Here is a 144,179-nt window from a genome sequence, read left to right as displayed (position 1 = left end):
TCGAACATAGCAGCCGTGATGCCTGATATTATATAGTTATGGATGTGTTTTACTCCGATATGAAAACCATGGTGAAACATAAAAACACTATCGCGAATTGAAAACACTTATAGCGCTATGAAAGGTCGATCAACTATAATAATAAGAAGAATAAAAGACAAAACTATGAAAAGGAAGAACCGTTTGCACATGCGTTGTCTCGGGGAGCGATAGAGTTCAATAAAGAAAGCTTGATTGGTATAGCTGAGGATGAATCACAGTGCTGCGCGGTGAATGTTCGCATTCAAGTGTTTCTTCCTCTGCGTTGGTGGGACGCCCGCAAGAAGAATGTGTAGTGAAGCAGATATAATATTAAACAGAAGTTATCATCTATCTCTAAATTATAATTTGAAAAACGTATAGCAACACACTTGGTAAATGTGATCTGTTCTAGGGATCTGGCAACCCTGATTGGTACCACGCCATGAGAATGCGTTGAGTGTTGCGCTTGGGAGACTCAAGTGTTTCTTCCTCTGCGTTGGTGGGACGCCCGCAAGAAGAATGGTGTTATTGTGGATCGGAATGATCACAATTTTGCGTGGTGGGACGCCCGCATTCAAGTGTTTCTTCCTCTGCGTTAGTGGGACGCCCGCAAGAAGAACGGTGTTATTGTGGATCGGAGTGATCACAATTCTGCGTGGTGGGACGCCCGCATTCAAGTGTTTCTTCCTCTGCGTTGGTGGGACGCCCGCAAGAAGAGTGGTGTTATTGGGAATCGGAGTGATCACAATTCTGCGTGGTGGGACGCCCGCATTCAAGTATTTCTTCCTCTGCGTTGGTGGGACATCCGCAAGAAGAATGGTGTTATTGTGGATAGGAGTGATCATAATTCTGCGTGGTGGGACGCCCGCATTCAAGTGTTTTTTCCTCTGCGTTGGTGGGACGCCCGCAAGAAGAACGGTGTTATTATTGATCAGAGTGATCACAGTTGAGCCAAGCAAGAGTATCTTGCTCAGCGATGGTCGAAGACCTACAAGTAGTTTGGTGTTGTGGATCCGAAATGTCACAGGTACACAAGAGGATTGATTTAACTGATATAAGATATTCGGCCATGATTTGGAGCTGTTCATCGACCTTTTTTTTAGTTACGGTATCTGGTTTTTGTTGCTAGTTGTTTCACAAATGTGAATGCACAGTGCATTGGACGTGTGCTCGAAAAAGTAGAAGTAGTGGTAGTGATTTGAAGTACACGTGAAATGTTACTTCACGAGTTGTGAGTAGAATTGAGAGTCGAGACGCCCACTGCATGGTAGTTCCTTCAGAGTGGTTTCCCATATTTATGTGAGCCACCATTTAAGTGTGTTCTTCGATTATGAAATGAAATGCACGCAATACAATGGAGTGCCGGGAATGATTGTTTGCTACAAGATGCTTTTGTATCATGATGAGAGAGTAACCGGATGATACATAATATGTCGTAGGTGTTATTTTTTTCATGCAGAAGAAAAGGGTCAATGCATTTTTTTTGGAGAAGAGGGGAGATGTGTGGCATTGGACAGGCCTATTATCATGAACAGGCCTATCATGCATGTGTCAAATGACAGATCCTGTCAGTCATCGTGAGTATACACATTCACGGCCGGTCGATCCCATCTTCCTCGCGAGTGCAGCAGTACAAACATGATGGGTGACAAATATGCGCGATGTTGAATTGCACAAGGCCCTACAAGCCAGCCTTTAAAAAACCATAAGCAACGAACAATCAACAAGAGAATATGGACCGGAACCATCGGCGAAGACCACTGCGACGAAAAGGGACTAGCGATTGGGAACTCGGTTCGTGGAACTGCAAATCTCTCAACTTCATCGGGAGCACACGCATACTCGCCGATGTGCTCAAGGACCGTGGATTCGGCATCGTAGCGCTGCAGGAGGTTTGTTGGAAGGGATCAATGGTGCGAACGTTTGGAGGTAATCATACCATCTACCAGAGCTGCGGCAACACACACGAGCTGGGAACAGCTTTCATAGTGATGGGCGATATGCAAAGGCACGTGTTCGGGTGGTGGCCAATCAATGAAAGAATGTGCAGGTTGAGAATCAAAGGTCGGTTCTTCAACTTCAGCATAATCAACGTCCATAGCCCACACTCCGGAAGCACTGATGATGATGATAAGGACGCATTCTACGCGCAGCTGGAACGTGAGTACGACAGCTGCCCAAGCCACGACGTCAAAATCATCATAGGAGATTTGAACGCTCAGGTTGGCCAAGAGGAGGAGTTTAGACCGACTATTGGGAAGTCCAGCGCCCACCGGCTGACGAACGAAAACGGCCTACGACTAATTGATTTCGCCGCCTCCAAGAATATGGCCATTCACAGCACCTACTTCCAACAAAGCCTCCCGTATCGGTACACCTGGAGATCACCACTGCAGACAGAATCACAAATCGACCACGTTCTGATTGATGGACGGCACTTCTCCGACACTATCGACGTCAGGACATATTGTGGCGCTAACATCGACTCTGACCACTATCTGGTGATGGTTAAACTGCGCCCAAAACTATCCGTCATCAACAATGTTCGGTACCGACGACCGCCGCGGTACGACCTAGAGCGACTGAAGCAACCTGATGTCGCCACAGCATACGCGCAGTATCTCGAGGCAGCGTTGCCGGAAGAGGGTGAGCTCGATGGGGCCCCTCTTGAGGACTGCTGGAATACAGTCAAAGCAGCCATTAACGACGCAGCGGAGAACAACGTCGGGTATATGGGACAAAGTCGACGGAACAACAGATTCTGGAGGAGAAGGCCGCACGCGGGCGGTCGCGCTGTAGCAAGGTACCCGGCATAACGTTGAACGTTATATAGACGGAAGCGGAGGCAGCAGGCCCGCCTTTTTCAGGAGAAGAAACACCGTCTGGAAGAAGCGGAGTGTGAGGAGATGGAACAGCTGTGCCGTTCTCAAGAAACACGCAAGTTCTATCAGAAGCTCAACGCATCCTGAAGAGGCTTTGTGCCGCGAGCCGAAATGTGCCGGGATAAGGATGAGAGCATCCTGACGGACGAACGTGTGGTGATCGAAAGGTGGAAGCAGCACTACGAGGAACATTTGAATGGCGCTGAGAGTACAGGCAGTGAATGCCAAGGCAGCGGAGGAGATGACTATACGTCAGTTCAGCGGACGATGGAAGCCAACCAGCCCCCACCTTGAGGGAAGTTAAGCATGCCATCCAACAGCTAAAGACCAATTAAGCAGCTGGTAAGGATGGTATCAGAGCTGAGCTCATCAAGATGGGCCCGGAAAAGCTAGTCACTTACCTGCACAAATTGATAGTCAGAATCAGGAAACTGAACAGTTACCGGAGGGGTGGAAGGAAGGGGTTATATCCCCCATCTACAAGAAAGGCGACAAGCTGGAGTGTGACAAATTTCGAGCGATCACCATCCTTAATGCCACCTACAAAGAGATATCCCAGATCATCTTCCGTCGTCTGTCACCATTGGTGAATGAGTTAATCGGCTGTTCGGCCACATTGAGAGTTGATGTAAAGTCAATAGTGCTGTCCAATGAGCAGCTCGAAGTACGAGGAGGACGGGAACAACTTCGAGCTACTTCGAGCTGCTCATTGGACAGCATTAATGTCAACTTCTCTCCACGAACCGCCTAGATAGCCATGTGGTTATCTGGCTAATAATAACATTACGGATTGTCTGTTCCAATGGTAAAAGTCCACGATACAGGTGACCCTCAATTCTCGGTGTGATGCGGCTTTATGCTTACCGTGCCTACGAATGAATGGTTAGGGGGTGTAATAAGAACCTAACCGCAAACAAAGCCTGTGAAGTACCGGGGCCCCCTTCACAGTATTGAGCCCTCGCTGCGCTAACCGCTACTCTTATTCAATGTCAACTTGAGGTTAAATAAGGGTGGGATTATGAATATGTTTTTACTTAGTGTTTCAACAAATTGTCACCTATATGGATCGCACGATGCGTTTTTTTTACAATGTACTCTCTGTTTGTCACCTATATGGATTCGCATTATGCATTTTTCGCAGTGTACTCTGTGTTTCGTCTTTGACGTTCGGCTTCGGCTACTCTTGTTCAATCTCAACATGAGGGTTTGGAATATGCTTTTGACTAAGTTTTTCAACAAATTGTCACTTAGGGGAACTGTTCCGATCTCAATCTCAGTGTACATATATCAATCTCATCGCTAAACAAAGAAATACGGCACCAAATTCGTCGCTTCTTTTTGTCAACATGCGTGCTCACTGCTGAAAAAAATCACAAAAATAATAAACAAACCCAATTTCTTTTCCATTTCTTTGTTTTTGATGGGATGGAAATAGGAGCTATGAAATGAAGTGGCGAACCGTTCCCCTAAATGGATTCACATTACGCGTTTTACTCTGTGTTTCGTCTTTGACGTTCGGGTTCGGCTACTCTTGTTTAATCTCAATGAGGTTTAATAAAGGTGGGGTTAATGAATATTTTTTTGACTAAGTTTTCAACAAATTGTCAACTATATGGATTCGCATTATGCGTTTTTCACAGTGTACTCTGTGTTTCGTCTTTCACGTCTTTACGTCCTCAGTGTTTTTGTGACACCTCTATTTAGTCCCTAATTTAATGCGTGTGAGCCTACATAATTGGCTTTCCTATAAATGGTATATCATATACATTCGCATTGTTTGATTTATCCAGTATATTTTATGCTTCACGTTTCATTGCGTTTTACAAAATGTATCGTATGTATGTATTATTGAATGTATCCTCCTTCTCCAGAAACCTGTTCCATTCTCCTTTCCAACTTCACTTCCTCTTCCTTTCCCTTTTTCACTTCCTTTTCCCTTTCAGGTAAATGATGGGAAAGGCCAGTGAAGGCGGTGGCACAAATCTCCCAAACTGAGGGGAACGTGCCTCCAGAGCCGACGTTCTGATACCTGATATGCCCCATCTACAAGAAAGGCGAAAAGCTGGAGTGTGAGAACTTTCGAGCGATCACCATCCTTAATGCCGCCTACAAAGTGATATCCCAGATCATCTTCCGTTGTCTGTCACCATTAGTGAACGAGTTCGTGGGAAGTTATCAAGCCGGCTTCGTTGACGGCCGCTCGACAACGGACCAGATCTTTACTGTACGGCAAATCCTTCAAAAATGTGCCGTGAATACCAGGTCCCAACGCACCATCTATTCGTTGATTTCAAGGCGGCATACGACAGCCCTGGAAAATTATAGACGAGAACAGCTTCCCTGGGAAGCTTACCAAACTGATCAAAGCGACGGTGGATGGTGTGCAAAACTGTGTGAAGATTTCTGGCGAACACTCCAGTTCGTTCGAATCGCGCCGGGGACTAAGACAAGGTGATGAACTTTCGTGCCTGTTGTTCAACATTGCGCTAGAAGGAAATGGGCAACTTGATATGAAATTTGCGAAAAAGAATCCACGTGTCTTGGAGGGACTCGAACCCTCAACCTCCTACTCTCTAGATAGGCGTGAATACCCCTACACAACAAGACCACTTAAAGGTCACGTTTGCGGAAAAGCCATCAGAATCCGAGTACCAACATCCCATGGTGTTAGCTCTCTTTTTTGCAAATTGAATATCTTTCGGATGCTTGATTTGTCCAATCTCCACATGTGCTTTACTGTTGTATATCCACAGTCAAGCGAGTGCACTTTGTTTATTGAACGAGAGGATCGCACTCCATGTCCCCAACAACAGGCTGGGCGGACTGATATAGAATGCGTATCAATCGCACTCTGCTGTGCCAAAGGAGGTTGAGGGTTCGAGTCCCTCCAAGACACGTGGATTCTTTTTCGCAAATTTCATATCAATTTGTCCATTTCGAAACATGTGCTGAGCATATGCACAGTCAAGATATTTAACAAAAGGCAAAAAAAAACAACTTAATTCACCGAGTGGTGACACTGCCTTTCTCGCATTTAGCCAAGACACCAACCTTATATGGCGCTTACATAGTTCGATTCCATTTTCTTAATAACTTTTAAACGCAATGGTCGATCGTTATCAAATTCAATAGTGATCAACTAGGGTTTGTCCCCCGTCGAATGCAACTTGTTGCGAGAAAATCGGTTAAGAATTACTATCCAGCTTTTTACGCTAGCCATAAACTGTTTGATCACCCCTCAATAATGACAGATACTGTGTACAGATTTTATAACAGCATCATAGTAGCCGTGAAATCCTATTTGTTTGGAAACCTGTCACACATTTTCGCATGCAGAGGTAAATTAGTTCGATTATTGTTTGGATTAATACCAATTTTTATATTTTAGACATTTTTAATTAAAATGAAAGTAATTGCAGAAAGAAATGCATTAAGGAAAACGCAAACCCGAATTATACTTTTTTCTCAGCGTCAAGACTACACTGTTACTCATTACTTTGAGCTCACAAACTGTGTTACTTATGGAGGGACATCTGAAGATTTTGACTATGGGGCAACAATGGCTCACCCACAAATTCTCAAGTTATTTGCAATTTTTATTTTTTTCAATTTGAGTTTGTATATAGCCTTCTCCAACATAAGCCCTTAATCCCCACGATGTATTATTTGCTCTTACATTTAAAAAATGACCCCCACACTTCAAACCTCAAGCAGTCAGCTATTTGGCCGAAAGGCCTGAAGGCCATTCACCTAACCCCTATATACTTGATAAATTTTGTCTATTCAGGTCGATTCAGCTATCTGAAGCTTATTCATTTTGGCCTTGAGTATATATGTACAAGAATATAGAATTGTGGCGTTTTGTAAATTCAGAAAATTGTTTAATAAAAAGCATATCCACGCGAAAGCGGGCCGTTTGCGTTGTTGTGCCTATGCGTGATGCGTAGTGTATGAAGAAACTAGAAATAAATGGTTAAACCGCTTTAGACAATGTTTGCCAATGCCTTTGAATCTATAATAGTTCTTGATCAAATTATCTTTATTCCAGAAGAGCGAGTGATAACTTGAACGACTGGAATCAGCGTCGAAGCTGATGGTGATTCGTGGCCGTTGCATGTTAATTGTCATTAACGTTTTCGGACAAAACTTTGATTCCGAAGAAAGTTTTCGCTCTAGCGCAAGCGCAGCAACTGACTGTGCGGTTTTAGTAACATTCCAATATTGTTGAATTAGTTTGTTTTCCTGAAATATATTAAAAAACGAACAAGTTTAAATGTAGAAAATATATAAAATACCTGTTATTGGAAAAGATAATGACATTCATATGCGTATGAATGTAAACAATTTTTTTCAACAAGTCAAAGCATACTTCGACTCCTAAATTTGAAAATTATAGTGGACGCCGTATATGTCAAAAGGGGTGAATCAAAAATTATAGCATGATCTGGATAAAAAGCTGGATATGAAAAAGAAGCTAATGTTTTTTGGTTTTCGTGTGCACACACACACACACATACACACGGACAGGCAGACATTTGTTCAGCTCGACGAGCTGAGCTGAGTCGATTGGTATATAACATCATGGGTCTCCGAGACTTCTAAAAAAAGTTCGTTTTGGAGTGAAATGATAGCCTTTCGGTACAACTTTGTTGTACGAGAAAGTCAAAAAATGGTTTTCGTACGGCCGATTTGCCGAATAATATGCAATTAATTGAGATCCAGTCAATTTAATTGTTTCGAGGATGACATGGACATTGTTGACCGAACATTTGCAAAGGTGGCAGAACTGTACTCGCGCCTAAAACGTGAAGCAACAAAAGTTGGACTGGTGGTGAATGCGTCAAAGACAAAGTACATGCTTGTGGGCGGAACCGAGCGCGACAGGGCCCGCCTGGGAAGCAGTGTTACGATAGACGGGGATACCTTCGAAGTGGTCGAGGAATTCGTCTACCTCGGATCCTTGCTAACGGCTGATAAAAATGTTAGTCGTGAAATACGAAGGCGCATCATCAGTGGAAGTCGGGCCTACTACGGACTCCAGAAGAAACTGCGGTCAAAAACGATTCGCCATCGCACCAAATGTGTCATGTACAAGACATTAATAAGACCGGTTGTCCTCTACGGACATGAAACATGGACAATGCTCGAGGAGGACTTGCAAGCACTCGGAGTATTCGAGAGACGGGTGCTTAAGACCATCTTTGGCGGTGTGCAGGTACGAGACATCGAGGAGCGCAGCGAGCGAGATGGGCTGACCAGGTGCAAAACGACTTGACGAGCGTGGGGCATATTCGAGGATGGACAGATGCGGCCTCGAACTGTGTTGTGGTGGCAACCCTGCCATCGTGAATAGAGGGAGAGAGAGAGAAATGACGCAGTTGAGCATTATTCCATACCGCGAAATAAAGTTAGTTTTTATTGTTCATCGTCCGTTAACCGACGCGTTTATTATTTTGTCTCGCCATCCGTCGTGATCCGTAACGTCCGAAATCCCCACATTGGTGACCTCCGACAGTGTTATTTACGTCGTCGTCTATGCGCGTCTAAACGAACTGTTGAGTAAAAACAACATCATGTCGACAAGCCCGCAGCGTCAGCCTGCTGCAGCTGCTGCTGTTGCTGTCAAATTGCCGGAATTTTGGAAATCGATCTCGGCGATTTGCGGCCAACTCACCTGCTGGCGAAAATGCAGGAACTCTCGGCGGGTTTGAATGTCGATGATTCTTTGCTAAAGATGCTGTTCCTGCAACGTTTGCCGTCCAACGTTCGAACTGTGCTGAGTATCCACGATGGAACATTGGAAAAAATCGCGGAAATGGGGGATAAAATGATCGCAGTCCGTGCAGCTACCAGTCGTCAAAAAACTAAGTAGCCGCCCATCTACTGTCACTGGGGTGGGCGGAAAACAGTCAAGCCATCGTCTTCACATTTTCGACCGAACTTCGCATATTAGATTCCTCGTTGACACAGGATCCGATGTATCGATTATTCCGGCATCTAGCAAAGAAAAACGCCACGGTCCTTCTGCCTTTCAGCTACATGCAGCAAATGGATCCACGATAGGGACATACGGAAACCGCTTCGTCACTACGGATCTAGGATTACGTCGTCGATTTGCGTGGAACTTCTTAATCGCTGATGTCACCACTGCCATCATTGGTGCCGATTTTCTGGCATATTTTGGAATTTTGGTAGACCTCGGCAGTCACAAGATGGGACCACGAAGCTACATTCTATTGGAGAATAAACATAAACCGCGCTGCACGGTGTGACGACAATCGATATCAGCCATCCGCTCCGTGACTTACTGGTGGAATACCATGAGATAAACACTTCACCTTCTATGCGATCAGAAATCCTGCATAAGGTGATGCACCATATTCAGACTAAAGGACCTCCTGTTGCATGTAAACCACATAGAATGGCCCCGGATAAACTGAAAGCGGCGAAAAAAGAGTTCGAGATGATGATGGAGTTGGGAATATGCCGGCCATCGAAAAGCTGCTGGGCCAGTCCCCTGCACTGTGTCCCTAAGAAGAATGGAGAATGGCGTTTCGTTGGAGACTACCGAAGCCTGAATCGCGTAACCATTCCTGATAGGTACCCGGTTCCTCATATTCACGACCTCCTGAACAATTTCCAAGGAAAGAAGTTTTTCACCACTCTGGATATGGTTCGAGCGTATTACAATGTGCCCGTGGAAGAATGTGACATACCCAAAACAGCCGTCATAACCCCTTGGGTTGTTTGAATTTACAAGAATGCAGTTCGGGCTATGCAATGCTAGCCAATCGTTCCAACGCTTTATGCATAGCATTTTCGGAGACTTGGAATTTGTTATCGTTTTTGTTGACGACATTTGCATAGCATCTGCCACCGAAGAAGAGCATCAACGGCACGTCCGCATCGTGTTTGATGGACTTCGAAGAAACGGTCTCGTATTGAACCTCACCAAATGCAAGTTCGGGCAAACGGAAGTAGACTTCTTGGGATACCGTGTCAGCGCAGAAGGCATCAAACCACAACAAGAAAGAGTGAGCGCCGTCGTCGAATATTCGCGGCCCACCACAGTCAAGGAATTGAGGCGATTCCTTGCTCTTGTCAACGGCTACAAACGCTTCCTCCCCGGCGCCGCGGAAATGCAGAAGGTTTTACAGGATTTGATACATGGAAACCGAAAAAACGACACTCGCAAGCTGGAATGGAACCCTACAACCGAATCAGCGTGTGTGCAATGTAAGCAAAGCTTGGCGAAGGCAACTCTATTACATTATCCAGATACTTCAAAACCACTCGCGCTAATGGTTGACGCTTCGGATCTCGCAGCAGGAGCAGTGTTGCAACAGTACTCAGGCTGCGCTTGGCAACCTCTGGGGTTCTTCTCCCAAAAATTTTCATCATCTCAAAAAAAGTACTCTGTATTTGGTCGAGAGTTAACGGCGATTAAGCTTGCCGTTAAGTATTTTCGGCATCTGGTTGAAGGTAAAACATTTACCATATTCACCGACCATCGTCCCCTGACTTACGCTCTCGATTCCAACTCAACACACTTGCCACGAAGACCGATATTGTGTATCCGGAATAAATTTATACCGCTTTTTATACCGAAGTTGGATTTTTCTCCAGATACAGGCAACTTTCCCAACTTCGGAAGTAGTGCGCTGGATTCCCCTAAAGATGCGCTAAACAACGCATCCATTAGTTTGACAGATAAAACTTCGGAATAAAGTTCGGTTCGGAAGTCCGGACTTCCGAATTCTAAGTTGGTGCTACGCCGACAATATTTGCAGTACATTTCTGGTTTCACACGCTCGATAAGACACATCAGCGGGAAGGACAATTTTGTTGCTGACGCCCTGTCTAGAGTGAACACAATGAATCGCCTGCTTTGAGCGTAATTACAGCGGCACACTAGGAGTTAACTTTCTGAAATCAGTATGGCGAAAGGCATCTAAGGTTCGATTTCTCAAAATTAAGCACCTTCATCGAAAAAATATTTGGTAGGCGTAGTAGCGGACACCTTCCTACATAACCGGTACCAAATAGTTTTTCATGAAAAGTTCCTAATTTTGAGAAAACCCGCGTTAGATGTCTTTCGCCATACAAATTTCTGGCGGTTAACTCATGCTGGCTATTTGCACATATACGATAGCGCCTGAATGTGGAAGCGGTAGAAAATCAGCCACTGCCAATAATTCATTGCAGCACCATCTGCTATAGATTTCGAAAAAATTGCTATAGACCAAGTGCAAGACCCTGAGTTGCAAAAACTTCTGAATAGCAAAACTTCTCTTCGATTGGAGCTCAAAGAAATTGGCCACTCTAATAACAAAATATATTGTGATATTTCAGGTAACGGACAACCACGTCCGTTCATTCCAAAGCAACATCGCCTGTCAATCATGCAAACACTCCACGGTTTGTCCCATCCTGGGATTCGGGCAAGTCGAAAAATCATATCTTCAAAATTCGTATGGCCATCGATGAACCAAGATGTTTCTAAGTTCGTTCGTTCGTGCGATAGATGTCAGCGTTCCAAAATCAACCGTCATACTCGAGCAGCCCTGGGAGAATTTGGTACTCCTCAAGGACGGTTCAGCCACGTCCACATAGATTTGGTTGGTCCTCTACCACCATCCCAAGGACATCGATATCTACTCACAATGGTTGACAGATTCAGCCGTTGGCCGGAGGCCGTGCCATTACCGGACATGCTGGCGGAAACGGTGGCAAACGCTTTTTGCACTACTTGGGTATCTCGCTTCGGTGTTCCCGAAACAATAAGCACTGATCAAGGTCGTCAATTCGAATCCCAGCTCTTCCTAGAACTGATCAAATGGCTCGGAACGGTTCGAACTCGAACCACTGCTTATCACCCTCAAGCAAATGGATTAGTAGAACGGTTTCACCGCAGCCTGAAGTCTGCAGTTATGTGCGTGGATCCAATGCACTGGAGTGAGAAACTTCCATTGATTTTGCTTGGCCTGCGCACTGCTATTCGCGATGATACGAACTGCTCTGTAGCTGAAATGGTGTATGGGCAACCTCTTCGGGTTCCAGGCGATTTTTTCGAAAACACCACTGCTGATACAAATTCATCGGATTTCATAAAATCGCTCCGTAGTGTCGTGGAGAACATCAAACCAATTGCGGGTGTGCATCATGCTAAGCAGCGCGTGTTCCTACCCAGCGACCTTAGATCGTGCAGAGGAGTTTTCGTTAGAGTCGATCACGTGAAAAAACCACTACAACACCCTTATGAAGGTCCATTCGAAGTGATTGAACGAGGCGATAAATACATGGTGATCTTCATGAAAGGAAAAGAACAAAGGATATCTATCGATAGATTAAAACCTGCGTATTCCTGTAATCAGCAGATTGAGACCTTCCCTGATACGAATACCAAAGTTACGCCTTCAGGTCATCGAGTAAGATTTCTGGCATAACTGGTGGGGGGTAGTGTGGTGGCAATAGTTCATCGTGAATAGAGGGAGAGAGAGAGAAATGACAGTTGAGCATTATTCCATACCGCGAAATAAAGTTAGTTTTTATTTTTCATCGTCCGTTAACCGACGCGTTTATTATTTTGTCTCGCCATCCGTCGTGATCCGTAACGTCCGAAATCCCCACAGTGTATTGTGGCGTCAAATTGTTGATTCAGTGACATCTGTTTAGATGTATACTAAATAAATAAATGAATGAATGAAGGTTCTCTTAAAACTTTCGAAGCGAAAATGTTGAATTGGATTCGGAATAATGTAAAACAGTGGTAAAGGGAAAATTCAGTAAAAATAACAATTTATCAACTTCAAATCACTACTGCTCGATCGGGATGTTTCTTAACTATGTGAACTTCCAGTGAGGCGTCCTTTGTGAATAGTTCTTCACAGTAAGCGCATTTGATCGTATAGCTGGTTGCCTCGCCAGATTTTTTGTGTCTTTTAAAGTGAATATAGTAACCAGTATTACTATTTGAGAGGAAATCGCACACCGAACATTTGTATGGACGTTCGCTAGTATGCAAGCTGCGGAAATGATTAAGCAATCGAGTCCTGTAAAGAAGAAATTATTCAACGACATTGCTGGTAACATGTTTTGGAGACCTACTTGATTGATGTACTGAAATCACACTTGGAACACTTCAAATTACGGATTCCAAGATGTACAAACTTATGGTGCTGCAAAAGGTAGCTTCTATTTCTGTACTCAACGCCACACACGTCGCATTTGTTCGATTGATTCTCGTGATGATTTTTCTGAAACATTAAGAAAACGATATCCTAAAAGGTAATTGGCTATTTTGGAGCTGAGCAATCATACCTCGTGGCATGCCCGTGAAGACCAAACGAAGAACATTTTATCACAATAACGACAGGGAAACTTGTACTTCTTGGTATGACGATTCATGTGGACTCGTAGCTGCCGTCGATTGGGACAAACTCTATCGCAAACTTGGCATTGGAATCCTTTTCCAGAATGACTTTCAATGTGACTCGGTAAATCCAATACCCGAATACCACACAAGTGACACTGTGGTTTGTTTCGCCATAGTTTTCGCGATCGACTTTCCACGTATTTACGATAATTTAACTTCTTACGAGTTTCTACCTCCACAGTGGGCTTCGTTTGATCATTGGCTATATCGATTTTAGCCTGAGCGGGTTCTTCAACACACACTTCATCGGCCACATCCATAGTGTCTTCATTAGTAACCGAATTATCGTCGAATCCATTGCAATCGTTCTCAGGCAGATTAGAAACTTCATCATTCAAGAATTCGATAGTGGTGTCCGGAATCTCAAATTCCAGTTTGGCGATTTTAGTCATCGTATTGCTTTCTTCAATTTCCTGATTGATGCAGCTATTTCGGCACTGTTGAACAAATGATGCGAGGCTTTCTATGTAAGTGGAACAGCTGTCACAAATCAAATTTGTTTGTTTGCCATCATTTATCATCTGAAAACAGTATTTATTAGATGAAACTGCTTTTATTGACAAGTTCCAAAGTGATGAAGGATTTTTTAATAGGAATAATGTATATATAACTTTTTATATCAAGATATGCCTTGCCAAGTAACAAAGCTCGTAGCCTAAACAACTTATAGCTTGTTCAGATTACGAGGTTTCAGACGCTAAATAACTGCGTTGTCTTACCTCCACTTTAATTGTATCATATATGATAGCTGCATACGTCTTCCCATTATACTCATCGAAGAACAAGTCTTTGGTTTGATCGGGCTGCTCTGCTTGGCAAATGCGACATAGGTCCATCTCTAACTTTAACTCACACTCTGGGAAATCAATTTGTTCGATTGGTTCCGTAGCCGTTAACTCATCGTCGTTCCCATCGAACTCCCAAAGCAGCGCTGCCTCGGGAGGTAAATGTTTTCGTGAACCTTCTTGAAAATGTTTTTTCATTCTCAGATAATCCTGAAGTAACTGGTCCGCCGTCTTCCGGCAACACAGTTTGTTCGAATGCATATCCCGTAGAATGCGATTGAAAATTATCTTCCTCTCGACCGGTGGAACATATTCTACTCTACGGTCAATCGCTTGCTTGATTAGTTCTCGGATTTCTGCTCCAGATAAGAAAGATGTGCCCTTTTTAGTGTCCAGTACGTGCTGAATTAAAAGATCCCATTGCTCATCGTTTGCTTTCTCTGAAACAAAATAAAAATAGAGATTCAAAAAAGCACCAAATTTTTTTTCCAACGGAAAATTAACGAGAACGAGATGTAATATCATAGCTTGTCTTTTTCCGATTCTATTCTATACTATTATGAACTGAGAGCGAAATCAGTAAACCCTGATCTGAATCAAACAGCTTTACTCACCTTCTTCGCTGTTACTTCGAGTACCCCATAGAATTCTTGCTTCCGGTGGATACGGCCTCAGTCGATTATTTTTGTACTCACGCTCCGTTCTATCGTACATCTTTTTAATCATATATAGCTTCCTTTCCTTGAAAACGCCATAAGCGGCCATTTGCTGCTGCACATCGTAGATCATAGGTTCTATACGTTCTCCGCGAGACCGAGCCTCTGCTATGCCAACATCAATACTTGCCTTCAGCAGAGATTGTATCTCGTCTTGCCTCACATTTACTCTTTGGGGTTCTTGATTGGAAATGTGCTCTTCACTTTGAGATGGCTTATAAACTTCTAGTTTTGGAGTGGACAGTTCCTTATTTTCACAAAATTCTGGACATTGCCTCAAAATTAACCAACATTCCTTGAATTTGAATGAGTCGCCGTGATTATCTTTGTACAACTTTAGCGCCCGTTGAATGACGCCATGGTCTGGTTCGCCTTTATCTTCCGGTGCGAACATTTTATAGCATTCGGAAAACCTTCGTACGGATCGCTTAATATTTCCCAATCTTTGTCGTAGGCCATCCAACGTTCTGACTTTGAAATTTCGATCCAAAGAAATGGCGTGAGCGTAAACATTCTTCCACATATTTGATGAGTTTGCGCCAGATGTTGATTCAGTTTCTCTCGCTTTGATCCATGACTGACAAAGAAGCTTATCGTGATAAGTGGTGAAGTTTTTTCCTCGTCCACTCTGACTCAACGGGGGTCGCTGTTCGCTGTCGGATGTCTCCTGGATCATGGCAGGAATTTCATCTATCGAATGGAAAAGCATAAAAAGATCATCAATCGAATATTGTTGTGCGACGTAACACTATAATATATGGGTGTTGAGGGGATGAGGATAATTTGGAAACAATTTTGTTTGGTTCACTGATCCGTGATTTTTCTATGGTTCGAGGCGGTGACATTTTCTTCTCCTTCAATGGCTATACATTTTAACTAGAACTTGGCCGGGTTTTCAGCATAGTATTTTAGCATTTTCCTCAGTTATTAATTAAAAGCTTTTATATGCTCGTGTTTTTTTAGCAAGGGTAAACGGGAATCTGCAAACAGACATCTCAGGAGGGTTACTCAGGTAGAGTGAGGATGGGATCACCCGACCCACTAAAACCAAAACCCTTTCGCCAGTCCGTATCCTCTGGCCCGCAATTTAGCAATACATCAGGGGAGGACTATTGGACGCTCACGCCTATGCTAACGCACTCGACGTTATAACGAAACATCGACCTCAAGGGCGACCACCCCCTCCCTCTCTAGCTACACTACTGTACAGAGCACGGAAAGTATTTACCAATCGGATAAAAATTCGCGAGATTGCGTGATAATCATGCATTTATTTTCGCACGGCACCGAATACGCCTGCATCGCCGCCGCAATGGTCGGTGGTACGTTGCTCTCATTTTAAACACCCCTGGGGACACGCTCGACACCCTCGACTTTGAATGCTTATAACTTGGCCAATTTCAAAGGGATTTACATCCGGTCTTCACCAGCCGATTCCTTATATAAAAAAACCCAGATTAATCCACCTAGCGGTGATGGTGCCTTTCTCGTTTCTTTCGAGTGAGTAATTTCTACGCACTTTTGGTGAAAAAAAGTATTTTGACCATAACTTCTGAGCCTATAGTCCGATCTAGAGGCCTGAATAAGAGAAACGCTGATAGAAAATATGACTCTGCCAACACTGTATTCAATCTTCTTCATCAAAGGACAACACATGAAAAGGAAGAAATGATTTATGTAGATAAAATCTTACAATCCCCTATTTTATGTGTCCACATCACATAACAATAGAATACAATAAACAATGGAATTTCATTTCATAATCTATTTATAACTTGCATATATTATTGAAAACTAATGTAAAATACATTCAATTTTGTTTATTGAAAAATGGCACTCCATAGTCCGATTCCGCCAATTTTAAATACGAAACAATGGGACAAGATTCCGCGTCGAATGCAACTTGTTGCGAGAAAATCCGTTAAAGATAAGTGCCTGATAAATGAGTGAGAATTTTGTACGTGTGTCTTACGTAAAAAACATAATTTTAGCCATAACTTCGAAGCCCATAGTCCGATTGGGCCAATTTTCAATTCGAAACAATTGGGCAAGATTCTACGTCGAATGAAACTTGTTGCGAGTAAATCAGCTAAGAGTAAGTGCCTAAAACGTGAGTGAGAATTTTTCTCATACATAAATATATTTTGGCCATAATTCCGAATCCCATAGTCCCGGCCAATTTTCAATACGAAACAATGGGACAAGATTTCGCGTCGAATGCAACTTGTTGCGAGCAAATCGGTTAAGCATAAGTGCCTAAAAAATGAGTGAGAATTTTGTACGTGTTTCTCATGTGAAAAAGTGGATTTTAGCCATAACTTCGAAACCCATAGTCCGATCTGTCCAATTTTCAATACGAAACAATGGGACATGATTCTGCGTTGAATGAAACTTGTTGCAAGTAAATCAGCTAAGAGTAAGTGTCTTAAAAGTGAGTGAGAATTTTCGTTGTAAAAAAATATATTTTGGCCATAACTCCGAAGCCCATAGTCCGATTTGGCCAATTTTCAATACGAAACAATGGGACAAGATTCCGCGTCGAATGCAACTTGTTGCGAGCAAATCGGTTAATGATAAGTGCCTGAAAAATGAGTGAGATTATTTTGCGCACACACATACACACACACATACATACACACAGACATCACTTCAATTCGTCGAGCTGAGTCGATCGGTATATAACACTATGGGTCTCCGGGACTCCTATAAAAAGTTCGTTTTTGGAGCGAACATATAGCCTTTACGTATACTTTGTATACGAGAAAGGCAAAAATAGTAAAATTTTCGATCCCATAGTCAGATATGGCCAATTTTCAATAGGAAACAACGGGACAGGATTCTACGTCGAATGCAACTTGTTGTGAGCAAATCGGTTAAGGATAAAGGCCCGAAAAATGAGTGACATTTTTTACGCGATTTTTTCGTATGAATTTGTATTTTGGCCATAACTTCTGATCCCATAGTTCGATCTGGCCAATTTCAAATAGAAAACAATGGGACAGGATTCCACGTCGAATGCAACTTGTTGGAAGTAAATCCACAGACAAACAGACATAACACATTGAACACTTACTCGTCAAAATCATCGTCGTGAAAACACTAACGACATCTGTTGATTTCAGTTAGTTGGGCAAATCACGAACCAGATGGCGGTAGTGAGCAAACGTCAAACTCGAGCAAATCCGATGCGCGCGCCACGAGTGATCGATTGGCCAACTAATGATTATTTAAATTAACCAGTAAATCAGTGAACGATGGAAGTTTTACAAGTGTTATGTCTGTTTGTCTGTGGTAAATCGGTTGAGGGTAAGTGCCCGAAAAATGAGTGACATTTTTTACGCGATTTTTTCGTATGAATTTGTATTTTGGCCATAACTTTTGATCCCATAGTCCGATCTGGCCAATTTCAAATAGGAAACAATGGGACAGGATTCCACGTCGAATGCAACTTGTTGGAAGTAAATCGGTTGAGGGTAAGTGCCCGAAAAATGAGTGACATTTTTTACGCGATTTTTACGTATGAATTTGTATTTTGACCATAACTTTCGATCCCATAGTTCGATCTGGCCAATTTCAAATAGAAAATAATGGGACAGGATTCTGCGTCGAATGCAACTTGTTGCGAGCAAATCGGTTAAGGATAAGTGTCCAAAAAATGAGTGACATTTTTTACGCGATTTTTTCGTATGAATTTGTATTTTGGCCATAACTTTCGATCCCATAGTCCGATCTGGCCAATTTCAAATAGGAAACAATGGGACAGGATTCCACGTCGAATGCAACTTGATGCGAGCAAATCGGTTGAGGATAAGTGCCCGAAAAATGAGTGACATTTTTTGAGTAGTTTTGCGCACACACACACATACACACACACACACACACACACACACACAGACATCACCTCAATTCGTCGAACTGAGTCGATTGGTATATAACACTATGGGTCTCCGGGCCTTCTATAAAAAGTTTGTTTTTGGAGCGATCATATAGCCTTTACCGTATACTTAGTATACGAGAAAGGCAAAAAGGTTCTACATTTTGTCCACAACAGGAATCCGTCGACTACAGCGCCACCTAGAAGCAAAAAACAGAAACGGTTGCGTTTCCCCATATATTTGGATCACTTTTTCCATACAAACTTTGAGCCATTTGCGCACTGGACTGAATGAGCTATGATAGTAACCTTTCGATCTATTTCAGAAACTAGCGTAGGAGACGAGCACCCCACAACAAACGCCACGCGTGAACTGCAATGACCTCTATATCTCACTGCATCACAGATGTCTCTACTGCAGCTGCTGGTTTTGTTCAAGACGCCACCATCACTGTAGTTTCGACATGTGTTCACCGCATTCCATATAACCTCTTCCCGATACATCCTCTCAACGAGGTTGTCCGGGGTTGGATCCATGCCGCTGACAAGTAGTATGGCATTGCGTTCAACATCGAGTCGCGGGCATGCAAACATTATATGCTCTGCCGATTCTACTTCACCTACACATTCCGGGCACTCCGCAGAATCTGCGAACCCGAACCTATGCAGGAACTGCCATAGCTGCCCAGCTAGCGTTATTAAATGCATTCTTTACATCTAGTGTAATCAATGCATAGTACCTAATACCTCTCCTATTCAAACCACGCGCTATCTGAGCCGTTTCCATTACCAACCGAATTGCTTCCATGGTAGAACGGCCGCTACGGAACCCATACTGGTTACTTGATAAGCCACCAGCACACTCCGTATAGTCCGTCAATCTATTCAGGATCACCCTCTCTAACAACTTACCAGTTGTGTCGAGTAATTGGCTCTCCCGGGGATTTTCCAGGCTTAGGCAATAGCACCAACTTCTGCTGATTCCAACGATCTGGGAAGTTTCCTTCGTCCAGTCAACGTTAGAGGCAGCTCCTGAACATATGTTTATGCTCTACATATCTGGTGCGGCAAGAATCGCGTGCTTTAGTACCAGATTAGGAATACAATCCGGCCCAGGTGCCTTAATTAGCTCAAGTTTTCTTGCAACGGCGATAAGCTCTTCGTTAGTCACTAGCGGTACCACGTTCACTGACGCGTAGGGTGTGGCGGGCCAGTCCGATGAGTCATGCTTCGGAAACAAACCTTCAACGATTCTGGCTAACATTTCCTGGAATTTCTCAGGAGGTTTGCTGTTGGTCCTAGGGATCACTATTCGGTATGGATTCCCCCATGGAGTTTTATTTGCCATCCTACACAGCTCTTCAAAGCAGGCTCTCTTACTACATTTGATTTCGTAGTTCAGAGCTCTGCTCGCTGTTTGAAACACCCGGCGTCTTTCTAGCCTGTCCGCTTCGGTTCTAGCACGTCGAAACCTACTTTTAGTTCTAAGACAGGTTCTGCGAAGATCAGCTATCGTGCTCGTCCACCAGTGCACTAGTTTGCGGTTGTCGGTAGGTATAGTACTCCAGGGCATTGTTACGTCACATGCTCGTGTTAGGACATCGGTAATTTCGGCTTCGGTAATTTCGTCCAGGCCTCGGCATTGGATTACCTCTACTGGGCATAGGGCTCTCACCTGAACCGCATCACCCAGCTACTCTTCTGCCAACTTTTTATACGTGGAATTCTTCCGCGCAACATTCCGCTTCAGGACGAGGATCATCTCGCCCTTCTACGTTCTGCGGATGCAGTTGACATCATCCTAGGCCAGTGAGCTTTTTATCGCTCCTCAAAGCCTTCAGAATGCCAGCATAGCTCTTTTTTTTGTTCGGGATGAACCACTGTGTCCATTTCATTGAACTTTTGTAGTATACCCGTGTCATTTGTTTAGTGCATGTCTTTCTACTCCATTTCTATTGAGAAGAAATAGAGTAGTCGTTTTTTACTCATATATTTTTCAAGCCTAATGTCAGGCCTCTTTAGATTAAGATATCCGAATTCGTTTTTGTACAGAGATCTGATTTCATTGCGTTTGAGCATTTCTGAATCTCACCTTTACACAGAGCTCTAATCAGTCAGAGGGTTCAGCAGATCCACCAAATTTGTATCCGCTTCTTTCCTAATTAATCAGCGCTCTGGAGCTTGAAGATTCATGTCGTCGGCTTCGAAACCAGTCTAAGATTGAGTTACGTTTTATAATTTACTCCATTGACTCCATCCAGAGAGGAAAAGATGGGTCATCTAAAAGCAAATTATAGTCGTTCCATACTCTTCCGACCATCACTCAAGAAACAAGAGAAGTAAGAACTAGAGCACAGTGTGGTAAATCTTACTCCGTAATGCACCACGAAAAAGTGTCTACCCAGCATTACAGGCTTAACTGCCTGGCTAATTGTTTCGCCCCCAGGCCATTCATCCCCTCGGCACGGGTCGCCTAACACCTTGGGATTCGGGGTTAGGGACGTCACATTGTCAGCTTCAATGTTGTACCGAGCCTGGCGATATGACCGGATTTACACCGTTACGCACTACTTCAGAGTATCCATATCCCAGCGTAACGGGACAGCAGTACAGCATAGCTCTTACCATCAGCCTTGACGATAATTGGTTCGCCTCTTTCCTTCCTGCCATGATCATTGGAAGTTGTGCCCTTTCCTCTACGGGCATTCCCCTTCTTGGCCAATGGCGCCTTTCCCTCCTCTACCGTTTTTCGCTCCTTCTTCGCCTTTTTGGGATGCACAACTTCCCTCCAGGGCGGGCTTTCCTCCCGGCGAACTTCGGTAGTCCTCGTAGAAGGAGGAACTGGTTTCCATCGTTCCTTAGGGTCGGCAACCTGCTCAACCTTCTCCCGACGGATCTGAGTCAGCCTTTTTCTCGTGCAATACCGGCTTGGGGCTAGCTCCCTTCAGGTCGGTTGCCATACTGTCCTTATTAAGCTTTGGAGTTGCTCCAGTAACAGCCATGCGTCTGCGGAGTTCTGCAGTCTGGCTTTCTGCCAGTTGCTTTTCTTCCGTAAGGACTCGAATCTTCGACTCAGCTTCCTTCCTGGCTTCCACCACTTGGCTCACTGCCAACTCTTTTTTCTCGGTAAGTTGGCGGATCTTTCGTTCCGCCTCCTTACTTGCCTGCAGCGAGGATTTCCACTTGTAGCATGTTTCCTAGCAAATCCTTACCACCTTTAGCGAAACTAGACAGTCATAAAACAACCCCTAATAAAGATTCATCCTTGCGATGTTAGCACATTTTAAACCTTTCTATCCAAACACATAGGGGTAATGACGGCTTTGGCAGGTTTTGTTCTATTAAGGGAATAAAGTGAGTCTGAAAAATGCATTTGCATTTGTTGGTCACATTGATGGATAATGTGGAACGTATTTCTTATTTCATGATAAAAATAATGGAATAAACTAAAATATTTAAAAATGACATTAATAGAAAAAATGATAACGAATTTGAAATTCAATCGTAGTTGGCATTTGAAATGCCAGCATACCAAGAAGCTAATGAGAAGAAATTTGAAATTCAATCTCAGTAGGCTGACAGGAGTTCTACATGATTCGAACGGTGAAAATAAACGATCATTCAGTGTTACGTATTTGAGGCGTGAACATGCGAAATATCCTTCGGTGTTCCGCGCTTGTTTTCGTTGGTAAAAGGCAAATCGGAAGATGGATTTACTTGGCTACGACAATGACGTAGTCGTTGCTCCCTACAAGGTAAGAAAGGTCAGCAGTAGAAGAAAAGCTGAATGAGGCAAAAAAAAATATGATAAGCCTCCGACGTGAAAAATATAGCAAAAAAAAAAAATGATAAGCTATGATTGGTGAAGGGTAAAAAAAAAGGTAAACCCCAAACGAGATATGGCAAAAAATAGTGGTAAGCCTCAGTCTAAAAAAACGGCAAAAAATAATGGTAAGCCATTCTACTGCCGTTCTACGCATAAATGTCCCATGTACATAGGAAATCCCAGCAAACATGGGACATATATGCGTATGACGGCAGTCTATATAAAAGGCAAAAAAAATAATGGTAAGCCTAAGTTGGAAAAGAGAACGGCAAAAAAAAAGATAAGCCATGATATGCTAGAGGCATATAGAAAGAGAGAGAGAACGCGAAAAAATAACATGGCAAAAAAAAAAAATTAAGAAAAGTCATGAAAAAAAATTACATCGGATTTGGATTGGATATATATTGAGTTAGATTTAATTTCGATTGGATTTGGATTGTATTTAGATTGGATTTGGATTGGATTTGGATTGTATTTGGATTGAATTTGGATTGGATTTGGATTGGATTTGGATTGGATTTTGATTGGATTTGGATTGGATTGGATTTAGATTGGATTTGGATTGAATGTGTATTGGATTGGATTTGGATTTTGATTGGATTTGTTTTGGATTTGGATTGGATTGGATTTAAATTAGATTTGGATTGGATTTGGATTTCATTGGATTTGGATTGGATTTGGATTTCATTGGATTTGGATTTCATTGGTTTTGGATTGGATTGGATTTGGATTGGATTTGGATTGGATTTGGATTGGATTTGGATTGGATTTGGATTGGATTTGGATTGGATTTGGATTGGATTTGGATTGGATTTGGATTGGATTTGGATTGGATTTGGATTGGATTTGGATTTGATTTGGATTAGATTTGGATTGGATTTGGATTGGATTTGGATTGGATTTGGATTGGATTTGGATTGGATTTGGATTGGATACCCTAACAGCTCTAAACAAAATTCCTAATCGAAAAAAAAGAAAGAGTAGAGACGGTGAATATTGTGGGGAATAAAGTGAGTCTGAAAAATGCATTTGCATTTGTTGGTCACATTGATGGATAATGTGGAACGTATTTCTTATTTCATGATAAAAATAATGGAATAAACTAAAATATTTAAAAATGACATTAATAGAAAAAATGATAACGAATTTGAAATTCAATCGTAGTTGGCATTTGAAATGCCAGCATACTAAGAAGCTAATGAGAAGAAATTTGAAATTCAATCTCAGTAGGCTGACAGGAATTCTAGATGATTCGAACGGTGAAAATAAACGATCATTCAGTGTTATGTATTTGAGGCGTGAACATGCGAATTATCCTTCGGTGTTCCGCGCTTGTTTTCGTTGGTAAAAGGCAAATCGGAAGATGGATTTGCTTGGCTACGACACTGATGCCTGCGCATAAGCAACAACACAACTGCGCGACAAATGTTGATGCACATTTTTGCTTACTCTTGTCTGCCTTGTTCTGGGTCACTGAAGGTAAACAGCAAACCATTTGTAATCAGTTAAATAGGATAAGTTCTGAAAATAAACAAGTCTTGTCGCATTCTCATCCTAACGTTGAGTCCAGCTGCATCGCTATATCCGAAGTCCGGGACGACCACCATTCACTCCTGCTTTGCCTGCTACATCTACAACAAGGTCCTTGCTGTACTTCTCGCCATTGTTCAGAAAGGACATGATTACGTCCGTTACGTCTGTATTCACCTCAATTTTCTGGCCTTTACTCTCCTTGTGACTGGTCAGGGTAGCTCCGCCTATCTTGATCTCGATAGGCGGCTCCTCCGACCTGCCACGCTCTTCTGTATCGCCTGCCCCTGGCGGTCGGTAGGGCGACCTGTTAAGGCCACTTTGTCTAGCAAAGGGAACCACCCTTTTGTCAGACGCTTCTCCCTCTCCACTCAAATTTGGTAGTGTGACGGTGGGTGTTATATAGAAGCTCACCAACCCATTTTTATGTGAACTTATTGCGTTATATTATAGATTAGGGTTTATTAGGGGTAATCATCAACGAAACATTAACTCACCTTCTTCGCTGTGTACTTCCTCCGGCTCTGCCTGTGAAGCCTCTGATAAATACGACTCGAGCTTAGGACTAGCTTCAAACATATTCCAAGATTCTTGCTCGTCACCACTTAGCTTTGTATCTTCTGCTTCTGTCGGAAAAACATTCACTGTATTCGAATATACTTGTGACGTACTATGGGTGTCTAAGTAGTCGAACAGAATTTCGAAACACTCCAAGTGCTTGAAGTCTTCCTTGCGATTTTGTTGGTACTGTTGCATAGCATATGTGATAGCTTTATCGTGATCATTTTCTTGCTGAATGGCGCTATTGTAATATGTCGAAAATGCTCGAACTTTGCAACGAATCTGCCCACATCGCAAACGCAGACCATTCACCGTCCGAACTTCTAAATCAGGATTTTTAGAAACGGCATCCTTGTGCAGTGCGTCCCAAAAACTAAAATGAGCCAGTCGGTATGCATTGATGCTGGATTCCGCCTCATGTTTCGCATGGACCCAGGAAAGACAAATTTGTTTATCGTGCTCAGATGTGAAGTTTTTGCCTCTATTGCGCTGTCTCTGGTTACTTTTATAAGCACCTAAAATGAAAATGAGAAATAATTTGTCAATGCTAAATAAATTAAATTTTAATTACGTATCATTATGTAATTACACAATTACAGTTAGCTGTTAATTTTTTGATTTGCTATCGAAGTCTGATTACAGCACTTTATCACTGTTTGTTCTAATAGTTTGTAGATAATTAAAAATAATTATGTGAATCTTTCACATTTAATGCTTAGGCAAAGCTGTTCTGTTTGAACATGTTTAGTTAGTGTGCGAACTTTACCTTCAACGTCTGTGTCATCAAACAGATCTGGCATTGTTTCATTCGAAGCATCCCCTACGCTTGACTCGATTTCCACCAGGTTGCTGAATTTGGAGTGCTTCCTCAAAATCACGTAGCAGCGCAGAAACTTGAAGTCCTCGTTGCAGGCTTCCCGATAGTGCTTCATTGCACAAGCTATAACTTTCGAGGCTTCAACTTTATCCGTCTTAGCCGCTGAAACGCTTTCAGAAAATTTAAGAACCGCCCGTTGTATCACTAAAAATCTGGTTCGCAGGCCGTAAACAGTTCGCTCTTCGAATCCTGCATCGTTGTAAACGGCATGCTCGTAAACCGTGTCCCACACATTAAATGGCGATGACCGAATTTCATCGGTCGCATGATCTCCAAGCATTTCCTGATGCTTCGCGTGAAGCCAGGACAGGCATATTTGAACATCTTGGAAGATCGTAAACTTTTTACCTCTGCCCATCTTGCAGAATTCGCCTCATCCAATGGAAAGGGATATTGTTCCTGTCTGTAAGAAATTTTATTAATATACTTAACAAATATACTAAGACAAACTAAAAGATATCAATTTTTATTGTTCATTACCTTTGTGATTAGAAATTGACCGATAATTTTTGAAACTTTTGAGATGAATCAAACGAAAATATGGACAAAAAAAACTCGAAACATTTTTGAGACAAAAGCAACTTCAACAAAAAACAAACATCAAACATCAGACCCCCGCAGCACACGCTGCACACGGAAAATTAAAAGTTAAGCCTTTTCACGGTAAAACAGCTGATTTTGCAGATAAACTGTGGCCATTGTCACATGAAAGGCCTATTGTTTTTTTGTTTAAAATTCAATGTTTATTTACCTTTAAATCAATATGACAGTCACAGCCAAGTTTGCATATTAAAATTTTTGTCTTGATCTTGAAGCAGCCAAGATAGGAAACTGGCAATTTTTCACTCCGCGGCTGTTTAGTTCTATCCTAGCTGAAACTCAGTTTACTTAGCATATTTTGTAGTTTGTTTGTTATAATAACACGAAATTGTAATTGTGTGTTTTATATCCTTTAGTTCAAGTAAAAATGGGAAAGAAAAAAGATATTTACACGGACCGAGAAGGTATGTTTGACGAGATTTAGATTATTTTGAAAAATGTATGTATATTTGTATTTGAACTTCCAGATGAGTTCCATGGATTTTCCCACAAAAAGCACAAAAAACATAAGAAACACAAGAAGAGTAAATATCAAATGGAAACGTCTGAGCCTCCTGCGTACGATTCGTTTGTTCCGGAAGAAGTCGAACAAACCGTGGAGGTAATGGAAGAGATCGAATACATGGAAGCAGATCTGGAACCGGAAATAATCACAGAAGTCGAAGCCGAAACTGAACCTGAAGCTTCAACGTCAATGACCATGTCAGCAGCAGCAGCCTCAAACACGTCCATTATGCCTTCTCCCGGACCAGCACCGAAAACCACTCCACAGGGTAAAGGATCCTCGGCGTCCAAATCGTCCAAGAAAAAGAAAGGTAAAGGCAGAGATAGTGGCACTTCAAGCGAGGAAGAGCGATGGCTTGATGCAATTGAATCCGGCAAACTGGAAGAAGTGGACGACGAGCTAAAAAAGATAAAACCCAAAGACCCCAAACTGATGACGGCCCGGCAGAGGGCAATGTACGAACGAAATACCGACAAAGATACTAGTAATTTGGCTAGCGAGATGTTGATGGCGCTTCCCACTGGGTATAAAGAGAAAGTAATGACCGCTGAAGCGATCCAAAAAGCACAGCTGAAATCTCAGAAGCGAAAACAAATGGCAGACGAAAAGCGAGAGAAGGACAAAAAGAAAACCATGGAGAGGTTGCTTAAGAAGCAGGATTCTAAATCAGTGAAGGCTATCAAGAATCGACCCGTCAAAGCTCAACTGCCCATGATAACCTACGTCAATACAGTTGAAGGTGCGACGATATCGCTACCACTTAATGTCGAGTTTCCGCTTCAACCGCAAAAGCATGTTGATCCACCGAAACCAATCATTTGTGGCATGCCCAACTGTAACAACATAAAACGGTATAACTGTTCAAAAACAAATATACCGCTTTGTAGCTATCGTTGCTACAAAATGAATGTGGATTCAATAAAACAAATTATATGCTAAAATAGCTGAATGATTTTGATAATTCTTCTCAATAAAAGATCTTTTGTAGTACCTAGTTATTACTGCATTGGAGTAGATCAGTAGAATTTCTGCTTACATGTTATAGGTGTCAGGTGCCAGGGAATCATTTTTTCTTGAATGCGCATGCGAAACAAGCGACAAAAGAGAACCACCGACAAAGCTTTGTTTTTGTCGGAGATAATAAAGACAAAGATCCGAAAATTTTTGTCAGCAACAAAAAAGAATACAATTTTGTTGCTAACTTTTTATCCCATAATTTTTCATTATCTCTACAGCAACTGTCGGTTTTATGCTATCATAGTTTCTGCTTTTATGAAAAATGTTCGTGAATCTAACTCTGACTACAAAAATAACATCGTATTCTCGGAAATATCAGAGCATGCAAGGCAAATGATTTTTGTCATTTTGTGTTTGGGTTCTGATAAAGGCTTGTTGCGAGATGCGTTTGTCTGTAACAAACTCTATTGATGAGAAAGGGCATATTGTTAGGCGTTGCTCGAATATTGATTCCCCGGGTGGCACTAAGCAAAAGGTGCAATTAATCTTGCTTTCATGCTAATGGCCAGAGAAAGATGATTTCAGCAAGCCTTATTATTTAGCAAATATGTAAACGGACTTGGGGGCCGTACACATATTACGTAAGCATTTATGGGGGGAGAGGGGGTCGGTCAATATCTTACGCGCCATATAAATAAAAAATCTTTTGCATGGAAAAAATCTTACATGGGGGGAGTGGGGGTTGAAAACCCCAAAAAAAAAATGCTTACGTAATAAGTGTACGGCCCCTTGCGGGTGTCTATGCTTGAGATTTTGTTAAATAGCATCAAGCGCCAATGAAAACAAAAAAAACCCAGATTAATCCACCTAGCGTTGGTGCTGCCTTTCTCGCATTTAGTTGAGACACCAACCGATGTACCATTTTCTTCATAACTTTCAAACGCAATGACCGAACGTTATAAAATTCACAATAGTGATCAACAAGGCTTTGTCCCCTGTCGAATGTAACTTGTTGCGAGAAAATCGGTTAAGGGTGAAATCAGGAGTGATTCAGTTTCATTCTAAATTTTCGACCACTATTCTAGTTTGAATCTGGAGCAAAATAGAACAAACTCGCTGGTTTCCCCAGCAGTGTTCTATTCATGTTTTTCAAATTTTCAATTAATTTAAATCATTATGTTACTGCCAAGAAAGGCGCCGAAATTGCAAAGTGGATTAATCCGTAGATAAAATGACGTATCCATACACCAAAACAATTGAAAAATATTTGAATCTCGTGATTCAATCGTGGTTCAAATCTGCAGAAAATAGAAAGGAGCGTTATACCAGTTTTATTTTTTTGACAGTTGACTGGTATAAAAACTGAATCTAGAATAGCTGCTGGGAAAATTAATGTTTCAGATTCATATTCAAACTGACAGCCCCGAACGATTTGAATCACTGCTGATTTTACTCTAAGGATTACTATACGAAAAGTTGTCTGTTTTTTTTTTATCTTTTGTGCACACACATACGCACACACATACACACGGACAGACAGACATGTGCTCAGCTCGTCGAGCTGAGTCGATTGGTATAGAATACTATGGGTCTCAGAGGCTTCTATCAAAAGTTCGTTTTCGGAGTGAAATGATAGCCTTTCGGTACAACTTAGTTGTACGAGAAAGGCAAAAAAACAGATTAATCCGCCCACCTACCAGTGATTGTGTCTTTCTCGTGCAATATTCTTCTTCTTCTTCTTCTTCTTATTGGCATTACATCCCCACACTGGGACAGAGCCGCCTCGCAGCTTAGTGTTCATTAAGCACTTCCACAGTTATTAACTGCGAGGTTTCTAAGCCAGGTTACCATTTTTGCATTCGTATATCATGAGGCTAGCACGATGATACTTTTATGCCCAGGGAAGTCGAGACAATTTCCAATCCGAAAATTGCCTGGACCGGCACCGGGAATCGAACCCAGCCACCCTCAGCATGGTCTTGCTTTGTAGCCGCGCGTCTTACCGCACGGCTAAGGAGGGCCCCCTCGTGCAATATTAAACAATCCAATTAATTATTTAAATGCATCATCGGAAAATAATGAAGTAATAAAATATGCGGATGTGTCTTCACATACACTGTGAAAAAATCTTAGCGTGCGCGTTTTATTTGTGCTTTTTAATTGAACAATCAAGCTTTTGAAGCGTTATATCATATAAGCTACAACACGCCGCTAACCGTTTGCTGTAACGTAGACGTCAAGGCAAACGGTTAGTGGCGTGCTTTTTGTGGTAAATCGGCGAAAAGCTTCCTGGCGTCATCTGTTGGCGATTTTTTTTGTTTAAACGAAAGAGGTGTCATCAAATCTCGCGTGATTTTTGATTTGGTTATTACGAAGCCATATTAACATTTACGTCGGATTTTTTCACAAAGATCTGAAGAAAGTAACTTTGAGGAAAGTAGCGTGTTGAGGTGGAAATATTGCAATAAATGCGAAACTATAATTTCGATTTAGCTATAGCTTCGATCTTAGTGAAAGAGAGCGTAATGAAAAAGAGCCTCTCATTTGGACATACGACGTTTTCAAAAATCGTGCGAGATGATAGTCGAGACAACAATTTATTATTGTCGGCGTAGCACCAAATTAGAATTTGGAAGTCGGGACTTCCGAACCGAATTTTCTTCCAAAGTTGTATATGTCAAACTAATAGAGGAGGAGAAACCACCACCTGTCATCGAGAGAAAAAGTAGAATCATTGAAATTTCACACGGTGTGGTATAGGAAATGAAGTTTATTTTTGTTATAAAACAAAAATTAAGGACGTATCTCAAAAAAATCTCGGTTTACGGGGTTAGAATTTAAAAACCACACAAAATAGACATGATATCTCGAATTTTATATTTTTTTTCGAATAAGCAGTTAATGCTTAAGGTTGTTGAATTTCTAACCCCACAAACTAAGAATTGTTTGACAAAAAAATGTCTATAACGTTCTAGAGACATTTTAATTCTCATTTTCTATATCATGCCATGTCAAGTTTCCAAGGTTCTACTTTTTCTCTAAACTTTTCCAGGTGGCAGTACTGATGAAGGAACCTCCCCCATTGATGCGGGAGGGTGAAACTAAAGACACTATATAAATATACAAAGACGGGAAGTCTGATCCCTGAACAAATAAATCACCAGGCAACTCTGCGTGCGCATAGAGATGTCGCAAATTAATCGATTACTTCGATTAATCGATTCATCGTTGTGATAATCGATTAATTTTGAATCGATTATTACCCAACGATTAATCGATTCAATAATCGAGATGAATCGTGAGTAATCGATTAGTTACTAATGGATTAATCAGAATTTTACGACATCTTAAGGATGTTGAAAATTAATTGATTATTTCGATTAATCGATTTATCGTTGTGATAATCGATTAATTTTGAATCGATTACTATACAATGATTAATCGATTCAATAATCGACAAGAATCAAGAGTAATCGATTAGTAACTAATCGATTAATCGGGATTTTACGACATCTCTACGTGCGCAACACTGCTGATGCTGGATATACTTTCCACATTGGTCTAATACGAATTTCATAATTCAAAAATATTTCATTTGTATCGTGTTCAACCATCCAATAAAAAGCCACAATTCACAATAAATGTTCTTAATTGATTTTCAACCACATACGAACACTTTTTTATTTAAATCCATCAAAAAATATTCAAATATTAATATGTATAGCTTTGGTAAGAAAGCGTCAATGGGGCCAATACAGTCGCAACGACAGTGACAGTTCAGGGCAACCTTGAAGCTTTTCATTTCCATGAAATCTATAGGTGGTATCCATAAAATACGTTACGTAAAAATTTAGTAATCCACCACCAATCGTCACTTTTTATAGTAACATGCATAATTATGTATGATGTGTAACATATCTTTAAAACATTACTCCTGCAAATGTCACGTAATTTATGGATGTTCCGAAGCATTAACATACAAATACAATGTTTCGTAAAAACAATAGCCTCCCATTTATAAATACGATAGTTTCAGCCCTGTCGTCGTAAAATATGAGCTACGGGAAAAAATATACACGTCCATGCGAACTGTTCTGCATTTGAATATGCACTACTTTGGAAACAAATCAATATCAATAGCTGAGCTCGTCGCATTCAAAGACCACCACTTTCATTTGACGTGCACAATGTTTTGAATATAAAACAACAAAATTTTAAAATAAAATTACCTCAGCTCAGATTTGAATAGCATACCTTTGCTTGAAAGTCCTTCGTCTTACCATGACTCCATCTCACACTTTGAAATACCTCTTGAAATAAGCAGAACAGATGAAAGAACTGTCATCTATTTTTAGAACAACATCAATATCGCTCCACTCTTAAATCAATAGCCTTGAACCTGTGAATTCAATAGCATAGCACTTTCAATTCTAGTGGGGACATTATTGGTGCTGATCGAAGTGCTAATCATTTCAACATCCAGTGAGTAGCACTTTGATCAACAGTGTTGATGTTATGGAATTGTCTGAATTCAACACACTTGTGAAAGGTGTGACACCACTTCAAAATCAAAGGAATATCATTTTCAATAATAGTGATTTTAAAGTTGATCATTCAATAGATGGAACAGTTAAATTGAGCGTGTTGATTTTTTACCGTGTAGTTGGTTCGGCGAAGAGTGCATACAGATTCGGAAGAAGAAGGGCGCAGTGTGGACAGTCGCGCTGCAGCAAAGAACCCGGAGGAAGGTAGAACGCAATAGACGGAAACGGAGACAGCAGACCCACCCCTTCCATGAGAAGCAAAGCTGCCTGGGAGAAGTAGAGTGCGAGGAGATGGAACAGTACCGTTAAAAACGCCAGTGTCCACTGTGCAGGGATAAGGATGAGAGCCTCCTTGCATATGAACATATGGCGATCGAAAGGTGGAAAATTTAATGGCGCTGAGAACATAAGCAGTGAGAGGCAAGTCAAGGCAGTGAGGCTGTAGGCAGCAGAAGAGATGACTACGTCAGTTCAGCGGACGATGGAAACTAACCAACCCGCACCTTGAGTGAAGTTAAATATACCGTCCACCACCGTCGTCCAATGTGCGCGGTGTGAACAATGAATGGTTCTCCCAACAGCTGGTACAATTTGTGGTTCATACCCTTTTACATGTACAGACAACAGTCAACGATGTATACACTTTGTAGCCTCCCGCGGGATGGTATAAGCACTTTCTTCCCCGCAAGAATATCCACAAGGCCACATGGAGATCACCTAATCAAGAAACGGAAAACCAAATAGACAGCAAATTCTTCTCTGATATCACGAGCGTCCGCACTTACTGCAGTGCGAATATTGAATCCAACGACTGGGCGGCTACAATACGGTAGACTGGCCCAAGATTACGCGCAGCAGCTGGAAGTGGCACTCCCAACGGAAGAGCAGCTAAGCGCAGCGTCTCTTGAAGATGGCTGGAAAGATATTCGATCCACCATTGGAAGCACCGCAACCGCTGCACTAGGCACGGTGTCCCCGGACCAGAGAACGACTGTTATGTTATGTTTCAGCGAATGTGAGCAGTTAGTTGAGTAGAAGAATGCAGCATGAGTGAGATTGCTGCAACACCTCGATTTTTCGGGAGAAAAAGCGCCAGCAGGAAGATAGAGACCGTCAAGAGACGGAGCAACGGTACCGCGCTAATAACGCACGAAAGTTCTATGAAAAGTAAAACCGTTCACGTAAGGGCCTCGTGCCACAGCCTGATATGTGTAAGAACATGAACGTGAACCTTCTTACGAACGAGCGTGAGGTGATCCAAAGGTGGCGGCAGCACTACGAAGAGCACCTGAATGGCGATGTGGCAGGCAACGGTGGCGGTATGGTAATGAACCTGGGCACGCGCGCAGGACATACGACTTTTGGCTCCAAATCTTCAGGAAATCCAGGAGGAGATCGGCCGGCTGAAAACAACAAAGCCCCTGTAGTTGACCAGCTGCCAGGAGAGCTGCTTAAACACGGTGGTGAGGCACTGGCTACAGCGCTGCAGTGGGTAATTTCCAAGGTTTGGGAGGATGAGGCTCTGCCGCAGGAGTGGATGGAAGGTGTCGTGTCTCCCATCTACAAAAGGGCGATAAGCTGGATTGTAGCAACTACCGCGCAATCACATTGCTGAACGTCTCCTACAAGGTACTCTCCCAAATTTTATGCCGCCGACTAAAACCAGTTGCAAGAGAGTTCGTGGGGCAGTACCAGGCGGGATTTATGGGTGAACGCTCTACCACAGATCAGGTATTCGCCGTACGTCAGGTATTGCAGAAATGCCAAGAATACAACCTGCCCACTAGATCTGTTTCAAAAAGTTTCCTAAAATCGACCGGTCTACTGGTATTCACAATTCTTATGCTAAGATAGACTTCTGGGGAAAATTTCAGTTCAATTGGTTGAAATTTAGATGCGCTTCAATCGATTTAGTGTTTTTGGCATAATTATGCCCCTAAAAAAATATAACTCTGAGTGCAAGAGTAAAATCAAAATTTTTGGCCGGCCCGCCGAATAAAATCATAAAGCTATTTTCAATTCGTTATACTCGTTATACACATTTTTCTGTTAATGCTTACTATATAATGTCGACAAATGCGTACTTATTTTTCTTTTATAATAGGGGGAATGACGGGGGTTTTTTATGACTGATTATGCTCAAATTTGGCTTAAACATTCTTTGTGGCCAAATTTCATAAAATTTGGTCGACAAAAACCCCCTGACAATAATAGAACAAAACCTGCCAAAGCCGTTTTTTTCCTACGTCTTCAGTGGCTTGTTAGAAATATCTAACAGAAAACGGAAAGTATCTTTAACTATTCTGTCCTATTTTTTTTACAAAAGTTATCCGACTCAATGTTTAAATAGAGTGTAAATGTAATCAGATATGTATCAGATCAGTATAACTTTGTCAAAAAGGCAAACCGTGGCGATTCGTAGGGCCCCTGTGAAGTCTTTTTTGAACGTCTTTCGTCCCTTCGAAACGCGCAGAGGGTTACGGCAAGGTGATGGTCTTTCGTGTCTGCTATTCAACATCGCTTTGGAGGGAGTAATACGAATGGCAGGGATTGACACGAGTGGTACGATTTTCACTAAGTCCGTCCAGTTATTTGGTTTCGCCGACGACATAGATATCATGGCACGTAACTCTGAGAGGATGGAGGAAGCCTACATCAGACTGAAAAGCGAAGCTAAACGAATTGGACTAGTCATCAACACGTGGAAGACGAAGTACATGATAGGAAGAGGCTCCAGAGAGGTCAATGTAAACCACCCATCACGAGTTTCTATCGGTCTATCGGTGATGAAATCGAGGTGGTTGAAGATTTCGTGTACTTAGGCTCACTAGTGGCCCCGTTAACGATACAAGCAGAGAAATTCGGAGACGCATCATGGCAGGAAATCGTACGTACTTTGGACTCCGCAAAACGCTAAGATCGAATAAAGTTCGCCGCCGTATAAAACTGACTATCTACAAAACGCTTATTAGACCGGTAGTTCTCTACGAACACAAGACCAGGACAATGCTCGAAGTGGAGCAACGCGCACTGGGAGTTTTCGAAAGGAAAGAGCTGCGTACCATCTATGGCGGGGTTCAGATGGTGGACGGTACGTGGAGGAGGCGAATGAATCACGAATTGCACCAGCTGTTGATAGAACCATCCATCATTCATACCGTGAAAATCGGAAGACTGTGGTGATCCGACGGGAACAAGAAGGCGAGGTGCACAGCGGGCAAGGTGGATAGATCAGATGGGAAAGATTTGCCGACCCCCCGCAGACTGCGTGGTTGCGCGACGTACAGCCATGGACCGAGCTGAATGGAGAAGACTTTTGTGTACTACACAGGCCACTCCGGCAGGGGAAGAAGGCGGAACAGTAAAACCCTAACCCGATATGTGTGACATCTGGATTTGGTTCAAAATGTAAACAACAGTGTTAATTAACTACTACCAAAAGATATTTTAGTTACAAGATAAAGATTGTCGCTTCAATTCCATTTGTTCTGCTGTCCCAAACATGTGTGGTACCTATCTGTCAAATCGTATGTATTTTTCCTTCATTGACATTTAGCACCCTATCTTCGCCAGCAAAAGATGTTCCGAACAGCGACGACAGCGACAATCTTTATCTTGTAACTAAAATATCTTTTCTACCACCTTTTTAAGGCATAATTTTTTTTCGATATCTTATTAAAACCAAACACTCAATCATGCAACTATATAACGATGTGGTATGCTTGAGATACCTGCTTGATTATAGCGACTAGGGAAAGAATTTATTTTCAGTATATTCATTTATTTGGTCTACATCTAAACAGATAACACTGTATCAACAATTTGACGGCACAATACACGGTTCGAGGCCGCAACTCTCCATCCTCGAATACGCCCCACGCTCGCCAAGTCGTTTTGCACCTGGTCTACCCATCTCGTGCGCTGCGCTCCACGCCGTCTCTTACATGCCGGATCGGAAGCGAACACCATCTTTGCAGGGTTGCTGTCCGCCATTCTTGCAACATGTCCTGCCCATCGTACCCTTCCAGCTTTAGCTACCTTCTGAATACTGGGTTCGCCGTAGAGCTGGACGAGCTCGTGGTTCATTCTTCGCCGCCACACACCGTCTTCTTGCACACCGCCAAAGATGGTCCTAAGCACCTGTCTCTCGAATATTCCGAGTGCTTGCAAGTCCTCCTAGAGCATTGTTCATGTTTTATGTCCGTAGAGGACAACAGGTCTTATTAACGTCTTGTACATGACACATTTGGTGCGGTGGCGAATCTTTTTTGATCGCAGTTTCTTCTGAGCCCCGCAGTAGGCGCGACTTCCACAAATGATGCGCTTTCGTATTTCACGACTAACATTGTTATCAGCCGTTATCAAGGATCCGAGGTAGACGAATTCCTCGACCACCTCGAAGGTATCCCCGTCTATCGTATCACTGCTTCCCAGGCGGGCCCTGTCGCACTCGGTTCCGCCCACAAGCATGTACTTTGTCTGCATGTGTACAGTTCTGCCACCTTTGCAAATGTTCGGCCGACAATGTCCATGTCATCCGCGAAACAAATAAATTAACTGCATCTGGTGAAAACCCGGCTCTCCGCATGACACCAAAGTTGAACAACAGGCAGTAAAGTCCATCACCTTGTCTTAGTCCCCGGCGTGATTTGAACGAACTGGAGTGTTCGCCCGAAATCTTCACACAGTTTTGCACACCATCCACCGTTGCTTTGGTCTGGTAAGCTTCCCTGGGAAGCTGTTCTCGTCCATAATTTTCCATAGCTTTACGCGGTCTATACTGTCATATGCCGCCTTTAAATCAATGAACAGATGGTTCGTTGGGACCTGGTATTCACGACATTTTTATAGGATTTGCCGTACAGTAAAGATCTGGTCCGTTGTCGAGCAGCCGTCAACTAAGCCGGCTTGATAACTTCCCACGAACTCATTCACTAATGGTGACAGATGACGGAAAAAGATCTGGGATAACACTTTGTAGGCGGCATTAAGGATGGTGATCGGTCGAAAGTTCTCACACTCCAGCTTGCCGCCTTTCTTGTAGATGGGGCATATAACCCCTTCCTTCCACTCCTCCGGTAGCTGTTCAGTTTCCCAGATTCTGACTATCAATTTGTGCAGGCGAGTGGCTAGCTTTTCCGGGCCGATCTTGATGAGCTCAGCTCCGATACTATCCTTACCAGCTGCTTTATTGGTCTTTAGCTGTTGGGTGGCATCCTTAACTTCCCTCAAGGGGGCTGGTTGGCTTCCATCGTCCGCTGAACTGACGTAGTCATCTCCTCCGCTGCCTTGACTTTCACTTCACTCAAATGTTTCTCGTAGTGCTGCTTCAACCTTTCGATCACCACACGTTCGTCCGTCAAGATGCTCCCATCCTTATCCCTTCACATTTCGGCTCGCGGCACGAAGCCTTTGCGGGATGCGTTGAGTTCTATCAGAACTTGCGTGTTTCTTGAGAACGGCACAGCTATTCCATCTCCTCGCACTCCGCCTCTAACAGGCGGCGTTTCTTCTCCTGAAAAAGACGGGTCTGCTGTCTCCGATTCCGTCTATAACGTTCCACTTTCTGCCGGGTACCTTGCTGCAGCGCGACTAGCTAAATCCTAGTTGTTCTATAAATAAAAAAATAAAAAAAATAAATAAACAAGCCGTTCCCGTTACCCACTTTACCCCACCTGTTCACTTTACCATCGTTACCCCTTCTCTCTGTGCAATATGTACAATGTTGCAGGAAGTTTTTAATGCTACCCAATGCTATTTTAATTTCAACAGCACTTCTCAGAGCTTTTTGTACCTATTGATCCCGTTACATGTGCCTCCGTTTTACGTTGGAGCCATTTGCAAAAGAAAAATTCCGCCAAGCGGTGGTGATCCTGCAAGCAGAGTGTGCCGCATTTGACAGGTCTCCTGCTCGTTTGGAACACAATTTTATATGGGAATGACAGATGAATTTTGTTCCAATTCTGACAGTATCGTCGCCACTCTTAATTACATACACTCTGCCTGCAAGGACACCGTTCTGGAAAAAAAACCTTCAGAAGGTCTCGTTTCCACGTTGCTATACCTTGAGCATTAACAAAAAAGGATGGTAGAATCTTTGAATTCTCCATTTCCTCTCAATAATTCTCCTCATATTGAATTGAGCAATCAGTTCGATTACTCATAATAAAATAAAGCAAAAGGGGTCTAGCTCTAGCCTAAGAGATTTGATTCATGCGACGAAGCAAATAATCCTGCCAATTGTGGTATCTGCACTGTTGAGTTTTTAGCTTCTTTTTGTGTAACCTTCGGGGCCCAAGGTTTCATTTCAGATTGCCAGGAAGGGTAACTGCTGTATTTTGCTGGTATCTTTTACTCGCGAAAATCAATGTTTCTCCTATTAGTCGCAAGTTTTATTACTGCGCATCTGGTTGCAAACAATATGTACTACATGCGCAATGATGCGCTATAAGTTGAACGCGAATAAAATCAGTTTTCGCGAGATCGAAATGGATCAATCAAGGTATCTCATTTAGCACTCTCCGCATCAAAACAACGGCGGCACTGTATACGCATATGTATTTCTATTCATGTTCATTTCATAGCGGCGGTTTTTGCGGTCCATTCTAATTTCAACTGAAACAATAATAACAATGAATCAACAATTTGACACCACAATAGTAGCAATAGTGAAATGCAGGTGCTAGGAGATCCATTGTTGGTTAATTTACCATTCACATAATAATTTTATCTCATGAAATGCCCGTTATGTGTATACAAAACTATGTTGATTAACTTAAGCGTGCAAACGAACCACCCGCTCAGAGTCTTCGTGCGGTTCGTGTTGCCTTCCACGGCGGGTAAATCGAATGGAACAGTTCAAGTCTTGTCAACACGGTCGTAGGTCGGGCGTGCGGTTCGCGTTGTTTGTAACTATTTCGTGATAGTTTTAAAGAAAAACCCAGATTAATCCACCTAGCGGCGATGGTGCCTTTCTCGTGCATCGTAAAATGTACTGAAAAAATCACATAGGAAATGTCAAAAAAGCATTTTAGGGGGATAGATCGCATATTTTCTATCATTTTGCATGTTTTTGCATTAATTACTATGCATTTCCACCATTCTTGAAAAAAAAAATTTTTTTCGATTTTGAATTTTTTTTTCCAAGGGGGGACCCTTGGGATAAAACAATGATTTTTCAATAATTCCGAAATGCAATGTCCGATCAGGCCAATTTTCAATAGCAAACAATGGGACCGCATTCCCTGTCGAATGCAACTTGTTGCGAGTAAATCGGGTAATGCTAAGTTCCAAAAAGTGTGTCTACAAAATTTGTACACATACACACATACACACACACACATACATACATACACACAAACAGACATCACCTCAATTCGTCGAGCTGAGTCGATTGGTATATAACACTATGGGTCTCCGAGCCTTCTATCAAAAGTTTGGTTTTGGAGTGAAATTATAGCCTTTACGTATACTTAGTATACGAGAAAGGCAAAAACAGAAATAACAGTTACATCAGCTGAATATAGACTGTTTTTTCTTCTTTAGTAGTGTTCAATTGAATTTATCGCGCAAGTGACGGTAGTTGCGGTCGTGTGGTGGGCTTTTTTTTCAGTGAATTGGGGTTTATTGAATTTATATGTGCACTTCGTTTTGCTGCGGAAAGAAGAAATGAGAAGAAAGTGTTATTTAAATCCTGAATCAGGATTTCATAAAGTGAAAGTGAAAGAAGATTAGTAAGGCTAATTGTGGTGTGGTGTAGCAGTATGGTGTGATTGTACCGTATGGTACCACATGGATTACTGCATGATGAAGACCTGTGCGCCGCTGCGTCATGCCGCCGCCGCAGCCGGTGATTTTCTCACGTCGCCGCCGCCGTCGAAAATTAATCGGCGAGCCGCCGCATGAATATTTTTCACCACGCCGATGGCTATTGAACGAGTATTAAACCAGTAAGTTAACGAGTTTCGTACTGAACATTTTTATCGGTTCATCCTATAGGAAATACATATTTTCAGTCAATTTCATATTCTTCTTTTTCATTGGTGTTGTCTTATGACAAGTAATTTAATTTGGAAACTCGAAAAGATTCTTTTTTTTTAAGGAACTCCATTTCAAAATACTTCTTTTAGTAATTCCGTCGAGAATATAGAAGCCTATCGAGAAATCCGCCCGAAGTTATTTCAAGAATTTATTTTAAAAAAATCTAATTCAAAAACAGGAAATTCTTTTCGAATTTCTTTTAGAAATACTTCAATTCTTTCAGATTTTTTTCGGTAACTTTTCCATGATGTCCAATGGGAAATTAATCAGAAATTTCGTCAAAAATTCCCAGCTGGATATAAGGTATTTTATGAGACGTTTCGCGGCGGCCGGATTACATGTAATTTAATGTTTTGTTTTGGTTTAATTCTGCGTGAACATCTAGTTATGTCCAAACACAAAATAATTTTTCTAACTTTTAATTTGTTTTAATAATGTTTTCTTCAGCATTTTATGCTAAGAATGCAATAGTATGAATAATCTAGCAACACGTATTGGAAATGGTATGAAAAGCTTTGTTCTTAAGCTCTAGAAACCAAAAAACTAGGTAGAAGTGATGATCCGACCTATTGGAATGTTCAGCGTGAATTAACCAAACAAACGCGCTCCCACTATTTGCCAAAGTAGATAAGCACGACAGAAACAGCTGTTTCAATCTGTCTCATAAAATGCCTTATAATTTACAGAGGAGTTTTCATGTGGATTCCAGAAGATTTTTTAAGGAGTGTTAAGGGAAATTTCCGAAGGTATTACTGACAAATTTGAAAACGATTTTCCAGGTGGATTCTTGGACGAATGTTTCGGAAACTACGTGGAGGTATTTTCTGGAGAAATTCGCAATTGAATTTCCGTAAGCATTCTCAGAAAAAAATCTGGAGAAATTGCCGGGCGTGGAAATTCTATGTGATATTCAAAAGGAGTTTTGTGGAAATTCTCGAAGTAATTCATGAAAAGTACTTGGAGGAATTCCAGTGAGAATTTCAGAAAAAAGTCCTTGAGAAAAATTCTTCAGTTTTTTATTATTGATTAACCTTTATCAATAATAAATGGCATTATTGAAAGCAAGTTTTTAAAAACATTTCATTTTTATTTCACTCGTAATCTAAAAACATGTATTTGAGTTTACATGTTGTACTTTTTTAAATTTTAATTAAAAAAACAGCCTGAGAATCGAACTTAGGTCTGCAAATTGTAAGACCTTTCCGTCAACACTCAACTGTTTCCACTTTTTGAAACAAGTGTCGATCAAAGTAACATGTTATGAGTTCTGACAATACAAACATATGGTATCGAACTCATTATGGTGTGAATACACTATTTCTTAGTTTTCAAACCATGTGAAAAATTCGGCCTAAAAATATAATTGAACTCTCCACCAAGCCCTTGCGCTATTCGACTGACGCGCTTGCCATCTGGACTGTATACCAGATGAGAAATGAGTAGTGATAAAAGACTACCATTATCTTCGTTTTATGTTATATGAATCTGATAATTATCATATGAAGGAGTAAGGAGAATCGTTTAGATGTATTAATCGAAACCAAATAAACCGCACTTATGCAATGAGCTGGCATAACAAATATAACATTCTCTGAGTGGTTTGCATGCGAGATTTCATACAAAACGCTTAATACAAAGAATGTCACAACTTTTTGTTTTGGGTTCGCAACAATTAGGGGAAATGTTCCGATCTCCATCTCACTGTACATATATCCATCTCATCGCTAAACAAAGTAATACGGCACCAAATTCGTCGCTTCTTTTTGTCAACATGCGTGCTCACTGCTGAAAAAATCACAAAAATAGTAAACACTACTACTACTACATACTAGCATTCCTCTCTTTTCCCAACTGACTATAAGGACTTGACCGGCGCCGTTATAACAATACAAGTTGCCAGAATCAGTGGTGGGGTTTTTTGGTTTCTGAATTGCATTTGATGTAACGATTTCAATGTTTCATCTGTGTTACTGGTAATAAACTCTATTCAGTTTTTATTCTGACAGACTTTGCGTCCTGCATCCCCAAATACAATGATTCATTGCGTTTTCTGGCAAGTAAAACATTGAGCGCAATGAATCATTTACCAATATATACACTAGACCTCTTCATGTTTTCAAAAAGTATCAAACATTCAACCGGTCAGCCCATAATCACAATTCTTATGCTAAAATAAGTCTCCTGTCAAATTTTCAGCTAATTCGGATAAAAATTCGAGGAGGCTCAAGTCGATTTAGTGTTTTGGACTATTTTTAATTTTGGAAAAAAATCTAACATGAGATATAAACGTCAAAAACTATCGCAACAACCTCTATACGGAAGCTATTGGTGTACTCTACAAGTCTTGTGAACATTGCGATTCGTTCCGTTTACGTTTTGTCCATGTTAAAGTGATAAATACTGCATAAAAATACTGTTTCCCCCAAAAGTCGTTGTTCTACAATATTCTTGAGTTTATAACAAATGATTGTTATTATGTTATTATATTATTATTCCTCTTTTTTCCCTGGAAATTTGAGTGATATAATTACCCATGTGCGATTTACCGTTAAATTCTTAAAAATCAGAAGCTGAACATTTGTCATGAATTTGCACGTTAGGATTTCTTCAAGCAAGTTGTTCGAACAAAACATAAATCAAATCATATGATATTTGATGCTTACAACAAACGACTTCCAAATTTTGTTAATTTCACCATATGTCTGCATGCTTTTAACATTGAGTGCATCGTAGTAACAAGTGAAATCGAAGCTTCTTTGTTTGAACAACTTGTTTGAAGAAATCTCAGCGTGCAAATTTATGACAAATGTTCAGCTTCTGATTTTTAAGAATTTAACGGTAAATCGCAAATGGGCAACTCTATGACTCAAATTTCCAGGGAAAAAAGAGGAATAATAATATAATAAATTAACAATCATTTGTTATAAACTCAAGAATTTTGTAGAGCAACGACTTTTGGGGGAAACAGTATTTTTATGCACCTAAAAGCATAAAAATCGCTTTAACATGGACAAAACGTAAACGTAACGAATCGCAATGTTCACAAGACTTGTAGAGGACACCAATAGATTCCGTATAGAGGTTGTTGCGATAGTTTTTGACGTTTATATCTCATGTTAGATTTTTTTCAAAATTAAAAATAGCCCAAAAACACTAAATCGACTTGAGCCACCTCGAATTTTTATCCGAATTAGCTGAAAATTTGACAGGAGACTTATTTTATCATAAGAATTGTGATTCTGGGCTGACCAGTTGAATTTTTGATACTTTTTGAAAACATGAGGAGGTCTAATATACACGAATGTCTAGACACAACCGATATAGTGCAAGATTATCGCCGTTTTATTGGAATGCTTTACTTAAATGGATCATTTCCTTGATCATTTAATATTTCAAATGTAGTGATCCCATTTTATACTAAAATCCACAAATAGCGTGTACCTCTTTTGAAACTTCGATTCTAGTCGATAGAACTTTGGTTACGCGTGTAGACCCGAGATCTTTCTCCACAGATTTCTTGTAAAGCTGAGACCTTACTGCAGAGATTTCTTGTTCAACTCTGAGGATACTAATATATAAAAGTATAATATTGCAATTAAATTGGAGCGAGCTTAAAATCTGTTGAATTGACTCAAGTAACACATTTCTATCAAATCTGGTGATTGTGACCAAATTCAGACATATAGCAAAAATATTTAAGTACAAGATAGTCCACTCTTCAGTATCCCATACAATCTTTTGGCGAACAGACTGTTTGGACAGAAGCGCCAACTTGTGATGTAAAGTCAAACTAATTTTCAAAAAAACGATCAAGTAAGCATTGCGTTTTCATTGTTTTTTACAACAATATGCAAACATCGATCCAAACGTCAATGTTAGTAGATGAGTTTGCTTCCAGCAGAAAACGAGTTTCGTAAGTGTTTAGCGTGAGCTGTGTTGTAAAGTTATAATTTTCTTGTTCCAGTAGGAGTATTGATCATTAATCTCTTAAATTACAGATGGTCAGTAGGATGACAGTGCCAAATGTTATAACTTATGCTAGCAAAATTATGGAAAGTTCTAGCCAATTTTGAATGGAGAAAGCTAGATGACACCCTTCTCTCCAGAATTATGTTGATCCTTTGATGTAGGGAAGAGTCGGAAGGAAGCTTATATCTCGATACAATTAACGTTTCAGTTCGTTTAAGTTTCAAATTATCGGCTTATAGTACAAATAAATGTTGTGACATCATTCACATCATTCAATTCATTTGTTAACCCCGAAAATTAAAAAAAAAACGTTAGGGATTTATTCATTTTTGACTTACGACTTACATCCACTATGGTCTATCCAAAGTCTTTGATCTGTCGCCCCTCACTGAGTGGTCAAATGGAGCCACGGATTAATCAAAGTCAATGGCGATGCCTTAACTAAAATATATCTGTTCAACGAATTTATGTAAATGATGGGCAAAAATGCAAGGAATTGCTATATTTCGTTTAACCTACACGACTGTGATTATTTTATTGTTTCGTTGAACAGATGAGTTTTCAGGTTATGAAGCACTATTCTCATCCATCCATCTGTATGATATCTAGAAATTTTTTGATTAAGGCAGTAAAGACAAAATTGCATCAGCTGGGATTCCCAACTTGATTCTGCTGTTCGTTTGTAGTTTGTAGTTGACGTTTTGGTTTGTTTTGGTTTGCTATCTCAGAATCGCATCGTCGCGTTTCAGTATACGTCGCGCCGCAGTGAGTGATATTCGTTCATTGAAGCGCCTCAACGCGTTTACTGCGATTGAATAGTTCGACCGCCATCCGTTGGAGCGCTACAATGCATGTTCGCCTGTTTTTCACAAGAGTGGGCTATATTGTTAATATATAATATTTGCATATAGGGACATACTGGTCGTAAGACGATCATACGATTCTCTTTTGAAATTTCGCCACAAGAAAATGATTTTCATACGATTCACTAATGGAATGCATTTTATACGACAATCTTATGAAAAATTTTATGTTCGTTTAAAAAAAAGTGTAACCTGGTTTCGAACCGTGGACCGTCGTGATTAGGAGGCGTGAGATCACACCAACACCCACCGACGTTCAGGGAAACGTCTTGTTGGATATACAATAAAAAGATTAATTTGACCGAAATATGATCTTAATATTTTCATAGTTCAATTCTTATGAAACATTCTCATAAGTTTGGTCGTATGAAATACTTACGACCAGTATGCTCAGTGTATAAGTTTCGACACCTGACTTGGAACATATGTGCTACTCGAGGGATTGTGTTTTACTTCCGAAACATACAATCTATCGCAACACTACCACCATATTAGCTGCAGATAAAATGGAACACAAGATTGTCTGTATTCTCTGCATATGAAAACAAAGAGTTATCGCTATTCTCTTTTGTTGCTTGTTTATTTTTTTGCATTTTTCAGCGACAATTAAACTACTTGACACATCCACACATATCACGAACACAAAAGCGAAAGGCTACAAAAAACACACTCTCATATTCCTTTCGTGTGGTTTCAGTCAGGAGAGGCTTAATTCAATAACAAAAACATTTCATACAGTAACCATAGAGGAGTGTATAGCGTCACCGCATCTCTCTGACGGTTTTGTTCATGCTCTAGGTTCGAATCCTGGTGACAGCCATGGGAGGGGGAAGGGGGTGGGGCATTTTAAAGAGACTAAAGGTGTTCGGCCGTACGGCACACTATTTTTTGTACACACATACACGCTCACATGCACACATATAGCCTAAAGAGACTAATAGAAATTTTTGGATTTGGGCAAAGCTTCTTAGTTGTCGACCAAGTGTGACTAAGAAGGACGGCAGGGCTGTATGACCCAAGTATCCCAAAATAAACTATTTTTTCATGCGGTTTGAAAATTGGATTTTAGGGGAACAAATCAATACTTCCAATACGAAACTGGGACCAGTCTGGGTGCTGGTATAGCGAATCCGCACCAGCGGGAGCGCAAAATGTTGGCTTTGGGGAGTTGATAGTAACCAACAGTGCATCATTGAGACCCATGTGGGCGGTAGCAGTGCGAAACCGCACCTGCGAGAGCGCAAAATGTTGGCTTTGGGGGGTTGATAGTAGCCAACAGTGCATCATTGAGACCCATGTGGGCGGTAGCAGTGCGAATCCGCACCTGCGGGAGCGCAAAATGTTGGCTTTGGGGGGTTGATAGTAACCAACAGTGCATCATTGAGACCCATGTGGGCGGTAGCAGTGCGAATCCGCACCTGCGGGAGCGCAAAATGTTGGCTTTGGGGGGGTTGATAGTAACCAACAGTGCATCATTGAGACCCATGTGGGCGGTAGCAGTGCGAAACCGCACCTGCGAGAGCGCAAAATGTTGGCTTTGGGGGGTTGATAGTAACCAACAGTGCATCATAGAGACCCATGTGGGCGGTAGCAGTGCGAATCCGCACCTGCGGGAGCGCAAAATGTTGGCTTTGGGGGGTTGATAGTAACCAACAGTGCATCATTGAGACCCATGTGGGCGGTAGCAGTGCGAATCCGCACCTGCGGGAGCGCAAAATGTTGGCTTTGGGGGGTTGATAGTAACCAACAGTGCATCATTGAGACCCATGTGGGCGGTAGCAGTGCGAAACCGCACCTGCGAGAGCGCAAAATGTTGGCTTTGGGGGGTTGATAGTAACCAACAGTGCATCATAGAGACCCATGTGGGCGGTAGCAGTGCGAATCCGCACCTGCGGGAGCGCAAAATGTTGGCTTTGGGGGGTTGATAGTAACCAACAGTGCATCATTGAGACCCATGTGGGCGGTAGCAGTGCGAAACCGCACCTGCGAGAGCGCAAAATGTTGGCTTTGGGGGGTTGATAGTAACCAACAGTGCATCATAGAGACCCATGTGGGCGGTAGCAGTGCGAATCCGCACCTGCGGGAGCGCAAAATGTTGGCTTTGGGGGGTTGATAGTAACCAACAGTGCATCATTGAGACCCATGTGGGCGGTAGCAGTGCGAATCCGCAGCTGCGGGAGCGCAAAATGTTGGCTTTGGGGGGGTTGATAGTAACCAACAGTGCATCATTGAGACCCATGTGGGCGGTAGCAGTGCGAATCCGCACCTGCGGGAGCGCAAAATGTTGGCTTTGGGGGTTGTTAGTAACCAACAGTGCATCATTGAGACCCATGTGGGCGGTAGCAGTGCGAATCCGCACCTGTAGGAGCATTTTAAAGAGACTGTAAAGGTGTTCGGCCGTACGGCACACTATTTTTTGTACACACATACACGCTCACATGCACACATATAGCCTAAAGAGACTAATAGAAATTTTTGGATTTGGGCAAAGCTTCTTAGTTGTCGACCAAGTGTGACTAAGAAGGACGGCAGGGCTGGATAGTTTTAATCAATGCTACATATAGGCATCATTTCAAGAAAAATCTGGGTCATGTAGGTCCGTTATATGCTATATCAAATATAAATATGCTTAGAATACAGAGCCTTCTATCGAAATTTTGGCTTCCGAGCGGTTTTATAAGCATTCCACCACTCCTAAATAAATAGGAAAAGCAAAAACAAAATTTTTTGTTCGGTTTTTTTTTTGCTTCGATAGTACGTACGCTTCGATAGTACGTAACGTACACTAAAATTACGCAGGTGTACGTACTATCGAGGTACATATGCCTGTAAATGCCAGAAATCTATCTAAACGCATTTTGGGAGCGGTTTCGCAGGTTTCCGATCATATGAAAGAAGAACTGCCTGGGGAAAAGGGGAATAGCAAGGCGCATGCTTTTTCCAGAGTTGAGTTGCTGTTAGTAACGCATTCTGTTAGGTCAATAGTTTTTTGCATTGGTAAATTTGTGATATGGCAGACCTAGATTATCCTGGTACGTTGTAGAGCTAATAGATACAACTAAAAATAAGCATACAAAACAATAATTAGACCTGCATTTCAGAAATCAATCCGGCTAACGAGCTGGAGAAACGCGTTGCTGATGCTTTTCTCATATTTGACCACCACAGCAATAAAACGGTTGATGTGCGCGAAGTTGGAACTATTTTACGATTTTTGGGTTAGTTTTAATGCATAGAACTATTCATGTGTAATTTTGAAATCGTTTTTTTTCAGGCTGTGTTCCAACGGAAGCAGACGTAAACGAAGTAATTTCTGCCACTGAGTTTGAAGACTCGAATGGTACGGTCCATATCTCGAGATTCCTACCGTATGTTAGTCAACTGATTGCAGAGCATAAGTAAGTCATGTGATCTCGTTATGAATTTAATCTCGACATACCTTATCCCATTTCAATGCACTAGACTTGAGCCCGCCCCACCGGAGAAACTTCTGAAAGCATTTCGCGTTTTGGACCAAGAGGGAAGAGGGTTCGTTGATCGGGAGTATATGACAAAGTTGATTACGGAAGAAGGGGAACCATTCACTGCAGAAGAGCTCGAAGAAATGATGGCCGTTGCCGTTGATATGGCTACCGATAAAATTCCTTACGAAAATTATCTGAACCAACTTTTGGTAAGAAATATTTCATTATTCATTCTATTTTAAATTATTAAAAAATTATTTAATTCAAAAGTATGAACCTCAAGATTCAATCTATACATTGGCCGATCAGTTCAAGAATCAAATCAAACGCAGAACCATTTTTAAATTTTATAGGCGATAATTTCATTGTGTCTTTTCAGGTTGACTTCTAAGCTCAATAAATGGAGGAAATTATATTTTGCCGAACAGATTTTACTGTAACTATTTTTCCGAACTGTACCTTAATTTCCATAGACTCTTGGCTCCGTTCTGATTCCTCAAAATTTAGATAACGTGGGGGGGTTTTATATCCAAAATCACCCCCGTGGTTACGCCACTGAAGAGGTTCTCCATCTCTCAGACCTTCTATTGTATCAAGATCTGCTAGTTACTGACGCCTACTACCTACTTTGGATAGTTGGAGTTTCTGCTTGTTTTTTTAAAATAATTATTATGAAATGATAAGCCTTCTTACCGTTTCTACCAAATATAAAAAAAAGTTTTATGATTTCGCTTCTATCACGCCTAAGGGGCCATCCACAAAGTACGTCACGCGTTTAGGGAAGAGGGGGTTTCAAGAAGCGTGACGATCCTTACAATTTTTTTTAGAGAATTAATACAAAAAGCTTGACGAAGGGGAAGGGGGGTTCAAAAATTACCGTTTCTCGTGTGACGTACTTTATGGATCTTTCCTAAGTTTTATATTAGCATAAGCATTGAGCAATTCGCACAAATTCGTAGGTGGTACTCAAGCCTACACGGTGTCTCTATGGGATAATATTATTTTATAAAAATCAGTATCTCTGAAACACCCACCACGCGAAAGTGTATAGTCTCCTCTTTCATGTCGTGGGTAAACTAAAATGTTCTATCGGGGGATCTAGAACAATTTTTCGGTATTTTTAGTGCAAACTCCATATAAATCTTATTCACCACCAAACTCACCTCCACCAAAAATGTATGGAAAAATGACCCCCGATAGAACATTTTATAATTACACTCAATTAAGTTTCTTTGGACAAAGACACCGTGCCAGGACTATTGTATGAGAGTAGAATCACTTTCATCCGTTACTACAGATATTGATTTGGGACTAATCATTATCTCTTAGATGGAGCAATTCACTCTCCAATAATCGAGATCTGTCCTGGGCACGTCCTTGCGAATGCTGAGGAAGGGAAAGGATGGTTAGTTGGACACCTACTTAAGAAATATGCAGAGAACTCTACGACCTCTGCCACGGGAGGTTTTGGAATTGCTAGTGTGGGAGGTTATAACAATAGGATTTTTCGGTAGAACGTGAAACACAGAAAGAACTAAGACAGAAATACAAAGTAGGAAAGGGACGAGCCTGGAATTGAACCCAAGACCTCCTGATTATAAGGCAGAAGCGGTAGCCACTAGACCACCGAGCTCGTCTCTTCCCTAAGTTTTATATTTAGCAAAAAAATATGCAGACAGATACACCTACTGTACTTCAATGCTGTATCTTTTGGACCCACTGCAGTGCCGCGATTTGCATAAGAGTCCCATGTCGATTGTTGACGATTTAGATTTTCTTTAAGAAATGAGCTTAAATGCACTTACATTTGAGATAAACTGATAAAATAATAGGCTTTGTTCTAGAAATTTGAAAATCAAAACCCGCTTGTGTTGTCCCATCTTGCTATTTATTTGCATAACAGTCACATTCTATATTTTGATACACTTTCGCACAAAACATCAATGTAATTATGGTCCATTTAATAGTTCCATAGCAATGTATACAGATGAAGAATATTATGCCAAATTTTTAGAAAGATTGCTGGTTTTATCGATTTATTAGAATTTTTAGAATTTCTCCATGTAAAACGATTTGAAAAATTCAACAGCATATTTCCCAAGTTGAAGAAAACTGACATGGGACGCTTATGCGAATAGGGGCAGTGCACTTCAATGCTATATCACATCGTCGAAGACGATTGGTTGACCTTATGTACAATTATATCTGGCCGCCACTTCTTCTTCTTCTTCTTCATTGGCATTACATCCCCCACTGGGACATTGCCGCCTCGCAGCCTAGTGTTCATTAAGCACTTCCACAGTTATTAACTGCGAGGTTTCTAAGCCAAGTTACCATTTCTGCATTCGTATATCATGAGACTAACACGATGATACTTTTATGCCCAGGGAAGTAGAGACAATTTCCAATCCGAAAATTGTCTAGACCGGCACCGGGAATCGAACCCAGCCACCCTCAGCATGGTCTTGCTTTGTAGCCGCGCATCTTACCGCACGGCTAAGGAGGGCCCGTGATATCCTACGGGAAGGTGCTGCTGGCCGCCACTATCGCATTCTATTGAATATTCGTTGGTGTCGAATAAAGTGTCGTGCTAAAAATCCAGTTTTTGTGAAATTTGCTTTCACCTGCAAATGTTATTCAATTCATTCCCAGCCAACATCAAGTCGTATATGCGTAATGATGAACTTCTCATGTGAAACTTCAAACAGATTTACCTTATGCTGCTAGTATATGGAATTCCGCTGGGAAGTTTATACTCATTTTAAAGGTTTGCAGCTCATCCAAGAACTCCTTGGAATATAGATCTATGGATCAATCAGCGTAATCATGAATTCCCTATGTGTAACTTTGGTCAAATATCTTTATGTGGCCTTATTCTAGTCATTTAGAAACATGCTGTTTTTTTAACTAATTTTTTTTTTAAATTTATTTACAAAGTTTTAGCTGAGAAGTTTATACAAACTGTTTTCAGCCAATTAGCTGGAGAAACTCATGAGTAGGCGAGCAACTTAAAATTAATTCTCTTAAAATCAAATTCTTATCCTATACATCGAATTCAATTTAAATCATATTTCTATGTACCAATTCACGAATTTTTCTTTTAAAAGTGGTAAATTTATTTCACTTTTATTTCATTTGGTAGTGCATTAAATTTCGTAATTCCAGAATAAAATACATTTCTAATAGCTAATTCAGTTCTAGGTAATAATTTTCTCTATTTCTTGTATTAATAGAATGTATGGCGTGAACTTGAATAAGCGGAGTATTACATCTTACATGACCATATTTTATTTTATAAATTACCAATAATACATTATAAATACAAAGGTTATTCAATGAAAGTATTTTTTCGGAGTATATCTGAGCAGTTGGATATAGCATAGGAAGCTTTTTCATTATCTTTATTGCTTTGTTTTGCAATACCTTCAAACTATGTAGTTGCGTAGGGCCAATTGAACCCCAAATACAGCTCATGTAATTTAAATGCGGAACTATAAATGCATTGTACAAATTCCAACAGCTTTGAGTGCTTAAACAACTTCGGGCCTTTTTCAATGCAAAAACTATGGGCAATATTTTATTTCTTATTTTTTCGATGTGAGATTTCCATTTCAAATCATTATCAATGGTTAGACCTAAATAATCTGTTTTCAAAACTTGTTTTAATTCAATTCCTTCAATTGTCAAGGTAAAATTTGGGGTATGTTTTCCCTTACAAAAGAGAAGAAAGTTTGATTTTTCAGTATTTATTCTCATCAAATTAGCTGAAAACCATTGAGGAATAATTTCTAAATCCTGCTGCATTAGTTGCTGTAATTCTGCGATGTGTCTAGCTCTATATTTAAGCACCGCGTCATCTGCATAGCATTGCAATTCGCCATTCAAATCCAGATTAAAAATATCATTCAAAAAAATATTGAACAACAGAGGACCTAAAATTGATCCTTGTGGAACTCCTGTGTTTATAGAAGCAAAGCTACTATTTGAATAGCCAACATTACATAATTGTTTTCGATTGGTCAAATATGACCTTATCAATTCAGTAGAAGCTGACGTTAAACCATAATATTCGATTTTTTTCAAAAGAATGTCATGAGATATACAATCAAACGCTTTAGAGAGATCGATAAATATACATGCTACGTAGTCACCTTCATCTAATCCGTTAATAACATAATTAACAAGTTCCAATGATGCCGACTCGATACTACATTTTGGCATAAAACCAAATTGTTTGTTGCTAATCAGGTTTTTCTGGATCATATGTGTTTTTAGTTGTTGATTCAATATTTTTTCTGGTAATTTGGATAACGATGGTAGAATAGAAATTGGTATGTAATTGATTTTATTTAGTTTGTCTCCCGATTTATATAAAGGAGTAATTCTAGCTTCTTTCAAACAATCATCAAAGTTGGATGACGCTATTATCGAATTTGTTAATTAAACCAATTTCGGAGCTATCTCAACCATATATCTCTTTAATAACTTAACTGAAATTTTATCAGTTCCCACAGTCATTATATTTTGAACTACTCCAACATCAATTAAAAAAAAGGTTAAAGTTTGGGGCACAGGTGGTGGCATAAATCTTTCAAAATCATTAATTGTTATATTTAAAGACCTATTGTTGATTCCAACATTCACAAAATAGTTGTTGAAACACTCCGCTACATCATAATCATTTGATAAAAGGGTTTCATCTTCCCGTAAAGATATTTTTTGATTAGTATGACTGGTAGTAGACTTTTGAAAAATAATCTCTCGTAAGATTGACCAAGTTTTTCTATAATTATTTTGACTATTAGTAATTTGATCAGAGTAGTATTTTTCTTTTGCCATTTTTATTCTGTTACTCAGTTTGTTGCGCTCAAACACATATTTCATGTAGGTACATATTCGTCTTAAATACCGAACCATTGGGCGCGTGTTTATATTTCCTGAATAGATTATTTTTATGATTTATTTCTTGCAAGATTTAATGAGTTATGTATGGTTTTTTTTATTTTATCTTTTCGTTTGTAGACAATTGTCATTTTATTGTTGCTTATTATATTTTGTAGTTCTGAAGTCAAAGTATTGAAATTTTCAGATTTTTGCGCACAAGTTAGTAACAATTGGCTAGGAATATTGTCGTATCTAATTATTGTTTTTTTGAAGCATTGCAGATTATTCTGTAATGGAAGGTGAATACACAAAAGAATAGTTTTGTGATCTGATAAATGAGATTCTGTATCTTTAACCACAAGTTCCATTCTGTATGTAAAATTATTTGTTAGAAAATGATCTATAGTTGTAGCAATTGTATTTGACTGTCGTGTATAGCATAGCGTTTATCCAAACTATTCAATAAAATAAATCCCAAACTCTGTATTCTGATTAAATAATCTTTAACAATTGGATTACTTTGGTCTAACACATTTATGTTAAAATCACCACAGATGTACATATTTTTGTGAATTGATACCACTTTTTCAAATTCGTTCATTAATGATCTCGTGTTCCTTCCAGGGTTATACACACCTAGGCACTTCATATTATAATCAAGTAATTTTATCAAGCGAAAATTGCAATCCTCTACGCAGCTTTTAGATATCAATTGACTTCTCAATCCAGATTGAACGAAAATAGACACTCCTCCACCGCGATTACTTCTACAGGAGTGATACGCATCATACCCTGATAAGTTACAGATTTCTCCCTCATACAACCATGTCTCAGTAAAGACAACTACTTGCACAGTTCCTTGTAAATCTAGTATTAGTTGAAACAAATCATCCATTTTATTCCTACAGCTTCTTGTGTTTAGATGGATTATATTCAAAGAGTTACTAGATAATACGCAATCAGTAGAATAGCGTATATTAACTTCATTTATAATACAATTTTCTTGAGCCATTGATAATCGTGCATATGATAATAAAGAACATAATAGATTGAACAATTGGCACGGCAAATGCTGGGTAAAGCGTACCATTGGTACTTCGCGTACCTGAAGGAATAAAATAGACCCCATCTCGCGGTCCTTAGCCTCTTACCCAGCAACTCCTATCCCTACCTCCTCGCGGTGCTGGCCGGGATACGAGCAACCTTAGGGAAGATCGGGTAACCAACCCCGGTGGGAACTGTGGTCGTATGCTGACAGGGAAGGGGGTTTGCTCCTTCCGGAGGTGCAAATCTTATTGAGCGTCTGTTCTCTATGTCAGGATCGGCTCACAACAGCGTCTGTTCTCCATGTTAGGGGCGGCTGATCATCGTCCGAGTGCCAGCGAGGGACTCTAAGTGAAACTGTGCACCATGGTCCACCGGAAATCAGGAGGAATGGTCCTCCGGAAATTTAGGGGGTTTGGTGTCAGGCCCTGCAAGTCAGCCTTTAAAAATCTTAAGCAACGAACAATCAACAAGAGAGTACGGACCGGAACCATCGGCGAAGACCACTGCGACGAAAAGGGACTAGCGATTGGAAACTCGGTTCGTGGAACTGCAAATCTCTCAACTTCATCGGGAGCACACGCATACTCGCCGATGTGCTCAAGGACCGTGGATTCGGCATCGTAGCGCTGCAGGAGGTTTGTTGGAAGGGATCAATGGTGCGAACGTTTAGAGGTAATCATACCATCTACCAGAGCTGCGGCAACACACACGAGCTGGGAACAGCTTTCATAGTGATGGGCGATATGCAAAGGCGCGTGATCGGGTGGTGGCCGATCAATGAAAGAATGTGCAAGTTGAGGATCAAAGGCCGGTTCTTCAACTTCAGCATAATCAACGTCCATAGCCCACACTCCGGAAGCACTGATGATGATAAGGACGCATTCTACGCGCAGCTGGAACGTGAGTACGACAGCTGCCCAAGCCACGACGTCAAAATCATCATAGGAGACTTGAACGCTCAGGTTGGCCAAGAGGAGGAGTTTAGACCGACGATTGGAAAGTTCAGCGCTCACCGGCTGACGAACGAAAACGGCCTACGACTAATTGATTTCGCCGCCTCCAAGAATATGGCCATTCGCAGCACCTACTCCCAACACAGCCTCCCGTATCGGTACACCTGGAGATCACCACTGCAGACAGAATCACAAATCGACCACGTTCTGATTGATGGACGGCACTTCTCCGATATTATCGACGTCAGGACATATCGTGGCGCTAACATCGACTCTGACCACTATCTGGTGATGGTTAAACTGCGTCCAAAACTATCCGTCATCAACAATGTTCGGTACCGACGACCGCCGCGGTACGACCTAGAGCGACTGAAGCAACCTGATGTCGCCACTGCATACGCGCAGCATCTCGAGGCAGCGTTGCCGGAAGAGGGTGAGCTCGATGGGGCCCCTCTTGAGGACTGCTGGAATACAGTCAAAGCAGCCATTAACGACGCAGCGGAGAACAACGTCGGGTATATGGGTCGAAGTCGACGGAACGATTGGTTCGACGAGTGCAGACAGTTTCTGGAGGAGAAGGACACAGCGCGGGCGGTCGCGCTGCAGCAAGGTACCCGGCAGAACGTGGAACGTTATAGACGGAAGCGGAGACAGCAGACCCGCCTTTTTCAGGAGAAGAAACGCCGCCTGGAAGAAGCGGAGTGCGAGGAGATGGAACAGCTGTGCCGTTCTCAAGATACACGCAAGTTCTATCAGAAGCTCAACGCATCCCGCAAAGGCTTCGTACCGCGAGCCGAAATGTGCCGGGATAAGGATGGGAGCATTTTGACGGACGAACGTGTGGTGATCGAAAGGTGGAAGCAGCACTACGAGGAACATCTGAATGGCGCTGAGAGTACAGGCAGTGAAAGTCAAGGCAGCGGAGGAGATGACAACGTCAGTTCAGCGGACGATGGAAGCCAACCAGCCCCCACCTTGAGGGAAGTTAAGGATGCCATTCAACAGCTAAAGACCAATAAAGCAGCTGGTAAGGATGGTATCGGAGCTGAGCTCATCAAGATTGGCCCGGAAAAGCTGGCCACTTGCCTTCACAAACTGATAGTCAGAATCTGGGAAACCGAACAGCTACCGGAGGAGTGGAAGGAAGGGGTTATATGCCCCATCTACAAGAAAGGCGACAAACTGGAGTGTGAGAACTTTCGAGCGATCACCATCCTTAATGCCGCCTACAAAGTGATATCCCAGATCATCTTCCGTCGTCTGTCACCATTAGTGAACGAGTTCGTGGGAAGTTATCAAGCCGGCTTCGTTGACGGCCGCTCGACAACGGACCAGATCTTTACTGTACGGCAAATCCTTCAAAATGCCGTGAATACCAGGTCCCAACGCACCATCTGTTCGTTGATTTCAAGGCGGCATACGACAGTATAGACCGCGTAGAGCTATGGAAAATTATGGACGAGAAGCTTACCAGACTGATCAAAGCAACGGTGGATGGTGTGCAAAACTGTGTGAAGATTTCGGGCGAACACTCCAGTTCGTTCGAATCGCACCGGGGACTAAGACAAGGTGATGGACTTTCGTGCCTGTTGTTCAACATTGCGCTAGAAGGTGTCATGCGGAGAGCCGGGTGTAACAGCCGGGGTACGATTTTCAATAGATCCAGTCAATTTATTTGCTTCGCGGATGACATGGACATTGTCGGCCGAACATTTGCAAAGGTGGCAGAACTGTACACCCGCCTGAAACGTGAAGCAACAAAAGTTGGACTGGTGGTGAATGCGTCAAAGACAAAGTACATGCTTGTGGGCGGAACCGAGCGCGACAGGGCCCGCCTGGGAAGCAGTGTTACGATAGACGGGGATACCTTCGAGGTGGTCGAGGAATTCGTCTACCTCGGATCCTTGCTAACGGCTGACAACAACGTTAGCCGTGAAATACGAAGGCGCATCATCAGTGGAAGTCGGGCCTACTACGGGCTCCAGAAGAAACTGCGGTCGAAAAGATTCGCCACCGCACCAAATGTGTCATGTACAAGACGCTTATAAGACCGGTTGTCCTCTACGGACATGAAACATGGACAATGCTCGAGGAGGACTTGCAAGCACTCGGAGTATTCGAGAGACGGGTGCTTAGGACCATCTTTGGCGGTGTGCAAGAAGACGGTGTGTGGCGGCGAAGAATGAACCATGAGCTCGCCCAACTCTACGGCGAACCCAGTATCCAGAAGGTAGCTAAAGCCGGAAGGGTACGATGGGCAGGACATGTTGCAAGAATGCCGGACAGCAACCCTGCAAAGATGGTGTTCGCTTCCGATCCGGCAGGTACGAGACGGCGTGGAGCGCAGCGAGCGAGATGGGCAGACCAGGTGCAGAACGACTTGGCGAGCGTGGGGCGTATCCGAGGATGGAGAGATGCGGCCTCGAACCGTGTATTGTGGCGTCAAATTGTTGATTCAGTGTTATCTGTTTAGATGTTAACTAAATAAATGAAATGAATGAGATTGAACAATTAGATTATGAATTAGGCAGATCATGAACATCGTTTACTCGGATTATTTTGGAATTCTCATCTTTCCTCAGAAATACTGAGCCATTTGCAAACCAAACAAAGCGGTAATTGTAATCCTTCTTGAACTTCCGTGTTGCACCCAATATACGCTGGTTGATTGATGTAAGATGATGATTGATGAAAATTTGCTGTTTGACTCCGAGACCTATCTCTTCACACGTGATTGGACGTCCTTTGATGGCATTCATAAATTGCTCCTTCACATAAACGGTAGTACACCGTACCAATACAGGTTGAATATCTTTCTGGTTCTTTGAAGACAGCCGCGAAACCCCAAGGATGTTTGCAGCATTAAACGGAATATCCAACAGTCTTGCGATACTTTCAACCAACATACATAAATTTTCATCATTTGTTTTGATCAGGTTCGATATGAGAAAGTTACTCTCCAGACTTTTCTGTTTAACAACATTAACCTCGTAGTTCAACTCTTCCATGTGGTTACGCAGGGTAGAATTGTCTTCCTTTAGGCATTTGATCTGCTCTGACGTAGAACGTATTTCGTTATCGTGCTCAGAGAGTGTGTGTTTAACGGATTCAAATTCATTCGAAATGAACTGCTGAGAGTCCTTCATCTCTTCAACATCAGATTGTAGCTTGCTGATAGCTCCATCAATACGGCTTGCCACATCGTCGATGCGTTGCATGGTTTGATGAGTCGCATTTGTGATATCTTGTTGGATGAGTTTACGAAGATCTGCTAGAGACAAGATGGAGCTACCTGCGCATGTATGTTGATGTTAGAGATCCAACATTAGATCCATCGTCCATTTGGACAATATTGTTTGGCACATTCATGGTGCGTTGTTGCTTGAGCTTAGCAGATCTGGTGGATGTATTCTGCAAAGTCGCTTCTTCAGGGGAACTGCTTGCCTGCCGTTTTGATTTGCTTTGTTTCGTCATTCGCGATGTTGAATAGTCAATACAAATAACTTGCCAGTAAATATAAGTGGTAGGTACGCTTCACCAGTATTGTAACTCCTACAGTCGAAATGATTTCTCTATGCACATCACTTTAACTGTAGTGTGTATGATCATTTGATCAACCTCTCAGTAACTAACACTTAAGCTGTTATTAGTGTGTTGTTTCACTTTTAGAAATTATCATATAGGCTTTAGATCACTTTCGCGAAGACTATGGCGATAAGGAATGTAATAATATCGTTAACTAATTTTCACGTCTACTCGACACAGTTTATTACATTTTTCTTCTTTTGACAGAAGGATATCTGCATTAATGCTTAACAACCATTTGGTCGGGAAATGGTAAATTTATCTCTCGTATACACCCAATATTTTTTTTTACACGGTTGGTATTCTTTAATTTCCCGGTTCACCTGATTTTTCACAGTTTTTTAAATACCACCTGAATTTTCTTTGATTTTTTGTGAATTTTTTCATGGGGTTAACTCATAGTTTCATTAACGCTCATCGACTAAAACCCACCCGTGTAAAAAAAGAACCGGGTGTATACTGTTGAATCAACTTTGTTTTTTACACTCAACTGAAACGGACCCGACGTCGGTAGATGCTCGCTCTGCATATTTGCTTATTATCTAATACATTATCTAATAACACTATCATCCTTATTGCTATGATACATTTTTTGTTATTATTATTACATTTCAATTGCCTCTGGTAGTTAGGATTTTTTATCTGGTTTCATTGGAACATGAAGGAATTACAATGTTTTAAAATTAAACTAAACATAACCTAATTTGTACTAAGGAGCTAATTTGCAACGATTTTTGTCTAAGATTCATAATTATTTTATTGAACATTTGTCGCAATGTCTCAATATAAGAAATTCTATGAAGTTCATTGGTACTTAACTTTCAACGCGGGATCGTGAGTTCTTTGGTATTGCCTGTGCCTCACATTTAGAATCCGTCTTCTAGCTGAGATCGTCGTCAATAATAATGGAGTTGAATTTAAATTCACATTTAGGAATTGTAATACCTTTGGTTTCGACAATTAAATTTATCAAAGATACGAGAGCATTATCAATATCAATATCAATTTGGTATCGAGAGGAATATCAACATCAAAATTCCTATCGATATACGTTTTATATATATCCCAATCAGCTCTATGATATAGTTAAAAGTAGAGCTTATTGGATTATTATTGGCTTCTTGTGAGATTTCAAACGTCACAGGAAGGTGATCAGAGTCAAAGTCAGCATGAGTTACCATTGGCCGCACAGCTGACTTGAATCCGTTAAAACTAAAACAATTGTCGAAGGATTTCGACTGGAAGAAAACAGAATAATGTCATTCAGGTGTATAAAAGCATCTTGAGTCATTTATCATCATTTACAAGAATTGTAGGTCATCCAAGAATTTTTGAAATATTGATCAAAACAGCGTAATGATGGAATAGTGGAATAGTCATCATTTCCAAGGTAGGGTATCCAGGTAGCGGGGTCTGTAGTCTTGCGAGTAAAGGCGTAAGATTGCCAATCCGGAGATGGTCTCGATTATCGGTCCGGTCTCGGGTGTTTTCGGATGGGAAACATTCTCGGTACACTGGCCATAGTGTGGCCTTGTGCTTGTCACAAAAGATTCATACTCATGCAATGGCTTTCAATAAATAAGGAAATGCTAATAGAATACTAAGTTGAAAAGCAGGCCAAGTTCCAGTTGGAATGTAGAGCCATGAAAGAAGAAGAAGAAGAAGAAGAAGAAGAAGAAGAAGAAGAAGAAGAATAAGAAGAAGAAGAAGAAGAAGAAGAAGAAGAAGAAGAAGAAGAATAAGAAGAAGAAAAAGAAGATGAAGAAGAGGAATAATAAGAACAAGAATAGGAAGAAGAAGAAGGAGAAGAAAAAGAAGAGAGCGCAACGATGAGCTTCTAGAAGCTGGATTTTGCTCACAATCCGTTCGATAAATCTAAGCTCGGAAGTGACACTTCAATTTCGAAGACTTCTTAGTAATGTTTAGTAATGTTTATTGTACGGATTGTGAGAAAAAATCAACTTCCCTGGCCGATCATTCCGGGTTTTAATTACATTCAGTAGGAATATTTTGACGTAGAACTACGTCTGTCTTTTCTATATTGGGGTACACTTTAAAATTGCAAAAAATCGAAAAACGTCACGAAAATATGATAGACTTTGATCGTTAATATCTCAGCCATTTCTCGATGGATTTTCAATTTTCTTGGACCATTCGATCAAGGAAGAGTCAACGCTTCATTCCCGATGTACACTGAAGTCGTTTTTTACGCGGTTGTTTTTTACACGAATCGCTTTTTATGGGTTTTTTTCACTCGAATTTCGGGATTTCTGCGGTTCATTCAGACATACTTTGGAATTTACGCAGGGTTTAACTTTGTTTTAATTCACGTGGCCCATATAATCGGCACAAAAAATGACTCCAGTGTATTATAATATATACGTATGATAATATTTAGTATTGAAACTTGCTAACAGTTTAGGAATTGGTTTCGGTGATTCAGTCAATCTCATAAGTGCATTGCAAGCTTCTTCTTCCATAGCACTACATTCCAACTGGAACTTGGCCTGCTTTTCAACTTAGTAATCTATTAGCATTTATATAGTTATTGATTAAAAGCTTTCCTTGCCCTTGCCTTGCATTAGTATATATCTTGTGTGGTAAATACAACGGATACACTATGTCCAGGGTGTGAGAATGTTTCCCACCTGAAACATCCTAGATCGCATCGAGAATCGATCTCGTCATCTCCGGATTCTGCGCCTTTGTTCTCAAGGCTAACTGGGAACCTCAAGGCCACTTACAGGACTTTTAACTCGTTTTTGCTAACTTACACGCGCGTTTTCTCTGTAAAACATGGGGTCGTTTGACGACAGCTGCTCGCTTACGTCTATTGATGCCAGTAGAGAGGCTCGGAATCTTTTTCGCTGCTGCAGTAAATGCGTTCTGGTAATCTTTCTTCGGCTCTTGGTGTCTGCTGGAGAAAATGCAAAGTCCGACTCCTCACGTGAAGGAATGATAATTATTATCAATAAACTCTCAAACTGTCAAGCAGCGGCCAAGGCAGCGCAGCGGTACACTATCAGCCAGATTTTTGGAATTATCATTTGATAACTTCGCAGGTGTGAAAAGTAGGCGAGTTGTTGTTGGCGATAACTTTTCAAATCTTGCAACACAAAATTATTATTTTAATGTAAACCAAACTAATCTAATACCAATTTAATGTGAACAATGAAGCTTAATCGAATGTTTGGCATTTTATTTTGATGTTATGTAGGGAAAAAAGTACAAAGTAGCATTCATCAATAATGCTTCGAATCAAGATACAATTATCGAACGATTCTTACTCTCTAGCGAGTTTTTATTAATTGATTATTTTGGATATGTGATCGCTTGAAAGTGTTATTCATCCTCGTTTATTTGAAAAAAATGTTTTTATCATCCTTTTTAAATGTTATTTTAAAATCTCACTCAATCTCAGGAGAGCAGGATAAACAGCGAAAACAGATTCACCCTGGGCTTGAAAAACGCTTGCTTTGATCTCATCGAACAGAAAAGTCGAAAACCTGTACATTACAAACAGCTACGTAGTTCAACGTCACCTTTGCGTACAACCCGATTGGGCTGCACCTTTGAGTTTTTTTGTAATATGTTGTTTCTAAAAGAGATGTAGAATTCAGCATCGTCAATTGCCGGATAATTGCAATCTGCAAGTAAACTGATAACATGGAACACATCAGATCACGGTAAATATTTGAATACCACATAAACAGGCGTTATCAATCGTCGTAATTCATTGCTGAAGTATTTCATTTTAATAAGCTCCAAGCGCATCGCTTCCAAATACCCACATGGACTATGCTCATGGAGGTGTGTCTATTACCATGCTATAAAAAAATTGTGGAAGTATAATGAGCTTGTATACTAATACTAAGCTCAGAGAAAACCGGCTTGCGACAACAACAACCTGTTGCCGGATAAACACGGCCAAATATCTCAAAGCATTCAGTTTCAGTTCGACCGTAAAGCAAGAAAGAAGGTTCTCGCCAACGCTGTCGATTATCACCACCGAACTGCGGTTTCGCTATCATTTGACTTTGATTCTGACTTTTCTGGTCAGTAATAATAACAATTTGCGCACCATGAAATCGTTCGTCGCCGTACCCGAAAACAATGACTTTCCTATCCAGAACCTGCCGTACGGTGTATTCTCCACCCAAGAAGATGTGAGTATGTTTGAAGGATGATGTTTTTCTCCAATAACGAGTTGGATATATTTTTTTGTTGTTTGAAATGAAACCAGTCTCGCCACCGGTTGGGTGTCGCCATCGGGGAGCTCATTCTGGACCTTGGAGCCGTGAAAAGTTTCTATCCCGTGCAGTTTCATGTAAGTTGTGTATCATTCAAATAAGGCTACACCATACTAAAATCTCCAAAAATGTTTACTTTTTAAATAATGGCTTTGAATTTTGTTTGTTCTATATCTTTACAATAATGTTTGCCATATGTGAAGTTTTTGTTATCACCAAAATAAATGATGATATAAAAGACTTGAATAAGACAAAATAACTAAATGATATCTTGTTGAGATTGCAAAACTTATCTGTCATCTCTTATACTTATAACATCGGCTACGGATAACATCGACACAGCGGATTTTTGCAGTTCTATCAATCCATGTGGCATTCTTATAATGATTGACTATCTTGAATTACTTTAATAACATGTGAACAAGGGTTTCTATCGACTAATAAGATAGTATAATGGCATGAATATAGCAAACATTGTTTCATTTCCATGTTTTTGCATATGTTGATATAGTTTCTACGTTAAATATAATAAATGTAAATATTCACAAAAATCTGCGTACTTATGATCGGTTTTCTCAAATCTATTTTTCGTCACTAACATCTCTTTGCTTTGAGTGATTAAAGTGAAAAGCATTATTTTATTACTTTTGCGATATAGTGAAGAACTAATGCTTTTGTTAGTTAAAATTCACCATCATAACGTGAGGCAGTCAGCTTAGTTTAGTCATTCATCTATTTCTATATATGCAGTAAAGGCTTTCTTTTCTCTTGAAAATATTTTCCCGTTTCCAGGATGCACTAACGGCAACCGTATTGAACCCACTCATGGCCCTAGGCTACGATGCATGGGCCGAAGTGCGTCAAATCACTCAAAACCTCCTACTGGAAGGTTCAGAATTGCACAAAAACCAGAAGCTTCAGCTCACGGCCCTTGTTCCGCAATCAGCCGTCCAGATGCATTTGCCTGCCAACATTGGTGATTATACTGACTTTTACTCGTCCATCCACCACGCGACCAACGTTGGTATTATGTTCCGAGGCAAAGACAATGCTCTCATGCCAAACTGGAAGCACCTTCCCGTAGGATATCACGGTCGCGCCAGTTCGGTGGTTGTGTCGGGAACACCAGTTCGCAGACCACTCGGTCAAACGCTGCCAGTTGATGGAGCGGATCCAGCGTTCGGCCCATGCCGTTTATTCGATTTTGAACTGGAAATGGCATTCTTTGTCGGAGGCCCACCAACTCAACTCGGCGAACGAGTCACCACCGAAGAAGCCGCAAAACGTGTCTTTGGCTTTGTGCTGATGAACGATTGGAGTGCTCGCGACATTCAAAAGTGGGAATACGTTCCTTTGGGACCGTTTACGGCGAAAAATTTGGGAACGACCATCTCTCCATGGGTCGTCACTGTTGCAGCGCTGGAACCGTACAAAGTGGAAAATTTTCCGCAGGTACCCGAACCATTCCCATACCTGCGACACGAGCAAAAATTCAACTTCGACATCAAACTGGAAGTGGACATTAAGCGTAAGAATTTTGTTTGTCTTGTATGACCGTTCGATGCCGAACCGGTTTGTTGCCGGGCGGCGACAGAAAAAATTTGAATATCATTAATTGTTGTTCTTCGATATGTTTCTTCTATAGCTGCTAAGGGTGTCTCGACTACTGTCTGCCGGTCGAACTATAAAAACCTGTATTGGACGGCGCTGCAGCAAATCGCGCATCACACTGTTACCGGCTGCAATGTGAACCCAGGTGATTTAATGGCATCTGGTACAATCAGCGGCGACGCCTCGGACTCATTTGGATCGATGTTAGAGTTGAGCTGGAAGGGTACCAAACAGGTACAACTACTGGGCGGAGAAAGTAGGAAATTTCTGCAGGACAATGACGAAGTCTTAATCCGCGGTCACTGCCAGAACGACGAAGTGAGGATTGGATTTGGGTCGTGTACTGGAGTGGTTCTACCAGCGAAACCGTTTGAATAAGATGTTTTTGGAAATGCAAAGCACAATGAAATAATTGTTACCATTATGAGTTTTGGAAATAAAATAAGAAGCATAAACCTATTTTATGTTACTCGACTTATATTAACACGGGGAATATTATAGAGAATTGTAGAGGAATTCATTTACGGTGAATTTCACCGAAATTATAGTAGCAGAACTTCATATTCGGTAAATCTATATCTATATAAATAAAATGAGTCTAGAATCCCTTCCTGACGATTTGACGAAGCCTGTAATAAAGCAACTTTTTTCTCTCCTCAACGTTCTGCACTTGGTCCGCAGTTTGTTTTTGCGAAGCCTGTTCTTTACGCACTGTTGTAATGCCTTCTAGCATGGTCTGTGCTAAAATTGCTGAATAGAATAATTGGGATGGGGATGGGAAGAAGATGAAGATTGTCCCCAAAGAATCGCAAGGCGGGTTAAGCATTCAAAAATCCGTCATCGATGCCCCATCATTGCTCATTATTTTTCGTGCCGTAGAAAAACCTCGCTCGACATCGGCGTTGCCATGTGATGCAACATCGGCGTTGATGTGATGCAGTTTTAGCTCAGTTAGAAGCGCAGCGCTTCTACTTTTCATTTCGATGAGACCCATGTATCCGTTTCGAACCAAGAACACAAATAATAATATTGTATTTGTGCGCTCACTCTAGTCACACCACCACGCTATCCTCATGTATGCACAATGCACATATTAGGTTATATGTTCCCTACTGCCGTTTGCAATGATGATAGTTGGTGATTGTAGGAATGTTGGATGTGCTACATGAATCCCCCAATACTACTATAATGACACTGAATAATATATTCTGGTAACACTGTATGTAATTAATGTCAAATGTAATTTGAACTCGAAATAATTAAAACGTGCTTTTTTGTTTTCTTCAAGTCTCGCGTATTACTCGGATTATTCATTCCTTTTCCGCTGGTTTCGACCACGTTTCGCGTTCTCTGTTGTCTCCAAGGCCCAACAGGTTATAGGCCCAGGGTGCCGGAAGTGGAATAGTGTCCAAGTTCGAGAATCGAGAATAACTGTCCCGAGAGGTGCAAGGTCGGGAAAGTGCCAGTAGTTTCGTTCCGGAGAAAACAAAATGGCGGATGCATTTAAAGTGGTGTTCCCCAAACTCACGAGTGGCAATTATGCATCGTGGAAGTTTCGGATGAAATCGTTGCTCGAACGCGAAGAGCTTTGGGAGGTTATTAACACAGTGAAGCCCGATGATGCCGATGACGATTATGAAGAGTGGAAGAAGAGTGACACTAAAGCTCGAGCGACCATCGCTTTGTTTATCGATGACAGTCAACTTCGTTTTGTTAAGAAAGCGGAAACCGCGAGTGACATGTGGCAAAATCTAAAAAGCTTTCATGAAAAGGCATCCATCGGTACGCAAGCTATGCTTTTACAGAAATTATGCGCGATCAATCTGTGTGAAGGGGGTGCCGTCGAAAAGCATCTTGAAGATGTTGAAAATTTGGTGGAACGACTTGATAATGCGGGTGTCGAGCTGAGTGAGCAACTGCGGGTTATTATGGTGCTACGCAGTTTGCCTTCCTCGTTCAGCAGCTTTGTTACATCGCTGGAGAATCGTCCTCCAGAGGATCTCACCATGGATTTGGTGGTTGCAAGATTGCGCGACGAGTGTCAAAAACGCAGTACGGATTGCGGCAGTGGCAGAAAAGAAGAAAAAGTGCACAAGGCTGAAGCAAAATCAAAAGATGAACAGAAAAATTGTTTCTTCTGCCAACGGCCGGGACATTTTAGAAGAAATTGTCGCAAGTATCTGGCGATGAAGAATAGTGAAAACTCAACCGAATTGAATAAGAAACCGGCTTCGGGACAACAAGCGAAGAAAGTGAAAGCTAAGCGGGTCGTAGCTGACGATACCGTATGCGGTGCCGTGTGTTTCGTTGCTGGTGGCTCTATCTCCGGAGCGTGGATGATAGACAGCGGATGTACGTGCCACATGACGAATGATCGCGAGTTTTTCACGGAGTACAAAAGCGGTGTTGTGGTTGATGTGACCTTGGCGAATGGATCAAAAACAAAGTCTTCTGGTAGCGGAACTGGAATTGTCATGGGAGTAAATGGCGATGGGCAGCGTATGGCGATTACGCTGGAGAATGTGTTGTATGTGCCCGCGTTGGAGGGAGGCTTGATTTCCGTACGAAAATTGGCTGTGAAAGGTTTTACAGTGCTATTCAATGAGAAGAGCTGTGAAATAAGCGTTGGAGATAGTGTTGTTGCGGTTGGCGAGTTGATCGGTGGTCAATATAAGCTAACACAAGCGGAAAAGTGCTTAGCAATAGCGGAGAAAAACCATACGGATCATTGCCAGCACACCTGGCACCGGCGTCTCGGCCATCGAGACATGAATGTGATCAACAACATGCAGCGCAAGGAGCTGGTAACCGGTTTGAAGGTGGCCGATTGTGGAGAGCGCATTGTTTGCGAGTGTTGCTTTAAAGGTAAATTGTCTCGTAAACCATTTCCCTCTGTCTTAGAACGTAAATCGAAACAGGCCATGGATCTCATCCATACAGATCTTTGCGGGCCTATGGAGAACCTGACTCCCAGTGGTAATAGGTATTTCATTACCCTAATCGACGATTTCACACGTTTTTGCGCAGCATTTCTCCTCAAAACGAAAAATGAAGCGGAACAAAATATCAGGGAGTATGTTCGATGGACTGAGAACCTGTTTGGGAGAAAGCCAAAGGTAATTAGATCCGACGGTGGCGGCGAATTTATAGGAGAGAGTCTGCAAACATTCTACCGTGTTGAGGGCATCGAATCTCAGTTTTCCACTCCCTACTCCCCTCAACAAAACGGAGTAGCGGAGCGCAAAAATAGAACGTTACAGGAAATGGCTAACTGTATGTTGTTAGATGCAAAGCTCCCCAAGCGCTATTGGGGTGAAGCCATCCTTACAGCGAACTACGTTCAGAATAGGTTGCCATCGAGGTCCGTCGATAAAACCCCGTATGAGCTGTGGACGGGTACAGTTCCGGATATGACTGACCTGAAGATATTCGGATGCGAGGCATACGTCTACATCCCTGATGCCAAACGAAAGAAATTCGATCCCAAAGCCACAAAGTTAATATTCATCGGTTATTCGGGTAACCACAAGGGCTACCGATTTCTCGATCCGGTCACAAATCGTGTTATCATCAGCCGCGACGCGAAGTTCTTAGAACTCGACAACGGCTCCGAGTATATGGAAGATTCCACAATGGATCCAGGAGGAGCAGTAACGCTGCCTACAAGAGAAGAAGAAACGGAGGTGCTAATTCAGAGTGAGAGTGATAAGAAGGTAGTGCGCGAAGAAGAACAGCAATCAATATATGATGATGCGAATGAGTCGATTGAAAGTGACTTTTATGGTTTCGACGACGAACCAATTGGAGATCAAGTTTTGGACAGAGCTGAACGTCACGGCCGCGGAGTATTGCCGAGACGATACGATGACTTTGTGGTGGGACAAGTATCAATCGATGAGGTACCATGTGATTTTCGAGAGGCGCTAGTGATTCCAGAGTGAAAATGCGCCATGATCGAAGAATTGGAGGCTCATGCAGTGAACAACACATGGGAGCTTGTGCGGCTACCTGCCGGAAAGAAACCTATAGGTGCGAAGTGGGTGTATAAACTGAAACGTGATGATGCTGGTAGAGTAGTCAAGCACAAAGCTCGCATAGTAGCCCAAGGCTATACGCAACTTCCCGGAGTGGATTATACGGAAGTGTTCGCCCCAGTGACACGGCAAACAACTTTGCGCGTGCTACTGGCCATTGCTGGGCAGGGGCAGTTAGAGTTGAAGCAATTCGACGTGAAAACAGCTTATCTCAACGGTACAATCGAGGAGGAGCTGTACATGAAACAGCCTCCAGGATTCGTCAAGAAAGGGAAGGAAAACTTCGTGTGCAGACTCCGAAAAAGCATCTATGGATTACATCAGTCGGCGAGGTGTTGGCATAAAGTTCTACATGCAGCACTACTGGAATTGAAATTCGAACCTTGTGACTCGGATCCGTGTTTGTACATACGCCGCGGTGACATTGTAGTTTATCTACTGGTGTATGTCGATGATTTGATCATCGGAAGCGTAAATAATGAAGAAATCGATATAGTGTTCAATTGCTTGCGTCAAAAGTTCGGAATGACGTCACTTGGTGCCGTCCGGCACTTCCTGGGTTACGAAATATTAAAGGAAGATGGATGTTACACGTTGAGATTGACCCCGTACATCGAAAGTTTGCTCCGGAAGTATAAAATGGAAGATTCGCGACCAGTACAAACACCGATGGAAACAGGATACACTTTGGATAATCCGGACAGCAAGCCGTTCAAAGATCCTACGCTATATCGAAGCTTGGTTGGGGCATTACTGTATCTAGCCGTCAATGCTAGACCAGACTTGTCATTGAGTGTAGGTCTCTTAGGAAGAAAAGTAAGCCAGCCAAATAACATGGACTGGTCTGCAGCAAAGCGTATTCTTCAGTATCTCAACTCAACGAAGGACTGGGGACTACGGTATGTATCGCAAGATAACTGGAAACTAGTTGGATATACTGACTCTGATTGGGCTGGCGACAGGCAGACAAGGCGTTCAACGACAGGTTTTATGTTCTTTTATGGCGACGGTGCGGTTAGCTGGATGAGCAAGGCTCAAGGTTCGGTCGCACTCTCATCTCTAGAGGCGGAATACAATGCGCTCACGTCGGCAAGTCAAGAAGCGATATGGTTGAGGCGTCTGCTGATGGAGCTAGGATATCCCCAAACAGAGCCAACTACAGTTCATGAAGACAATCAGGGGTGTATTAGTTTCGTTAAGGCGGAGAGGGCAAGTGGTCGCGTTAAACACATTGACACCAAACGACACTTCGTCCGTGAGCTATGTGAGCAGAACGTTGTAAGAATTGTATACTGTCCGACTAATCAAATGGTTGCCGACGCTTTGACTAAGCCCGTCGGGCCAACTATAATGAAGCAGTTCGTAAGACGTGTTGGATTGGAGCCATAGGTGGATTCAGCACTCATCCAGGAGGAGTGTAGGAATGTTGGATGTGCTACATGAATCCCCCAATACTACTATAATGACACTGAATAATATATTCTGGTAACACTGTATGTAATTAATGTCAAATGTAACTTGAACTCGAAATAATTAAAACGTGCTTTTTTGTTTTCTTCAAGTCTCGCGTATTACTCGGATTATTCATTCCTTTTCCGCTGGTTTCGACCACGTTTCGCGTTCTCTGTTGTCTCCAAGGCCCAACAGTGATAGCACGAAAAGGCTAGAGGATATGAAAGATGAAATAAAGGTGGTTGAAGAATTTGTGTACTTGGGATCACTGGTGACCTCCGATAATGATACCAGCAGAGAAATTCGGAGACGCATCGGAAATCGTACGTATTTTGGGCTCCGTAAAACGCTCCGATCGAATAGAGCTTGCCGTCGTACTACAAAACGCTAATTAGCTCACGTGAGCCGGGCACGTAGCGGAATGTCGGACAAGAACCCGACGAAAATGGTTTTCAACAACAATCCGACGGGGTGCGCAGAAATCATGGTGGATCTATCAGGTGGAGGACAATTTATGGACCCTCCGTAGACTGTGTGGCTGGCGACGTACAGCTATGGACCCAGCTGAATGGAGACAACTGTTATGTACTACAGATGCCATTCCATCATAAAAACCCTGATTGATCCACCTAGCGGTGTTTGTGCCTTTCTCGTTCATCAGATATACTAAAAAAATTTAGTGAGAATTTCTTAGCGTGTTTTTGCCTTTCTTGTACAACAAAGTTGTACCGAAAGGCTATATGATTGCTTCAAAAAAGAACTTTTGATAGAAGGCCCGGAGACCCATAGTGTTATATACCGATCTACTCAGCTCGACGAACTGAGGCGATGTCTGTATGTGTGTATGTATGTATGTGTGTGTGTATGTGTGTATGTGTACAAATTTTGTAGACACACTTTTTGGAACTTAGCATTATCCGATTTGCTCGCAAAAAGTTGCATTCGACGGGGAATGCGGTCCCATTGTTTGCTATTGAAAATTGGCTCGATCGGACATTGCATTTCGGAATTATTGAAAAATCATTGTTTTTTCCCAAGGGTCCCCCCTTGGAAAAAAAATTCAAAACCAAAAAAAAATTTTTTTTTCGAAAATGATGGCGATGCATTTTAACTAATGCAAAAACATGCAAAATGATCGAAAAAATGTGAGCTATTCTCCTAAAGAGCTTTTTTGACCTTTCTAATGTGATTCTTTCAATATATTTTATAATGCACGAGAAAGGCATCATCACTGCTAGGTGGATTAATCTGGGTTTTTTTGTATATAAATCGTATTTTGGCCATAACTTTTGATCCCATAGTCCGGCCAATTTTCAATAGGAAACAATGGGACAGGATTTCCCGTGGAATGCAACTTATTGCAAACAAATCGGATTAAGATAAGTGCTTAAAAGATGAGTGAGTTTTATTTTGCGCACATACATGTCACACGCACACACATACACACAGACAGACATCTTCTCAATTCGTCGAGCTGTGTCGATTGGTATATAACACTATGGGTCTGCGGACCTTCTATCACATAATCGTCTTGGAAGTGAATATATAGCCTTTTCGTTACACCTTGGTGTACGAGAAAGGCAATAAAAAAAGAAGGGCAACGTGCGAGCCAACTTTTCGCGACAATCCAAGGGAGCGAAAAATGTTTTTTTTTCCTTCCAGACTGTTTTTCTTTACCGAAAAGCGTCTGTATTTCTAATCGTCAAAATTTTTCGTGAGTGATTATCCTGGGCTCTAGGAATTACGTGAGTATTAAGAATACTACTCAGTGGCGTTTTGGACATAACCACCCCCAAAGACAAAGTTTCCAGAACAATTTTTTTTTCGAAAAAAAAATGTTCGGAAAACCCCACTCCAGACCAATTTTCCGGCTACGCTACTGATACTACTAAAGCGATCTTTACTACCATCGTCACCTGAAGGTATCTAGGCTATACTGGTTCCAATACACCTCAATTCTACACCCTGTAATCGAGGTCAGCACTTCACATTTTAATAAGTTTCATGCGCTAAGAAGAAGATCGTAGTTAAACCTGAATCGAAAGTAATTTGGAGATGTCTACAATATACTTTCACTGGACGCAACGGCTGAGGCATTAGCAATATTTTATGAACGATTATTCAAACCAGACTTTTTGATTACGTGTTTACAGCAGTAACGTAATGCTTCTTTGAATTATTGAAAAGTGGGATTTAAAGATCTCTTACAATTTAGCGATCCATGCCATTGCTTTATACCCATCCTTTTGATGGGGATACGTTCAACCAAAGTATTATTCAGTAATCAGGATACTAATTTTATTTCGGTAGATCAATGAGGATACTCTGGTTATCTGATGGGAAGTTACAAGGGTTTTCCTACTTTTGGAAGGCATGTCCTTCCACGCGAGGTAAGTGGTTTTTATTTTACAACTAGCATACCCGACGAACTTCGTTTCGCCTAAAATTTATTTATTCTCTAATTAGTTCTCGAGTTACACAGAAATGTCTGTTTCATTTGTATGGGAGCCCCCCTTTCTAAAGCGGGGAGGGGTCACGCCGATCGGTTCAGAAGTTTCCGAGTCTATAAGGTTCAGACAGTCTGAAATTCATTTTTATGTATATAGATTAAACATAAGTGATCTCGTAATTAATTTGTAACCTAAGGGTTGTTGCCGCGGGCAATCCAGCGAATGACATCTATTGCTACCATGTCAGCGGCGATTATTTGTGACTATTTGTCTCTTTAAGATTATATAAGAAGGCGACGGCGAGGATAGGCTTAACCATTAACTCTACCAAGACAAAGTACATGGTGGCAGGTAGAGATAATAGAAGACCTAGTGATGTTGGTGCAGAGGTAGTGCTTGATCGGGATGTGTTTGAAGTTGTTGAAGAATTTGTTTAGCTTGGTTCGCCTTTGACATGTGACAATGACGTTTCCCGTGAAGTGAAAAAACGTTTTGCTGTTGCGAATAAAGCTTTTTACGGATTACGTAACCAGCTTAGCTCCCGCAACATGCAGACGGAAACGAAATGTGCTCTATACAAAATTCTGATTCTACCAGTGGCCCTTTATGGACATGAAGCATGGACATTAAAAGAGGCGGACATGAGCGATTTCGGGGTTTTCGAGCAAAAAAAGCTGCGTACAATACTTGGAGGGAAACTAGAAATGGTGTGTGGCGCAGACGCATGAATCATGAGCTGTATCAAGTATACAAAAATGAAAATATTGTGAATCGTATAAAATTCGGTACGACTTTAGTGGGCTGGTCACTTAGTGCGAATGTTGGAAGAAAGAATAGCGAAAACAATATTCTAGCAAGCGTTAGCAATGCAAATTGCTCTTCTGTTTCCTACAACTTCTCGAAAGCCGACCGCAGTAGTATCGCGGTCATGCTGATCACCATTAACTGGTTAGCCGTTCTGGACTCCAACATCGTTTCGATCTAAGATTCTTGGCACATCCGTTATTGACCGGCGACCGGCAGAGATCATAGGGAGGACCGCACCCCCCATGATTCTCAACCAAACAACGAAAACGGAAGTCCACTGAACAGCTTTCAAAATTTACTTGAAACGTCGAATGCTAACTATGAGAAACCATTTTGTGAGGCTCAACCATGAGAACTAGCAAGCTTGTCGGTAAAGCTTTGCACGGTTCCAAAAACAGCTAGAGCACAAATTCAAATCTAAAGTAAAATCCTCCTAGAAATATGTCAACGATTAACGCAAGGAATCCGGGCTTCCATCGTCAATGGATTTGTACGGAGAAATCGCATTAACAACTCAGGGACCTTGCCTTTTCTGAAAATTTCGCGAACGACCTCGATTCTAATTATCTTTCTCAAACATTTGAAACCTACCAAAAGCCATTCATAATTCTATTACTATACTTCCAAACATTTATGAAGGTGCAAAAGTATACTCGGTCTCTAGTGACAACAAAGTCAAACTAACAGACTGGGAATCCAACCCATCACCTTCAGCATGTCCTTGATCTTACCGCTAGGACGTCTTCCTAATATTACGTGTTATAACATCAATTTGATAGCTGAAGCGCAGGAAAACATGGGTAGAAACAATATGGAGAGGTTTTACGCGAAGGTAAATGATACGAGGCATCAGTGCCCTCCATGTGCAGTGACCGAGGGAAATTTGCTGGCAGACAAGACTATGACTTTTCGCTCGAAAAAAACTCCAAAAGCGAAGAGACGGACCGTCCATAGAGGCTACTGGTAAAATCAGAGTTTTATACTGAGCAAATTTAGTTTCCGTCTACATGCTACGGGACCTTAACAGGTCATTTAAGCCGTAGAAGACCCTATTCGCAGCAGCAATACGTCTTTTCACTTCACGAGAAACGTTATTGTCACAAGCGTTCCAAGGTAAACAAATTCTTCATCAACTTCAAACACATCTCCAACAAGCATTACCTCAGCAACAACACCTCTAGGTCTACCTCTGTTCGCCCGCAGAGTGTCGTGCCACGCCAGAGCAATAGATTCGGTTACCATCGAGGTTACCATTTATATCGTTTGCAACCTGAATACAAGCCATCAACCGTTGCATGTAACAGCCTAATCAGTTTCGCCGAAAAACTGTGTTCGGACATTATATGCCACCGATTATTTTTTTTCACTGCGTACAATACTAGGTGGAAGACTTAACAATGGTGTCCAGCGCACACGCATGAGTCACAAGCTGTATCAAGCATAGCATATCATATGTGATTGTACAAATCGTGGGTGGCTATACAATGCTCAATTGAGCAATCTACTGTATATTGTCGCAAATTGGTACTTGGGATTAGTACCTTTTCCTATACAGTAGCAGTTGTATACCTGGCCACGTCCTTACAATCACGGAAGGAAGGGAAGGAATGTTAGTTCAACATCAAGATGCAGGGAATCCATACTACCTTCACAGATTTCTCGGGAAGGAAAATTTGTGTTAGTGGGAAAGGTGAATAATAGGGAGCTCTATTCGACAATATAGAGCGTTTGTCAATAACAGTATATGCTGTAAAAATAATAAAATATATTCATCAATTTACTTACGAACCGTCCTAAGGAAAAACAAAACAAAACACAAAATTTCGGCAAATCGCACGATCGTTCTGTCGTCCGAAACAAGAGCCAACACGCACTGAACTCATGAGTCACGAGCTGTATCAAGAGCACAAATAAGAAAATTGTGTGTAGACAATCAGTAGGCTGGTCACTTAGTGCGAATGTCGTAAGATAAAATAGCAAAACCAATATTCAAGAGGGAACTAGATAGAGGCCGTCGACTTCGTAGAGGGCCACGAACACGTTTGCTGTTCGCAATGGAATCGGAACTGAAGACCCTAAACGTTTGGAGGAACATCGCCCAAGACCAACGATTATAGAGCACTACAATACGTCAGACCTTTGTGCTAATTTTTAATTATCCATGGCACATTTCAATTCGGATAGCAAAGCTACACATTCAATTAGTGGGTTACAGATATTTATTAACTTTTTTTTCTTTTGCATTTTTCACCATTGCATTTTCAGGGTTTTTCGTTCATTTGAACAACACATAACATCTAGTGTGTTTTCGTAGTTGGCATAGTGGTCTATAGTTATAGTGGGCTGTCAAAGTGTAATTTGATTTTCGATTTCGATTCATGTGTCCCAATAATGTTTTCTATTCATATACATTTTATTCAGGCTCAATTTGTTGTTATTGTATGGTTATTTATGTAGTTGAATTTCCACGACCCCGCTGTTCACGTTTGAGAGATGCTTTTGCTATAGTTTCGATTTGAAACTGTACATATGGTATTCTAAACTTTTGCTAATGTTACTTGCGTGTTCATGATGTTCATTTGTTACTAATTAAACAACTTTTGTTTCACCAAATCAAGTAACTAATTGGTATGAGTTGTATCTATGTTGCTTTTAAATATACGAGCTATGATTCTCATCACTCTCGAGATGGAATATACATACATGGTGAAGTCAAGCCTTCTGGCCGCACTGCGATCTCACGCTACATTTTTGGGCGAGTTAGCCAAGAACTTTCGATATAGTTGCCGTAACCCTTCACCACGATAGAAGGTATCTGAGAATGAATGTGAATCATGTTTATTAATTAACATTTCGTTTGAAGGAAGACTTTGTGATTTTGTCGTTCATTTTGTGTTTTTCTTTCATACTTGCAATAAATGCTTGGAATCAAATAGCTAAATTTCTAAATAAACTCACATACGCAAACATAACTTTTTGTATATAGATAATACAACTTCAAGCACTTGTTAAGTACATTACGCTATATTGAATTACACTTCGTGTCAGTCGCTAGTAATAAAGGTTGTTGATGGATCAACTTAAGTTTGGGCTCGCTAACTGAACAGAGCTTTAATACTGTATTGTGTACTAGATCTTTGGCAAATACTGGATTTTAACAAGCTCACATGTAGTTTTACGCATGTTTAGTCAACAATTTTAGTAACATTCAGTCGTTATAGCATTCTATTTAACCAATTTCGTTGGCTGTGTGGAAATATAGGGCTTAAAGCAATCGGTTTCATGTGTATGATATTAGTGCAGTTCTATTTACATTATTCACAACATAACCGTGAGCAGAGGCAAAAAAAACTTTCAAAAAATCAACAAATTGTTAATCTATAGTACAGCTATACTTACATTCAGACGAGTTGAGCTCATCATTTGTTTCAAATATCTGTTGATTTTATTGCACACTACACATTGACGAAATTTTCATTTTTTTTTCTTCGAAAAATTGGTTACTAAAATTTAAAATAAAATAAAGGTTGGATTTCGCGGATTTTAGGTACATTAATTTCTGTCACCAGTACTCAAATGTAAAATAGGATGAACATGTCAATAGTTAATGGGACAATGTGTATAGTGTATATATTGTGTATATATAATTCTTTCTGGTTTAATTGTTCGCAACAGTCAATTTCAGTAAATATGGTATTTTGTTGTAGAAACTTCGTTCATATTTGTTCGTTCAGATATATCCATAAGGTTATTGAATTTGAATGTCATTTTGTCGAATATTATTCTAATAAATCATCGATATGTTTTTTTTGCTAAACTGAATGAGCTTCAACGAAATGGGTTGAATTTTATAATTTTTTCTTCTAAAATTTAAATAGGTACTATATATTTACTAACTCTGAAATCATAATAAAAAGAAAAGAATTTTATTTTGCCCCATTTTCAACAAATACTGAACACAAGATAACACGATAATATTATTTGATATGTCATTGCAAATGATACTCCTTGGTTGACAAATGTCTGGTATTTCGCTAGACTTTAATGAAACTGTCTCTACAATTAAAACTTTGGGCAGTTTCTCATTGTTTTCAAACATCAAGGTTAACTCTCCGCGCCGTCGAGAGAGCATTTTCCAATAAATTATTGCTATTTGCTTCTTACAGATCGTGACCGAGGCGGTCAATTTCGTTGAGCATGAAATCGACGTCCGATTTTATGACGGCTGTTGACGAAATAATTGACCGGAAGAAGTTGGGGCGTCGATCGTCTGGTTGGTATCCCACCATCAGGGTACCGGACTGCATCATCCGGGACTTGATGATGGGGCATATCTTTCCGAGCTCTTGTTCCTTCTTCGCATCATGAGGAACTCCACGCAGTCTCTTCGGAATGTACCAGAATGAAACATTCACCAACTCTGGATCCATGATCAGGTAAAATTTGTCCGACTGTTCCCGGATTCGTTTCACTTGGTACTCGGCGAGCTCCATCAGCTGGTCTATGGCATGCTCAAAGCCGTCAGTGCCCTTGGAACGCCATTGCAGCCACAGCTTGAAAATGTCATTGTGACGACCGCATTGGATGACCTTGTCGCCAGTGTCGTAGCTGATGTCATACAGCTTGTCGGTCATGAAGAGATACTCAGCGGACATCTGGTTGCAGCTAATCAAGAGACCCTGTAAATAAAGTTCATTAGTTGATAATTTCTATTACTAAACTAAATTGATCAATTGCTATTGTCAAATAAACTCAGATAATGGACTAAGAAGCCAGCTTGTTCTACTTTAATAATACATAATATTTGGTGCTCCTTGAACGATGAAAGAATGTTCTTATTTATTCTCATGTTGCAGTAGGTATGAATCCTTTTTCGTCAAAGCATTGATCCTACCCTTACGAACAGTGTGTAAAAAAGTGTAATCCCGAGAATGCTACAAAACGACACGAGAGCGAGATAGACAAGGTATAAGTAGGTTCTGACAAAATACGAATCTCCGGAATAAAAAGACCCAGCGAGAAGTTTGAGACAATAGCACATGCTCATATACCAAGCCAAGCCTGAGGTGGCAGGATCGAGTCCCGGTCTGGGGATTTTTTGGGTTGGAATTTTTCTCGACTTCTCTGAGCAATGAAATAGACTTGTGTAAATGAAGCATAAACGGAAATCTACGGAATATCGATCGAGAAGCAGACATCTTGTATGCGTACAAAAACAGAATGAGATTGAGCAAAGATTGCTACGCGCATATAATATTTAGGGTGAGCTCGATGGAGCCCCTCTTGAGGACTGCTGAAATACAGTTAAAGCAGCCATCATCAACGCAGCGGAGAACAACGGTGGGTATGTGGGGTGAAGTCGACGGAACGTTTGGTTCGACTGCGCCGTTCTTAAGAAACACGCAAGTTATATCAGAAGCTCAACGCATCCCACAAAAGCTTCGTGCCGCAAGCCGAAATGTGCAGGGATACGGATGGAAGCATCTTGACGGACGAATGTGTGGTAATCGAAAGGTGAAAGCAGCACTACGAGGGATATTTAAATGGCGCTGAGAGTACAGGCAGTGAATGTCCAGGCAGGGGAGGAGATGACTACGTCAGTTCAGCGGATGATAGAAGCCAACCAGCCCCCACCTTGAGGGAAGTTAAGGATGCCATCCAACAGCTAAATACCAATAAAGCAGCTGGTAAGGATGGTATTAGAGGAGTGGGGGGAAGGGGTTATATGCCCCATCTACAAGAAAGAGGACAAGCTGGAGTGTGAGAACTTTCGAGCGATTACCATCCTTAATGCCGCCTACAAAGTGATATCCCAGATCATCTTCCGTCGTCTGTCATTATTAGTGAATGAGTTTGTGGGAAGTTATCAAGATCCAGATTTTTACTGTACGGAAAATTCTTCAAAAATGTCGTGAATACCAGGTCCCAACGCACCATCCGTTCATTGATTTCAAGACGACATACGACAGTAGAGCAATGGAAAACTATGGACGAGAACAGCTTCCCTGAGAAGCTTATCAGACTGATCAAAGCAACGGTGGATGGTGTGCAAAACTGTTTGAAGATTTCAGGCGAACATTCCAGTTTGTTCGAATCGCGCCGGGGGACTAAGACAAGGTGATAGATCATCGTACCTGTTGTTCAACATTGCGCTAGAAGGTGTCATATGGAGAGCCGGGTGTAACAGCCGGGGTATGGGTTTCAACAGATTCAGTCAATTTATATTTTTCGCGGATGACATGGACGAATGTCGATGGTGGCAAAACTGTACACCCGCCTGAAACGTGAAGCAACAAAAGTTGGACTGGTGGTGAATGCATCGAAGACAAAGTACTTGCTTGTGGGCGGAACCGACTGGGCCCGCCTAGGAAGCAGTGTTATGATAGACGGGGATACCTTCGAGGGGGTCGAGAAATTCATCTATCTTGGATCCTTGCTAACGGTTGAAAACAATGTTAGTTGTGAAACACGAAGGCGCATCATCTGTAGAAGTCGGGCCTACTACCGACTCCAGAAGAAACTGCGGTAAAAAAAAATTCACCACCGCACCAAATGTGTCATGTACAAGATGCTGATAAGACCGGTAGTCCTCTACGGAAATAAAACATGGACAATGCTCGAAGAGGACATGCAAGCACAAGCACATCTTTGGCGGTGTGCAAGGAGAAGAGGTGTGTGGCGGCGAAGAATGAACCACGAGCTCGCCCAGCTCTACGGCGAACCCTGCATCCAGAAGGAAACTAAAACCGGAAGGGTACGACGGGCAGGGCATGTTGCAAGAATGCCGGACAGCAACCCTGCAAAGATGGTGTTCGCTTCCGATCTGGCAGGTACGAGACGGCGTGGAGCACAGCAAACAAGGTGGGTAGACCAGGTGCAAAATGACTTGGCGAGCGTGGGTGCATTCGAGGATGTAGAGATGCGGTCTCGATCCGTGTATTGTGGCGTCAAATTGTTGATTCAGTGTAATCTGTTTAGATATAAACTAGATAAATGAATAACCTTACTCAGAATCAGTGCCCCCCGCGTTTGGAGCTTTCTTGTTGAAGCTAAAAAAAGTCTTACACTTGATCACTTATTAGTGACCAACACATAAAAAAAACCTTCTTTTCTCAGGTGGCTAATTTTTCGTAAATTTAACAGATTTTATTGACTCGAAAAAAATATTGAATAGATATCATAGAAAGGGGTTAAAGTTTCCCCTACTATTCCATTTAATTCCAACACGTTGTACTTTACAGATACGTATTGTACTTCCAGTTGAAAACCAAAGTGAGCTCTCACGACAATTCTGTTTCCTTTTGTCGCGACTAGTGCGCATGATGGCGCAAGGTGGCGGCATAGATGCGCACTAGTTGCGATGCAGTTGCGACATCTTGAAATAAGTAAAGACTCAATCGTCGCGAGGGTTTCAACTGGAAGCACAATATTTCGACCTCAACTGTAAAGCCGTCTTCGGCGTCTCGTACTTGACTCGACTTACGAAACACTGAAGATGGCCTTACAATTGGGTTTCTAGGGGTATTGAGATTATTACCTGTCTAGAATCTATTATAAAAACTGAGTCGTCGCGTCACATCGCATGTCACGTTTACTCTGGCGGGCACCTAAATCCAAAATTTCATGAATTTGGTGCACGGGAACTATTTTAAATCAGTTTCGAAAAACCTAATAATTTAGCATATTGAACACCCCAACTTGATTTTTCTATGGGCCGTTAACCTGTGAGCCAACTGCCAAGCAATCAAACTTCCAAAAACTTTTAAAATGGATTTCAAACATCAAATTTAGGATCTATGAGTGTGAAAAAATATGTTGTAGCTCAGAAAAAGGTGTAATATCGATTAAAAAAAATCAACTTGTTTTTAAATTCAAAAACCCATTGGTGGAATTAAATGGAATAGTTCTAAACTCGTCTTATGACAGATGAAGACATGCCACTAAGATAGCCTTATACAAAAGACTAAATTGTTAATGAGTAATTCTCGCTGAGACCGGATCACTATTTGCACCAGGATTCCAAAAATCGTTGGATAGAAGAAGAGTGTGGCCTCAATTTGCAATAATAAAAAATTGAGGCGACCATATTGAATTTGGCCGCCATTTTGAATTTATTTTTTGAAAATTATTTGTTTGCTAGTTCGCAAACACCGAATAAATATCGTCGTCAGTTAGCCTTGCAGCAAAGGCGTAGGATTGTTAATCCGGAAATAACAAGTTCGATTCTCGGTTCGGTCTAAGATGTTTTCGGATTGGAAACATTCTCGACTTCCTGGGCATAGTGTATCCATCCACACAGGATAAATTCTCATAGAAAGTTTTCAATTAATAACTGAGGAAATGCTCTTAGAATACCAAGTTGAAAAGCAGGCCAAGTTCCAGTTGGAATGTAGAGCCATAGAAGAAGAAGAGTATTGTGCAACCCAGCGTGTCCAATGGACACTGTCCATATAAGTCCCTAGAGTCCATGTGAATACTTCACCAGGGTATCCAAATTATCCGGGAGTTGAGTTCAATCGATCTACCAGATTAACTCCGCCTGACATCAAACCGATAGCAACCCAGCGTAGCCTTATAAGTCCCTTATAAGTTATCGAACCGGAAATCAAACCTAGTCACCTTCGGGTTGATTTTACTAGAAGCGAAGTTGTTATTTCCAAAATTGCGAAAATTATAATGAAATAATGACACAAACAAGCAAACTAAATTTATCTGCCAATAATGTTATTTGATATATTCCAATTTAATGGGCTCCGAAATAGAGTCTCTGATTTAAGAAATATTTGCATCAGTAGGTTGAATCCGTTCCATACTTACATCCTCTTTGAAATGAATCGAAGAACATTGCAAAAGTGCTCCCATCAACTTGTGTGGATTCCAGGTGACCGAGTCCGCGCTGAAAGACATAATAAAACAAGACATAAATCCTTGAGTAATACCGAACCATTCATAAATCTGGGATCTAGCAACATAAACAATCTGCTCAACTATAGTCAGCCAGTCAGCCAGTCGGAGTCATATTTCATGCTCAAAACCAGAAGGTGCCTTCCACCTTCCCCCTTTCTTTCCGGGCCGTGCGTGTAGACACGTGCCACAGGAAGCACCCTCTCGCCAATTGTTTGATGTGGCAGCAAATTTTCCCGCATAGTGATACCCGGAGGAGTGTTTAAGAATTAATTTTGTACACACATTTTATTATTTCACCCCTCTGTTATTTGGCTGGGCCCAGCAGCCATCGTCATCCGTCACCGAGGACAATTGCAGCAAGGGAACACAGAGCAAGAACATGCAACAGGGACACTTCGACTTGGAGTTCCTTCCGCAGACGGGCATAAAGGACCGGGCCTGTCTATCGTGTGAAGTGAGTAAAAGATGAACGTTGTGGTGCCGCAAATCCCCTTATCTTTGTTTGCTCAGTGACACTGAATGAAATGAAATTTAAATATTTGACTTTAAAGAATCTAAACCGGGGAAATGGCAGAGCATGGAAAACTGTATTCTATTTTTTTGACGAGTAGATTGTTTTCTATATCGGGAGTACATCACTACGTATAAATACGTATAAAAATATATTTTGAATCACATTCAATATTTGTTGTACATATCTTCGATTGTTCGATTTCGTATTCATATTTTTGGAAGATCTTATACTATTTAGCTGAGTTTGATGACTTGTAATATTTATTTCCTTTATGTATTGTGTTAATTATTTGCTTGCTTGGATTCGGCCTCATAATTTGTGGTAGAAAGTTAGGCGAATCTAAGTGCTAATACAATTTTTGCAGTAGGAAAGGATTGTCGTATATTTTTTTCTGATAAAGGTTCAAAAATATGTCTAGACATACCTACATATAAATATTTTGATCAGTCGATAGGTATATATGGCTGACACTCAGCTCAAAATTTCGTTTTAGGAGTGGCCGGCGTAAGATAAAAAGGGTATAAAACAGGAAAGGTTATTTTATCTGGTGGCCACAATTTCCATTTATTTTCCATCTTCACTCGGTGAGTGGTGAGTGAAACATGCTACTCGTCAAACCTAGCGAAGGAGCAAGTTGAAACATGCATTGGTTTTGCGTTTTCCGTACTTCCATTTCCATAGTTGGCCGCAGGTGTTTAAATCCTCCATGTAGTATTATAAACTCAATCCTACACAAGTAATAAACATCTACGTACCAACCCAGTTGCTCTGTTCGTAATCGAGGATGGTTAGCGCACTGTAATGTATTTCTTATGTACTGTGAGTTACGAAGCGTACGTAATACGCAAATAGACTATTTTACAGGGGTTGCTCAGATTTTCCTTGCGCGCTGAGAAAAAAGCACAATCAAGTGATGGCGGGATTAATAAAATGTGCTCTACATCTGTGTTCCATTTGTCCGCAACGAATCGGATTGTAAAAACTAGTTAAAAGCTTTAACGTAAGAATATACATATATTTGTTTCAATTCTATAAAATAAAATTAATAATAAACGGGCCGAAACGTCGGGCAATGCAAATATAAACCCGTTTGAATATTTCAGACTGAAAAAGCCAAAAAAATTTCAATAAATACCCCAGTCGAACTGTAATCAATTAATAATAATTACGTACGATAATCAGGGGGCGAGTCGCAGTTAAAAAACAATTACTGATCCGGGAAGCTTACCTAGGAACTAAAAATTCTGACTGAGAGCGATTTCCGAATAGCACTTCCCAAATTGGCTGTGGCATGTTGCAAGGATTAACATAAAATTGCCGGGCTCAAAATAAATGAATGAAACAGATGAGGTGGCAGTTCGGTGGTACGTTTAAAATGAAAATGCTTTTAACGCAATAACTTAGTGGCGTTTGAAAAACTCTAAAATTAATTCAAAGTGATTTGGCACTTTGGGCGTTGAGTTTAGACTTTGTGCGGTTTGACTGATAGATTAGGTATAGTGATTTGCATTTCATTGCCGTGGTTTATAAATTGAATAGATGCTAATAGTACAGTGTTTTACTGAGCCTGTTAAGCACACCAAGGTATACCAAGGTAGCCTTTTTCCGTAAATTACAATATCAATACACAAACAAAACTTTGATACAAGGTGAGGATGGCTGACCTTGACATAGACATACTGATAGACTCCACGTGGGGTTGGAGTGTGTCTCTATTTGTGTGTTTTACTTTTGAAATAGTGTACTTGCTACTTTCATGTTGGTTCAGACTTTAGAACAAAAAAGGGTTCCTGTTTCTTATTTTCTTAGGAAATAAATTCCAAAAAATAAGACTGTCAGTGATCGCATATTTATATTTGATTAATTTTCTTCTTCTCTATATATACAAATGAGTTTGCATTTCCTTCGAGGCAATTAAAACTTGCGAACGGATGAACCAATTTGCAAGATTTCCTCACGTATTGATTCGTCTTGAAATCAGCTTTGTTTATATATATGAAAAAACATTTCGCTGGGGAAGTTGAACACATGTTCAAATACTATGTTCACGAGTTCTGAAGAAAACTATCAAGCTTACACTGAAATCGATCTAGAGTGCGACGCTGTAATCAACTAAATGATTGACAGGTCGAAACAAAGGCAACCCGAGCAAGATCGGGCCGGTTCGTCTAGACTAGGAGAAACTGGGGAATATGAACCCCCGCCACACAGGGGTAGCCCTGGTTCAAACACGGAATAAACCTCTCAGTCATTGAAATGATGAAATGGACCATAGGTGTCTTCAGCGAAGTCTCAATATACATCAAGGCCGACGTTTTGGTCAATATCACAATTTTTCGCGATATTCGCATAAAAGTCCCATACGCCAAATCGGCCAAACAGCGTTTTTAAAGTGTGATTTTTGCTTATCAATTTTTCTAACTGGATCACCGCCACGAATCATGTATTTTACTATTATCCATGATTTTGAACAGTATCAAATAGGTAGTAAAAGTGTTAAAAAGTACAAAAATAAATAATCACAGCAGGCTCTGGAATTTTGAAATTTTTAGCAAGGTTCATTGAAATTAAGTGATAAACAACTTGTCTGAAGAAATCACGCTGTTTGGCCGATTTGGCGTATGGGACTTTTATGCGAATATCGCGAAAAAATGTGAATATTGATCAAAATTTCGGCATTGATGTATATTGAAATTTCGCTGAAGACACCTATGGTCCATTTAATTATTTCAATGACTGAGCGGTTTATTACGTGTTTGAACCAGGGCTGCCCCAGTGTGCCCGGGGCGAAACGACCCTTTGGCATTTTTGAGTACATTTTCGGCAGTTTTTTCCAGAGTATTTACTACAGCGCATGTAGTTCGGATCTCGAACTACTAAACCAGTAGTAAACATTCTTAAATATGCCAAAAGGTCGCTTTGTTCCGGGGGTGCTTGTTCCCCCAGTTACTCGTATATACTATTTTGTAAGTTTGTTTGCGAAAATGCCAGAAATACTAAATTTACAACCTTATAGCTAAGAACACAGTTCTCGCTAGTAATGAAGTTTATTGCTATGGAAGAGAAAACATTATTTTTGCCTTTCTCTGCATCAAGAATACGTAAAGGCTATTATGCAGTGCGTGATCTCTCTTGTTTCGGACAGCAGAACGATCGCGCGGTCGGCCGAAGTATTGTGTTCTGCATAGCGCGACCGGTAATGAAAATTAAACAGTTCAGTGCGTGATTTCTCTTGTTTCGGACAGCAGAACGATCGCGTGGTGGGCCGAAGTAGGGGAAGGGGGGGGCAATATGCCCTAGCTAAGCAAACACTGCGCTATTCATGGGTATTTTTACATTATGCATAAGTTAAACAAGATAGCTAGTTGATGCCATTCAAAATTGTCAAAATCTCAATCATATTGATAATATTCCCATTTCAAAAAAGTGGTGATATTTTGTTGCCGGAAAACTCATGAGGCAAAACGCCTTTCAGCTGGCGGCTCCTAGGGAACAAAGTACCACGCGTCGGCGAATCAGCATTCTAGTATGGATAGTCCATGGAGACGCAAGTACTTTGTAGGTTATTGCCACTAGGGCGTTTTGCCTCGCCAAAATGTTAGATGTTTCTTCAAAATGTGAAAATTTTCGGTTTTTCCGACCTTTCCATGCACTATTTTGAAACTTTCTTCGCACATCCTACATAATTTTAGATCAAGTTTTGTTACGGACATATTAATGACGGTAAATATGAGTGAAACCACAAAAGGCGTTTTGCATCGGGGGGGCGTTTTGGGGCCTCTTCCTCTATTGTGTTCTGCATTGCGCGGCCGGTAATGAAAATTAAACAGTTCTGTGCGTGATCTCTCTTGTTTCGGACAGCAGAACGATTGCGCGGTCGGACGAATTATTGTGTTCTGCATTGCGCGACCGGTAATGAAAATTAATCAGTTCAGTGCGTGATCTCTCTTGTTTCGGACAGCAGAATATTAGTGTTATTTCCCATCCCATAGATCGCATCACTTACCAAAGTGAATCCAGATAAATTATCCTTTGTAACTAAAACGAAATCCTATCCCAAGACAATCGTGGAGATGCAGAGGTATACTCGGTCTCTAGTAGCAACGAGAGTCGTACTAACAATCCTTCCATTCCTATATGACCGTAAGGACGTGGCCGGCGCCGTTATTGACTTTAAATATTTGAGCTCCCGAAACGTGTACATTGAGAATGGGTAGCTAACCCCAAGCCCCATTCATTGTGTTCTTTGTACAATTTCGCAAGTTCAGTCAATCACGGAGTAGCAACTACGAATTGTGCGGTCATAATGCTCATGCTCATGCTCATGCTCATCAAGAATACGTAAAGGCTATTATATTTGTTCCAAAAACCAACTTCTTATAGAAGCCCCGGAGACCCATAGTGTTATAGGCCAATCGACTCCGTTCGACGAGCTATTTTATAGAGGGATGAAGGCAAATCTGAAAACAGACACGTGAAAACTCAGGGTGTGGAGTTGGCAGAAAGCCGACCTACTAAACCCACCCAAGTAACAGAAGGTGGATTAATCAGGTTTTTTTTTTTATATTCGCATTGTTCGCATTGGGATATTGAATAGTAAAATACACCGCTGAATAATCATCAAATGAAATTTTATCGTTCGATATGCTTTACATGGAAAACGTTTTTGTATTGGGGACCTAAACTGCCGCTAACCGCAAGTCGAGCACATCTGTATATGGGCATCCATATACAGATGTGCTCGACTTGCGGTTAGCGACAGTAAACGTTAGCGCAGTTACGTGAATATTAAATCGAAGCACTACGATTGCTTGGGTTTAGGGACAAAAGGTCTAAAGGACAAAAAGTCGAAAGACAAAACATCGAAGGACAACAGGTCGAAGGGACAAATGGTCGAAAAGGACAAAAGGTCGAAAGGGACAAAAGGTCGAACGGGACAAAAGGTCGAAAGGACAAAATATCGAAAAGGACCAAAGGGTCGAAAGCGAAAAAGGTCGAAAGAAACAAAAGATCAATAGGTTCAAAATTTCACAATTTTTAACAATTAATTAAAATTCATTCAGTGAGTATAACTAATAGATGGATGTTGGGTTTTCTAAATATCACATCGATCTATTATAATGGCGCACGCCGCACATCAAATACATCAATGCGCACGACTGCGGCGTGCCCTATTTTGACATATCGAAGTGACATTTAGAAAACCTTGATATCCATCTATTATTTGCACTCATTGAAAATGCAAAATGCATTTATTTGTTAAAAATAGTGAAAAATAGAAGGGCTTTTTTTGCCTACTGTATAGGACAACTCTGTCTCGCGCAAAACAAGTTTTATTCATTTCCAAAATCAACAATCTGCTTTATCTATAACAAAACTATCTAGACATTCATAATATTGTTTCATAGCAATTTCTCCTTCTTTGAAAATGGCTCATTCTTCAACTTTGATTAATGAGATGAGTGTGTTATTATTTCTGCTTGAAGTTAAATGCATAGCACAAACACTAAATTTGGTATCAATTTGTTCTTGATCGAAATTTTGTCTCTTTCAACGTTTGGTCTTTTTCGACCTTTTGTCCTTTTCGACCTTTTGTACCTTTCGAACTTTTGTCCTTCCGACCTTCTGTCCCTTTCGACGTTTTGTCTTTTCGACCTTTTGTCCTTTCGACGTTTTGTCTTTTCGACCTTTTGTCCTTTCGACCTTATGTCTTTTGACCTTTTGTCATAAATTCGATGGCTTGAAATCAATTTAGTGGAAAGCAATCAGATTTTATGGTTTTTGTGACAATGAAAATCAGGATGAAAAAATCACGAATTAAAAGTATGCGGGTGAAATGGACATAGTGTGTGGGTAAAACGGACATGGTTAGAAATGAAGCCTAAAACAATGAATTTAGTAGGCTAAGCATATATACAATGTGCCTCTTGAAATAAAAATATTGGATAATAATTGATATATTGGTAACTTACAATGATTTTACTTAAAAAGTATGTTCCATCAGTAAAGATCACTTAAAAAATGCCAATTGGTCTGAACAAAACTCGAAATTCGAATTTCCTAATGAATGCTTGGCGTTTTTGGAGGTAAATAACTTTTCAAAATAAAATATCGGTGAAAAAAATGTATGCACCCACACCCGATGTGCTTCAGTAGAGGTGTGGGCCAAATTCCTCTATGGCTGTATTAGTCGAAAAAATAACCAAAACATTGCCACCCACAGTGGGCGGGCGGAGTGAAACGTCACGTCTGTTATGATAAATGTACTGAGTATGCCATCGGCCATCTTCGGCAACCCAGCTGGGAGTTTCTCTCAAAAGAGCGAAAGTTCGTTGAACAAATACTACTTTAGGGTTTGGACCACACCTGTAGTAAAGCACATCGACCCACACCACAATGTGTCCGTTTTACCCCACCATGATCCAATTTTTCCAACCTCATTTAAAGAAGAGAAATTTTGTGTACCAGCAGAATGTGCTTATATCCTGAACTGAAATTATCATCTGTAGTAGATAAGATCAGGTCTATAAAGTGTCGGAAAAAATATTCACTCTACTACCACAGACAAACAGACATAACACATTGGACATTCACTCATCAAATTCATCGTCGTGCACACACTAACGACATCTGTGCTACTACATTATGTTATTGGCATCCAATTATAATATACGCTTTTGTAGTGTATTTCATTTAAGCGTGTTGCGAGCGACCTTAGATTGTAAGATATTTTGATCACATCCAGCAAGCAACTTTTCGGGATGATTTGTGAGAGCGAAATGAGAACCAGTTTGCTGAGTATTGTTGCGACCAACGATCGAGATTAGAAATCTCGGTCGGGTCACCACACCATCATCTGTTCATAATTTCAGAAAATATTATTCAAAAGCAAGGTGGTTCTATGTTCTGAAAACTCATATGTGAATATGTACATTATGTGGAAGATTATGATTTGAAAAACGTATTGGAGGATACCACATTCCTTCTATGGGACTCGCACCCACGACCTTTAGTACGCTAGACTGGTGCTTTTAACCAACTAAGCAGAGTGAGCCCGAGATTTCCAAATTGGACGCATAGTCGAAGCACTAACAATCCATTTTCTCAAGCCAACAGAAAGAGATAAGGCAGTCCGTGCAGTGCCTTATTGCTTGAGTAGGACTTAGGACTTGAAGGTGGCCAATGACAAGCCTGCATACAACATTCGTTCATCATTAAGGTACACTGGGGACGCTTTTAACGCGGATAGATTTTATAAATTTTTCGGTTGACCTCAATTTTCACAACTTTTCAAATACCATTTGACTTTTCTTCGATTTTTTCGTTGTGTCTACTCAATATACATAAATTCCAAAGGCCAGGAAAAGTTTAAATAAACCGCGAAAAAAACGCCGCCGGTGTACTTGAAAAACCATGCGCCTCCATATTAATCAAATCCTATCAATAATCAAAAAAGAGCCAATTTGACCGATATTTTGGAACCGTTTCACCCAGTCTTCTACTGGGTTGACTGAAGGATTATTTTCATTCTAAAATAAAACTCCTAACCTTTTGGCATTGCCGAGTTTTTGGGCCGAGGTGATTTTTTGTTCCGTTTGAGGATATATTTTTAAATGTATTCTAATATGTTGTTTACAATTTATTACAACAACAAACAAATTTATTACAACAAATAGAAAGGATTGAAGTGGTGATTAACAGCTTCAAGCAATGATTGTATCGAGCACTGTGACGATTTTCAGGTAAGTGTTTATTTGATTATACCGTTTTGTAAAAGTGAAAAAAAAATCACCCCGGCTCAGTGCGCTGCAGTGGTGTTGAAACGAAGTGCGAAAGTTAGAAATCTACATTTTTATTTTATAGTAATTAAATAGTTGAAAATATTGAGTATTGTGCGAGATAAATGGGAGATAAGTGATCAATCATAAACCTACGACTTCCAAACAGTCTAAATTGACCCTATTTTGTAACGATTTTGTTAAAACTAGAAGAAATTTTGTTGCAATTTTTGATATTTTAACTACTAAGTTTTGATATAAACCTATTACCATCTACTGGTCGGGTAGCTACAGATTCTGCAAGATGGGTTTATTCATCGAGAGATAAATTTCCATAAATATTCAACAACATGATAATGAAAGACTTGACGTTGGTTTTACTGATTTTCAACAAAAAAAGTTCTTAGAACGTTTTCGATAAATATACATAACAAAGACTGCCCAGTAATAGAAGGCTAAAATATTTAAAAAAGCATAAAACGTAAATGGAATAATTAGGCGCGATGATGAAATCGCTTAGGTTTAAAAAAATTTTTTGTTATTAGTTAGGATATTGCTTAAAATAAAAATATGTTCATATATTTTTCGAAACAAAAAACAATTGGATTCCGTCATACTAGTTTGCAGTTTTTGTGATAATTCATGGACCGATTTAAATGTTTCATTCATTGTTGACTGTAATAGCATACCAACATAATATCATCTTTGACATGTTGAAGAAAAATTGTTTTCTAATAGTTACCCTTCATAAAAAAAAAACTCGACACCCTTTTCGACTAAATGCACACATTTCTTGTAGGCAATGCAATTCGTTGTAGGGGAATATGACAAAGGCTGGATGATTAAAGTGTACCCGAAGGTTAAATGAACAGCTGAGATATTCAGAGTTGTGATTGTTTAGCATCAACCAAGCGTCTCCCCAGAATTTTGAATTGAAGTTTAGTTGTCTGTCAGTATCGTGCGTATTTTCAAGTTTAATTTTCCTAGAGAATCATTCATCATTCATATGTACGTAAACTTACCGTTCTACTCCGGAGAGTCTTGGCTGGCGGTACTTTTTCGAAAACAATAAACCACCGCCCCATGCAGCCTACGGAAGAATAGAAAAAGAAAAATAGGGTGGAAAATCAATCAACCTTTTCCGAACGGAAGTGTAATTTTCTGCTTACATCTATGTGGAACCAGCAGTTGTATTTTTCGCAGATGTCGGCTATCGGATTCAATGGGTCAAATGCACCCAGCACCGTGGTTCCGGAAGTGGCATTGACAAAGAACGGAATCTGGCCACGAGCTTTTCGCTCCAGAATCAAACGCTCCAGCTCAGACGGAATCATTCTGCCGTGTTCATCCGATGGAACAGTTACACAGTTGTCGGTACCGAGTCCACCAACAGCAGCACACGATTTTACCGAATAGTGGCACTGGTCCGAGGTGAACATAACCAGCTCACCGGGTAAGGCACGTGCTCCATGGTCTTTGAAGTCTGGAAACATCTTATGCCGAGCAGCAAGGAAAGCGTACAAATTGGAGATGGAACCACCGGGAGCAAGAATCGAATCGCCACCTTTCCACCCGATGATTTCGCGCATTTTCGATAAAACCACATTTTCCATCAGGATGAACACCGGTGCAATTTCGTACGTGAACATGTTCGTATTGGCGGTCGCGGTGAGCCACTCTCCCGCCATCGATACCACGTCTAAACCGGTGGAGAGCTGATTGAAGAAGTGGGGATGACCTATAAATATAAACAGACAGAGTAGCATTGTTAAAGTATCGATCCATCATAGTGCATGGATTTTGCGGGAATCCAAACTGAACCCCTCCTGAACCGAACCGTAATCTTGATCATTAATTATTGGAGAAAATCCTCTGGTTTAGTCTCTGCCTTATATCTGCTTCATAGATACACTGTACCATCGAGTTCGTGCGTAATGCAGCACAGGGGGAAACTTGTTGGATCAAAGTGGATAAAATTCAATGCATTGCACTGTAATGTTTACAGGAATAAGGACCATAAGTAGCAAAAAGAGTTTCTCCACAGACACTATGGTTTGTTTGCACTTTTTGTCATAGATCGTAGATTTCATTATCTATTGAATTAGACGTTTAGATGGAAGTTTTAATTAAAAGCAAATTGATATTTGATATGTGAACTGTTGTATGTACGTAGAAACGATTTAATGTATTAGCTACAAACGTTCATGTTTATTAGTAAAAAATCACAAAAATAATAATTTAAGGATCAATGACATAATTATTCGGAACAATATCCACTAAAGTATATTTTCATAATTCACCCAGGTTTTTTTTTGCAAGGTTTGGTTTTAGTCGATTAGGATAATAACATTTTAGAACAACTAAAATGTTTTCATCGACAAATTTGAATCATCGCCCATACGTGCGTCGGCTGATTGTAGCAAACAGAGAATCTATCGCAATTTTCCGTCTCGTTTGAACGAGATTGGGGATACCGATGGATTTCCCTGATGGCTCTTGACGTGAGTTGCCACTACTGGCAGATTGTGATCATTTATTGAATGCAATGTAGTGTAATAATCCGGCAAGCTCTGATACAGAGTGGTTATAAAAGGGAAACCTAATTTGAAACAACTATGTGTAGTAATACAATGCACTCTTGCCACAATACAGATTCTGTCGCCATTCAGAAGACTTATGCAAATTCAATCATCACTCAATCTTCGTTGAGCATATGCCTTCAATCCCAGAAATCGCTAATAAATTCACTCCTTCGTAAGCTTCTGTTTGAACAAGGGATTAAAACTTGGACGAGTGTTTTAACCCCACCAAACAGATTGCACTAGACGAGAAAAGTGTGTTAGCAAACATCCCCTATAGCTGCCGGCTCGTCAATCAGAAAATCACAGATAAGGGACGGATCTTTCCCACCCTCATATTGACATTATAACACCCCTTGCGAATATGCCGTCCTCACCGTTTCAAAAGATGCTGGGTTCCTGGCAAAAGCATGAGCAATTTTTATTCAATTACCAACGGCCTACAGATTGTCGTTGACATCACTCGCGTCGGCTGTATACAACTGGAGATTGCTCAATAGGCGGATGTGGTTGATGATTTGCTATCAGTGAACCACGAGATGGAAGCCAAAGTTTGGGTTAGAATTTGATTCTATTGAAATGGAAATGTAACCAAGCACACGTATACACGTGGTCCCGGGGGAAGGAATACACAATATTATCAGCCACAAACTCAGCTATTGTTGACACAGATAACCCTGTTAAAAGTTGAAGGTTTCTCAATGCCCTGTATCGTCATCTATAACCTATATCTTTTTTGTTGGTATTACATATCCCAATGGGACATTGCTGTCTCTTAGCCTTAGCGCTTCCACATTTATTAACTTTGACGTTACTAAGCCACGTTAGGGTATCTTGAACCAAATTGCAGGCGTTTGAGTTTAAAAACTAAGTTAATTAATTTCATTATAGAAACACTACTGCAAACTCTAGCTTAAATAGAAGTTTTGTTTTTGTTCACCATCTTCGACTTTGGCGAACAGACTGCTTAATTATTAACTTAATCACTAATTCTAGCACAATTTTTTTGAGACATTGAAAAATCGAATTCTACACTTCAAGTTTGAAAATGTTAATGTTCTAAAAAGATTTTAAATTCACGTATTTATGCTTAATTTCATTGAAAAAACTTAATTATTACAGAAAATTAATTCGTACCATGGTTTGAACCACTGACAACAACTCCTGAATATAATACGAATTTCATGCATGAGGAATCCTATAAAAACGCCAAATTGATTACCATCATTTATATATTCATCTAGCATTAGATTAGTAACTCGAAACGTGTCAAAATCGTCTATATTATCGACATGTCAATCAATTCCGAATGAAAATAGCTTTCTTTTTTTTTTCCAAGTTCGTTTATTTGGTAGGCTCAGGCGTGTATAACACTTTACGGAGCCATGGTTCCTTGTGATATATACAATCAATATCATTCTATTATACAGTTAATAAGAGAGGGGAAGGAGCCAGCGTACTCGTGGTGACTCGAGGTTAGTTTACAAAGTTTAAGGATGGACGGGGCTTAGGATTTGGGATAAGGAAATTTCAGCTTCTCATCCGGGCATTTGGCGTCAGTGACGATGTGGCGTGTCGTCATGCTCGAGGAATGGTTCGACTGGGAGCATCTTCCGGATGGCAAGAGCTATGGAGCTCTACGGAACAAAAAGGCAGAGACTAAACAAAAAAAAACTTTGAAGAAAGAAGAAAAAAAACAAAATATTAAATTTTGATGTCAGAAGCACAAAGAAAACTATAAATGGCCTGCATATAGACAACATCACGATCTCCCAAAACACCTCGAACTTCCCTGAAGGGTTGTTTACCTCGGGCCACAAGGGTATCCAATAATTGCTCTCTGGAGGCGTCATTTTCCGAGCAGGACCAAACTACGTGATCGATGTCATCATAACCGGCTCCGCACCTACATAAGTTGCTATCGACAAGGTTTATTCTGTACAGATGTGCGTTTAGTGAATAGTGATTGGACATAAGTCTCGACATCACGCGAATGAAGCCTCGACTTAAGTCCTCACCTCTGAACCACGCTCGCCCAGAAACTTTTGGAACTATGGAAAAAAGCCACCGTCCAAGTTCATTGTGTGTCCAATTCCTTTGCCAACTTTGAAGAGTACTCTGACGGACTAATGGGAAAAACTCGTTGCTCGAGAATTGTCTATCATAAACCTCACCTTCCTGTGCGCCCACCTTTGCCAGCGAGTCTGCCTTCTCATTGCCGTAGATTGAGCAGTGAGAAGGGACCCAAACAAAGGTAATCTTGAATGATCTTTCGACCAAAACACCCATCTGCTCTCTTATGTTTGTAAGAAAGTAAGATGCGTGCTTAACAGGTTTCATCGACCGGAGTGCCTCGATAGAACTAAGACTATCCGAGAAGATGAAATAATGGTCTACGGGCTGATTGGAAATTATCCCCAAAGCGAAGTTAATTGCTGCCAGCTCAGCAACATAAACCGAACACGGTTCCTGAAGTTTTTGGAAGGTGGTTGAAGTTACATTGAAAACACCGAAGCCAGTGGATCCGTTGATGCGAGAACCATCAGTGAAATATCTGTTGTTGCAATTGACATGTTCATATTTTTCAGAAAAAAGTGAGGGAATAGATATTTGTCGAAGATGATCTGGTATTCCTTGAATAGCATGTTTCATGGACAGATCGTATACAATTGAAGAACTGTCGTTGGTGAAATGAACTCGAGGGGGATTATAACACGGAAGACAAAGATCTGACGATATGTAGTTGAGATAAACTCTCAGGAATCTTGAACGACAAGTTAGTTCAAGCATATTATCGAAGTTATCTAGAACAAGTGTGTTACTTGTTCCACATTTGATGAGTATTCTAAGTGAGAGCTCCCAGTAACGGTGCTTTAAAGGAGTGACTCCAGCAAGCACCTCCAGGCTCATGTTATGCGTTGAATGCATGCAGCCAAGGGCAATACGCAAACAACGATACTGAATTCGTTCCAATTTGATCAGGTGGCAATCAGCTGCTGAGAGGAAGCAGAAGGAGCCGTACTCTAAAACAGAGAGAATAGTCGTTCTATAGAGTTTGATGAGGTCTTCCGGGTGAGCACCCCACCATGTTCCGGAGATAGAACGTAGAAAATGGATCCTTTTCCGGCATTTTTGTATCAAATACTCAATGTGGAGTTTCCAGGTGCATTTGGAATCAAACACGACCCCAAGGTATTTAGAAGATAAAGATTGGTTGATGTCATCATTCAACAGCTTAAGTTTCAGTTGAGCAGGATACCGCTTCTTAGTAAACACAACCAATTGAGTTTTTTTGCGGTGAAAACTCGATCCCTAAATGTCTGGCCCAAACAGTCAGATTATCTAAGGTACTTTGTAATGGTCCTTGCAAGACAGCTGCACATGGACCTCTTAGAGACCACGGCATCATCTGCAAGTTGTCTGAGCGTGCATTGTCCTTCCAAACAATTGTCAATATCTTTAACATAGAAATTATAAAGCAAGGGACTTAAACACGAACCTTGGGGAAGGCCCATGTAGCTATTTCTGGAAGTTGTCAGAGTGCCGAGTGTGAAGTTCATTTGTTTTTCTGACAACAAATTGTACAAGAAATTATTCAAAATAACGGGTAATCCACTACTGTGCAGATTGCCTGACAGTACTTCTATGGAAACTGAATCAAAAGCGCCCTTAATGTCCAAGAATACTGAAGCCAATTGCTCCTTGTGCGCAAAGGCCAGTTGTATATCTGAAGAAAGCAACGCTAGACAATCGTTTGTTCCTTTCCCTTTTCTAAATCCAAACTGAGTATTTGAAAGCAATGCATTTTCTTCGACCCAATGGTCGACTCTTGAAAGGATCATTTTCTCCAATAATTTTCTCATGCATGATAGCATGGCAATCGGTCGGTATGAATTGTGATTAGACGCTGGTTTCCCAGGCTTTTGAATAGCTATTACTTTCACCTGTCGCCATTCAGGTGGCACAATGTTGTACTCCATGAAACAGTTGTACAGGTCAAGTAATCGTCTTTTAGCGATATCTGGGAGGTTTTTAAGAAGATTGAATTTGATGTTATCGCATCCCGGAGCAGAGTTATTCGATGAAAGAAGAGACATAGAAAGTTCCAGCATTGAGAATGGTCCACCCAAAGAACCGGGATCAGTGACTGATTCTCGAAATAGCGGTTCTGCTGGTACGGAATCTGGACAGACCTTTTTTGCGAAGTTGAATATCCATCGATTGGAGTATTCTTCACTCTCGTTGGTGGAAATGCGGTTCCGCATGTTGCGGGCCGTTTTCCAAAGTGTTGCCATTGAGGTTTCTCGTGATAGTCCCTCGACAAAACGTCGCCAGTAGCTACGTTTTTTTGCCTTAAGAAGATTTTTGAGCTTTCTTTCGAGCCTCAAATACTCTTCAAAAAGCTCGGACCTTCCATGTTTACGGAAGGCCTTGAAGGCATCAGATTTCTCAGAATACAACTTAGTACATTCATCATCCCATCCAGGAGTGGCTGGTCTTCTTATGACAGATGTACTTGGAACGCATCGTTTCTGAGCTTCTAGTGCGCTTTTTTGAATCAACTCAGTAAGGAATCGATATTCATCCAAAGGTGGAAGAGTATCAGTTGATTCAATACCAATTTTTACCGCCGATGCAAATTTTGGCCAGTCAATGTTTTTCGTGAGGTCGAAAGGAACATTAACTGGCTCAGATTGTTGATAGCTACTTTTAATTGTGGTAACTATCGGCATATGATCACTACCATGGGGATCTTGAATTACCTTCCACGTGCAATCTAATGATAGTGAATTTGAACATAAAGACAGATCAATACGGCTTTGTTGACCATTTGGTCCTATTCGAGTTACTTCACCAGTGTTCAAAATATTCAAATTGAAATCGTCACACAAATCATAGAAAATAGGCGCTCTATAATCGTCATACGTTTCGCCCCATCCAATACCATGTGCGTTCATATCACCCAATATCAATACTGGAGATGATAGGAGGGAGACTGCGCTCCAAAAATGTAGACGATTAATAGAGGCGTTTGGAGGAATGTACACTGAAGCTATGCAAAGATCTTTATTCTTCACATTTACTTGGCATGCGACGATTTCTAAGCCGGGAACAGTCGGAATGGGAATTCTGTAGAAGGAGTAGCATTTTTTGATCCCCAAAAGAACGCCACCATAATGATCATCCCGATCTTGGCGAATAATGTTAAAATCGTGGAAGTTGATTTCATCTTCAGAAGAAAGCCATGTTTCACAGAGTGCAAATATATCGCAATCGGAATTGCGAATCAAAAACTTGAACACGTCTAATTTATTTTTCAGACTATGACAGTTCCACTGCAGCACAGTGATTGTATCTTGTATGGCCGTATTATCCATCGAAAGATACAATTTCTGCAAGAAGGGGCCATGAAACAGTAAATTGCTTCAGATAACTTTCTACTGTTGGTATAAAGAGGTCAATGATTGGCCTCAATGAATTCGGAATATTGAACAAGTTAAAACACGGTCCACTAGGTCCATAAAGGAGATTAATCCTCGCTTGGACGGAATACTTGTTCTAGAAGTGCGAATTGCTTTTTTCTTTCGTTGAGCCGGATGTTTCTTCGAAACATCGAATTTAGGCAATGACGAGAACGTCTTACTGCAACTAGGATCAAAAGAAGCAGTAGGGACAGGTTGCTTTGGGATTTTAAATTAACCTCCATTACCTTCAGCCTTTGGCAAGCTCTTATGGATGATTTTTGTTCTCTTACGGCGCGATCCTGGGAAGACGGTTGCTTCCTCTTTTCGGGCACGTGTACCTCCGCAGAATCATCCATGTCGGCTGCGTCAGAGTCCAATTCGTCAATTGATATGGAATCATAATAATCACTTACACGAACGGTGGCTGAAATAGAAGTCGATGCAGTGGCTGTGGCGGATGTGTCTTGCGACCTAACCATTTCCGCATACGACTGCTTGGAGCGCTGTACCAACGAGCGCTTCACTTTTGGGTGCGCTTTTGTACACCGGGCATTCTTGCAAACCATGGGAGGGTTCAAACCACAATAAGCACATTTTGTTGCTTGTTGCTGGCGGAGCTCCTCCCGATGTCTTTCTGAGCATTTGCCACAACGTGGTTTGTTGTCACAAAACTCGGCAGTGTGACCAAGTTGTTTGCAGTTGGTACAATTAAATACCCTTGGCACAAAAAGACGCACCGGAAACAACATATTTTCTATATCGACATACTTTGGAAGCATCTAACCGGCGAACGTTACCCGAAGCGAGCCTGACTTGTAATATACCTTTTTTCATCTACCGTGGCTCCTGAATGCAATTCCTTGCAGACCAGAATACCCATAGTAGATTGCAGGGCGTTCTTTAGGCGACCTTTCCTGCAAGCACATCCTTGCAAGTCAAGCTCGCTGCGTTGATTACGCCTTCTATCTCGACCTCCCGCGAGGGCACATAAACTAAATATTCAACATTGTACGCCCTGTCGCCAGCAATTTCATTCGCCACCTGGTATGTAGGTGCGGTGATGCGTAGTTTGTTCCTGTTGATTTGGCTGAATTCAAGCTTCGTAAAACGACGCGTCAAATCTCGTTTTATGCCCAGAAAATCTAGGCTCTTCACTTTCTGCCGAAAGTAAACAACCCAAGGCCCAGGCGAAGCCGCATGGTACAATCGTGTGCGAGTACTATCTTTTGGAGGCCCATTGCCTCCTACTGTCTCTGCCTCCATTCTCACCTCGCAAGGTGGAAGGATAATTATTGCTTATGCTAACTTACAACTAATAGCTTATTAGAAAAAAAAATATCAAGAAAAAAAACTAATTCAATTTGTGTCTATTAGTTCCGCTCTGTGACGGGAGAACAATAAAGCAATCTCTTCCACTTATCTGCGCCTGCTGCTGTAGGTAGCAGCAGTAACAATAGCCTGCTTCACTGGCGTCGCCAGAAGCAGCTACTTCACTCGCCGACAGCGATCGCCTTGGATCCGTAGGTAGGAATAGCACCACACAATACAACTCGCACTACCGAACACAATCCGCGATGAGACACAGCACACACGTCTGGCTCGTTCGAACTATCGGCACGGAATGAAAATAGCTTTCTCCTTGATATATTGATCTCACTTCTGTGTTATGAAATATGTCCTTTACGAGCTTTTTAAAATTTGGGGGAAATGGGCGCAAATTCAGGATATGTTTAATTCGCTTAATTTTACTACTTAAACAGTATGAACGAATGTTTCATGAGGCTAGCTCGATGATACATTTATGCCCAGGGAAGTCGAGACAATTTCCAACCGGAAAATTTCCTAGACTGGACCGGGAATCACGGAGAAAAAAATGCGGTAGAATCAACCGAACTCTGTTTTAAAACCAACACTATTTTTGCTAAGAAAATTATGTTGAGATTTTTAGTGGAATGTCTTCACTTGTCATAAGACGAGTTTGTACCTTCCCATTTAATTCCACCAATTGATTGTACCTTGACAGATACCTACGTATTTCGACCTCAACAGTAAGGTCGTCTTCAGTGTCTCGTACTTGACTAATTTTAAATCAATTATGCATAGCAGACCGGCAAAATATTTTCCTATCAATTCTGCCAATATCCATATTCTGATAGCATTTGACTACCAGGGTCCACAATTGCCAATGTCATTTACTTACCTTTTCGTACCTGAAAAACATCCTCATCAACAATTTGGAAGCATATCCATTCGGAGATGGTGAGTACGATTGTCGGTCCGGTCTAGGATGTTTTCGGGTGCTCCAACAAAGTTGAAAAACAGGTCAACTTCCAGTTGGAATGTAGAGCCACAGAGAAGCAGACGTCTCACTCAACAATCATTCTCACTCAACTTCATTTATTTTATAGGTGGCCAATTGAGCACCGATGGCGCTTCAATCGATTTTGCTTGTGTTTGACATCTGGCGCACTACCACCATCTGGTTGCCGCTTGGCCACAAACAAGGAATTTAGCATTGGGCGATAATGTTTCGGTGACGATGATTTTCATTCTATTTTGTTCTAAGTTAGATGTCTGTTTCTTTGTGGTAAAGCTATTGGAGAAGTTAATTTTTTTGGGGAATTGAAATTTATTATGCCTTGTTCAAAGGATGCTCTTTGAAATTTCAAAAAATATTCTTTGGATTCTACTTGAGATATTCTTCAGAATTTTGTTCCAAATTTCTACAGGAAATTGTTAGGAATAACATAGCATAGTTACGGTGTACTTCGTAGATTGGACACTAGTGATACTCATGTTTTTCCTTTGAAATACATACTTATTCAGATTGCTATCAGAAGTCAAGGTGGGTATGGTCCTTGACACCCTCATAAGTACCACGGAGTTAGAATTGGGGAAGGTATTCGTTGGGTCAGGATTTGCCTGTAGCTGACAATATGACCGTGGTAGATCTTAAACCGTAACACACCACGCAATGGTGTCTACCCAGCGTTACGGGGTCTACAGGAAATTGTTCGGAATATCCACTGAAAGTTTCTGTTGAGGATTCTGCGATATTTCCACAGAAAGTTCTTCGGAATATCCACAGGAGACTCTAAGAAGTTTTCACGGGAAGCTCTTTGGACATTTCATTAGGAATTCTGTGGTACTTAAATGGAAAATTATTGTTCATGATGTGGATTTTAACAAAAAAATCTGAATTTCAATGATTTTTTTTTTGCAATTTGCTATCATTGGAATTTTTACAGGATTTTACAAATTTCTCAGCAAGATTCTTCAGATTTTATCCGGGATTTCCACTACAATTTATCAAAAATTCTACGTGAAATTCTTAAATTTTCACGGAAAACTGTTCGGTATTTCGGAATTTTTTAGGAATTTCTTTGGATTTCTACGGGAAACTGTCCTTTGTCCATAAGAAATTCATCGGAGACTCCATGAAAAATTATTAAAAAGGGAAGTATCATTTGGCCAAAAATCATTTGGCGGTAAGCCTTTTAGCCGCATAACATGTTAAGCCGAATTGAATTTGGCTGAATGCTTGGGCGAAACGGTTATACATCGAAAACGGGACATTTGGCCAAACAGGTCAAGTTTAAAATGCCGTTTGACAAAAAAGGCAATTGATGATGATGATGATGATGATGATGATACTACCATCTATTGTAGCAAGGCACCTGCCGATAGCACTGGCCATATCTGGAAAACGATTTGATCATGATTATACTACTGTTTGTATTTCATCAAACTCCTGTATGAAGGGCCAAAATGGGTGGGGTGGTTCCATAAGCAAAGACACTTATGCGAATCCACGGGAGGAATAGAGAATCTCCTTCCAGAAGAAAGTTCGTACACACAATAGTATAATCTAGCCCTCGTTTCCCAGATTGACCCAATAGATGGGGAGAAGATCCCGCCCTTTATCCGTTTGACAAAAAAGGCAATTTGGCAGAAAATGTTATTTGTCCCAACGGATCATATGGCCAAATGTCAATTACTAAACGGTAATATTAGTCAAAAATGTCCACCCGTTTGGTCAAATGATCTTTCTTTCAATTGACCATTTCGGTCAAAGGACCTTTCCGGCCAAAGAACTATTTCTGCAAATGGAATTTTCAGTCGAATGATCTATTAGGGTAACCAACTTTTCGGCCGCACTTTCATTTCGGCTAAATGACATTTTTGACGATATGGGTTTTGGCCTAATGGTTCGTTCGACATTTGGCATATTCAACCAAACACCTTTCGCCCTTTCCGTCATTTAACTGGAAGTGGTTAGGCGAAAAGCCATTTGTTGAAATGCAATTCATTTAGCCAAATTCCATTTGGTCGGGTTGAATTTTTGTCCGAAACGTTTATTAGGTTGAAAATGGTTTGACCAAAAGCGACTTTCGGCTGAACTCATAATTTTCCCGAATAAGCTAGGGGTCGTTCAAAAATGATGTCACAGGTTTTATGGGGGGAGGGGGTCTAATTTTTTGTGACAGTACATGTACTAGGTATACAAAAAAGCGTGACACAGGGGGGGAGAGGGTCTAGAAATCCCAAAAAGTAGTGAACGTCATATTTAAATCGCCCCCTATCTGCTCCAACAGGTCATTTGGCTGAAAATGCCGTTTGGCCTAAACTAAACGGTCGTTTGGACGAAAAAGTCGTTTGACCGACTGGATCAATTGGTCAACAATGCCGTTTGGTTGAAATGGTAGATTGGCAGAAACCATTTGGTACGAAAATGTCCTATCTGAAAAACAAACTTTTCGACCAAACGGTATTTCCTGCCAAATGATCTATTCAATTATACGATTTTTTTTGGCAAAATGACCAATTCTGCCGAACGACACTTTTGGCGGAATGTGCATTTCGGTAAAATGGTCCTTTCTGCCAATCGACTGTTTCGGCAAATTCGGCCAACCGATTCTTTCAGCCAAACGAACTATTTGATCAAATAAGAGTTCGCGTTTGCTCGTATTTTATATTGAACTCAGCACAATTGGACAGTCATCGTAGTATTTGGTACTGCTTAATGCGCTTGATAAATCGATAAATTATACCCTGCTAAAAATAACTATATACCTAGTATATGTGTCGCGATTATAATTTTTTCAATAGCACCACCCTAATATAATCGATCGATATGGATCCACACATGAATCAAATTATTGCTTTTTAGTGACCACACATAAAGTTTATTTCTATATAATTTTATAAGTGGTTTGCGTGAAGATGTGTGTGCTTATATACATCATAACTAAAATCTAAGGATTGTCGGAAAATTCTGCGGAAAATCCATAGATTTTAGGAAAATTCTGCAGACTACTTCAAATTGGAATTTTTATTTTTAACGGCGGTGCGCCGATGCAAAAATATCGTCGGCTGCACACACCACACCAAATAGGAACTCCTAAATAAATTTATTTGAGGATTTTACGATTTCTGAAGAAATATCGGAAGTAACTCCTAGAAGATCTTCCGCAACTATTCTTGGTACAATTTCTGATGACACTTTTGAAGAAAATTAATTGTTTCACAAATTCTCGGAAAGGAAGGAAAGGAAAGGAATAAATTTCAGAAAGAATGCGGATGGATTTCCAATTTCCTAAATAAACTCCGGGAATTGCTTGGAAAATGCCCCTGAATAAAATTTTAAATGAATTTTCAGAGTTACTTTTTTGAGAAATATTTCAATGAAATGTTTGAAAAATTTCCATAGGACTTTCTGGAACAATTTGGAACAAAGAAATTCCTGAAAGAATAAATCCATAGAGGAATTTCCGAAGAAATAGGGGAACAGACGGCTTTGGCAGGTTTTGTTCTATTATTGGTAGGGGGGTTTTTCTCGACCGAAATTTATGAAATTTGGCCACAATATTCTTTGATATGCAAAGAATGTTTAGGCCAAATTTGAGCATAATCGGTCATAAAAAACCCCCCTGCCAATAATAGAACAAAACCTGCCAAAGCCGTCTGTTCCCCTACTCGGAACAATTTTGAGGGGCGATTTTCGAAAAAAAGGAGGAATTTGGAGGAATTTAGGAACACCTTGAGGAATTGGCCAAAAAAATCCTGAGAGTATTCTCATGGCAATTGCGGAGGAAAGTAAATAAGCATCATCCTGTAAAGTTTTTGACGAAATTATTGAAGAAATTTCTGGAGAAATGCCTGGAGGAATGACCAAAGGAATTCCTAGAAGAATTAGCATGTATTCCATGGAGGAGTTTCACAAAGAGTTCTATTTGAAATGTCTTGAGTGATCTCTGAATTGATTCTTTTAAAAATTTGGAACAATTTTCGACGGAATTCTTGGAAAAATTTCCAATGGAATTTCTAGAATAATTTTCGATGGAATTTCCGAAGTAACTTTTTAAGGAACTTCCGAAAGAATTCCATGGAGGACCGTTCGAAGGAATTTCCGAAAGAATTCCCCGGAGGGCCTTTCGAAGGAATTTCCGAAAGTATTTTCGGAGGAATTTCTGAAAGATTTCCTGAATGAATTTTCAAAGTACTCCCTGAGAAACTCCCGAAAGGATTCTTGGAGGGGTTTCTGAGGCAATTCCTGAGTGAAGATCATGTGAAACATTTGGAGGAATTTTCGAATTAATTTCTGAAGAAATTGTCGTAGTAATTTTAGGAGGAATTTCCGGCAGAATTCCTGGAGGAATTCCTGAGGAATTTTAGGAATAATTTCCGATGGAATTTCAGGGACAATTTTGAAGGAATTCATGGAGAAATTCAGGAATTTTTAGAAGAATTTCCCATGTAACTCCCTAAGAAACTTCCGAAAAAAATCTTGGAGGTATTCCCGATGGAATTCTGGGAGTGTTTACCGAAGGAATATCGGGAGGATTTTTCGTTGAAATTCCTAGAAAAACTTTTGAATACGTTTCAGTAGGATTTCCAGACATTTTTTTTGAGGAATTTCCTATGGATTTTGCAACAAACTTCTTTGACGTCCCTAACTAGCTCATCTTGTAGTTATCTCAGGGTCGACTATTTTTTTGCTATAAAGGGGCACACGCAACCTCCCAGGTAGAAGAAATAACGAAGAACAGCTCCTGAAATAGCACAGGGATAGCTTCCGTAATTGAAAAGACGGACAGGTACATTCCACAGTCGTTTCTCCACATCTCGATATTGAAGGGACCGTCGAGAAGGAAAGTCGGAAGGAAAATTGAAATGGGTACTAAATCCAAAAAAGATTGTTGCTATGAAAAACGACAACAAAACAAATGTCATTTCTTTTTGTTGATGTGTTTGTTATTGTCCAGAGATGGTCTAGTAGCCTAAATATTTGAACATATCGACATAAGGAAAGTGAATTCAGTACAAAATATGCTTAGAACACATCGATATAGAGAGATGTCGTGATAAGGAGGTTATCATGATGTGGTATGTGCAAATGTATATAGTATGAAGGGACCGAGGAAAGCATCGACATAGCGAGAGATATCGAGATATAGAACATCTAGATGTAGAGAGTCGACTGTATTTCATATTGTTTTTATTTAAAGTTGAAACGTGGGTTAGAGTTAAATGTTAGTTACGTTGCGGCCGATCGATGTAGGTGTTGCCCATGGGTGGCACTCTACAGATAGGGTAGGTGGGCGTTGGAACATACTTTTTCCGGGGTGGGGGAAGGGGGTGGTCACTATCGGAGTCTTAGCGAGGGTTCTGTGGGAGAAGCGGGACAATGCTAAACCGTTCGTTCGGTATCGACGGAGTTCTTGAAGCGGGGCCCTTTGAGGGGCTGGATCGAGCGGGATTATCATGGAGGACCGATGAGACCTTTCCCGAGCAGGAGCGACGACCTCGATAACAGAAATTGGTATGATTTAGCCTTGCATAAGAGGTAAAATACCAAAAAATAATACCAAAAAAATATATGCAGAATACTTGAGGCATACCATGCTTAAGTATTTCAATACCAAATGAATAATAATTGGTTATGCATTTGGTATTAAAATTCATTATAATAACTGAGTTTGTTATGGCTTAAGTATTGTGCATATTAGTTTTTGGTATCATTCCTCTGGTATTTTACCTCTTATCCAGGGCTAGTTCATAACAGAGTATGGCATCAATAACAGCATTAGGTATCATTGAGCCAATTTCTCCTGCTCGGGTTCCGTTCAGAAGAAGGTCATGGGGCGAAGAAAGGCGATCTACGTCACCCAGATGGCGACACTGGGTTGGTACTAGGACTTTCGCGCGGCCTTCGCTTCATTCCATCTACGAGTCGACGGGTGCTAGCCTCGCCATAGGGCCGGATCGATGTTTCGATGGTGACTGATCTTCCGGCTTGGGCGTATCGAGCCTGTGTTGGCTGATGACTTCAAGGTTACCCAGGGCGCTGCTCGCTCTTCGGCGGCGTGCCGACCAAAAGGAATCCGCAAGTTTGCGTGTGACTTCCTTTAGCTGCTAGGGGGATAATTTGAGGCTCTTTTGCACTCTTGGGGTTTCACCGAACTGCTGGGGCGGTACACTCTTCTTGCTACCAGCTACTTGTCTGTGCAGTACCGACCGGCGGGGAGGGATGAGGTCTTCCACAACTTCCCTACTGGCACAAGCGGGCTCAAAAATCCTCAAAACTTTGCTGGTTCACACCGCGTGACTGGTGATCTCTGTCTCGGCCCTTGACAATCGGGGTTCTCACTTTTTTACCGGTTATACGTGGGCGGCTAGATCGTGATCTTGGATCCCGAGAAATATACACGAGGAAAGTCACTAGTTTTCGACCTTTTCTGCTTACTGATTTAGCGTCGACTACTCTGCTGGTACTTTCTTTGATTCCCTTTCAACCTTTCTACCCCTTTCTGGTTTCCTCATACGTTTATGTCCTCCTTCTCCTTCGGTTGTCAAATCGCTCCGGATGTATTTTTTTTTTCGCCGTCGCCGCATTGAAGACGTGAACCAGTGACATTAGTCGGGTACACAGTCAAGCCGAAATAGCCACATAACTATGTTAGTTATGATGTATCTAGTGATGTATTTCAATCTTTCTAAGAAAACACGTCAAACTACTTAAAATCAGTCAACCAGAAAATAGTACAGGAAATTACAATCCTTATCTACTTTTTTTCATGGCACGGGAATCATTATGCACAAATAAATATATCAAAACCAACCAGTCTAAATGGAGAGGCATGTAACCTTTTTTGTGTGTCATCCAACAGACAGTGCATCATTTGAAACTGGATACGTAGCATAGGGTTTTCTCTTATCTGCCCATAAAAGTCAACGAATCTTTGCCGCTTTATGGCAAAATCTGCAGGAACATCATCGTTTCAGCTTTCAACCCACACGCCACGAAGAGTTGCACATCACAAGTCAGCAGGGCCACGTGGCCGAGATTAGATCAATAAGTGGCAATAAATAGAAGCAAAACCAACATTTCCTCTCCGCGATGAATTTAATCAAGCACGTTTATTCTTCCGAACCCCACCTAGCATCATCACCGCACGCGGCGGTGGCGATGAAGCAATCTCTGATCCTTCGGGAGGATGTTACTTCGTCTGTTAGGAGCAGGTTCGAATTCCGGTTCACCGATGCGTGTCGGACAACGTCAGCGGCAGTCAGTGCGAAATGCTAATGTATTATGAATTAGGATTAAATTTCAATGTAAATTCCACTTTTAAGGATTGTGGATGGACGGAGGGGATTGTGTTTGGCCTAAGGGCTGCATTTTATTACCTCTAATGCTATTATACGTGACGCCAAGTTCTTCCCTCCTGCGAGGCAATCAAGGGCTACTCAGGCGGGAGCTGCTGCAGGCATTCGAGAAGTGTTGTTGAGATTAATGTTTTTGTTTATTGTGATTATATGATTGATTGTAGATCATTGTTGTCAGGAACGTGCCAGCGAAGTGAGTAATGAATTAGACCACAAGTTTTCAACATTAATATGCGTTAATTTGGTACATTATTGATGGTGAAATACGAGTTGGGAAACTTTATCATGTCGGAGTAAGAATGCAACGAATATAGTAAAATCCTGCTGATATGGAAGACTGATGCTGATATCTTAGGTGAACATTTATTCGTATCAGTCAGCCTTTGGGTTGTGGTGAATCCTTTTTATGATTTAATACAATTTGAGATGATGTAACAAAAATATCGGTTGCCTCTCTATCGCATTGGCAATTTGTTAACCACTACGAACTTTTGCCATAGAACTCAACCTCAAATACCAAGAAGTTCACTGTTTTAATAATTGAATATAGTAGGAATACGCAAAATTTTTAAATTAATATTGATCAATTACGGTACTAACACGGATATACCGACATTTGTTAGGTTCGTCGAGCAGAGTCGATTATTACATTATTACATTACATGACATTCTCCGAGCCTTTTAAAGCACTTCGCTTTTCGAGAGAAATAATAATGTAATGCCTTCTGCGCAGCATGAATCTTTCTAACACTGTATTTGTATTACTTCATGTTATAATTTTGATAGAACATATTGCCGGCAGACTGCAAACGAAAAGGACATTCAGCTAAAAAAAATGATTTCAATATTAAAACCAAACAGCTACAAAATACGTTCCTTCAATTCAAGCGGGAAGCAGAACATTCCGTCGAAACCATCTGTTACCTACAGCCGAAGGGCGAAAAGTGAGAGCTGATCCGGATATACGTCTGTTGTGCTATTTTGACTGTAATCCCTCTCGCTTTTCACGCAGCAGTTACTAGTAGGATTCTTTATACATGAACCGACAAACGTGGGGGCCTCGGATGAAGCATTTCGTTTTGTTTCCGCCGGTGTCAAACTAAAGGGGAGATTGATCCATCTTCTCGTAGCCGTTCAAGGGCCTGTCGCTGTCATTCTGTTACAGAAGATTTTCTCACTCCACACTCACTCGTGATAGCTGTCCTTATTTTCACCCGCTCTAGGAATCATCATTCTGCAATTACCATCACCACTCGGTTCTACTTGAAGAGTTGCAGATAAGGTTGAGTTCAGAAGTGGATTGCAATGTTGTGTGGGAAAAATTGGATGCCCATTTACTAGTGGAATTTAACTTACCCGTCTTTACTTGATATTTCAGCGTGATGGCACAATCCTTAACTAATTGTTGCAGACTGACTGCTTCATCTGGTACATCCAAGCTGAGCAACTTCTTCATAGCTTCCGGGTGGTGAAAGTCAAGGATTTTCTCCTTGCGATCATTCTGTATGTTTACGTAGTCAATGAGTAGCTCCATAATCTTCTGTAGGAATTCTCGAGTTTCGGCTGAGTCCGATGATTGGATCATAGGAATGATATCTGAGAAAATAAAAGAAAGCGGAATTAACATCAGTTGGAAAGCTACTTCATTATATTATAAACTATAGTTTTTTCTCTTTTTTGTCTTGGTGCTTTTTTCTATATAGGGAGTGAGTGCTAGTAATGTACCCCTTAAGGACGGAAACTTACTTCAATCGCTTCGCTAGAGTAAAACTCATGACCAATTGCCATTCTGCGGCACTAGATGACAAGCAACAGGTATCAGCATCACGTTTCGTACATAACACATGGTAAAACATTCATTTTTACTACTAAAATATGTATTTTAAAATTATGTAGCCAGGTTGCCTACTATGGCCACCCCCGGGTCCATAATACGCAACATCGAGTTTGTTTACATACGTATTATGGTCCCCCCATTTGATTTACATGTTCCATTTCCACATGTTCCTGTTGCTTATTATGGACCCCCCCTTCTGTGCTAGTAATGGACCCTCTAGCGCGTTTATATTCATAAATTAGTTAATATAACTAAATTTCAGTCTCCCAGTGAAAAACAATTGTATGGAACTACTACCCTGATAAGTGAAGCAACTTCATCCTATGGAAGTTTGCAGGAAATCGTAGATTCAAGCGTAAAATCTCGGTTTTTGTTCAGGGGGTCCATTATACGCACGGGGTCCATTACTAGCACTCACTCCCTATGCTTACACACTAAGTTTTTCTTTCTCGATGTCGGCAAAATCGGGCACCGCTCTACCTTAGTAAATTTCAGAACTGAAATTCGGCAGAAAAATTGGTTTATTACTGATTTTTGGCAAAATATTTATCGTATCTCAGCAACTGAAACGTCACTTTTACTGAGATCTCGACAAAAATCATGTTTGCTAAAAATCGGCGGTGTCCACCTCGGGAAAATAAACAAAAAATGCTGAGATCTTGGCAAAAAAAAGTGTGTATGCATTTAAAGGGGATTGCAACTATGAGGCAAAACGGTTCAACACAAAATAACTTCAACAACATTTTTTTACTGAGCGATAATTTATTGTTGCTTTAGAAAGCTGTAGTAGTAATGAAAGGATTTGGAAAAATTTCTGTATCTGAAATTTAACGGTTTTCCGTTCCTTCCACTCGTTAAGATCTTCGTTATATTCGCTAAGGTAAACAATGCGTTCGTTTTGCACCAGGCCCATTTTGCAAACGCGTTGGAAAGTCATAAAAAACATAGTATAGACGAGTATGTACAATTCGATTTAATTCCACCACTTTGACAGATACGTATTTCGATCTCAACAGTAAGGCCGTCTTCAGTGTCTCGTGCTTGAAGCGACTTACTTACATAACGTACACACTTCAATTCATAATTGCAGCTCGGTAAGTTTTTTTTCTGATTTTATCCTGTAAAAAATATTTTTTACCGGAAGCTCGGCTAACAGTCGGAAAATTACTGACATCTGTAATATTGTTCACCGATCGCTCTGTAGAAAGAAATGTCAAACTACCGAGCTCCCCGGTTGTCGTAGATACTTCTATATTTTTAACCGTGTTCTGTAAATCATTTTACCAATGTCGGTACATTTAAAACCGAGTCCTCAGTTACGATAGTAGGCTTGCGTGATGCACGAGATATCGCCATTTTTTAAAAATCTTTTCGTGTTTGAAATTGAGCAAAGCAGAAAAAATCAAACAAATTAGGTGTTGTGTTATAACTTGTAAGTACCCAAGTAACACCGAAAACATCATTATTAACTAAGATCTAATAATGATGTTGAATAAAGGTCGGGAAAATGAAATACAAAACATGTTATGTTCAAGCAAAGCTATGATAAGGTTTTTGCAAAACATACAGCAATTTGATCAAGAAGAAGTTTCATACTACATTCTCACAACTTGCTGATAACATGTAAATTTTTGACATTTGTTTGGTTTTTTGAGATGTTTCGTTTTACATTCTCACAACATAAAACATGTCTACAGGAAGATTTTAAGAACAAGGTCATAACATGTTCATATTTTGGCATTTGTTTCGTCAGAATATATACCCTAACGATAGAAGTTTAACGTAATTTCAACATCTTTTAAGATCAATGTTATGAACGTTCTTCATCGACCCTGTTGTTTATCGACAACTCGCCATATTGTTTTTATTTTGCAGATTCGATAATTTGTTTATATATCCATTTCAAAATTATGCTTTGGCATAGTTCAATCAATGGCGCATGAATTTAGGAGAAGTAAAATGAAAATTTAGCCAATGAAACATGAGCCGCATATAATGTTTCGACCGAGACTTCGAAACAAATTTGATTTATTTATTCAGTTTGTATATGTTTATTAATATTGTTAAAATGGTGTTCATCATTTCATGCATGCTAGTTTTCATTCGTTTTTTGTATAAAATTTCTTTCTTTGAACGTGTTGGTCAGCATTTTTGTTTTGGTATTCAATTTGACAGAACCATGTTGAAAGTCGGTTACTGACACATAAGTACTTAAGTTTAGTCTTGTGAATGTGCAATCAAAAACAAGGTTGCAACTGAAAGATGTTGAAAATATCGATATTTTTTGCGCTGTTTGGGTTGTGTGAAAGTAATCAAAGCAGTTTTTCATACCAAAACGTAACAAACTATATGTTCGAAAGATGTATTTTTTACACTCATACAACAAACCGTGTTACTTGGGTAATATAATTAAGCTTTGTTGGGTAAACTTAGTATTACATTACTTTTTCAGCAAATTCCTCTTACACACAAAAAACAAACATGGTTTTACGGAATGTTTTACACTTTCCACTTGAAAAGTGCTCCGTTTTCTTGAAAATAAAAGTTAAATTGCTCGAAATCAAGGTGATTCTTTTTATTTAAAAGTTTTTTCTCGTGTTTCCAGTGTTAAAATTAAAAGTTCTTCCATTTAACATAAAAATTCTGGAACTGTCAAATCACTCAACGATAAACTTTGAGTAGAAAGAGAAATGAAAACAAAAATTATTTTCTCCGTTTCTCATTAGCACTATGGAATATTACATGGTAAAAAAATTGAATTCATTACCTTATTTAAAATGTAAATGACATTAAAATTGATAAATATACATTTAAAAATATTGTTTTGCTTACTTTTTTTTATATTTGCCTAATTATGTTTAATAGCCTATTCAGATTACGACTTACAAGATTAATTACGTGTTAAAGTGGTGAAAGAAAATTGAATGTATGAGTATTAGTATCAAGTTACTTTTTGTTATATAATTAATTGCGTAATCTGGATATGCTATAGTATATATAAATATATATATCAAACATTTAAAAACTTTTTGCCAATAATTCAGAAAAATACCCATAGTGTCTCAAACTTTGCACTTTGGTGCTATCGCTGTCAACGTCTCTCCCTTGCAGTCACAACAGCGTTCTTTTGTCCGGTTGGCCTCCAAAACTGGTGTGAGCAAAATTAGGCGTTGAAGTACCGGAGTTGGCTTTTGGCATAAGCTCATTGAGATTCTCTTTTGTATTTTTATTTATAGATAACCGCCAGGAGGATTATTGAATCTGCAATGCCTACAGATAGCTATACGAGGCACACCCTTATCCTCGCCACGGATTGGATCTTGGGCTGAAATACACAAAAGTGGCCACCGTGTGGCGGTAGGTGCTGCAGCTGACATCTTATGTGTGACAAAAATACTGGAGAAGAACCTAATAAAATGAAAAGTTTAAGCTAATCATTGCGATTTATGTATTTTAATTCATAATGGAAAGATAACGGGTACGAGGGAAGCGGGGAGGTTCCTTTATTTATAAAATGAGTCTTTTCTGAATGAAAATAATTCACTATGTTTTTCACGGTGTGAACATTTTCATTTAACAGTTCTACAATTTAGATTTGAATGTTCAAACTTTTAATTTTAGAGTGGCATGCCACTTTTGAACCATGATTATTTTAAAAGTTGGCGTACTTTTATTTTGAACTTATGCAACTCTCTACGAAAAAGAACCAACGCAACTTTTCAAAATTACCAATGGTTTTTTTATTTTTATTAATGATTTTTCTTTCTGTGTAGATGAATTTTCCTCAAGGTGGCATAACTGACGAGTCAGTTTTGTTTTTCATCAGTTTTGTTTTTAATAGTCACGACTGAAATGAAAAAAAAAATTACAAACATTTCGGATATTTTTTACAAATGTACCGTAAGAAAATACCGAATTACTGTTAGAAAAGTACTGAGACATCTGTAAAACTGATTTTTTGACACGAGAATTGTCTTGGAAATTACCGGGATGCTCGGTATTATTTTACCGAGTGCTCGGTGGATTTTACAGAACATATCGGTAAAATTTGACACTTCAACAGATAGGAAGCAATACCGAGGGCTCGGTTGTCGATGTAGTTTACCGAGCTGACTACCGAGAGCTCAGCTGTTGAGATTTCGGTAATCTGATAACCGACCCCGGTAAAAAAAATTAAGTGTGTACGAGACACTGAAGACGGCCTTATGGGAAGGTGGGGGGGGGAGACTAAAGTAGTTTTGTTCTAGCGTATTTTTTAGTATAGTATAGTTAGTAGTTTTGTTCTAGCGTATTTTTTAGTATAGATCCTCTAGATAAATGACCTTCATGTGGAGAGTTATTTTTTGGATTGACAACCTTATTTATTCTGCAGGGCGTTTTGTATGTTTTGACCTTCCTAAACATTTTTTTATTGGCCAAACAAAATTTGAACAACTTTTCATAACAATGAACATATGCTTTCCTTTTTTCACAGCACAAAGGCATTAATATGCTTAACTAGTCGACCCGGCAGACGTTGTCCTGCATAGTAGGCGAAAATGCGCGTTGTGAACTGCCTTTGCGAAATTCCCACACGGATCTTAATTTTAGTTTTTCATAATTTACTCAACCTAACTCGTGATTTTCGCATGAGGAAATATTAAATAAACCCGGCGGAAACTAAAACGAACATATTTGCTAAAGGAATAAAGAAAATCCATACAGCCGTTTTCCAGTTATGCGGATACGAACAGAGACCATTTCATTTTTATTATATAGATAGAAGATGATCTGTACTGATGAAAATGTGAACATTCCATCAAAATTTTAGGATATTTGGATTTGAAGTTATTACCTCCCTCAATATGGGGACACTTGATCCCCCATACAAAAAGTTCGCGAAAAAATTCAAAAAATATAAATCTGTTCTCAGGCTTCTAATTGTTTGTAGATTTGACAGATTTGATTAAGGGTTGGCAGGAAAAAATATTTATTGCGTAGATATCATAGAAAGGGGATCAAGTCTCCCCAAATTTTAAAATTGCATGTGCTGTCGAATTCAATAACAAAAATCGTTCATGTATATGCACAGCAATTCAAAAATTCCGCGTATTTTGACGGAATAATATTTAAAAAATCTGAGGGCACCTTTCTAATTTTAGCAAAGCAAGTTCTTGGATCAATTTCCCCTCAATATTTTAAAAGTCGATTTTCGACAGCACTCCAAAAAATCGATTGTATATCAATAACAACAATAATTTAAAAACTGTCATACATCAGTAAAGTTAAGGTGATTGAACAATGAAGCCAGAAATCGGCCATTTTGTAAATATTTTTTTCAAGAGCACGAGATGAAAGAACCATAACGCGTATGGGGCTGAAATAATGGTTAGTTATGCTGAACAATCATAATTTGAGTTTCGGCACTGTACGAAAACTATTACGCCAGAGTTGGGTTTTTATAAATGTATGTAGATAAACGTGTGGTGAATTTGAAATTCACCACAGGCTTCATTCTATAATCACCTTAAATACTATATTTCTTAGAGAGTCTGTGTGGAAATCGCGTAAGTTTATTTATTTTTGGCTGTGATACATCGGAAATCAGAAAAGGGGATCAAGTCTCCCCAGTCTCCGCTGCTGTTGATGTCGAAATACGTTTGGCAAAGGTATAATCAAGTGGTGGAATTAAATGGAAAATACAAACTCGTCTTATGACAAGTAGATACATTTCACTAAAAGCTCAAAGTAATTTTCTTATCAAAACATAATTTTTTTTGAGTAGATGATCAATGTGATATGTAGCTAATGTTGTAAATTTTGATGTTGCGTGTTGAAATAATTTGTTATATTAGTTTATGAAACATCGAAAAAGCTTAACCTTCCTAGTGCATTGGGGTCTATTTTGGCCCAGAGATGATTTAAAAACGTTGTAGTTTTGTAACGAAATGAGATAGGGACTTGATTTGTTTTCATCATAACAGATCGCGGTTATTTCAAAGCTTTTCATTATTATACTGATAGTAATAAATGATGGTGGTGATCCATTTTGATGGACCGGATTGGCCATCGGAGGTCCTCTATAAGATCCGGAGCATTCGTGAAAATGATCAATTCGAAAAACTCATCATAGAAGAGCGCGTTTTTTATTAAGATTTCCATTATCGAACTCTGAGTAACAACTGATTGTGGTAACCCATTTTGATGGACCTTTGTGGTCACTGGAGATCCGGAACATCCGTAAAATTGGTGAATTCATGAAACTGATCATAGAAATACACGGTTTTTAAAGCTACAGTCAAACCTCCATGAGTCGATATTGAATTTCAAAATTTGATTAGAAAAATAAATAAACTATTGAGCTGTCCCAGAAAATTCTTTAAGAAAACTGACGAGTTTTACGATTTTATCAATTTATCCATTTATTTTCTATTTACCACCCTCTTCGTTATCCAAAGACCAAAATGACAATAGACGGAATTCATATTTGTTCCGGCCTTACTTGCTTCCTTGAGTCGATATCGAATCAAAGAACATCGACTTATGGAGGTTTGATTGTATCGATCATCGTAATATGAGTAACAAATGATTGTCAAAATCAGTCAAGACAACCAAGCTTTGAAAAAGAAAACCGCTCTTCTATGATAAGTTTCATGAATTCACCACTTTTACGGAGGTTCTGGATCTACTGGATCCGGTTGCTACTCAGTGACACATTGTGCAAAAGCGGGTCAAAAATGACCCAAACTTCAATTCGCTCCTAAAAGTTCATTTTCAAATCGATTTTCAATTTTTTGGAATCAAATTGAAGGTATGGATTCTTCGGATGTCGTTACAATGTCACTCCATGAGCAGATTCTTGTATGTGTGTTCAGTTCTACACATGTCCAGCTGTATCATGAGGCCCTTACAAGAACAGTTGCTCCGTCACTTCGGTTTCGGTTTCGATCTTTCTTCTTTTTATTCTTTATTGTTGGGCCATTTTTGATATATTTAGCTAGTTCTGTTACATCTGTTGATTAGATGTAAGCTGAATTTACCAAACTTCATCCTTTATCGTACATCGACTTTAGACAAAATGTAACATTTTCTCTTCCGGCAAAAAAGACAGGTTAAGCTCTAGCCAAATCCTCAATTAGCAATTATTTCTGCAATGAAAAAGCAGCTCATGATGCAGACTACAAAAAGTACACCAAAACTCTGCCACTGATATATTTTACTTTTCTTGTGCTGGAAAGCTATTATTATATCCATTTTTACGATGAAGAGATGTGCTATGTTAAAATAAGTATTAAAAATGTGTAATGGAAAATCTAGCATGAGACTAGGCATAATAAATGGCAGCGCGATCCAACGTGGAAATAAAAAGTAAATCGGAATAAATGAGCAACCCTGATAGATCCACCTAGCGGTGTTTGTGTCGTTCTCGTGCATTAGATATGCTAAAAAAAACTTGAGTGAGATTTTCTCAGCGTGATTGGCCATAACTTCTGATTTCATAGTCTAAACTGGCCCATTTCCAATAGAAAACAACGAGACAGGATTTCTCCGTCGGATGCAACTTGTTGCAAGCTTCTATCACAAAATCGTCTTTGAAGTGAATATATAGCTTTTTCATTACACGTTGGTGTACGAGAAAGGCAAAAAGAAGATTTGAGCGTAGAAATATCATCTTGTATGTGAATTGATCAGCATCCGTTTTACCACTCTACCACAGACGACGCTTTCCCCCGTGTATTTTCCTTGCAACACTAGGGTGTGGAATCAATTTTGGCATTCAGCTCTTCCGTTTTTTCAAGCTCCCGTCATCCGTTTCAGTGAACGGGAAAATACCTTCGCAGATAGAGCGTATCTTCTTGTATCAGGACCAGACCGGAGGGTTGTCCCCTTCTTCTTGGGGTGACGTGTGTATAGATTTAATAAAATAGCTCATTCTTGAGGGGATTTCATTATTGGATAGGCACCCTCCGGGTTTCTGGAGTGTACCATTTATTGTCCCATTTTCAGCTATAAACGCTAAATAACGCAGTGGGAATTCCGTTGGCGTTGGGCGAAGGTTTAATTGTGACGAGCGGAATCATGGGGTCATTATACAAACCCTGGTGAAAACTAATTTGCCTGGTTAAGGCAATTGATTGTACCACTGAATCAGGTTCTGCAAGAACTCCCTCAGATAAATGCTCCCAAATAAAGATACTGACTGCGATTTAAGTAGATAGGAATATGATTTTTTTTTGCACATTTCGGTATATCGAAAACCCATATATCATGATAAATCGGTAATCCTATGATGTGTCGAAATCTATTCTCTTGGGCAACGTTCTTTGCTCACTATAAAAAGTGAACATCATGAAAGAGATAAGAGCCATTGTTGGTGTTTTACTTTTGGGGCAGCACTTCCGGCGATATATCATACGATAATCCTGAAAAATTGTATAGAATGTTTGGAAGTCGATCCGAACTCCCAACAAAGTCTTTGTGTCCTCACTCATAGTGTTTTGAGCATTCTCAAATATATTAAATGACAGATTTTCAAGCTAGGTTTAAAATATCTGTTCAATCAAAGTTAATTGCCTATTTCCGGGGATTAAATCACCCGACTTGTACATTAATTTACAATGTTTTGAAAACTCATATGTGAATATGTACGTTATGTGGAAGATATTGATTTGGAAAATGTATTGGAGGTAATCACTTTCCCATCGATGGGACTCGAACCCATGACCCTACAGTATGCTAGACTGGTGCTTTAACCAACTAAGCTACGAAGGACTTCCGTCGACCTTCGCAACCTAGCGGCGGCTACTGAATGAGCTCGAGATTCCCAAATTGGACGCATAGTCAAATCACTCGCAATCCATTTCTCAAGCCAACACTTCCACATGTGTATAGTACACGTTCACATTAGAGGAGCGTGAGTATTTAGAATGTCTGGCAGCTATACACATTCTTCATCAGCAACTGTACCGATCGGGTTAGGGACAAAAGGTCGAAAGACAAAAGGTCGAAAGGACAAAAGGTCGAAAGACAAAACGTCGAAAGACAAAAGGTCGAAGGGACAAATGGTCGAAAGGGACAAAAGGTCGAAAGGACAAAACGTCGAACGGGACAAAAGGTCGAAAAGGACAGAACGTCGAACGGGACAAAAGGTCGAAAGAAACTAAAGATCAGTAAGATCAAAAGATCGAAAGGGACAAAAGGTCGAAATGGACAAGGAACTGAAACGGAGAGACACAATCCAGAGTTGCCCTACACAGTTAGCAAATACTCTGCTCTTTAATTTTTAACAATTTTTAACAATTAAATAAAATTCATTCAGTGAGTACAACTAATAGATGGATGTTGAGTTTTCTAAATGTCACTTCGATCTGTCAAAATGGTGCACGCCGCACATCAAATACACCGGCGTATATTACACGCCTGTGTATTTTCAATGCGTGCACCTGCGTGGCTGCGGAGTACACTATTTTGACAGATCGAAGTGACATTCAGAAACCTATATATGCATCTATTATTTGCACTCATTGAATGAATTTTATTTAATTGTTCAACATAATTTAAAATAAAAGAGCAACTTTTTTGCCAACTGTATAGGACAACTCTGTCTCGCGCAATACAAGTTATATTCATTTCCTAAATCAACAATCTTTTTTATCTCTAACAGAACTATCTAGATATTCATAATATTGTTTCATGGTAATTACTTCTTCTTTGAAAATTTCTCATTCTTCAACTTTGATTGATGTGATGAGTGTGTTATTTCTGCCTGAAGTTAAATGCATTTCATAAATTCTTTTGGAATACACCCAACTTGCTATCAACTTGTTCTTGATCGACCTTTTGTCCCTTTCGACCTTTTGTCCTTTTCGACCTTTTGTCCTTTTCGACCTTTTGTCCCGTTCGACCTTCTGTGCCTTTCGACCTTTTGTCCTTTCGACCTTCTGTCCTTTTCGACGTTTTGTCTTTTCGACCTTTTGTCCTTTCGACCTTTTGTCTTTTCGACCTTTTGTTTTTCGACCTTTTGTCCTTTCGACCTTTTGTCTTTCGACCTTTTGTCATAGATTCGTACCGATCAAGTGAGGTTGTGTAAGCTATTTGCCAGTCGGTCGTCAAGCTCAGACCCGACCGCATTGCGTAGGCAAGAGAGTCATGGGTTCGAGTCCCATCGAAGGGAAAGTGGCTACCTCCAATACATTTTCCAAATCAATATCTTCCACATAACGTACATTTTCACATATGAGTTTTCACAACATTGTATATTAAAATATCTGTTGAATTTTTTATCAAATTAATTCAAAATGCCTCGCCCGAGTGTTCGGTGTGCGCAGGTTTAGAGGAAACGACGGAACACGTGTTGTTCGTGTGCCCACGTTTTCGCGTAATGCGTGACCACATGCTTGCCACATGTGATCTGGACACTACCACGGACAACCTAGTTCGGAGGATGTGTAAAAATGAAGTTGGCTGGAACGACGTTTTATCGGTTATCGTCCAAATCGTCTCGGAGCTACACAGAAGGTGGCGCGTGCGAAGGTGGTCCAAGGGTTCGGAGTCGGCTTCATGGGTCATACTGGTGCCCTGTGGTCGAACTCGATCCTTTTATCGAACAAGTGGCCGCGCGAAGAACAACATGGTATCGTCGCTTTCGCGGCGTCGGTCAACCGGGCGGGTTCCGAGCCCGAGGACGGAAAGGGGTTTTCGTCAAGGCTGGGGCAGGCGTAGGCACCGCGTCGGTAAGTCCCTCTGTATGTTCGCGAATAGACCCTATCGCAAAGAGGTCAATTTGGGGTGCACGCGGCATCATCATTCTTGATACCACTCGTGCAGAGGGAAGCAGGCGCGAAGTCGACCCTTCCCACCTTCCGAGGACATAGGGCGTGGTAAGGCCACCTGGAAAGCCGGCAATGCGCTGGCACGATATCATGGTGTTCTTCTAAAAAAGCGAGTCACGATGTTCGATGCTGCAAGGACACGCAGTTAACCTCGTGGGTGCGTTGTGCACTGGCCCCCCTTTGAAGCATTACTTTCTGGTTGTACCGAAGGGACGATGGGCTTGGCGGCAATGGAAACGGTTTAGCGAATCGTTTGCTCTTGGAGGTGGTCCCTAACCCCGCACTTCCTGGACAACCCAGGATGTCTGTTGAGCAGATTCCCTCTTCATTGCTTAGGAGGAAAAAAAAAACACACATACACAAGGGCAAGGGCACGCAGCTAACCTCGAGGGTGCGTTGTGCACTGGCCTTTTGAAGCATTTCATTCTGGTTGTACCGAAAGGACGATGGGTTTGGCGGCAATGGAAACGGTTTAGCGGGTCGGGGATGTAGTCCTGCCTCCCTCGTTTGCTGTTGGAGGTGGTCCATAACACTGCACTTCCAGGACGCCCAACCCCGGAGTTCTAAAACTGAAGTTGCCCAAAGGCGTGAAGATCTTCGGATTCGCGGACGATAACCGGAGAGTCGTTGGAAGAAGTAGAAATGCTGGTGGCGGAAACTGGATAAATGGAGTCAAGTTGCAGCTTGCTCACCACAAAACAGAAGTGATGCTGGTTAGCAACTGCCGAGAGATCCAGCGGATGCAGATTACCATAGGAGGGCACAACGTACCGTCCGTGCGGACTTTGCGGCATCTAGGAGTGATGATCGACGACCGGTTGAATTTCAACACCCATGTGGACTATTCCTGCGAAAAAGCGGCTAAAATGGTCAGTGCGTTTGCAAGGATCATGCCGAACGTGGGTGGTCCTAAAAGCAGCAGTAGACGTATTCTGGCAGCAGTATCATCCTCGATACTGAGGTACGGAGCTCTAGCCTGGGGAGGTGCGCTAAAGACGAAACGTAACCGCAGAAAGTTGAACAGTGTGTTTCGCCTAATGGTCGTTCGAGTCGAGAGCGCGTACCGAACCATTTCGTCGGAGGCAGTTTGCGTTATCGCAAGATTCCAATCTGCATAACCCTAGCAGAGGATATCGAGTGTTACCAACGGAGAGATACCAGAAATGTGAGGAAGATGGTGAGACTGGACTCTATGGTGAAGTGGCAGCAGCAGTGGGACAATGCGGATAATGGAAGGTGGTGTTCGATTGCCCAAGGTTTGCGGAAGTACGTAGAGGAATGCCTGCCCTACGGGCGGACAAATTGCGGAGCGAATGTGTCGCGATGAAGGTCCGTGAAATGCGGTAAGCAAATTCGTGACTCAAATACTGTCAGAGCTGCAGCGTCGATGGAGAAGGGACCAGCAGATAAGCGTCGGTTTGGAGAGAAATCCAGCACAGTGAGCAGTGTTTGGTCCCGGGTCATCGGGGCGCCAGCGAACCGGATGTCTTCTGCCAACCGGAATCGTCGGACCGACCTCGGCACTCGAACCGCCAACCTGCTGAAGAAAGAAGAAAGAAGAAGGAAGTGCTTCGGGTATGTAGGGCACCGCCAGTGCGGACATCATCCACCACCGGAACTGTCGGACCACCTCTGCAACCCGAAGACGAAGTCGGCGCAATGCGCAAAAGCGTCCCCTGCGATAGCCGCGGGTAGTCGGGGCACCATCAGTGCGGAAGTTTCCTTCACCGGAACTGATGGACCACCCTCGACGCCGGGGGAAGTCAGGAGGATTCGAGTGAGGAAGTTTGTGGCACGATCGCCGAAGGATCGAGACAACGTAGCAGTGGATCTCAGCAAGCCAGTCGGCGAACTAGCCTAAGCTAGGGGCCGGGATTTCAGAAGAAGTGCATGAGCACAGGTGAAAGGTCAATTCGTCGAGCTGAGTCGATTGGTACATAACACTATGGACGAATTTCGCGCCAACCATTCTATGGGGCTGGCAGCACCATCTCAGAATCGAATGAAACTTGGTGGACATAAAGATATGATTTTTCTAAGCCATACTTAGTTTTTCAAAAATTGTCAAGGGTAACATTTGATGAGGGCCTTATTTGTTTTCATAGATTTTCTTTAAATCATCGATGTAACTCTAAAAGGACGAAAGCTATAAAAAAGTGTTGTATGGCGGACTGTTGTGAAATTCCCTGAAGTTTTTTTTTCCGAAAAAAAGCGATTTCTATACTGAAAAAAAAAGTTTTAAAAATTGAAATGGATATTACAAAAAAACCTCATCTCAGAAATCGATGAAATTTTTTCTGCAGATAGGTATTTCAATTATCTAACTTTTCTGGGAATAATGTTTCTGTGACATATTTAAGGAAAAAAAGTTTTTTTAACAAAAACTTTTTTTCATGTTTATATTGAGTGAAAATTTATTAGCGTGTTTTATGCCTACAGCGCCGACTATAGGTTCAGCAGCACATCATCAACCAACGACACATTTTGGACGTATAAAAATTTGTTTAGGAAGTATGTTTTATGTTTTCTTTGATTTTGGTATCGAAGTAACTTCAAAACAATTGGGTTGACAAAAAAACAAATAATTGCTTTGAAAACGGGCAACATTGGAAACGAAACTGAAGTGATATTTAATTGTAACCAAAATCGTAAGTCATTGTTAATCTCAACGTTTATTTTATTCAATTAAATATCCGTTGAATAACCTGAAACGGTGCATAATTTTAAAAAGTCTGGTTTATTAATTGCTGCTGACTACCCATTAGTACCTGTATATAAAATATATACACAGGATTTTGTTTTTACACGATTTTTTTTCGCTCGTGTTTTTGATCGTGTGACTTCAATTTACTACCAAACTCTTCGCAACATGTTTCAAAAAATCCAGGATAAATCAAAGAAAAATCACATGATAATTGATATGCGTTAAACATTTAGGATGAGTGCAAAAATGAGAAAATATAAATCGCGTAAAAACAAAATCCAGTGTAGTTTAAAAGGTCTTGCTATGAAAAGACTGTTGTCAATGAGAATATATCAGTTGTGAAGTTTTATTACGTTTAAAATTCAAAATGGATAAATCAAGGGCCGATAAATTCCAAAAATGTTGTGCAAATATTGGAAATCCAAATTGCACTCACTTTGGAAAACTGAAAGGTGTATCGGCATCAATTATTGAAAAAATAAATTCGCTGGGATATATGGCGGCGCAAAGTGAAGGAATGCGTTTTTGTGATTCCTGTCGATTGGTGATTGCGTATAACAGGAGCCCAAAATTGAAAAAAGCGGCGCTCTTTTATGTTTTAGATCTTACAGTTTAGACAAATTTACAATAGTCCATCAAACGTCTCAATTTTGTATACCTGGTCATTTGTGTGTAACATTGATATAAGAAATCTACGAAAATATACCCCCTTTTCAAATGTTGGTCTACATTAATGTTAGATTATGCTAAGTTACTTCCTAAACAAATTTTTGTACGTCCAAAATGTGTCGTTGGTTGATGATAGGCTGCTGAACCTATATTTGGCGCTGTAGGCATAAAACACGCTGATAAATTTTCACTCAATATGAACATGAAAAAAGTTTTTGTTGGAAAAACTTTTGTTCCTTAAATATGTCACAGGAACATTATTCCCAGAAAAGTTAGATAATTGAAATACCTATCTATACAAAAATTTCATCGATTTCTGAGATGAGGTTTTTTTGTAATATCTATTTTAATTTTTAAAACAATTGTTTTCTTTCAGTGTAGAAATCGCTTTTTTATTTTTTGGATAATTTTCCAAACAACTTCTGGGAATTTCACGACAGTCCGTCATATAACACTTTTTTGTAAGTCTTATCATTTTTAAGTTACATCGATTTAAAAAAAAATCAAGAAAAAAATTACGCCCTCATCAAATGTTACTTTTGACAATTTTTGAAAAACTGAGTATGGGTTACTTAGAAAATAAATACCATATCTTTATGCCCACCAAGTTTCATTCGATTCTGAGATGGTGCTGCCAACCGCTCTGGTTGAGTTGGCGCGAAAATCGTCTCCGAGCCTTCTATAAAAAGTCCGGGTTTGTAGCCGTCCTTTAGCCTTTCCGTATTGGTCAGTTTGTCAAAGGGTCATTCCTTTTTGTTATTGATACTTAATTATTTGTTAATAGAAAAGTAAAAGATTGGTTAAAGAACATCCAAAGATCGAGAGAAGGCAGATTTCACTTTTGAAAGCATTATTTCCGCAATATCAATTCTTGTTATATTCTAGGGAATGATATCACCGGGGAGCAGATGTATTTCCGGAAATGTTATTTAAGGGCAATTGTTATTTTCGGGGAAATATCATTTAAGAGAAAATGACAATATCGGGAAAATATTATTTTAGGGTAAATGATATTTTTGGAGAAATGTTATCTTCGAGGAAATAATACTTTCAGAGTAATGTAATATTTGGGGAATTTAAAAATTTGGGAAATTGATTTCCAGGGAATTGTAGTTTCTCAAAGATCCTTTTATGAGCCGATGCCAGTGAAAGTGGTACATGCCGCATTGAGTAAATTTTACAGGAGACGCATTTTCCCAAAATAAATAATAAAATTAAATTTACAATTCAGCAACTCAACTGTCCCAATATGTTATCAGTGACGTGTTTGAAAGTAGTAGTGAGAAATATGTGAGCTGCAAGGCGGCAATGTCCCAGTGGGGGATGTACTGTCAATAATAGAAGAATAACTCTAAAAACAATTATGCCAAACGGCCGTTATGTCAAACGGTAGGGGAGGAGGTTCGGTTGTGGACACCGTTCGGTTATGGGCACCCCTACGTAACTTTTGACAGATAACAGATGCTGTCATTCTGACAATCGTTATTAGTTTGCTATTGTAAGATGATGTTTGTGCTCAATATCAAACCGGATGGGGATCTCTACTTTGAACTAGGGACAAATATTATTTTTTTGCAAAAAAAACAACACGAAAGTTTTTTTTGGTCTTTTCCAAAGTGTCATAAGTTGAAGTGATTTAATTCAAAAAGTGAGTTCCAATGCATATTTATACAGTAAATTTAATCTGTTTTGAGGTTCAATGACGATTGCCATTAAAATAGGCTGACCAGATCATTTCGGTTAAAAAACGGGACAAACGTGCTTGCAAAAAGGGACACATCAAAAAACCTTGCGATAAAATTCAAGAGCTGTAGAAATATCAAAATTTATGGGCTTTATTTTCATTTTCCGTGTAAAAAATTGAAGTGTGAATCATTCACCACCATTACCTTAAGTTAGTTATAGGGTGGTCTAACCGGTAGTACCGAAACCGGTATTACCGGCCAATTTTGAGTACCGAAAATACCGGTATTAGTGACGGAAAATACCGGTATTTTCGGTATTAAAAATTTGTCAATATAAAACATCTTGAATAGTTAGAACCCAAAATGTATCAGCTAAAAACTGCAACAAACACTTACAACAATTGAATGCGCGCATGAATGAAGCTTTGCACAAGTAAGCATCATTGAAGGCGTTCACGCCACAGCACAATTCGGTCATCATCGTACTCTTCATTCTCTTAGGCATCTGTCAAATTGCCAATGACTTTTTTCTTCAACGAACATTGTTTACATTGTCGAGAATAGCCGAAATTGTGAAAAAATCGGTTGGAAGATGGCTGAGTTATTGGCTCATACTTCGTGACCACTTTTCGTAACAGTCTCAAATTTAATTCTGCAGAATGACCCCCCTATGTTTTCCCGAAGGACGTATTCTACGTCAAAAGGTAGGTGTTGTAGCAGTTGTCTAACGTAGAACACTTGTGAAAATGACTGGCTGCAAAAATATGTGCCTTCTGAATTCGCTGATACCAAAACAGGACAATTCAAACAGGACAGCTCAAACAGTTCTATATGTTGAGAGGTTCGTTGAAAACTCTGAGCGATTTGAAACTTCATTCCAAATTAAACTTCACTAATGACGATGTTTTGGAGATAGCTGATTACAATTTAAGCTTTCGAACTTGTTCAAGCTGCTGTGAAACTGTTCTGCCGTGAGTTCTGCGCTCTACCATGAAGCCAACGTGGCGCTCCAATTTATGTTGGAGCAATTTTTAAACCAAGCCACAGAAATTGCCGTCAACTGATTCTATGTTCACAAAGAACTAATTCAAGGGAGACGATGAGAATACGTCGATATTTTTGCTTTTTTGAATAATGCTGCCGTAAAGCAATTGATCACAAACAATTTGGGCATTTTTTTTTCAAGGCATCCAGAGCTACTTTGATTAAGCAAGCAGACAAGATCTTGAAGCAACTAATTATTCCTGATGCAACGTTGGAACTGAGACAACGACCATACCTGACGATAGGTACGAATAAGATATCTCTATGATTGATATTACTGGTTTATCAGTTTAAAAACAACTAGTGATAATACAGCAGAGCAAAACACTTGCGTTGCCGGTGGCTACTACGTTGACGCCAGGATTCTTGCGAGCAATCCGTGAAGAATTCTCCTGCTATGATTGAGGACAAGTCTATCGGAATTCAAAACTAAATACACTCGCGTTTTCAAGGGTACCCCATTTTCAAAGGCAAATCATTCAAACTTATTATTACAGCTTTGCTTGACAGTTTTGTTTGGCTTCCGTCTTGAATGGGGTTCTTTTGAAAACGCGAGTGTATTTAGTTTTGGATTCCGGGAGGCTTGTCCTTAGGGGTGCTTGACAACTCGTCTAACTTCGATTAATGCGGATTGGGAAATGAATCACACAGTATGTTATGTCTTCTTGAATTTTCTTTTTACAAACCCAACAAGCAATGATTTTGACATTTAAAGTTTGTCAATAAATATTATTTTTCACACAAAAGTCAAAATAAAAAGATTTTTTTTACATTTCTGAAATTTTTACAAAAACCGGTATTTTACCGGTATTGACTCCACCAAATACCGAAAACCGGTATTTGTCAAAAATGGCCAATACCGACCACCCTAGTTAGTTAGTTGTGGAAAAATACTAAATTACAAATATTTCACTCTACAAAGGGATGCGGACAAAAACACGAAGGAACAGACAATTACGCATTTTTGAATATTTACCAAAAATGTGGAATTTCGAAATTTTATTTTATTCTACTCTTAAACATGCATTAAGGATTTTATTATTGACCAAAATCGAAAACTATTCCAATTCTAAACAATTGAAATTAAAAAAACAATAGTCAAAGTACCCTGACTAAGGCCGGTTTTGGGCATTAGAAGGCTAAAAAATAGTTTCTAGTGAAAACTTCAAAAACAAATGCGAAAAGAGCGATAGGGTGGGATTATTGATAACCCATGCAAAGAATGATTATGATTATGATAAATCACTTGTCATAAGACGAGTTTGTACAATCCCATTTAATTCCACCTAAAATGTTATTTTAATTATTCACATGAATATGGTTGGCGCATGAAAATAATGTCTAATCTAATCGATCCACAGTCCTTTTTGATCGAAATTGATTTTAATGACGCTAAGAGTAGCATCACGCCTCGGGAATCTTTTCCATTGATTTTGTTCCTATGTGCTCCCAAAAAAACGGGACTCATGCAATTTCATTGCGAAAAGTAGAAAAATTCGGGCCTGTATTTTTTTACAGCTCGTACTCTCGGGGATCTCCGCCGGATTGTATTTTAAATCTGGCCGAATAGCTAATTTTCTTAAAGGAGTCACATAAATCTCGTCCAAACACATGGGAGCCAAATTTACAGACGAGCTCCTGATGTGTAAAATAAAATACGTGAGGACCTTAAATTTAGCCTTCAATCCGACCAAATTTTCCCTCGGTCTGAAACTGCCTTAAACTCGATTTCGTTCAGTTAATTTATAAATTATTTTTTTACAGTGGATGATTTCAAAATATTCATAATTATTCAGAAAGTCTTGTGTTTCGAGAAGAATCAAATGAGTGAAAAATATGTGATAAAGCAGCATTGAAAACAAAATTGAATTACCTACTTCGGAAGATTCAAAAAGAATAATCGAAAATAAATTAAATCTAAAAAATTGTCTGTCCCTTTACTTAATTTTATTGACGATGATGCTGCATGCCGTGATGCGTGACCTGATTTTCAGGATATACTTCCTTACCAAGTTACTTATTTCGTTCAATCCAGTGATGAAATTGGCCAAATTGTAATACTTTCGGAATAAGCAGAAAATAATGATTTAAATAGAATTGTATGAAAAAAATTCCCGGAGAAGCACATTTGGCAAAAACTGTTAAAAACCTTAAGAAAAGTCGATCAATGGAAAATACAAAAAGGCATGGATAGCATTCTTTAAAAAGCAGCACTTATAACATCTCACATTTTTTATGGGTTTCGTCCTCCTTCTTTGTTGGGAGATGAGCCAGCCGAGGGCTGCAAATCTCTCTAATAAAGACACATGAAAAACACTTTCTATATATTTGATTTTAGATTCCTATTGAATTTGTTTGAATAATATTTTGGAGCTCTTCGGAAGAATCATTGAAAAACGGGACAAATTGAGGATTTTTTAGATTACGACGGGACAGCACCAGAAGGTCTAAAAAACGGGACTGTCCCGTTAAATACGGTACGTATGGTCAGCCTACATTAAAATTTTAGCGCGATTTTTTTCTTCATTTTTCAAAATGGCTGCGAAATTCGGTTGTGGGCACCTTTATTGGTTTGGTTATGGGCTGCCTTATTTTATTGACAAACCATTCAATACCGTTTTAGTTGTCCTCTAACTTATTTTAAATGACGTTTTTATGCAGTTTTTATAATTATTTAAACATAATTGATTGAAATAATGAATTTAATTCATGTTCTATTTTGTTCTTTGGGTATGTCTAGTTATTATATCCACACTTTTTGGAACAAATCGTTAACTGATTTGCTTGCAACAAGTTGCATTAGACAGGGAATCCTGTCCCATTGTTTTCTATTGAAAATTGGTCAGATCGGACTATGGGATCAAAAGTTATGGCCAAAATATTAATTTTTGCAATGAACGAGAAAGGCACTATTACCGCTAGGGTGATTAATTAGGATTTTTTTGACTGTGAGGTATATTAATAGAACGTAAATCAATGAAAAATTGAAGCCCCTTTACCTAAAGTTTACCTATTTTAGACTTTTCTCGTGTGATTTTTTTCAATATCCTCCCTAATGCATCGATGAAGGCATCATCACTGCTAGGTGGATTAATCTGATTTTTTAGTGCCTCCTGGCTATTAGAATGAATAAATTATTCCTTTTCTTAAAATCTGGGTGGTTTCTATTCATGCTTCTTTATTTTTAGCTGAGCTTCCAAGGGTGCCCACAACCGAACAACAAAATTGAAATGTCCAAAAATGTCAAATTTTCAAAATTGCCATTATTTTTTTTTCAAACCGATGAAATCAAACTTTTTTTTTCGCTAGAAGTAGGGTATTAGTCTAGCTTTCATTGGTATACAAATTTTGGCATAAGATCAACTAGGGCCAAAGTTATGGATCAAAGACAAAAGGGTGCCCACAACCGAACCTCTTCCCCTATTATGCCAAACGAATAACAATCATTTTTCCCTTTTTCACCGATAAATTTCCTGGGATCGTCAATGAAAAAAAGACAAATCGGACGATGACAGAAATAATGTGTAAAATTCAAAAATTGAAACCGTGTTCAAATTTTACGAACCGTTCTTGAGTTCTAATGTCCGCCAACTTTGAAAACATGGTTTTGAGATAATCGCGATAGTAATTGAAACTAAAAAGATAGCTCGTTCTGTCGATAACGATCATGCTTTCCTGGTGTTCACCTTTATAGCGCGTTGCTTTGCTTTTTGGTGTGTAACTTTGAAACAGGGTATCTTATGAATATCGGGCAATGTTTTGCATAAAGAAGACGCTCCGAATATTGTTTTAGGCCAAATAATCGACTTATTGAAACTTACAAATGGTTTAAAATCTAACCATTACTCTTGAAAAAATACAATTATAAAATTCTTTTCTTCCTTTTACTTCCACTATTATGAACTTTGTATCAAAAGATGCATAATTCGTTTTCTGCTTGAAAACTTCTTCGGTGTTTTGTTTGCAATACTTTGAATTTCGACAAATGTTTGCTTATCTCACCTTTTTTGTCTAGCCCCTGTAATTGGGACACTATCTGGTTGGGATCATTATTGAATTTGGAAGTTGTATTGCCAATTGAAGAGAAGCTGGGAACAGATAGCTGGATATCTGTTGTTAGAAGCATCATCAGATTATATTGCAGGTCACCGACTACAAGGTTTTTTTTTCCAAATTATAGGCAAGATGTAGGTATGCCTAAGTAGAATCATTGCGAAACATTTGGGAATTGCAAGAACAAAAACTGATCGTAAAAACCTTCCATACTAACAATTCCAAAACTTCCCGTGGCACCTATGAGAGGCCGTAGAGTTCTCTGCATCTTTCTTAAGTAGGTGTCCAACAAACCATCCTTCCCCTTCCTCAGCATTCGCAAAGACGTGGCCAGGACAGATCTCGACTATTGGAAAGTGCATTGCTTCCATCTAAGAGATATTGATTCGTCCCAAATCAATATTTGTGGTAACGGATGAAAGTAATGCTACTCTCATACAATAGTCTTGGCTGGTACCACCTACGAAATTGTGCGAATTGCTCAATGCTAAGTTGACGTATATTTTTTAAATAAATTTATATTGTATCATAGTACGGAGCGGACCGTGCATGTAACCAGAATATTGGACTAAAACCAGGAGAAAATCATTTGCCGAATGCGATTAGTACCAAATACAATGTGGTCCATGACAAGATGTATCGATTAGATGGAACATCGCGGATGGAGAGATCTACAAATCATATCACACATTAATTTTCTTATGGCTTCAGTTTTTATTTGTCTGTTATTAAAAGTACAACCAAATGTCTGTAGCAAGTGTCGCCAATCACTACCAGATTGTGTACCATCGGCAAACAGCAGCATGTTTTTGAAATTGAAATATTTACCATCCACTCATTCGTTTCGCTCCAGCTTTTTGCTACACGAGGGTTGTCCGTTACAAAGAGGGTTTTGCTTCCTATAATGCCGCCAACGTAAACGTCTCCCTGTAGTGACAAGAAACTACCCCTATTTTGCCATCAGAATGCTACGGAAGTTGGCGTAACGCAATGTGGTCTACGGATCTAGACGGAGGAAAACGTTCAGAGAGGGTTGGTTTTAATTTAACATTGCATTTATCATTCCAGCGCGACTTGCTTGAAGGAAAGCATGCAAAGGTATTCCTGGAATTTTGTTGGTTATTAAATTTGTTTAAAAGTACAATGTCATGGGCAAAATAAGTATTTTTATCATCCTGACTGAAGACTTTCAACATTATCCTTTCCATCATCGTTCCATGGGATTAGAATTTTGTTTGAATTGAGAAAAAAACAAACACATTCCCCTGAGCGGACACTGCAAATATTCGGTCACAAGTAATACGATTATCCACACTTTAACGGATCGTTAACTGCAGACAAAATTGAAAGCACTCGTGCGGTACGACATAATGCTTTTGATTTTCCCGCATTGTCCTTCGCGTTGATCTTAGGAAAATGGTTTTCCAGTGTTTGCTTTCCATTGTAGCGTTCTTTGTTCGGTAGGGATAAATAAAACTGAGTTGAACATAATAAGGTAGCTTCTAGATCTTAAGATTAAAAGTAATGCTAACTGATTCTATCTCTTCACCAAAGAAGATTTTCTATTGTAAGTCATTGACAATGCAGAATCTTTTATAAAAGTGTAGTTCATACCAGATTTTTACATATTTGAGAAAGGTACACTGGCTTACCAACTTTATGTACAGTCGCCCGATTTTCGCTGTACGGTGAACGGTCCCACCAGCTGATGCAATTTTAATTCATATGGCTACTCCAATACGTTCCGAAGTTACAGTTGCTATAATATATATGAGCCTATGGTCACAATGATAGAGCCAGTGCTTGAAATCGAATTGTGAGTCCATCAGGCATGGCCCGCAGGCATTATATATCGCTCTATTCACACCATTTGCCTTTCTTTCCCGACTATTACTGTATGTAGAGCTGGAAGGGTTCACCGTACTTACTAGCAACGATTTGATTTTGTTGACGTTGACGATCAACCCTGCCAATGTTGAGCGTTTTGCTAGGAATGCAACGTTATCAGCCAATTCCAAACCATTTAAATAAATGCTCGATTTAAAAACACATTTAAAATGTCGGAAAAAACGGTAAGGATCTACTTTTATTTTTTATAGAAATTCATGTGATAATATTTACAATTCCGTGTACGTGTGAAAACAAGATCATTCATATGTACATTCTTCCACCGGATTAAGGAAAACTTGCCTATCAATAACTACTGTCTTTTCAGGAGTAATGAATGATTTTAATTAATTAGCTAGCCATAGTGTTTTTTATTATCCGTCCATAAACAGAAACATTCAATTATCCTATACGAATTGATTTAATGTTCATGATACAGGATTTGAACTTTTATGGTTAAACGATTCGTTAAGCTGTTGCATGTATTCTTGAATATGGAATTTGCAACTACTTTACTGTGTATGAAGTCGTAACTATCCCATATGGGTTAGAATGCAAACAAATGCTGAGCAGTTAACTTCATCAGGGCTTTTCAGTTGTATTGACGACTAAACATATTCTAGGAAAAAAAAACACAATGTTGAACTCTGGCAGTTGGTTGATATCATATTCAAATATTACCTTTCAAAGTAATGATCGGATACTTCCGTACAGTCTAATTAATACTACTTGTACAGTCTGGAAGATAAATCAGACGTTTATGCATGTGCTGATTCATTTTAATGTATCGCGAAGAAGTGGATTGAGCCAAGTGTTGCTAAGTGATTGCAACATTACATGCGATTACTAACTAGTTATATCCAAATGTGAACCACTTGAGATTGCAAAGATTCGGTTCGATTGATTGAATTGCGTCATAACATTGCTTTGATTGTTGCGAAAATTGCGATAATTTGGTGAAGGCGCGAGCAAAATTAGGGGAGACTGGAAAGACTTGATCCCACTTTTTTCATTTCCGATGTATCACACCCAAAAATACTCGCTTAACTTTTCAAAAGGACCTAAGTAACATTTTTTTATGAATTAATTTGAATAGCGCAAACAACAGAACAACATGAAAGCTATTGATTGCAGTCTTCAAGTTAGTTCATGTAAAAAATGTTACTTAGGTCATTTTGAAAAGTTAAGCGAGAATAAATTAATTTATGTGGTTTTCACACAGCCTCACTGAGACAGATTTAACTTTGGTGATGAGCGATAGTCTGCAAATTTTTGTTGTCATTGGTACACAAACTTTTTTCAAGTACTGTTAAAAATCTAATTTCAAAATATTCGGAGGGAAATTATCCCCCTCCAAGCACTTGGTTTGTTGAAAGTAGAAAGGCTTCCTGATTTTTTTTAAATATTTTCCCTTCAAAATTTTGGATATTGCAACCGCAAGGTTTCTAAACCAAGTTACCATTTTTGCATTAGTATATCATGAGGCCAACACGATTTTTTTTGTTTCTTTATTAAAGTGATTTTTAAGTAGGACAAAGTTCATCACTACGGCCAACACGATGATACTTTTAGGCCCAGGGAAGTCGAGACAATTTGCAAACCGAAAATGGCCTAGACCGGCACCGGGAATCGAGCCCAGTCACCCTCAGCATGGTCTTGCTTTATAGCCGCGCATCTTACCGCTAGATTGCTAGGCATCAACAAATCATCGATTATGTTTACAATTTGATGTCTTTTTGGTCGTTTTAACGGTTAAAATAACAAAACGTATAACAGAAAAATCTTACTGTGACATCAAACAAAAACTATTCCTGCTGTCGATGAGAGCAAATCGAAAACTAATTTTGATATTGATTTCTGATAACAAAATAAGTACACAGTTTGATGTCATATCATTCAGTTTAGTAATCTACAGCAAAATGAGATCAAAATATGTAATCATGATGATTCATCTGTGAAAAGAAATTATGAATCAATTTGATGTCAAAATCAAAATATGTTTTCTGTGTGCTCTCATTATGTTTTCATACTTTACTAGGTTAAAGTTATTTGGTCGAGAATGTCATATGGTCGAACAGTTCCTTCGGTTGAAAAAATCGTGAATATGTCCTTTGGCCGAAATAGTTGTTTGGTTGAAATGGCCATTTGACCGAAATGGAAATTCGGTCTAAAGTGTCGTTCGGCTGAATTGGCTATTTTGGATATTTTCAAGACAATAACGGGAGAATCTTTTAAATTTTGCCTCCAAAATTTGATGAACTGTCCCAGAAAATTCTTCAAGTTTTTCCAGAATATTCATTTGAAAATCAGATTTTCCACGGGAACTGCTTTCAAGTTTCGAGAACTCTTTGGTATTACCAAGAAGAGCTCTTTGGATTTACCAAGGAAAATTGTTTGGGATATACATGAGAATCGCTTCAGAGTTTTCACGGGAAGTTATTCCAAATTTCTACAGGAAAATATTCGGAAAAAAAATCTGAAGTTTCTCATGTAAATTGCGACGAATTTTCTGCTGAAATTCCAAACAAAGAGCCAAAGAGCTTCTCTTGGTAATTCCAATGATTTCTCGAAACTTCAAAGTAGTTCCCGTGGACAATCCGAAAATATTTTCCAAATTTTGGAAAAACTTATAAATTTTTCTGGAGAAGTTCATTAGATTTTTCCTTTAATTTCTTGCAAATATCCCTTAAAAACGAAAAAAACATCTTTGAAAAACGTATTAATGAAGAAAACGTCGATTCACGCCGCCGCCGCCGGCTAAAATGGCTTTCGGCGTGACACCGAAAACGCCGCCGCCGACGAATATCGGACCGGCGCACACCTCTAATTTGCTAGAGTCCTAGAGAAATTGTTCGAAATTTCAGAATTCAAGAAAAAGACAACCTGCAGGGGTCAAAAATTTCTGAAATCCTTTAAGGATCCCCATAATTTCTGAAGGACTAAATGATCAAAACTTCTGGATAGGAATTCTCAAGAATTCGTAGAGATGGTATAACCCTGAATTCTTGAAATATGAGTTTCTTCAGGAATTCTGCTAAAGAAGGAGGTAATTTACTCAGAATTAAAGAATCCAAATTTCTTAACTGAGCAATTCCTAAAAATTCTTAGTGTGGAAATTCCCCCGAATCCTTGGATGAGTCTTGAATCTCCAGAATTTCTGTCATTGCCAGAAATGCTATGCTGATCACCGTATCGTACCATTTGATTACATCATGTCATCAGTTACAAAATCAATTTTGTTTTAAAAACGAAGGCATATCTGGCAAATTAGTGGCGTAGCGAGAAAAAATCGTTGTAGGAGAGAGGCAACTAAGAATAACGTTTCTACCCTATTTTGTGTTCCACGTCGTTCATATACAATGATCCAGATTCTTTTAATTTTTTAAGCTTATCTCGAGCATGTAAAATATTAAGCCCAACGGATCGTTTTCCAAATTTTAAGATAATTAGAAAAGACTCACCCTTACCAAAACGGAACATATATGCATCCCAGCTCATACAACAATTGCCTGGAGTATTCTCTAGCAGCACAATTCAGGCCGATTTGTTTGCAGTAACTCATTTATGACTGAGTTTAGTTATTTTCTGAGTGATAGTAATTTGTTTACAACATGTGTGCTGCTTCCAAGGATGTTATCGATCATTTAGTAATCTGTCTTCGATCATTTAGTAGTTTTTCAATAACTCATTCCAGAGACTAAATTTCAAAATGTGTTGTATGGTGGACTTCTAGTGCAAAGGTTTATCTACAACTCTGCCTAATAGTTCGTTGGTTGAATTTCACCAATAACGGAGCTATAGCGCTAGTAGCAGTAACTTAGACTAAATGATTGCATATTTTGTTATCATTTAGTATAAGTATAGCAACTAGCACCGTAACTCCTTTAGCAGTGGAATTCGAACATCGACCTGTTCAGGAGAGTTGTAGAAAAACCTTCGCACTAAAAGTCCACCATACAACACATTTTGAAATTTAGCCTCTGGAATGAGTTATTGACAAACTATTAAATTATCGAACGCAGATTACTAAATGATCGATAACATCCTTGGTTGCTTGGGTAGGCCCAGAGCTCCTTGAGAGCCGCCCGAGCAGCACAAGTCAGACAAAAGTGGTTGCAGCAACTTGATTGTGACTAAAACTGGTCATATATGAGTTGCAGTAACCTATGTGCAATTTGTGTGCTGCTAGGGTGCTTGCTTTTTTATTCGTTTATGATGATTGTGGTCCATAGAATTGAGTTTTAAAAAGCCAGAATCACCAATACTTATGTCACTGTGTAGGACGTATAAAATAACAGTGGGTGGCAAAAACATCACAAACACTACGAGAGGTGATTAATTATTTTAGAGCGTCTTAGGGGAAATGCTACAAGGTTAAAAGACTATTATTCTTCCATTTAATAGTGGAAGTAAATGGAAGAATAATAGTCTTTTAACTACGAGAGGAATAAAGGGGACGCACGCACTCTTTTATACATTTGGAGATCTCAATTGAATTGGATGAGCGTTCAACATTTTCTTCCATTATAGTTCATCCAAGAATTCCATGGAGTTTCGGCCTGAAGGTCTAAATCTAAGGGGGGGGGGGAGGGTGGTTTGGGTAAAAACCCAGAAAATCTGCTCACGTAATGAGTGTAAGAGCGCCATACGGCTGTTACCTCTTTTTCAAAATGGATAATACCTCTTAGGATCCATATAATCAAATTGGATAGCAAAGAACCTTTGAACAAATCCTAGATATAATATATAACCAAATTCAATAAGCCTCCGACATGAAGTGTAATGCTATTTGATCCAAATGATCGTTAAAAAACAGCATGTGCATTTCGAGAAGAAGCATTAACACATGTTTCATTTCAAAAAGGAGTTAATAGATCTTTCATTACCGGTATAGACCTTAAGGTCTATACTCCACGGAATTCGTGGGCTACCTGTAATGGAACACATGTTGAAAGGTATGTTCGCAATTTTATTCATGAATGGCTAGGAATACTGATATATAGGCCGAAAGATATTAGTTTATGCGTGGAGATCTGAAAGCCTAAACTCCAGGTTATTCTTGGAAGACCTGAAACACACGCAGATGAATCTTGTACGATTGAAACAACTATTTCGATTGTTGCATTAAATAATATGGAAATAGATGGAGATCTTCAAAATTGTTGTTTCAATGCAAATTCACCGCTTAGCTCAATGGAACATTATTGTTGTTTCAATCCTGCTTCTCATAGTTGAAACGAAAAATCCGTAACATTCCGTAATATGGAAAACTGTATAAACTGATCAACATAAATCATCCTTGTTAAGAAAATTATTTTGAGCTTTTTAGTGGAATGTCTTCACTTCAATTTTGAAGTCGAGTCAAGTACGATACACTGAAGACGACCTTACTGTTGAGGTCGAAATACGTATCTGTCAAGGTACTGACAGGCTTTCTGATGTATTATTTGACAGTGACAGCTAAAAGGCATGGTTGAAACAATAGAGGTAATAAACTATAGAGGAAGATTGTCACTGTCGTCACTGGTGAAACATCTTTTGCCGGCGAGGATAAGGCACTAAATGTCAACGAAGGAAAACATGTTTGGAGACGATAACAAAGGGAACGGCAGCGACAATCGTCCTCTATAGTTTATTGCCTCTATTGTTGCATCCAAACATGAATACCTACTTTTGATGCCAAAGATTTCCGGATAAACTAATTCGATTGGTCAAGGCGGCGATGGATTTTATTTTCTTTTTAGTTCTAATCAAACACATTTAAGGATATTCTAAAAATAATAGAACCACCTTTTTTGCCCTGCCCCCTTACTAGTATTTTTAGATTATGAAAAATAACTGATTTTCATTATATGATTTTAGTAATTTGTTAAATAGTATACATCACAAGTTTAATGTATCTAACATCGCTCGGATTGGCATCCTTTTTGCCTTTCTCGTATACTAAGTATACGGTAAAGGCTTTATGATCGCTCCAAAAACAAACTTTTTATAGAAGGCCCGGAGACCCATAGTGTTATATACCAATCGACTCAGTTCGACGAATTGAGGTGATGTCTGTGTGTGTGTGTGTGTGTGTGTGTGTGTGTGTGTGTGTGTGTGTGTGTGTGTGTGTGTGTGTGTGTGTGTGTGTGTGTGTGTGTGTGTGTATGTGTGTGTGTGTGCGCAAAACTACTCAACAAAATGTCACTCATTTTTCGGGCACTTATCCTCAACCGATTTGCTCGCAACAAGTTGCATTCGACGCAGAATCCTGTCTCATTGTTTCCTATTTGAAATTGGCCAGATCGAACTATGGGATCGAGAGTTATGGCCAAAATACAAATTCATACGAAAAAATCGCGTAAAAAATGTCACTCATTTTTCGGGCACTTATTCTCAACCGATTTGCTCGCAACAAGTTGCATTCGACGTAGAATCCTGTCCCATTGTTTCCTATTTGAAATTGGCCAGATCGAACTATGGGATCGAAAGTTATGGCCAAAATACAAAATCATACGAAAAAATCGCGTAAAAAATGTCACTCATTTTTCGGGCACTTATCCTCAACCGATTTGCTCGCAATAAGTTGCATTCAACGCAGAATCCTGTCCCATTGTTTCCTATTTGAAATTGGCCAGATCGAACTATGGGATCGAAAGTTATGGCCAAAATACAAAATCCTACGAAAAATCGCGTAAAAAATGTCACTCATTTTTCGGGCACTTATCCTCAACCGATTTGCTCGCAATAAGTTGCATTCAACGCAGAATCCTGTCCCATTGTTTCCTATTTGAAATTGGCCAGATCGAACTATGGGATCGAAAGTTATGGCCAAAATACAAAATCCTACGAAAAAATCGCGTAAAAAATGTCACTCATTTTTCAAGCACTTATCCTCAACCGATTTGCTCGCAACAAATTGCATTCGACGCGGAATCCTTTCCCATTGTTTCCTATTGAGAATTGGACAGGTCGGACTCTAAGATCGGAAGTTATGACCAAAATACCTTTTTTCATAAAAATCACAAAAATGGCACCTATTTTTCGGACACCTAACCTTAATCGATTCACACGCAACAAGTTGCATGCGACGCAGAATCCTGTCCCATTGTTTCCTATTGAAAATTGGCTAGATCGGACTATGGGATCGGAAGTTATGGCCGAAACACCATTTTAGGCTTTTTATACGAAAAGGCTGTATGTTCGCTCCAAAAACCAAACTTTTACAGAAGGCCTGGAGACCCATAGTGTTATATATCAATCGATTCAGCTCGACGAACTGAGATGATGTCTCTGTCTCTCCCACTTCATACGGGAGTTTGGCAGAAAGACGGTCATGAGATTTATATCATAACAAATATTGCCCTCCGCTTGCGTGATGGGAATGACATTTTCGTTTTCTTTTTGTGTAGTCGGAGCTTCAGTTCAACTAACATCCAAAAGTGATATCCTTAAAATATATGACTGGGTGAAATAAAACAGGGTTATGTACGTCAAAAAGATTGGAAAAGGAAACAAAATGTCGAAATTCTTATTAGCATATTGTAGATCAAGCTGAAAACCGAACTGAGGTCCCGCGAAATCGCATTTTCTCGCATTTCCGGATATTGCAACTGCATCGCGAGTAGTGCGCAACTGTGCCATAGTCGGGCACCACTCGCGATACAGTTGCGACATCCGGAAATGGGACAAAATATGATTTTCGGTTTTCAACTGGATCTACAATATCTTTGCCATAAATAATCTGATTTTCATAGAACGGACAAAGAAATTTGTCTTTTTTACTCCTAGCCACTAGCTCATCTTTTTTCAAGCACACACATTTTACGAAGGTCGAGAAAGGCACCATCACCGCTAGGTGGATTAATCTGGGTTTTTAACAACAAAATGCTATACAAGACCAAGAGATTCAAGAACAAGAGTCAAATTTAATATTTCTTTTAACGAGTTGAGATGATAAAGAATCTTGTAATTCTGCTGGCAGTTCAAATTTTCGTTGTGTATCGAATTTATTATTAAAATATTAATACCAAATTGATCACAGCTTGAAGTTATGGAAAAGATGTAAACATATAAATTCTCAGAGGAAGGCATCTAAGCTAGACAATGATACTAGGTAGATCAATAAAAGCTTTTTCGGTGAACAAATTCTTTGTACCTGATGTTTAGGTTAAGCGTATTTTAATTTTCACTAACGAGCGCTAGTGTTCTATAACTTTACAATAAGATTTCAAGGTACCGTCAACTGGGGGGAAGATGATCATTTTTAAGACAAAACATGCAATAACAATGTGTGTTTACATTTTAAATCGAAACAAATATTTTCAAAACATGTACTGCTATACGTTGCAATAATCAACAACTTTAGTTTTCTGAAATGCGTTCGCATTTATTAAAATAAATTAAATTATCACACATTTTTTGAGTAATCTGGTTTGGGGTGAAGTTGATCAAGACAGCTCTACTAAAATCATTATGACCTAGTAGTCAAAATACACAAGGTTATTTGTATGAATGTTGAATTTACTACATAATGAAGTCTACGAAGTCAATATTTGAAACGAAAATAGCGTCATTTATGACTATTTCTCTCTTTCTTCCACAAAATACATTTTCATGCTTATAATCGAAAAACTCGGATTTCTACCTAGCGGTAACATTACTTGAACGGAGAATATTGTTGACTACCGTTTCATAAAAAAATTTGGCACTTTTGACTGACACATCAAATGATCATCTTCACCTCAATGATCATCTTCCCCCCAGTTGACGGTACTCATTGTATAACAGTATTAACTTTTAGGAAATCAGAAAATTTTTTTTTTATAGAAATGTATGTAGTAATTTCGTATATTCCATTTAATACATTTGATTCGATCACCATTTTTAATTTGAGTTTTCTTTGCACTGAATTGGGTCATTCCTTCCGCCATTTTGATTACATAATCATCAATAGAGGAAAATCGTTACGTAACACTTACCTTTGGCTGTGAGTTTGCCTGTTTTGTCAGACAGCTTGTATTTGTCCACATTAATCGATGTCATTTTGATCTAACAGATAGGAAGCAAATAAATTCAAATTGTTAGATACATTGGCAGTTCTTCATATTCAAGACTGATGGTCACACTTTTTACCTTTTTATTGCACTCCTCCGGATCAGCTAATATATGTGTTCACTGTGGATAGGATATGGATAAACTGGCAACTACAACCGTTACGTAACAACCTTAACACATTTAATCCGATAAAATTGGCTTTTTATCACAATCGTTAATCGATTTGAATCAATTCAATTCGGTTTTCGTTCACAATTGTTTTCAACGGTAACGAGATTAGATCCCTTTTTATTAGATTTTCAATTGATAAATTTTCACCACTGCACACACGGTACCCGGACGGACAGTGCAAACAAAGATCGCTCGATGCAGCAAACCGTGCTGTCTGACGTTCCCACTAGCTATGCCAAAAAGCTGAGGATTCTGAAAGCAGCAAAGCTTTGGCCCCACCGTTATCGCACCCCGAGAAGGAAAAATAGCATCACTCAGAAGAGCCAGCGCACAGCTAGCGTCGAGCCCGAAGATCGACGACAACGTCGGCTGTGCTGGACCGTTTATGTGTGAGTAGAACCCAGAATGGGCCACCGCAGGGTGGAAAAGTAATTGCGTCATCGATGGGGCTTTCCTGCAGAGCAGCATCAGCTCGGATATTCTTGATGAAGGTCGCAACGAAGAGCACAAGGACGAAACATGCGATGGGTGGTGGGTGGTAAATGGAAAAAGTGGAAAGTGAGTACTACGAAGGGCGCCATCATGCAGAGGCGGAGCTAATGCGGTTGTATAAATTAAGGGGAATGTTGCTGAATATTTTATGTACTTTTGCGCGGTGTTGGGTGTTGGATTTGTGTGGGTGGATTGTGGGCGACTTGTGGGGGATTGAAATGGATGGGAAAGAACGAATTGGGGCCTTTTTTTGTAGAATTTTCCTTTTAATGTGCTGCACGTGGGCAGTTAAGCTCGCAGAGCAAATACAGTTTTGTTCCGCTTCGCTTTCGAATACAAATGGCTGCCTCGAACAGTTGTAGAATTCATGCTGGATTTTCTAAACCAAAACAACTGACGTCAGTATTTTCTTTGTTGATAGCCTTCATAGTCAGACTCAGCCATGTAAGCATTTAGTATTCATATTTTCTTTTCTCGGTTGGTAAATAATGTCGTCAATATTGATTCTGAGAATGTTTCTATTTAATTTTTAAACGTAAGTGAAGTTTTTCATCTATTATTATTGGTCACATCAAACCTCATAATATCACCAAACTCCACTAAACAATATTATGCACAAAGATGTATTTTAAGATAACTCGGGAAGGAAATACGCAATTTAGGAGATGTACATTTTGGTTTTCAGTTGTTTGCTTCTTCTTCTTCATTGACATTACATCCCCCACTGGGGCATTGCCGCCTCGCAGCTTAGTGTTCATTAAGCACTTCCACAGTTATTAACTGCGAGGTTTCTGAGCCAAGTTACCATTTTTGCATTTGTATATCATGAGGCTAACACGATGATACTTTTATGCCCAGGGAAGTCGAGGCAATTTTCAATCCGAAAATTGTCTAGACCGGCACCGGGAATCGAACCCAGCCGCCCTCAGCATGGTCTTGCTTTGTAGCCGCGCATCTTACCGCAGTTGTTTGCGGTAGCTGCTAATATAACAGAATGCATATTGCGAGTAAGCACACGGCACTGTAATTCTCCGATAGCTTATGAAGGAACCCAGAGTTGCATCACGATTAGAAATGATGATGATTTGATGATTTTTCGTGCTTCCCGTATTATGTTAAACTCTATTAATTTATTGACAAAACAGTTCAAAACAACAATAAGTTATAAACTTTCAAAGCTCATCGATTGGCAGATCGAATCACGTAAATGATGCATTTGATTAAGTCGGGCAATGCAGATCATTTAGATATCGTTTTATTTTCATAATTTGGGAAGGTTGACGATTCATGCACGATTTTAGAGGTTTAATACAAAAACCTTGCAGACAAGGAGAGAGTTCGTGTTGCGTTTCGGAT

At 40.1% G+C, this 144,179-nt stretch overlaps 6 protein-coding genes across 7 annotated transcripts; 3 read left to right on the top strand and 3 right to left on the bottom strand.

The window, feature by feature from the left end:
- Positions 1-12,684: 12,684 nt before the first annotated feature.
- Positions 12,685-26,121, bottom strand: LOC134211550 (uncharacterized). Its single transcript, XM_062688516.1, has 8 exons — positions 25,988-26,121; positions 25,397-25,910; positions 24,567-25,145; positions 14,738-15,529; positions 14,058-14,563; positions 13,224-13,859; positions 13,011-13,159; positions 12,685-12,955 (listed from the first exon to the last, which is right to left on the bottom strand). Exons 2-8 carry the CDS (start codon positions 25,863-25,865, stop codon positions 12,712-12,714), a joined length of 3,375 nt encoding a protein of 1,124 aa, XP_062544500.1. The 5' UTR covers positions 25,866-25,910; positions 25,988-26,121; the 3' UTR covers positions 12,685-12,711.
- Positions 26,122-26,276: 155 nt separating this feature from the next.
- LOC134215815 (INO80 complex subunit B) lies at positions 26,277-27,555 on the top strand. Its single transcript, XM_062694926.1, has 2 exons — positions 26,277-26,511; positions 26,575-27,555. The coding sequence occupies exons 1-2, from the start codon at positions 26,475-26,477 to the stop codon at positions 27,549-27,551; spliced, it is 1,014 nt and encodes a 337-aa protein (XP_062550910.1). The 5' UTR covers positions 26,277-26,474; the 3' UTR covers positions 27,552-27,555.
- Positions 27,556-47,878: 20,323 nt separating this feature from the next.
- On the top strand, positions 47,879-48,877 carry LOC134215814 (dynein regulatory complex protein 8-like). Of its 2 annotated transcripts, none has more exons than XM_062694925.1 (5): positions 47,879-48,017; positions 48,087-48,203; positions 48,260-48,383; positions 48,448-48,658; positions 48,829-48,877. In XM_062694925.1, exons 1-5 carry the CDS (start codon positions 47,996-47,998, stop codon positions 48,838-48,840), a joined length of 486 nt encoding a protein of 161 aa, XP_062550909.1. In that variant the 5' UTR covers positions 47,879-47,995; the 3' UTR covers positions 48,841-48,877. The 2 variants fall into 2 exon arrangements, with proteins under 2 accessions (XP_062550909.1, XP_062550908.1); XM_062694924.1 differs by having other exon boundaries at positions 48,720-48,856.
- Positions 48,878-57,849: 8,972 nt separating this feature from the next.
- LOC134209522 (uncharacterized) lies at positions 57,850-58,551 on the bottom strand. Its single transcript, XM_062685503.1, has one exon. The coding sequence runs from the start codon at positions 58,549-58,551 to the stop codon at positions 57,850-57,852; it is 702 nt and encodes a 233-aa protein (XP_062541487.1).
- Positions 58,552-62,754: 4,203 nt separating this feature from the next.
- Positions 62,755-65,238, top strand: LOC134215813 (fumarylacetoacetase). The gene is made up of 4 exons (XM_062694923.1): positions 62,755-63,084; positions 63,162-63,245; positions 63,961-64,696; positions 64,814-65,238. Exons 1-4 carry the CDS (start codon positions 62,770-62,772, stop codon positions 65,155-65,157), a joined length of 1,479 nt encoding a protein of 492 aa, XP_062550907.1. The 5' UTR covers positions 62,755-62,769; the 3' UTR covers positions 65,158-65,238.
- Positions 65,239-75,723: 10,485 nt separating this feature from the next.
- Positions 75,724-142,979, bottom strand: LOC134211549 (glutamate decarboxylase). Its single transcript, XM_062688515.1, has 7 exons — positions 142,239-142,979; positions 142,085-142,154; positions 109,788-110,027; positions 91,891-92,459; positions 91,744-91,811; positions 82,340-82,418; positions 75,724-78,201 (listed from the first exon to the last, which is right to left on the bottom strand). The coding sequence occupies exons 2-7, from the start codon at positions 142,146-142,148 to the stop codon at positions 77,683-77,685; spliced, it is 1,539 nt and encodes a 512-aa protein (XP_062544499.1). The 5' UTR covers positions 142,149-142,154; positions 142,239-142,979; the 3' UTR covers positions 75,724-77,682.
- Positions 142,980-144,179: the final 1,200 nt, after the last annotated feature.

Source organism: Armigeres subalbatus, chromosome 2 (genome assembly GCF_024139115.2).
Source record: "Armigeres subalbatus isolate Guangzhou_Male chromosome 2, GZ_Asu_2, whole genome shotgun sequence".
NCBI lineage: Eukaryota > Metazoa > Arthropoda > Insecta > Diptera > Culicidae > Armigeres > Armigeres subalbatus.
Note: the sequence above shows the minus strand (reverse complement) of the source record. Positions and strands in the feature narration are given on the sequence as shown.

Coding starts and splice junctions, on each gene's coding strand:
- LOC134211550 (XM_062688516.1), bottom strand. CDS start 25,865: ATGGGCAGAGGTAAAAAGTTTACGATCTTCCAAGATGTTCAAATATGC. Junction 14,564..14,737: donor TCGAAGTAACAGCGAAGAAG/GTGAGTAAAGCT, acceptor ATTTTGTTTCAG/AGAAAGCAAACGATGAGCAA. Junction 13,160..13,223: donor CTTCACGGGCATGCCACGAG/GTATGATTGCTC, acceptor TTAATGTTTCAG/AAAAATCATCACGAGAATCA.
- LOC134215815 (XM_062694926.1), top strand. CDS start 26,475: ATGGGAAAGAAAAAAGATATTTACACGGACCGAGAAG. Junction 26,512..26,574: donor TATTTACACGGACCGAGAAG/GTATGTTTGACG, acceptor TTGAACTTCCAG/ATGAGTTCCATGGATTTTCC.
- LOC134215814 (XM_062694924.1), top strand. CDS start 47,996: ATGGCAGACCTAGATTATCCTG. Junction 48,204..48,259: donor AACTATTTTACGATTTTTGG/GTTAGTTTTAAT, acceptor GTTTTTTTTCAG/GCTGTGTTCCAACGGAAGCA. Junction 48,659..48,719: donor ATTATCTGAACCAACTTTTG/GTAAGAAATATT, acceptor TTAATTCAAAAG/TATGAACCTCAAGATTCAAT.
- LOC134209522 (XM_062685503.1), bottom strand. CDS start 58,551: ATGCAACGCATCGACGATGTGGCAAGCCGTATTGATGGAGCTATCAGC.
- LOC134215813 (XM_062694923.1), top strand. CDS start 62,770: ATGAGCTTGTATACTAATACTAAGCTCAGAGAAAACCGGCTTGCGACA. Junction 63,246..63,960: donor TCTATCCCGTGCAGTTTCAT/GTAAGTTGTGTA, acceptor TCCCGTTTCCAG/GATGCACTAACGGCAACCGT. Junction 64,697..64,813: donor ACTGGAAGTGGACATTAAGC/GTAAGAATTTTG, acceptor TTTCTTCTATAG/CTGCTAAGGGTGTCTCGACT.
- LOC134211549 (XM_062688515.1), bottom strand. CDS start 142,148: ATGACATCGATTAATGTGGACAAATACAAGCTGTCTGACAAAACAGGC. Junction 110,028..142,084: donor AGGCAAACTCACAGCCAAAG/GTAAGTGTTACG, acceptor TTATTTTCTCAG/ATATCATTCCTATGATCCAA. Junction 82,419..91,743: donor AGACTCTCCGGAGTAGAACG/GTAAGTTTACGT, acceptor TATGTCTTTCAG/CGCGGACTCGGTCACCTGGA.